Source organism: Ovis canadensis, chromosome 15 (genome assembly GCF_042477335.2).
Source record: "Ovis canadensis isolate MfBH-ARS-UI-01 breed Bighorn chromosome 15, ARS-UI_OviCan_v2, whole genome shotgun sequence".
Lineage (NCBI taxonomy): Eukaryota > Metazoa > Chordata > Mammalia > Artiodactyla > Bovidae > Ovis > Ovis canadensis.
In genome coordinates, this window is record NC_091259.1 from 13,689,742 (window position 1) to 13,807,136 (window position 117,395).

Below are 117,395 nucleotides of genomic sequence, written 5' to 3' on the forward strand. Positions count from 1 at the left end.
TGTTATGAAGTTATGGTAGTAAGCAGTACTGTAGAAGATAGGAGAATATATAGATGGACATTTTGAATGATTATTGTAATAGTCTTTTCCTTTCCTCAGGCCAAAAAGTGGCAATGAGTATATGTGTGTATGTTTATTCATTCATTTATAAAACAGCCTTAATTGAGACTTGTATCATTCATTCTTCAAGGAACAGTATAATTTAGTTAGCTGAACTAGTTTACTAGATCTGTGATTTTCTTTTTTCTTCTGAGGATCATGTTTTGTGTATCTCACAGCATATGATGGAGATGATGTTCACATGTATAACAAATTCTCATCGAGCACCTGGGATTATTCACCAGACCCCCATACATGGCCTGTAACTCCACTATTTTCTCTTCATGTAGGAAAACATATCACCATCCAACAGAGCAAGGGAGAGAGAGATCACCTAGGAATAGCCTTGAATCTAATCATACTTATTCTAATATCTAAGTAAGACATTCACATATTTTTATCTATCACCTAACAAATGTTAGTGTCAAATTATTTGCAACAGACTTCACAAATGACTTTAAATACAAGAAATGCCACACTGTTGCAGATGGCAAGGGTGATACTGAATACTGTCTATGACCAGGACGTTTTTGGCATTTTGTATATATTGATCATTTCATCCCATATTTCATAATCCTGTTTGCTCAGTTACTCCAGTGGTTTTCCACGCATGCATCAGAATAACCTGCACAGCTTGTTAGAACATATCTCCTGGGCCCCAGTCCCAGAGTTTCTGATTCAGTAATTCTGGGTGGGGCCTGAGAATTTACATTTCCAACAAGTTTCCTAGTAATAGTTATGCTACTGGTCTAGGAACTACATTTTGAGATTCATTGATTGAGTCATTCAAATATCCATCAGCCAAACCAGGCAATCCTAAAGGAAATCCACCCTGAATAGTCACTGGGAGGACTCATGCTGAAGTTGAAGCTCCAATACTGTGGCCACCTGATGTGAAGAGCTGACTCCTTGGAGAAGACCCTAATGCTAGGAAAGACTGAAGGCAGGGGGAGAAGGGAGTGGCAGAGGATGAGATGGTTGGACGCCATCATTGACTCAATGGATATGAGTATAAGCAAGCTCCAGGAGATGGTGAAGGACAGGGGACCTGGCATGCTGCTGTCCAGGGCATCACAAAGAGTCAGATACAACTGGGCAACCGAATAATAGCACATATATTCAAAAATCATTAATTAAAAGCCTACCTAGTGCCTGGTATCAAAGTAAAAAGGTAAATTGAACATTATTTTGTAAGAGCTGATGTCTACTGAGCATTCTGCTTTGTTATGACCTGATTTACTCCTTTATAACAATTCTTCAAAGTAAGCACCTTTTCCCCCGTTTTCCAGGAAAAATTACATAGCTGAAAAACATTAAGTAGCCTGCTCAAAGCCATATGGACAAGTGTCAGAACTAGCATTTGAACCCAGGTCTACTGGATGCAAGTGGCGCCCACAGACATCATGCTGCCTGCTGCGCTACCTCTGTAATGTGACGAGCTTGCACACAGCATTAGTTAGTCTTTTGCAGATTAAAACAAACTGATGTTCAGAGGTTACATAACTTGTCCAAAATCACACAGCTAGAAAGTATCTTAAACAAAATTTAATCTCTAGTTGATGCCAACGTGATTTTGCGCCACTTCTGCATGCTATCTTTAAGTCACGATTCCTCTAAATCAGAGCCAGGAACAAGAGTATGACGCTAGTTAACCAGAGTGCACAGAGAATGCGGAATTTAATATTTCAGTTAACAAAGAACATCTCTCTTGTGCTAACTTATTCAAAAGCTTTCTAACAGTTACCAGTGTACCTTGCAACCTAAGTCAGCACAGAATAATGTACTGTTTCCTTGATGACTCAGGATCTTACGTGTCCCAGCACCATCATTATAAGCAGCATTCGTTTCTGAGAAATGTCCAAGTGAATGCCGAAGAAGGTGATGGGGTGAGTGTGTGGGGAGCCCAGAATTACTGAGGACAAATTAAAGTATATTCTATTTGTTTACCTTTCCTGCAAGTAGAATGGACAAGGCCCCAAACTGAGACTTACCAAAGGTTTCACCTGAGATGGGCTCAGATTAATCCTGTTTACTCCAACTCGTGGAATTATTAATAGCTGACAAACTGCATTAAAAGTGATTGTTTTTCCTCCTTTTGCCACTTGATAAATGGCAAAGAATGAAGCTTTCCCTGGCTCCTGTGTCCTACTGTGTTACCCCATCATCAGGGGAGAAAGGAGCTGTATAATTACCTTTTGAGACATGAATCATCCTTACTCTGAGGGCCCAGACCTGTTTGACTCTATAAAAGCAGCTCAAGGTTGAAGTGCAAGCATGCACTGTCTCGCGTCCCCTAGGGTTGCTATAATTACCGATCCGCCAAGAGGAGATGAAGGTGCTTCCTGCATCTGGCCTTGCTGTCCTCCTCATCACCGCTCTGAAGTTTTCCACCGCAGCCCCCTCCCTACTTGCAGCCTCCCCCAGGACCTCAAGGAACAACTACCGCCTTGCACAGGTTGGTGAATCTTTGCACAATTCCCTCTTCCCCCTCCTGCCCCAGAAAATCTAAAGGGGATAATAATAAGAAAATCAGGAATATCTGTTGCGGTTTTGAAATCATCTTCTAAGTCCACTGAAATCTGATGGATACGATTCCCTGTACAGCTAAGACTGGTGTCTAGTACACACTGAGTATCTGTGTTGCAAGATTGCATAAATACATAAATGAATATCTATCCAGGTATTTTGCTGCACACAGAATTTGAGGGGGCTTGCAAAAATACAAGCATTACAGAAAGACAAAGAAGTGTTTGAGGAACAACGTAGAAGGAAAACTAAGGGCAGAAAAATAAAAAACAAAGTGTAAGATTTGCACAGTAGCTGCTGCTGCTAAGTCACTTCAGTCGTGTCCGACTCTGTGCGACCCCAGAGACGGCAGCCCACCTGGCTCCCCCATCCCCGGGATTCTCCAGGCAAGAACACTGGAGTAGGTTGCCATTTCCTTCTCCAATGCATGAAAGTGAAAAGTCAAAGTGAAGTCGCTTAGTCGTGTCCAACTCTTCGCGACCCCATGGACTGCAGCCCACCAGGCTCCTCCATCAATGAGATTTTCCAGGCAAGAGTACTGGAGTGGGGTGCCATCGCCTTCTCTGTTGCACAGTAGAGGTGGGTTGCAAATTTAGTGCTAAGATTCCTAACAGTCACAACAGAAAGATTTCCTGTGTTCACTTTTCAGAAAAATGGCTTTTATACTCAGGGCAAACTTGATCAAAATTTGAAGTGAACCAAATTTTTCTTGGATGCCAACCCACTTCTCATGCCAAGGTCTTTCCTCTCTAAAGCATATTCCCAAAGTCCCTTATTTACTTACACTTTCTGTATCTTTCTCTTTTAAAATCTCTCCCAACTGACTGTTGGCAAGGATGAATACAAATAATTTATTCAGCATACCAGAACTCCTTCAAAGACTAAGAGTGACTCAAAGTAATTCAATGTATATTTGCTTCCAAGCTTTTTTGGGGTGGTTTTTTGTTTGTTTGTTTGTTTTTGGGTGGGGGGATGGGAGGGATTTTTTTGCTTTTGTTCTTTTTTACATTTAAAACAAAGGTGTCAAACTTTAGCCTAAAGAAATAAATCTTCAGTGGAGGAATTTCCGTTAGTGAAAGTTGTGTAGTGAGACGTTTTTGCACCAGGGCCTCTGTTTGGTGTATCTGTCACAAAGACAGCACACTTGTGATTGCAGCCCTGCTGGGGACTGCTTTCCTACCTGCCAGGCCACACTCGTGGGCTGCTTCTTCTGTACACACCACGGGTCCCTACTGATGGCTCACGCCACTCTTGCTTTCTAACTGATCAGTCCTCCTGCCACACCGATCATTCAACGTTTTGAATATCAGCCCTCCATATAAACAGCACAGTGGATGCCGGGTACAGACTTGAGTTGAATGTTCTTTGACTTGAAACCACTTTCAGATGAGCTAAATTCTAAATAACATATCTCAGAATATTAACTGGGTCTATTTCCAATCGTATTTTGCCACCAGGCTTTGCCTCCCTTCTCCTGACATGTAATTATCGCTTACCCAGTTTCATGCCACTGGACCTCCAGAAGGTGTCATGCTGAGGTTAGAACTGATCTGGTGGCTGAAAATCATGGTTTTGTCCAGGTTCAGACAAGCTATGCTCATTGGGCCCAAACCAGCCACCCTTGTTTGTTTACAAATCATCTATTGCATTTGTACCACAATGGTGGAAATCACGTGATGAAACAGAAAATATTAATTATCGGACCTTTCAGAAAACAGTTAACTGACCCCATAGCGGTCTATGCAGGAGTAAGGCCAGTGAGCCTTGAAAGAAATCTGTCTTTGCTAAGAGTATTGGGAAAGAATTAGGTGTTCTTGGAATGTTAGGGATCTCTAGTGACCCCCTGGGGCTTCTCTGATGACTCAGATAGTAAAGAATCTGCCTCCAGTGTGGCAGACCTGGGTTTGATCCCTGGGTGGGGAAGATCCCGTGGAGAAGGGAATGGCAACCCACTCCAGTATTCTTGCCTGGGAAATCCCATGGACAGAAGAGCCTAGAGGGCTACAATCCATGGGATTACAGAGTCAGACACGACTGAGCAACTAACACTGTCACTTTCACAATGACCCTTTATCCTTTCTCTCCAAAGCTAGTCAAGCCCCTTCAGTCTCCCTTATGACATACTTTGAAAGACCTTCGACCAAGGATCAAGGAAACTTGCTGACACCTGGCAAACAGGCCTTCTCCTGCCTGCAGCGGCTCTAGGCGTCAGCTCCAGGAAGGAAAGGGTGTCACTCTTCAGCAGGCTGGTCTGATCTAGGCAAACCTCCTAAGTGCATCCCAGTGACTAGAAAGAATTACTGTCCCATCTTATAGTTTAAAGAAATAGCTAACAACTCAAGCAACAATACAACAAATGAAACAACATGAAAATAGACTTATTTCATAAGACAGCTTAAGTTTATTCGTGTAGCAATTATTTATTGAATGGCTTCCCTGACAGCTCAGTTGGTGAAAGAATCCACTTGCAATGCAGGAGAACCCGGTTCGATTCCTGGGTCGGAAATATCCGCTGGAGAAGAGATAGGCTACCCATTCCAGTTTTCTTGGGCTTCCCTGGTGGCTCAGCTGGTAAAGAATCCCCCTGCAATGCAGGAGACCTGGGTTTGATCCCTCGGTTGGGGAGATCCCCTGCAGGAGGGAAAAGCTACCCACTCCAGTATTCTGGCCTGGCGAATTCCATGGACTGTATAGTCCATGGGATTGCAAAGAGTCGGATACGACTGAGCAGCTTTCACTTTCACCCTTTCACTTGCTATATGCTATGTGCCAGGGTATGTCCTAAGCACTGGAGAAACATCAGTGAACAAAACAAGTCAAGTTCCTGTTCTTCCAGCACTGACATGGGCATGACGGACGAGTGGGAAGAGCTGGGAGGAGACAAGCCAGGCAATCGAAAAGTGTCCATGTGATATTAAAAAATAAATTTACCAGGATGATAGAGAGTTACGAGGGCCATGGAGGGGGAGGGGGGCATTCTCACCTGAGTAGTCCAGGAAGGCTTTTCTGAGGAAGGGATATTTGCAATGAACCTGAACTCTGTAAAGAACTATGTGGACCTGACCTTCTCAGTCGTGTGAAGATCTGGAGACAGAGCTGTCCAGGCAGAGGAAAGAGCGAGTGCAGCAGCCTGGGGCAGCAGGCCAGATGGCAGGAGGGCACCGCTGAGTCCAGAGTCAAGCCAGCACACACCGGGGCCTGGGCCTCCACCCTGCTCGCTTCTCTCTCGACCGCTCACCAACAGCGGGCAAACTGCGCCTGGGAACTCCAGGCAGGAAATGTTTCCAAGTGCTAGTCACCTCTGCCTCCACCCAGGAACACAATAATCCATTCTTGCAAAGATAAACAGGTTTTTAATTGATTTATTTCATGCCTGCTTGTATCTTTTCAATTCTCATTGGCTAATTATCACAAAGGCTTGGGAAAAGATGAAGTAATTAGTCTCATCATCCAGAGTTTTAGCCTATTGTTTGTTTGTTTTTAAATAGTAATATCAATATGACATTTAATACAGGCTGTTCAGTTGTCCTTAAAATAATAGAAGCTTTTATTATCACATTTTTATCACTTATGGAGAAGGCAATGGCAGCCCACTCCAGTATTCTTGCCTAGAGAATCCCGTCAACAGAGGAGCCTGGTGGGCTGCTGTCCCTGGGGTCACACAGAGTCGGATACGACTGAAGTGCCTTAGCAGCAGCAGCAGCAGCAAGCAGCATTATTAACTTAAAAGTTGAAGAAAATAAAAATTAAAAAACTTCCAAATACAAATTGTTAAATTCGGGTGCCTTTACTACCCTTTCACTTTCTGTGCATAAAGATATTTTTAAGTTGCCATTATATTCAAATTTTGGAGAAGGCAATGGCACCCCACTCTAGTACTCTTGCCTGGAAAATCCCATGGACAAAGGAGCCTGGTGGACTGCAGTCCATGGGGTCGCTGAGAGTCGGGCACAACTGAGTGACTTCACTTTCATTTTTATGCATTGGAGAAGGAAATGGCAACCCATTCCAGTGTTCTTGCCTGGAGAATCCCAGGGACGGGAGAGCCTGGTGGGCTGCCATCTATGGGGTCGCACAGAGTCGGACACGACTGAAGTGACTTAGCAGCATACTCAAATTTTGGTTCCTTCTCATTTGATTATTATATCATAATAAAATTTTGATGTTTATATGTTCGTAAACATCATGTTTAAAAGTGACAAATATTTCAGAAAATAAACTGAGCTGAAGAAGATGCTTAATACACATTAAGTGAAAAGAGATTTATCACTATTATTATTATAGTACAAGCCAAGTTTGCAAATAGAAATGTGTGTATATGAATTTGCACAGATATAGAGTGATAAACTAGGATGAGGTGAGGAAGTGGGTGGGGGTTGCCAAAAACACAGTGATCCAGGAAAATAATATCAAATGCAATATTTTTTGGGAAAAAATGTAAATTAAGGCCAAAAAATTTCACAGTGGAAAAAATATTAAAATTTTAAGTAAAGATAGGATCCGTGTAAGAGCCGCATCCCGCGGGAGCACCCAGTGGGGAGCAGCTCACCCGCTCACCGCAGCAACCAGTCCTCGTGCTCTAAGGAGAAATTGCTTCTAATTCTACCTTTACTTCATTGAAGATGGTTTGCATCCTATTTGCTATCACTAGCCTTAAACTTCTTGAGCTGCAGGCCTAGCCTCTTAAGCACATTTTGAAGAAGAACCATTTTATTGTAAAAATTGTATTGCTATATGTTCATAGCAAACATATATATATAACATTTATGATTTTAAAAGTATTATTCTTAATTCCATCACCAACATATAAAAACTGTTAATCTCTTAGTCTATATTTTTCGAAATACTTTCTATGACTCAGGGCTGGGACTAGGACAAAGGACTGCTAAAGGTTGGATCCTATCTTTATTTAAAATTTTAATATTTTTTCCACCGTGAATTTTTTTGGCCTTAATTTACATTTTGTTTCCAAAAATATTGCATTTGATATTATTTTTCTGGATCACTGTGTTTTTGGCAACCCCCACCCACTTCCTCACCTCATCCTAGTTTATCACTCTATATCTGTGTGTATTCATATACACACATTTCTATTTACAAACTTGGCTTGTACTATAATAATAATAGTGATAAATCTCTTTTCACTTAATGTATATTAAGCATCTTCTTCAGTTCAGTTTAGTCACTCAGTCATGTCCAACTCTCTGCAACCCCGTGGACTGCAGCACGCCAGGCCTCCCTGTCCATCACCACCTCCCATAGTTTACTCAAACCCATGTCCAATGAATTGGTGATGCCATCCAACCATCTCATCCTCTGTCGTCCCCTTCTGCTTTCAATCTTCCCCAGCATCAAGTTCTTTTCAAATGAGTCAGTTCTTTGCAGCAGGTGGCCAAAGCATCTTCTTATGGGACCATATTTTGTGAAATCAAAATTAGAGTTTAGAGTGTAACTGTAATAATCTAACAGGAAACAAAATATTTGAAATTTAAACAGCCTCAGAACATATGGAGCACAGAGCTCCACACAGAGCTCACCTCTGAAGACTGTAATTCAGACTTACCATGAGCCTTGTATGGCTACAGCATCCGCTTGAGCAAACAATAGCTCAGAGAATCAACGTCATCTTGCCAAAAGAATCAGAAACATAAATGCGTATATCAGATAGCTTAATGAGACATGGAAATGAAAGCAAATAGTCGCACCTCTGTTTCAGGGCACCTCTCCTGGGTTCCAGGGCTCCCTCACCCTTTTCCTCCTCTTGGGTTCTTATCTCACTAAGATTTTACAAAGAACAACCACCAAGGAAGTGAGGTCTGCTCACAAGCAGGCCAAGGACTAAGGGCTGGTTGAGCCCACAGGAAGGACACAGTAAGGACACAGAGCACCTTGTCTAAACAAGTGAGTCTTATTCCTTTTCACTTTTTGCTTAATAATTACAGCTTATGTTGACACCAGAAATCTTTGGGATATAGGAAAGGATAAAGACAAATTGTCACCCATAACTTTACAACCCAGAGATAAGCAAGATTAATATTCAGATATATTTCTTTCTATTATTTATGTTACTTACATTCACTCTATTAAATTATATGTGCTAATTACCAGTGTATTGATTAGTATGTTAACTTGAAATGTTAATATACATGCTGACATTATTATTGATATATTAACATACAGACATAATAAATATGAACATAATACATATACATTATATGATTTGGTTTATGTATGAAATTATGATTATAATCTGTATAAAGGTTTCACTTCTGCTTTTCTCAGTGTATTGCCATTATATTGAATCATTACACATGCCACTAAATATTTTTCAAAAATGTGATATTAGCAGAGGCCTAGTATTATTTCAAATCAGTATATAATAATGTATCTAACACATTCCCTATTGTTAGATATTAAGATTACTTCCAATATTTTATTACTTATACATAAATATATTTAATGGAAATGCATGATACACATAGTTTATATAGAATATAATAAAACACATGGTTTCTGAATTAGTTCATATGATATACAAATAATTTTATATACAATATACATCTTATATAAATATGAACATTTATGTTTAATAAAATACAGATATAAATCTTTAGCTGCTTTCTGAAATTCCTAGGACAACAGCAGGCACTAAACCTGCCTTTGTGTGACTGTTATTCACTTCACCTGATAAGTCATACAGAGTGTTTTGAGTGATATATTAGGGGTTTTAAGCCTTTAAATGCAAATGAAAACATTATATTTATGTCTAATTTTCTAATATTTGCTTCAAGGAACAGTTAGTCCTAGAAAACCTGCCCCTTGAAAAACACCCCACGTATTGAACACACCTAAATTATTTAAAAGTCTCAGTCAGGAAACAGGTTGACACCTACTGCTTTCACATAAAATGAGAGCCTGCACTATGTGGCCTCACAGAGTTAAGAACACACTGCTCTTTCACAGTGTATAATGAAAAGGCGACACTGATAGCTACTTACAGAGAAATAGGATAGTCTTTATTTTGCAAGTTGTTAAAGACTTCAATACAGATAAATGGGCTGTGGGGAAAATGTTCACATTATTTTCTTTCTAATATTTTTTTTCTCTTAAAATAGCAGTTCATTGTAGAAAAAGCACAAAATGCATGCAAATAAAAAAATCTAAAATCCCACTTCCCAAGATAATTGTTGCTAATAAGTTGGACTTATCTATCTAAGCTTTATATATGCAAGTATATCTAATTTTTTTTTCAAAAGTGGCAAATGCTGTGCAGACTGTCTCTAGCATAACAAGAATACTGTCCTGTCTTACCTGAGCATAAGTGTTGCTCAGAGCTTGTGCTGTAGATGTCAGCCTGCCTCTCCGTTTCAGGCGTACCTTGACAAGTATTACACAAGGAAAGGAGGGCCCCAGATTGGGGAGATGGTTGCAAGAGGAGGCAATTCCACGGTTAAAAAGATTAAGGAGCTGCAGGAGTTCTTCGGCCTCCGAGTCACCGGGAAGTTAGACCGAGCTACGATGGACGTAATCAAGAGGCCTCGCTGTGGAGTTCCCGACGTGGCCGACTATCGCCTCTTCCCAGGTGAACCCAAATGGAAAAAAAATACTTTGACATACAGGTAATAAGATCGAGTCTTTCCAAATTCAGAGAGAAATAGCCTCCCTCTCCTTCTTTTCTTTTAAAAATATCTTCCTTCTGATGTGTATAAAAATCATGACTCGTCCCAATCATAAAAGAGAATGCGAGCTTTTTTGGTCTACTCTTTAGACAATGGAGAATTCACGAGAAAATGTGACCTCAAGATTGTCCTAATGAGTGGCCATTTTAGGTATGACAGTTTTACCAGTTTAGAGACAACACGTTTTTCCATAAAGAAAATGAATCTTGTCTAAGATTAATAACCTGATGGTACCAATCAGTTTTCTTAAAACAATCTTATAAGTTAGAAGTAAAGCTCACCTAATAAATTAATTTTTATTAATTCCAAAAATAATTTGTTGGCAATTTGTTAAATGTCTGGGCATTCAGTTCTGGAGATAAAAGGTTAATTACATCATTTTCCCTGCCTTTTGGGGAGAAATACATGCAAATGGCCGCAGCTCCGGGTGAGAGATGTGAAACCACAAGTCTAAGCAGAGAGCTGCAGCACCATGTGGAGGAGCTACCAGGTCACCTAGGGATGGCCCGTGACATCCGCGCCTGACCCAAAGGCCAAGCGAGAGCTGGCCGCCCCGAGTCCCAGCTCCCCCGTTTCCCGCCTGGTCCTCCTCGGCTCCCACACGTGAGCCCAGCCTCCTCGGCCATCCTCCGATGTCTTCCCGCCCGAGGGGGATTAAGGATTCTGCATCATCCAAGAGGACTCACCCAGGCAGAACCAACCCCCGTGCTGTGCTTTGGAGTCTCAGGCCTGAACTCTGGCCCCGCAGCCCGCATCCATTTGCCGGGCCAGTGCTGGCTTCCCTCCCCACTCGGTCCACCTCCCATAGACCGACCGTGGTGCTTCCTAATTATTATAGTGCATTTTACTGTTATCGATGTTCGGGAGGTGAGTTACAGCTCTTATCTGTGTGATGGAAATGGCCTGCTGCGGCTCACCTCTTCCCAACTTGACGTTCACTGGTGGCAGGCTGGTAGCTGAAATGAGCCGTAGTGAAGAGTGTTTCCAATACTGTAATCAGCAAACCCTGCGAGGGGAGGCGGGTAGCTACAGAGCCAGCTGTTACACTGCCCCCGCACTCCAGTGAGGGCCCAAACCCAAGCAGAGATCAGATGATTCCTCTAGGCCACCTGTTAGCTGCTATGAGCCTTTGAGTCCATAAGGTGGCACTCTGGATACAGCTATTAGTCTCTGCCTCAGTGTGAGAAAGCCTCAAAGATCTTTCTTGGGGGGGAAGAAAAAAAAACAAACACCTAAAAGAAACTGAGCATCCACGAGATTACGAGGTAAGAGAGGAAATTTTTATATTTTTACATAAACTCATGAAGTCTTTCCCATCATCTCCTAAACTGTGTCATAGGAAGTTTTCCTAAACTGAGTAAACTTTCCTAAACATTTCCTAAACTGTGTAAACATTTCCTAAACATTTCCGAGGGCGTCGTATGTGATTACATTCGTGCTAAATCACTCCAGTTATGTCCGACTCCTTGCAACGCCATGGACTATAGCCTGCCAAGTTCCTCTATCCATGGGATTCTCTAGGCAAGAATAGCGGTTCCCACGCCCTTCTCGGGGGGGATCCTCTCGATCTGGGGATCAAACCCGCTTCTCATATGTCTCCTGCCTTGCCTGGCAGGTTCTTTACCACTAGCACCACCTGGGAAGCCATAGTCTGTGATTACGCACAGCAAAGACAAGGGGATAGATCAAGCTAACTTGGGATTTGAAGTATAGTATTCTTGCGGTAATATTCTTCGGGCAGTCCCCAAAACCCCTCAACACACCCACACTGACCATCCACTTCCTCCTGAACAACTCGCCTTCTCCTCCCCTCCCCTTCTTCAAAAAAAAGGAACTAGAGACTACCTTAGCTCTGTGTAGCTACTGGATCTCAGAATAACTTCTTTTAACATAGCCCAGAGGACTGGAAGGACTTCCCTGTAGCTCAAAGGGTAAAGAATCTGCCTGTGATGCTGGAGACCAGGGTTCGATCTCTGGCTCAGGAACAGCCTTTGGAGGAAGGGAATGGCAATCCCCTCCAGTATTCTTGCCTGGAGATTTCCATGGACAGAGAAGCCCGTTGGGCTATAGTTCGTTGGGTCGTAAAGAATTGGACAGGACTGAGCAACTAACACACACACAGAGGACTGAAAGGGCTTCCTTTCATTGGTGGCAATGATAAACAACCCTCCAGACAAAGCATGTAGACTTAAGAGATGGGGGTTCAATGCCTAAGTTGAGAAGACCCCCCGGAGGAGGGCATGGCAACCCACTCTAGTATTCTTGCCTGGAGAATCCCGTGGACAGAGAAGCCTGGTGGGCTACAGTCCATAGGGTCGCACAGAGTTGGACAGACTGAAGCAACTTAGCACTCAGAGGACTGAAAAAGATAAAATATAATCTAGAGCTTATGGGCATAAACTTTGGAGTCATAAAGAACTGGGCTCAGTTCCTGACTAGTCATGAAACATAGAGTGATGCTGTTACCTCTGAAGGTGGCTATGAGGGTTAGCAGGCATACCACATTGAAAAGTGCCTGGAACCGGGTCCAGCCCATAGCGTGTGTTCCCAGAACGTCGGCTGTCATCACTGCTGCTATATCGATCTCTAGACCCTCTGGGCAAGGACCTCTGTCCACATGCTCTTCCTTTCTGGTCCATCCCTTCTCCATGCCTGTTTTCTCCAGCCCAACACACACAGGCTGCTATGTGGGGGATGGATAACTTATCTTCAATATGAGAGAATTGGGGGATGCTAACTATACAGAGCCACGACAAATCACAGGTTCATATTATGCTGTGGGAGTGGCAAATTCGGAAAACGCTAAACTGGTCCCTTTAAGAGTCCTGGTTCCCCCTCTAGACACTCTAGCTCCCTCCTCTTGGGCCCAGTTCCTGGAGTGAGAGATCTTATTCCTTCCCTCTTAGTTCCTGGGTTTGGCTATTTCCCTTCCTCTCTGTGGGACATGGTCCCTTCCTCTGGGGCCTCTGGGACAACCGCTGTTGATTTGTGGCTGAGACTGCACCGCTTGCATCAGAATAGCCTGGGACCCTTGTTAAAATGCAGATTTCTTGATCGCGCTTGTGTGTTTAACAAGCTTTCTGAGTTGTTACCACAGGTCCTAAACTTTGAGAACAACCAAGTAGGCCCTAAAAAACACTAGCTTTTATTCATTAGTTCATCCATTTAGCAAGTGTTTGCTAAGCACCTACTATGTCCAAGAGCCAGGACTAGGACCTGGCAAAAGTAGACTATGTGTCTGGCTCTCAAGGTGGACATTTACAGAATTGGCTTCTAACTCTGCCCGCACTATTCAACCTGAGCCCAAGGTCCCAGGTTGCGGTTCCTTTCTTCCACCCTTCCCTTATGGCAGCTTAGAATCCCCAGCCCCTGGGTTCCAAAGTGGCACATCCTAGAAAAACACCGTCTCTACCCACTGTATCCAAAATGCTCTATACTTTTATGCCTTCCAGTGTCATTGTCAGAGGAGGACTTGATGAAAGAAAGACTTGAGCCTTTTTCAGCCCAAGTGAGCATCCTTGTGACAAGCTAGCACTTCCTCTTTTAAGATGTACATTATTTTAAGAAAAAACATTCCCCCATGGCCCTGGGGAAAACCTGCTTGTCTTTGAATAAGAATTTGCAAAACCTCAAAACTCTTTGTCTTTACTTTTTTACAATTGAAAAATTTTGGTCTCTTTAGGGGAAAAAGATTCCTTCTCAATTAAAACCGCTTTAGGAAAAACAGACTTCTAGCTACTCATAAAGTTACACAGGTATTATTCTTTCCTATTAGTGATGTATAATAACAACAAAAGTCAAACTGTTTCAGCATCAGAAATCTCAAATTTTTCATTTCACCCTTCATTTTTCTTAAGTTAGCATGTTTCAGTAATGTAATAAAGATGAAAGCAAAATAAGAATTATTATTTTGGAGAAAAATCTCTAAATTGTAGATTTATGGTCACTATTTTTATCACTATTTTTATTTTCAATATGAACTTGACATAACTCTCACTTTCTTCACTTAGGAGCACTTGTTAAAAGGAAAACGTGTTGCTTCTGTATTGACAGAATATCCAAGTACACCCCTTCCATGACCCCTGCGGAGGTGGACAGAGCCATGGAGATGGCCCTGAGGGCCTGGAGCAGCGCCGTCCCTCTGAACTTTGTCAGAGTCAATGCGGGCGAAGCAGACATTATGATCTCTTTTGAAACCGGAGGTACTGTGGTGCTTCCTGGATTTTGTCTATTACTCCAGAGGAAAAATATTTCAGTACTTTTCCTCATACAATGTTTAATCCATGTGACCAGCACGCTCCTTCTCAGAGCTGTGAAGGGCAGAGGCCGAGATCGTGGCAAAGTCACGACCTTTATTTAGTCAGAAAACAGATCTGGGGAGTTCTCCACATGGCTGAGCTACAGAACAGACTAGAAAATAACCCATTTCGCTGCGGCATTGCCCCGTCAGGGACAAGTTCTGTCAGGCTTAGCTTCTCTATGGCTGGGAGGCCCTCTGACCTCACCCCAGCCCCATGATGGTGTCCATCACTCCCCTTCATATTAGCCGAGGACCTGCCCCTCTGGATCCTCTCTGAGGGTCAGTCCCGCAGAGCTCCTGCAACTTTCCCGGGCAGCACGGTTAGGAGGGCGGCTGCCGCTGCTGTCTGGCCCACGCTTCAGACGCCTCTTGGTGGAGTTGCCAGGCCTGCCGCCAGCCTGCACACTCCGTCCCTCACTCGCCCCTGTTTCAGAGAAACAGGTCTAGTAGTAAATGAAGGAAAGGCCGCTTAAGTCTTTACCCTCTCAGCTTTCTGAGTCAAGGTGAGCATCCCCGCCTCTCCCTTCACAGATAACCTTTCTAAGTGTCCTCTTTAAAGTCTTTATCTTAATTTTAATCTGATGTCACTGGGGAGAGACATGTATAGAAGCTGGGAGAGAGGATCAAGTAAGTCCTGAGCTGGAGCCCTTGAGAGGTGGCCCTGGGGTGACTGGCCCACGGTGGGTCTCGCTCCTCCCGCAGGGTCAAGGCCACCCACCCCCAGGGAAGCGGCAGGGCGGTGCGGCTTGGGGCAGCTTTAGGCGCGATGGAGCTAACATCTGGCTCTCAATCTTTCAAGCTGGTGCTGTGTTCCCTAAAACAAGTGGACTTGGCACTCTGCTGCCATTTAACCAGGACTTCAGGGCATGTACTGATTAAACAACACTGCCCTGAAACTTGGGGAATGGCACACCAGAACTTTGTTTTGTTGGGTTTAAATAAAACAAGGTATTCCCACCAAAATCCTGAAAATCTATGAAATGTATTGTATAATATCCCTCATTTTATTCTTCCTCCTTTTCTATTATTTTGTAATGAACTTTTAAGTAAATACACATACTAATTAAGCTTTAAAAGCTGTAATTTTATAAATATGTCCGTTGCTTTCAGGAGTTTTATGCATGAAAGTATAATAAAATTACAGAGAAATTTTCTTTCCTTTTTTTGACATGTCCTTAAAATATATTGGGCTCTACAACTCATTTTTAACACTTAAAAATCAGAAGTGTTTCCAAACTACACACTAAGCAAAATAAGAACTAGACTTGTTCTGAATGCATCTTTACCTTGTGGAAGATGTGTTAAGTGTGGGGATGCCTGAGTCAGGTGGAGCTGATGCAGGGGTGGGAAAGATGGCAGCTGCCCAGGGCTCCCATGCATGGCCCAGTCCATGTCCTTGTGGGAGGTGTTGGGCTCCGCACATGTGCATCGTGGGGCAGTCAGTCACTGTGGGGTGTTTAAAGGCAGCAGTTACAACATTAGTTTACCTTGAATTGGGTTTTCTGAATAGCTTCTGCTTTGTCATTTTTTATTGTATTTTATTTTTTTACTGCCACAGGCTGGCCTATTAGCAGAGAATGGGTGGCCAGCCTCTCATTTTTCCATAATGCAGTGTGTTACAGAAAGTATGGGGCAGGTTTTAATGTAATCGCACTCTGATTAATTGGCTCACACTGTCTGGAGAAGGGAATGGCACCCCACTCCAGTACTCTTGCCTGGAAAATCCCATGGACGGAGGAGCCTGGTAGGCTGCAGTCCATGGGGTCGCAAAGACTCAGACATGACGGAGCAACTTCACTTTCACTTTTCACTTTCATGCATTGGAGAAGAAAATGGCAACCCACTCCAGTGTTCTTGCCTGAAGAATCCCAGGGACGGGGGAGCCTGTGGGTTGCCGTCTATGGGGTCGCACAGAGTCAGACACAACTGAAGCAACTTAGCAGCAGCAGTAGCAGCATACAAACAGAAAGCACATGCTTGTCCAATTTACTATCACTGTCTTAGCCAGATCGTATTTTTGTTTTGTTTTTTGTTAGCAATTTTTTTGACATATATTTGATATACAATGTTGTGTTAGTTTTAGTTGTACAGCAAAGTAATTCATATATATATATATATATGTTCTTTTTCAGATTTTTTTCCCTTATAGGTTATTACACCATACTATACTCAAAAATGTTGAGTATAGTTCCCTGTGCTATACAGTAGTTCATTGTCAGTTACCTATTTTATACATAGAAATGTGTATACGTTAATCCCAAACTCCTAATTTGTCCCTCCCTCACTGCCACCCCCTAAATAATACATTGAAATCACTCTGCCAACACGTTCACAGTCCAGTGAGTGGATAAGATGGTGGCTGAATAACCATCTGCCTTTCTCCTTTTGGAATCTGCAGCTTGTTCATAGTCTACAGTAGGCCTTGTGCCAATTGACAGACAGTGCAACAAATGCAATAACAAAAGAACATTTAAAAAATTTTTAATGCTCACTATCTTTAAAACACAAAATATCGCTTTTATTATTTTAATCGGTCACTCATTGGTATGTGAGATTCCTCTTATTAAAAAATGAATATTGAAAAGTAAATCTATTTGTATGAGAAATACCAATGCTATTCAAAAAGTTGTCCATTCCCTGTGATATCATGTACCCCTCAAAATTTGCTAGAAGGACTAAATCCTGTTGGCATTCTGCCCCATATGTCTAGATCACGGGGATTCCTATCCATTTGATGGGCCTCGAGGGACTCTAGCCCATGCATTTGCACCTGGAGAAGGCCTGGGAGGAGATACACATTTCGACAATGCTGAGAAGTGGACTATGGGAACGAATGGTATATATGCACAATTCACCATAACCTGGAAAATATTGTACCTTCTTCTGGGCCTCCATCATGAAACCTTGAGGTTCAACGTCCCAAGCCACCCTTTAACTAGGGGGGCTGGCTAGGAAAAACAAGTAAGCCAAAAATCCAAAAGGGAACACCATAAGGGAAAAGATCCACCCTCAATTGTGCTGTAGATTTGTCTGCTCTCTGGTTCACAGGGTATAATTTCGAGAAACAGCAATCCCCTACTCAACACACAGCATTTTTCTTCAACTACGTAGTATTTTTTGTTTACTTGTACTTGGAAATAGGCTACGTTCAGAAATGACCTGAGAAGAATTAGTACTTTACTGAGAAGTGCAATGGGGATGGGTTAAAATTTCTAGAATATCATGCATGTCATCTGGAATTCTCCAGTATGAAACATGGGTGGATAAAAGAGAGCAGACAGGGAGCCAGTAAAGCATGCATGGACTAAATCTAGGTATTGCTGCCACTGTTAGTGCTGAAGCCCTTCTTTACGGAGCACCACTGACCATAAACAAAATAAATGGATTTACATTTCCATCGTCCCCTACCTGAAGCCGCTCCTCGCCAAGGGGGGAAGAACTAGGCTAAAGTCAGCAAAGCTAAGTGCCAGAACACCCTACCAACATTTTAATAACCAGTTCTGAAAAGAAAATGAATAAACTATGATTTGGCATAAAATCTCCTGTGAAGACAGGAAATAGTGAAAAGAAAACTCTGTGTTGATACTGTCTTTTCCTCTCTCATATCATCTAGGTTTCAATTTATTCACCGTTGCTGCTCATGAGTTTGGCCATGCACTGGGCCTGGCCCATTCCACAGACCCGTCAGCACTGATGTACCCAACTTATAAGTATCAGAATCCCTATGGGTTCCATCTCCCCAAGGACGACGTGAAGGGGATCCAGGCACTGTATGGTACAATAACTACACTGTTTTGAGTACAGACCCTGAAAATGACAGGCATTTGTTCTCGTGGCAAAGTGTACTCTGCCAGCCATTAACCTACATAGGTGAAGATTAAGCTAGAAACCACAGCCCCAACTATCCCCTCTTAGGAAAAACTTATTTACCACATATAAGTATTGCTTTCTTTTGTAAGATGAATATTTAAATTTTACATCTTTCTTCCAGAGCATATTGGTCCCTCGATGGCTATAGCAAATACAATCATTTGTGTGTATTTTGAGTGTTGATCAGGGGTTAGATATTGGAAAAGGATGGATTTTTTTATAGTTCATATATATATATAGTGTTTATCCATTTGCAAATAAGTGATCTTATCTCGGGGCTTTCCTGGTGGCTCAGACAGTAAAGAGTCTGCCTGCAATGCGGGAAATCCAGGTTTGATCCCTGGATCAGGAAGATCCTCTCGAGAAGGGAATGGACCTTATCTTCCTAAAAATAGTAATGTTGATGGTAATAACTGTACCATTTAGTCATATAGCCGATCTGCAGTTTACAAATCATGTTCATATGAGTCATCACAGATCATCCTCATCACTAGCCTGAGGGATATAAAATGTTTTCTGCATTTTATAGTTGAGAAAGCTGAGGCTCAAAGACTATATCCCAAAATATCCAAAATTATCTGAAATGTTAGCATTTTTTTAAGGTGATAAAGAATTATGAGGAACTCTATATCCCATTTTCCTGAACAGAAAGTCAAGTCCATTCATCCGTGAGAAGAAATCTTGAAACATCACTAGACCTTGACATTTTGTTTGTTTGATGGGTAAAAAAGCTGGAGAATCTAAGAAGCTGCCTTTCCCATAAGCCTCAGAACCTGCTCATTCAGTGTTTACTTGCAGGCACTCCTGCTCTTCGCTCAGCCTAGAGAAGAGCCTGTAGAACCCAGCTCCTCCTGCCTTCCCGCATCTGGCCAGTTCATCTGTTGTTTAGACGTAGGTACACACAGCTGCAGGCAGATCTCACTTGAAGCACATAAAAGACAAATTTCATCCCAAGAATTGTTCAGCCAGCTATTTCCCTTCAGAGTGGGATCTATGCCAGTTCTGCTTCTCTCTTGAGTGACAGAGAAAAAAAAAACAACCTGCGAATCTCTCCATATGACAAGCTAGGGCTCCAGTGTAAAACCCTTCCTGCGGCCATCAGGGAATGCGTGCTCAGGCACTAAGTCATGTCCGACTCTTTGTGACCCCATGGACAGCGGCTTCTGTCCACGGAATTCTCCAGATAAGAATACCAGAGTGGGTAGTCATGCTGTTCTCCTGTGGTCCCCAAGAGGAACCCACTCCAGATCTGTGCCTACCCTTTATGGGTCTTTGTGCCCTGAAGCGTCACCACCATTCTGACAGCCACTGTTCCTCAGCCAGGAGAGGAAGTTTATATTTTGACAAGGCCGTTTTTCCGCAAGTGAATGAAATACAGAAACATGGTTTTATAACGCCGAGAGGCACAAGCCTCACCTACTGCTGACCACCCTGAGCTTCAGCAGAGTGCTTGGAGGATTAGTAAGTGTTCAAAAAATGGCAATGTATTTCTGATTCGACCAGTTTCCACTTTCTGATCTTTTCCCAAAGCCTCACCCCAACCTCTGATCTTCATTCTATTGCTGACCCTTCTCCACCCGGGTCTTACCCACCTCACTCCCTGGCCTCACTCCTTCCCTGATCCCCAGCTATGGTAACAAGACTCAATTCAGCACAGGGACCTGCCAGGAGCAGTGGCTTAGGCAGCGCCAGATCAGTCCTCTGTAGTTGGCAGACAGTCCTAAGGAACAGAACAGGAGATGAAAACTCAATAACATTTCCCCCAAGGGCTGGGTCCTGTGTTCCAACAGGATCTATTAGAAGATGCCTTTAAATGGTAACATCTCCATGGTACTTCAGGGCCCCAAGAATTTGCTCAGCCTCTCCTGGACACCTAAGAAAAAGCTTATGCACAGGGCAGGACACCCAGAAGCAGCTGTTCAAAAATAAGAAAACACACAAGAAAGATATAATCTTATTGAAAGCAAAAATACTTAATAACCAAAAAAAAAAAAAAAGAGGAATTTTTCAAAATAGACTGCTAATTTCAAACACCCATAGCTATCAAAGAAATTTGCATAATAATAAAATAATAGCTGCCATTTTTGGGAACTTTTATTATGTGTCAAGCACTCCGCTAAAAGTGCTTTTCAGGCATTATTTAATTCTCACAGAAACCTTCTGAGGTAGGTACCTTTATTGCCTTTCCCCATTTTACTATGAGGAAATGGAGGCTTAGAGAGATTGAATTATTTATCTGAATCACACAAGTCTTTCCTCATAGCTCAGTTGGTAAAGAATCTGCCTGCAATGCAGGTGACCTCGCTTCGACTCCTGGGTCAGGAAGATCCCCTGGAGAAGGAAATGGCAACCCACTCCAGTATTCTTGCCTGGAGAATCCCATGGACCGAGGAGCCTAGCAGGCTACAGTCCATGGGGTTTCCATGGTCAGACATGACTTAGCGACTGAACCACCAGCATAAGAGTCAGCAACTAATGAAGCCAGGATTCAAAGCCAGGTCCTCATGTCATCAACAACCACACTGTTTGTGACCTTGTAATATGCACTGGAAGTGGGTCCCTGGAGCAGAAGTGTATAGACTTCATTCCTGGTACCATTTTGACCAAGTCACTTTGAATCCTAGGACCTCGGAGAGCATTCCCAGGGAAGCCCACTGCGCCCCATGGCCCCCCTCATAATCCGTCCATCCCCGACCTCTGTGACTCCAACTTATCCTTCGATGCCGTGACGATGCTGGGGAAGGAGCTCCTGCTCTTCAGGGACCGGTAAGCCTGACGCGTGCCCCCAGCTCTCACCAGGCCTCAGCTGCATGCCCAGGCACACGTTGTCGGAGAAGACCTTGTCACTGCCTTGGGTGACGATTGTGCAGAAGTGCTGTCCTGTGTGACAGTCAGATGGGAGGCAGGAGTCTTTGGGGAGACACAGAGTCGCCGAAACTACTGTTTGTGGGGTACCTATGATGCTCTTGCCACTGGGCTGTTTTCTATATAAGTCCAGTATTTCTTCTAATCTTGTTCACCGTGAAGCAGAGTTAGAATCCCAAATTTACAGATGAAGACAGAAGCTCGAAAGAACACAAAACTTTACAAGGTAACACAGTTGTATTAAGTGACTGAGTTATGACATCAGCCCAGATTTCTCTGATTTCTACTTTATTCACCTCTGTATCCCTCCTGAGAGTCCATAGTATATTCTCAATAAATATTTGTTAAAGAGGGTTGGGTAGATGGAAGGATGGATAGATAGGTTGTTGCATGGATGGATGGAGTCACAGATGGATAATCAGGAGCATAGATAGATGGGTGGAGAGCTCTAAACTTAGTATTCTTCCTAAAGCCCTGTTTCTCAAGGCCTCTTGACTTTTCAACTGTCAGTTGTCAGAAAGCTCAGAAAGAGAGGGAATATTGGTGACTTCTTGTTGTACCACAGCTATAGCTACTAAAAGAATACCCTGACGTTTGAGTTTCTATTATTGTTGTTTTAGGAATGCTTCTTTTGGGCTTATTAATAGAAGTTTCAGTAGATCTGTGAGTTATAAAAAACAATGAGATTGCATTGTACTTGACTTTTATGGCACAGGAGACTGAGTAATTTATGATACTGGAGATGCTGGATTTTTAGTGAAGATACTATAGGAATAGCTGCAGATATAGCTATGATGAGTGGTGGTTGGTGGTTGATCTTTATTTTTTAGTAATTTTGTTGTTATGGAGATTACTCATGGAAATTAAGTAGATGTAAGTTTAACATTAGTGTAATAAGGGAAAAGGAGAAAATTAAAACTTTATGTTTTGAAATTAATGTGGAAGTTTTTATTTGAAGATAAGAAGTAGGCTTTGGTAATACATTTTTCTAGCCAAATTAAGTGTGATAATAATGATGCTGATTTTTGGCTTGCTGAAAGGTGGATGGATGGTGACAGGCAGTGAGTGATAACTGGAAAAATCTGAAGAGGTTGGAAAATTCATGCAGGTGCTTCCCTGGGGACTCAGTCGGTAAAGAAACCTACAATGCTGTAGATCTGGGTTTGATCCCTGGGTAGGGAAGATCCCCTGGAGAAGGGAGTGGCAACTCACTCCAATATTCTTGCCCAGACAATCCCATGGACAAAGAAGCCTGATGGGCTACTGTCTAGGGGGGTCTCAAAGAGTCATATACGACTGAATGACTAACACACAAAGGGGAATTAAATTTTAGGTTTTGTGTTATAAAGTTAAATTCAAGTACTAGAATAAAACCTGAGAGAGTTACAGCGAAGCTGCTCATTTTAGGTGGTAAGGCAGTTATATGTCAACAGTTGTTGGAGTAATCTTGTTGGAAGTAAAAATTCTAGTGAAAATGCTTCTGATTAAAAGACATTTAATAGAATCAATTAGGAGAGGATTATTTTCATTTATTAAAATTAGAGTCAGAAAACGAGATTCTTCTAGACACATGAAGAAAAATAATTTGAATACTTTGGGCAGCTGCTAAGAAAGTGGCCGTGAGTCTTATTCATCGGGTGCAGGCATTAGTATACAATGTGTTAGCAATTTCGATAATTCAATCTTTGGAGAAAAATCCTTTAAGGGAAGGCCTATCTATGAGCTGCAGGCTTCCGATAGTAAGTGAGGTTGAAATAAAGAGTAAAGCTTTAAATAAGCTGCCCATTTGAAAGGTGTCTTGTTTATAGTTATGAAGAGTAGACCCAGAGCGTACAAATAATATGGGTTTTTAAAATGCAGGTGTGCAGACATGAAGGAATGAAGTGTGGTTGACTAGTACCAATAGTAACAATTCCTGGGCCTAAATGCCTTGAAGTGGAGAAGAGAGCAATCTGCTGCATGAGAATAGTTGGTGTGGGTAGTAACACCTGGACAGATGTCAGTGTTTTGGATAGTTTTATTATTTTCTGTCACTGATAAAAACAAAGTAATAAAAGCTCCAACCATCGTGCTTGAGTGAGGCTGAGGGAAGTGGTGCGGAAGGCCGAGCTGGAGGGATTCACCAGCCACAGCTGGGAGCCCCGTGAGAAGGAGACAGTGACTGAGGCTAAGCATGAAGACTTGTCGGAAAGCTCATGAATTAAAGTTGTGTTGTTCCTATTTCCCTCCCACTGTGCTGTCTCTTGGAACATGGCTACCAGTTACTCTGTAATTACTTCTCTCCTTGGACAAAAAGAAACCTCCCAACTCTCACCTCCACTCCTCCCTTTACTGGGGACAGAATTCAACCACATCAGAATAGGCAGAGGTAGCTCAGGAATAAGCATGTGTGACATTACTTATTCTTTTTCTTCACTGGAAAAGTGTGTAGGGTGCTAACCCCGTCACAGTACCTGGGCCTGTAAAGACAGATCAACAGTCCCCTGGCCTTTGTACACCTCAAGGTTAGATGAGAGAAAGAAACATCCAAACAGCACTGCCATCTCACTGTGCCATGGATGTATTTAGACAGAGAAAAGGCTCTGGTGTCTCTTTCTATAAAAGCACACTAATTCCATCAGCCCCACCCTCATGACCTTATCAAGCCCTAATCACCTCCCACTGGTCCCATCACACTGGGGGTTACGATGAATGATGGGAAAACACAGATATTCAGCCCGTAACACAGAATAATCATATTGTTAAACATGTTATTGAATATCCTTCTAGACTTTTTCTCTGGGTAGAGATTTATCATAAATATGGGAGGGAAACAGGGATATCCACAAAAGTAAGACTTTGTAATGCGCTGGATGTGCTGATTTGCAAACTTTTTCACTCAGTTATCTCTCATTTTTTCCATGTCAATGAACTTTAATTTTCATCTTTATTTAATATATGTGTATATTATCCCAGTGTATAGATCTATCCTTACTTATTTAACCAGTCCCAAACTAATAAACATCTGTATTGTTTCCAATTTTTAAAAATTAGACCCAGCTGAACTAAATCTTTAGCAATGGATGGGTGTCTACTTTTCAAAGCAAGTGAGAGGAAAACCCAGAAATCTAGGCTTTAGCCTCAGGCTAAGTTGATTTGAATTCTGGTTATGCTTCCTACCGATCAGGTGACACTGGGCAAGTCATGTGCCAAACTTGTGAGCATTCAATAAAAGGCAGTTCCTATATTTAGGAGGGGGAGTCAAAAATATGTACAATGGATTAAGGCTTGGAAACAACCAGAGGTATTTTTAATTGCTACCTGTTTTGATTGATTCTTTTTTCTTAAGACTTGCTGATTATTTACTTTGTTTTTATTGTTTATTATTGAAAAGGAAAGAAACCAAAGTGGAATCAGTAGGCACTGACCCAGGAGTGATAGGCAAGGTGCAGAGCAGGAGAGCCCCAGACACAATGCAAGGTGACGTCTGCTCCATCTGACCCTGTGCTGTCCTGATGAGGGGTGTAGGACTTGTGCCCCAATGCAGCAAGTAACTTCTTCTTTTGGTATTATTAGTGGTTGTGATCAAGGCAAGAGACAGTGAAGTCAAAGACAGCCCTTTCACACAATTATATTTTCTTTAAAAACTAAAGGAAACGCTTTTTAAACTTCTATTTATCGAACTATGAGCATTCAATAATTGCTAACAACTAATTGGACAACTAATTTCATCCTTTGATGAAATACCAAATGTAAATGAAATGTAAATACTGAGAGTGATAAGAGAATAGAAAGAGAAGCATAGATATAAGGGACATTTAGAAAGGGGAAAGCAGGGAAGAAATTAGGGGAACCATCGCCTTCTCATCTTCTTCCACTCAGGATCTGAGGAGCTATTGTGGTAAGGGCAGATAATTCCAAAGAACTAGGAAGAGCTAGAAAGAGGACGGGGAGCCAGTAGTGGTACCCTTTTAGCACTGGAGCGGCCACTAACCCGCCATGGGACCTTGAACCTCTCTTCCTCCTTTGCAAAAGCAGATGTTGCCTGATATTTGTTGTGACTTCAATGTGTTCAGTACTTGGTGCTAAGCATTTTGTTATCAACCCCTTACAGCAGCCCTGTAAGGTATGAATTCTTATTACTGCCTTTTTATTAGACATAAAAAAGATGAACAACTTGATCACGCTCACAAGGCTGGTCATGTTTGAAGCTGGGGCCCACGCCCTCAGTCCTGTGCCGGAGGCTGGGCTCCTAACTGCCCTGCCCTGCTGCCTTGTGGGTGCCATGCAGAGCTGGACTCACATTGCCCTGATCCCCTACCTCCCATCACCAGAAGTCCCCAAGGGCTTGCTAAGCCTGGACAAAGAACAAAGGATTCTTTCAGCCACAGCCAGCCTGGCAACCTGGGGGCTATATGAAAGCATTCCCAGCCTGTTCTCTCCCACCCGCCAGCCTGGAATTCCCCATCACTAACAATAATCTGTTGATGAGACATTTCAGGCTGTGCATGTAATAACCGCAGTTTGTTTCCAAAGCATGATTGCAGTGCCTTTTAAAGTCACTGTGAGACTGCTGCACATTCTCCACATGTATAAATGGATATGGGTCCATTCAAATGTTCTGTTTGAAGAGAAACGTCAGCTACACACACACACACACACACACACACACATATTTAATTCACATAGATTTACTCTTTATAATAAATAACAAAATATTAAGGTTATCTCAGATTTCCTTGAAATGACTGAAACAGCAGTCATGCCCAAATGATATTTGCATGCCTTCTATTATTCTGGATTTTACATGATACAGTTTTAATGATAAGATCAAGAATATGTCTATCAGCTTCAGATCTCAGAAGAATAATAGCATTTCACATGTAGAATAGGCATAAAGGTTGACTGTGTCCAAATCCTTCATTTTGGAGACAAGAAAGACAGGCCCAGAACTCTCAGCCCAGAAGACCTGCTCTGCAACCCAGGCCTGCTGAAACCCAGTGCAGAGTCTATCACTCACATAGAAAGCCTCATAGCTGTGAGGCAATGTAACCCTATGAACTGTGAAGAGAATGTTGAATCTTGACTTGAATGAATGAATGCCTTCTGACTGGAATGCATCTGTGTGAGTAAGAAAAGCTGCTATGTCCCTGGGCCCTGGGCCTGCAGATTGGGTGAAGAGCCACAAGGAGGAGGAGGTTCTTGAGTATCCAGGTCCCCAGAAATGTCTGCTAGGCTTCTCCACATGCTGTTTTGTTCTCAAAATAGGGTTCTTTATTTTAAAACATCTGTAAATCCCTGACTGATTGACTAATTGTTACATTCTGAAAGATGTTATGTATTGCATATAGTAATGGAAAGAAAAATATATTTCAGGGTCATGCAGGTAGGGATTGAAGAGAAGGACAAATGTAAGAGGCATCTTGAAAAAGTCACCAGCAGGACCTTGACACTGATTTGATGAGAACAATGGAAAAGGAGAGTCGAAGGTAGCAGCATCACTCACTTAGATAAGAAAATCAAAAAGATTTAGATGCATCAAGAAAAATTCAATTTTAGATAAACTCTTATAATATTATTCATTATAAAATCCGACATTTCATGATCCTTTACAATGTGCTATGTTATCCTAAGCATTTTATAGACATCTGCTCCTTTAATCCACGTTCTTTTTCCCAGCTAGAGTTTTAACCTAGGTCTACTTGACATCAGAGACAGAATTGTTATAAAGGAACCCCAGAGAAATCAGGGAAAAGAGGATTGTCTTTAAAAAAAAAAAAAAAAGATCAGTAGTGTACAGTGCTGCTGAGGTCACCAGGTCGGAAACTGAAGAACAGGACTGACTGTCTGGATGATGGACTATAGTTTTAGCAGCACAGTTCGGGCTTCCCCTGGTGGCTCAGTGGTAAAGAACCCGGCTGCTAATGCAGGAGATGTGGGTTCAATCCCTGAATGGGAAGGATCCCTTGCAGAAAGAAATGGCAACCCATTCCATTATTTTGGCCTGAGGAAATCCCATGGACAAAGGAACGTGGAAGGCTATAGTCCATGGGGTTGAAAAGAGTCAGACACAACTTAGCAACTAAACCACAAGGAATGAACCCAGATCCTGAGGAATGAAAAAGCAAAGGGTAATGGTGGGCTTCCTAGTTGTAAAGAACGCCCCTTCCCAGTGCAAGAGGCAAAAGAGATGAGGGTTTGATCCCTGGGTCAGGAAGACTCCCTGGAAGTGGGCCTGGCAACCCACTCCAGTATTCTTGGCTGGAGAATCCCGTGGTCAGGGGAGCCTGGAGGGCTACAGTTCCTCGGGTCGCGAAGAGTTGGACACGACTGAAGCAACTTAGCATACATGCACAAAGAGTGATGGTATAAATCATCCATTTTCAAATCATTCATTTGAAAATCTTGTTAATAACAAGGAGTTAAGACAATAACTGGAAGAGGCAGGAGAGTCAAATGAGGATTTTTCACTCTGAGAAATACCTGGGAACATTTGAAGGCATAAAAAGGAGCCGTTGAGGAGAAAGAAATGAAAAGCTGTATCAGAAGGAGAGACAATAAAATCAGTACCCTCTCCTATTATTAATAGATGAGTCCATTGGAACCTAGCATTTTCCAGAGTTTCATGGGCTTGAGGGAAGCGTGCACAACTAAAGAGGAAGTCTTCCTCCTTCAGTCTTCCTGAGAATATTTCTTTTCTGGCTATAAGATTGCATCACTGAAAGTCAACACACAGCATTGTATTTACTTAGATTGATTCCCTGTTATGTATTATGAATTCAAAGAGGCAGAAGGTGTACAAAGATTGCTGATTCACTGTCATTTCTTCTGAAATCCCTCCTTCTGACTAAGGATGAGGTTCTTTACATCTTCATAAGTTGTGGCTTAAAATACGGATCTCCATAGGCTCCACAGATGGAGATATGCACTTAATTTAAGGACACAACGAATAGTTTTCACTGTTTTAACCACTATCTACATGTAGGATTTTAATTTTATAAGCTCTGTTTTTCTTGGTTTCAGTGAGATGGATGATGCATGTCTGATTCTTGGCCTCTTAAACCTCCTGATATAAACAGCCCTGGTTAGCGAGCTTCCCACAAATGAATGCCTTCTTGACCAATGATGTGATTGTTTGTATTTCAAACTTTCCACTGGCAAAATTTTATATTAATGAGAAAAATTTAGAATAAAATGTAGTTCTATTCATAAACTCTAAGTATTACATAATTAATAAATTTGTAGGGTGAAAACATGTCTTATTAAAGTATTTACAAATAATTGTAAGAGTAGTCCAGAGTTTATAAAACACTTTCATATGCATTGTCTCGATTGATCCTTTGAAATGTTAGCAGTTATTATTATTATTTTCATTTTTATTTGACAAGAAGAAATTTAGCCTCAGAAAAATTAAGTGACTCATACAAGGTCACACATCCAATAATAAAGTAAGGTCTCAAGCACCCATTGCTTCTTTCACTGCACCACAGTGCCCATTTTCAGGGAAGAGAAGCATCAATTCAACTCAGCATCAAAAGACTGACAGAAAAAAGACACCCCCTCCTCCTGAAAGTAGGGTACAGAGTGACAGAGAAGAGTCAAGGAAAGTCAGGGGTGACGAGAGAGGAAAATGAAAAGACCCATCAACTCTTGCTGGATTACAGTCAGCAAAGAGGTGACTGTGTCTCCAAGAGGATCAGTCAAGCAGGTGGTGAACGAAGACAGAGGGGTCCAACAACAACAAAAAAAGGATAAAAAGCTTAACAGACTTGAACCAAGCCCCAGATGTGCCAGGACTTGCTGATCCCTAGAATACTTAGATGAATAATACACGACCCTGCCACAAGGAGCTCACAGGACTGGCAGCAAGCAACAGGAATGTTACCAGTGACTTCTGCTCAAACCTGATGACTTAGATGCTGTTCTTTAGTAAAGAGAATATGAAAACTGATGATTAGATAAGTTCTACACAACTGTGACATCTATCTATCTAGTCAACAAATATTTATTGAGCCCAACTATGTTCCAGATACAGCTTTGGTTCCTGGCTAAACAATGCAGTTAAATATCTATCAGCAAGTCTTTAGTATCAATAAACTCCATTGTTTTGCCCTCCTTACCTAAGATCAGATTACACATTATTAATATGATCTGTTTATTTCACTACCCTTTTCAAAATATCCTGCAATTGTTCTTTTCTTTAAATTGAAGTATAGTGGGTTTCCCTGGTGGCTCAGTAGAAAAGAATCTACCTGCAATGCAGGAGAAGCAGGAGACATGGGTTCTTTCCCTGAATTGAGAAGATATCCTGGACCAGGAAATGGCAACGCAGTATTCTTGCCAGGAAAATCACATAGACAGAGGAGCCTAGTGGGCTGTAGTCCATAGCGTTGCAAAGAGTCAGACACAACTGAACACAATTGGTTTACAGTTGTGTTAGTTTAAAGAATACAGCAGTGTGATTCAGGTATACATGCATATATTTTTTCAGATTCTTTTCTGTTATAGATTATTATAAAATATTGAGTAGAGTTCCCTGTGCTATACAGTAGGTCCTTGTTGGTTATCTATTTCATATATAGTAGTGTGTAGATGTTAATCAAAAACTCTTATTTTATCCTTCTCTCCCTTTCCCCTTGATAACCATAAATTTGTTTGCTATATCCATGAGTCTGATTCTTTTTGTATGTAAGTAACTTTTATCAGTCTTTTAAGATTCCACATATAACCTATATCATATGATATTTGTCTATCTATGGCTGGCTTACTTCACTTAGTATGATAATCTCTAGGTTCATCCATGTAGCTACAAATGGCATTATTTCATTTGTTTTATGGATGAGTAATGTTCCCTTATATACATATATATGTATGTATATATATATATATATATTCCATCTTTCATACCCATTCATCAGTTGATGGATACTTATGTTGCTTCCATGTCTTGGCTTTTGTAAACAGTGCCGCAGTGAATATCAAAGTGCATGTATTATTTCAAATTGGTTTTCCCCAGATATCCACCCAGGAGTGGAATTGCAGGATTATATATAGCTCTATTTTTAGTTTTTTAGGGAACCTTCTTATTGTTCTCCATAAGGACTGTACAAATATACATTCCCAGCAACAGTATAGGATGGTTCCCTTTTTCCCATACCCTCTCTATTGTTTAGACTTTTTGATGCTGACCATTCTGACTGGTATGGCATGATACTTCATTGTAATTTTGATTTACATTTCTCTAATATCATTAACAATGGTGAGCATTTTTTGTTTGCCTTTTGGCTATCTGTACATCTTCTTTGGAGAAATGTCTGTTTAGATCCTTTGCCCAGTTTTTGGTTGGATTGTTTGTCTTTGTAAATATTTTCTCCCATTCTGTAGGTTGTCTTTTTATTTTGTTTATGGTTTTCTTTGATGTGCAAAAGCTTCTATGTTTAATTAGATCCTGTTTGTTTACTTTTTTTTAATTTCTATGACTATAGGGGATGGATTCAAAAAGGTATTGCTGTAATTTATGTCAAAGAGTGCTCTAGCTATGTTTTCCTCTACAAATTTTATAGTATCTAGTCTTACAGTTAGGCCTTTAATCCATTTTTAGTTTATTTGTGTGTGTGATATACAATATTCTAATTTCATTCTTTTACGTGCTGCTGTCCAGTTTTCCCAGCACCACTTATTGAAGAAACTGTGTTTTCTCCATTGTATATTCTTGCCACCTTTGTCATAGATTAATTGACCATAGGTGCATGGGTTTATTTCTGGTCTTTTTGTGTGGTATCTTTTTCTGATTTTGGTATCAAGATGATGGTTGCCTCATAAAATGAATTTGGGAGTGTTCTTTCCTCTGAAATTTTTTGGAGGAGTTTCAGAAGGTAGATGTTATCTCTTCTCTAAATGTGCAGTAGAATTTGCCTGTGAAGTCATTTGGTGCTGGGCTTTTGTTTGTTGAGAGCTTTTAAATCACAGATTCAATTTCAGTATTTGTAATTCATCTATTCATTTTTTTTATTTCTTCCTGGTTTAGCTTTATGAGATTTCTAAGCATTATAAGATTTCTTTCTAAGAATTTGTCCATATCTGCTAGGTTGTCCATTTTATCAGCATATAATTGCTTGTAGTAGTCTTTTATGGTCTCTAATATTTCCATGGTATTGGTTGTAACTTCTCCTTTTTCATAGCTAATTTTATTAATTTGGGCCCTCTTCCTTTTTCTCATGATGAATCTGGATAAAGATTTATAAATTGTGTTTATTTTGTCAAAGAACCAGCCTTTAGTTTTATTGATCTTTTCTATGTTTTCTTTGTCTCCATTTCATTTATTCAATATTTCTGCTCTGATCTTTATGATTTCTTCCCTTCTACAAACTTTGGGTTTTGTTTGTTCTTCTTTCTCTAGCTGCTTTAGGTATAAGGTTAAGTTGTTTATTTGAGATTTTTCTTATTTCCTGAGCTAAGCTTGTGTCACTATAAACTTCTCTCTTAAAATTGTTTTGCTGCATCCCACAGGGTTTGGATCATTGTGTTTTCACTTTCTTTTGTCTCTAGGTATTTTGTTTTATTTCCTCTTTGATTTCTTCAGTGATCCATTGGTTGTTTAGTAGCATATTGTTTAGCCTTGATGTGTTTGTGTTTTTTTTTTTTTTTTTGCACAAATCTTGTAGTTGATTTCTAATCTCATAGTATTGTGAATGGAAAAAGTGCTTTATACCAGTGGTCCCCAACCTTTTTGGCCCCAGGGGCTGGTTTTGTGGAAGACAGTTTTTCCATGGACAGGGCAGGTGGGGGGGTGGGCATGGTTCAGGTGGTAATGTGAATGATGGAAAGCAATGGGGAATGGCAGATGAAGCTTCACTCACTTGTCTGCCACTCACTTCCTACTGTGTGGTCCACTTCCTAACAGGCCACAGACCAGTACTAGTCCTCAGCCTGGGGGTTGGGGACCCCTGCTTTATATGATTCAATCTTTGTAAGTTTACTGACGCTTGCTTTGTGGCCTAGCATGTGATCTATTCTTGAGAATGCTCCATGTGCACTTAAAAAGAATGAATATTCCACTGCTTTCAGATGGAATGTTCTATAAATATCAATTAAGTTAATCTGGTTTAATTCATCACTTAAGCCTTGCATTTCCTTATTGGGTTCTGCCTGGATGATCTGTCCATTTATGTACGTAGGGTGTTGAAGTCCCCCGCTATTATTGTGTTACTGTCAATATCTCCTTGTAGGTCTCCTTGTATGTCTCCTTGTATGTCTCCTTGTATATCTCCTTGTATGTCTCCTTGTATATCTCCTTGTATGTCTGTTAACAGGTGCTCCCGTGTTGTTTTTGTTGTTCTTTAGTCACTAAGTCATGTCCAACTCTTTTGTGACCCCCTGGACTGTAGCCCACCAGGCTCCTCTCTCCACGGGATTTTCCAGGCAAGAACATTGGAACAGATTAACATGTCCCTCTCCAGGGGATCTTCCTGACCCAGGAATTGAACCTGCATCTCCTGCTTGGCAGGTGGATTCTTTGCTCTGAGCCCCCTGGGAAGTTTAGGTTGGGTGCATGTGTGCATGTCTCCTAAGCCGCTTCAGTCATGTCTGACTCTTTGCAACCCTATGTACTGTAACCCACCAGGCTCTTCTTTCCATGGGTTCTCCAGGGAAGAATACTGGAGTGGGTTGCCATGCCCTCCTCCAGGGTCTCTTCCCAACCCAGGGATCAAACCCCCATAAACCCAGGGTTTATGTCCAGTAGCCAGTAGTGGGATTGCTGGATCATATGGTAGTTCTATTTTTTTTAAGGAGCCTCCATACTGTTCTCCATAGTTGCTTTATCAATTTATATTCTGACCATCAGTGCAAGAGGGTTCCAACAGTCTTTATCCTGGTCTATTTTGCCTTAGGTTTCCTTGGTGACTCAGTGGTAAAGAATCTGCCTGCCAATGCAGGAGACATGCGTTTGATCCCTTGGTCAGGACTATCCCCTGGAGATAGTACTGAATGGCAACCCATTCCAGTATTCTTGCCTGGAAAATCCACTGGGCAGAGGAACCTGGAAGGTTAGCCCTTGAGGTTGCAAGAGTTGGACTTGACTTAGTGACTAAACAACAACAACATTTTATCTTATATGAGTACTACTACTCCAGCTTTCTTTTGATTTCCATTTGCATGGAATATCTTTTTCCATCCCCCTCAGTTCTTCTTTTCTAACAGTTTTATAGATTTTCTTTTTTTGCCTTATACTTTAAATCTATTTATAGGTGTATTAGGAGGTTAATTGTTATACCTTTTTTGGTCAATTTTAATTATTATTGTAATTTATAGCTCCAAGTTTGTAAATCCTCTGGATATGTGTCTTATCACTTTATTACCCACAAGATGTAATTTTTCTTCATTAATATGAGATTTTTCATGAGTACAGATCCTTTTGGAAGTTGTGATACTTTACATAAGTATCACATATAGGTAGTGTTTATTACCACCTCATGTATACATTCTAATATGTCATAACAGTGTTTAAGCCAAGGTTTCCTGACTTTAGCACTACTGATAATTTTAAGGCAGACAAGTCTATGCTGTGCTGGACTATCCTGTGCATTGTAAAAGGTAAACTAAAATGATATCCCTGGATTTCACTAGACTCCAGTAGCATTACCCACTCCTAATTGTGACAACCAAAATTGTCACCACTCATTAAAAAATGTCTTCCATGGCACAAAATTATTCTTGGTTTAGAATGACTACTTTACATCAATTTAATCCTCCTAATACCCACAATATCCTAAGTCAAGTAAGGAATATAAGATTCTACCACTTGTGAACAGTTCCAAAAGTACATTTTTGGTTTGCCTAAATTCTTAACCATTGCACTTTACTGCCTCTCGCATTGAGTCATCTGGGACATCAATAACACGTAACTTCAAATGAAAGTTTGGGTTTAATTTGCCTAGAGTCACTTGATTTTTAAATGAGAATTTTAAAACTCCCACATGATTTTTAAACGAGAAATGAAAGAAAATACAGCCCAGCTCTAGAGTGCCCAAAAAGAGAAAGCAGCCGAAAGTTAACCCGATCAGTGATGTAATTCAGAAAGAGTCTGATTATTAGACAGTGTGTCTGCTCCTCCTCCTTCCCGCTTTCCTCATCCTCATTATTTTAATTGCCTGAAAGGCAGACTTTGTACCTTAGAGAGAATCTAGCACAGTGACTTGAGCAGAGTCAGCATTTTGGAATTACGTATTGAATTGAATTAATTGGAAAATGCTTTTTGCATTCTTCATGGGTTCCCAGTGAATCCATTTTTTCGCCTCCTTATCAAAGATGAAATTATGAGCTTTTGACTTAATTTGTTTTTCTATATTTATTACCTGATTCTTCTGGATACCCAAACAAGTGCTCACTTTGTGATGGTGAAGAGAAGGAAGTGGGGGAAAGCAGTCCTTCTGGCCTCCAGAAAAGGCCAGATCTCATTGGGTAAGCGGTCAAGTTATAAACAGAGGAAAACCAGATGTCACAAGGCTGAGAAGGAGCAAGTAGAGAAATTGGGGGGTATGATGAAAATCAAGGCAGCTGGAGTTTAATTGACTCTGTCTGGCCTTAGCCACTTGCTGACATTAGAGCCTCCCAGCCTTTCTGGGTCTCAGTTTTCTATCTTTTAATTCATACAATGTAAATATATAATTTCTTTGAAAGATAAAGATTGGTACAAAATAGACTAATTCAGACAACCTGAGAATATACTGAACTACACCTAATGGAATGGTGGTGGTGGTTTAGTTGCTAAGTCATGTCAAACTCATGAGACCTGATGGACTTTAGGCTGCTAGGTTCCTCTGTCCATAGGATTTCCCAGGCAAGAATACTGGAGTGGAGTGAGTTGCCATTTCCTTCTCCAGGGGATCTTCCTGATCCAGGGATTGAACCCATGTTTCCTACATTGCAGGCAGATTCTTTACCACTGAACCACCAGGGGCTTCCCACACCTAACAGAAATTTTTGGCCTAATTCTTACATATAACTTTAATAATACTGCTAGCTATGTTATTTGCACTTTGCCTATTTTATGAGATTGTTGTTTCCTGGATTACCAAATGTGTGACTGAACCTCCAACAAAATAACAATAACTAGGCAACTTGGAGAAGTTGATCAAATACATAGTTCTGGATGCAATCGATAATTGTAATTACTCTAGATATGAAAGGATACAAACAAGAGGAAATTTTTCCTAGACTGTAAGAGACTGGGTAAGACAGATTGGTCCAGCCCTTTGGTTACTGTTGATAGTAACAGTACACTGAATGGCCTATCAGCAACATCTTCACCAGACCTAAGAGTGAGTTCCTTGCTCCATGGGATGAAATGGTCATGAAATGCCTCCCAAAGTATGGTCAAATTTGTAACCGTGAGGGGGCCCTATCAACTACAAATTGCCACCTACCTCTATAAGAATTAAATCTTGAGCTGGGGCAACTGCTGATTTTCAACATCCCCTGGAAAATGTTCAAGGTGGAGAGCAAAAATGAGGCACTCTGTGCTCAGGGAAAAGCTGGCAGAATGGGTTTTCAGATAGATGTTTTTAGGAGCTGATTTTATGAGCCTAATTTTTATACCTCTTCATATCTAGAAAAGCACTTCAATCCTTCACGGTGACAACTGTTACTTGTGACTAGCAGAAAGGTTTCACCAGACTAGCAGAAAGCTTCTGGAAAAATATGTGCTTGACTATATATATTCTTTCTTCACCAAAACCAAATATATATACTGACCTCTCACCACCCTGCATCTTTGGAGCAATTTCTCAGAGCCATCTGAGGGGCCATCTCCCAGCCTACAGTCCTTATTTTGCCCCCAATAAAACTTAACTAACACAACAACAACAACAAAAATACCTACAGTCTAGATAAGGCCATGATGTATAGGGCTTGGGAAGAGGAAGAGTACCCTCGATAGACTCCTGACACACTGAGTTATTATCTATGGTAGGTGCCCAAGTAATTATTTTTTAAATGGACAATATCCAGCCAAGTAGTACTTTACAGTTTATGATGCACTTTCAAATGCTTTATCTCAGTTGATCCTCTTAATGATCTCATGAAATAGGCCAGGTATTATTATTTGCATTTAAGAGATTATGAAACAAGCTTGGAGATAATGGTCAGCATTGGAGGTGCAAAGACAGTTTACAGTTTTCTAAAACACAATGTGCTTTCTCTTCTGAATCATGATGCTGCTTAGGAACATGAAAAAAATATTCCTATCTCTCAATAGAGCTGTCCTTTGGATTTCATTATCAGCTCACCCGGATAGCTTCAGCAGACCCCTATATGCAGCATCCCTCTTATGGGGTACATGCTATGCTCCAGAACATCATGAACTTAACTCTTAATTGCACAAGTTGCCCTGGATTATAATGTCTAGTTGGGCTTCCCCGGTGGCTCAGATGGTAAAGAATCCGCCTGCAATGCAGAAGACCTGGGTTCGATCCCTGGGTTGGGAAGATCCCCTGGAGGAGGGCATGGCAACCCACTCCAGTATTCTTGCCTGGAGAATCCCGTGGACAAAGGACCCTGGTGGGCTACAATCTATGGGGTCTCAAAGAGTCAAACACGACTGAAGCGGCTAAGCGTGCAGTGTCTAACTACTCATCTGCCTCTACCACTAGATCATAGCTTCTTGAGGGCAGAGCCCGAATCTTGTTCAGTGTTTCATCCCAAGGCCTAACTCAGTGCCTGCTGATAGGTGCTTATAAATATTTGTTAGATTAACTGAAACTCAACAGAATGTTTGAGGAGTGCCTAAATTTACCACATGGAAAGTTAAAAATCAAAACTTTCCCTTAAGTTCCCTGTCCACAGATACTTTTATGTATTGATTCTAGCTTCTATTGAGTCAGTAAACTATTCATATTTTATAAGAATGATTTTAAACTCCAAAATTCAAAATAGACCACATTTACATTGAAATTTTCAGACCAGTACCCTCATGTATACTCCCACAATTTTACGTAAATAATATTGGGAAAATGGATGGTTAAGGTGCTAAATCTTAAGTTAATGTATAGGTACCAGATTTTTGTGAACTAGCCATTAGGTCCTAAGATATAAACACTTTCAATAGATAAGCAAATAGGCAACATAATTTGTAATTGTTAATGTTTTTGCTATTTTTACTGGAAGTAATTAGCATCTCCAAACCACAAAAATTTGGCTCATTTATATAATACTCATAAAATACACCAGAATGGCTACCTTTATGAGATCTGATTCATGTTGATGTTTGGCAGAAACCAACAAAATTCTGTAAAGCAGTAATCCTTCAATTAAAAAATAAATTTTAAAATTTTTTAGAAAGCACAAACACACACACAATAAAGAAAATCAGAAGAGGAAAGGAAAACTTGTAGCAAATGATACTTGGAATAGGAAGATGCACAGCTTAAGTGTATACGTGATTGATGTCAATCCCTGCTATTTCCTTCCATGCTTTGAACATCCTTAAATAAATGAAGGAAAAAGAATTACAGAGATGCTAAAAGAATGAAAAGGAAAAAGAAGCAGATTACGAAAACCAATATATATATATATATATATATATGTGTGTGTGTGTGTGTGTATTCTACTTAAAAACAAGACATGGACAAGAGGCATTTAGAAATGGCCTCTAAAGTGTGGCTTGCCATATATTTCAGTTCAAGTTCAATTGAAGATCTAAGTCAACCCTGGTCCTATTCCTTTTCTGTTGCCAAATAGGATTTTCTGGCGTCGGCAGGTTCACTTGATGTCAGGGATCCGGCCCAGCACCATCACCAGCTCCTTCCCCCAGCTTATGTCCAATGTGGATGCAGCTTACGAAGTGGCTGACAGGGGCACAGCCTACTTCTTTAAAGGTACGCTGAAGGTCCCGCAACGAAAGAAGTGGCCGGGTACAGGGCACGGTGTGTCTGGAGCACCCAGAACTATCTGTCTGTTAGTGATCACAGAGCAGTTCCAGCCATTCCTGCCCCTCAGATTGGGGGTGAAACATCCCTCTACTGTGCTGTGACACTGACAGCAGTGACGGTGGCTGTCAAACTCTTCCCAGAGCCAAAGGTGCAGTCTCGTGAGGCTCGGTGATGAGCGAGTGTCCGGGAAGGTGGAAACCTGCTCCCTGCCCCGCCTCACCCCACCGCCCACCACCCCCGACCTCTGCTCTGAGTGACACGGTGTTCTCTACTGAGAGCCTCTCATTCACAGAAGTCAGCGTGGAAACCTCAGGAAAGCAATACAAGCGTCTGGGAGCAGAGAGACGCCTGGACTCTGTCTCCAGCCCTTTACTATTTGAGTGCCTTAGGGAAGTTATCTAATTGCTCTGCATCTTCATTTCTTCCTTGCAAAATAGTTATAGTAATGACAACCTTGAAGATGTGACTGTGGCTAGCCAATGGAAGTTGTCCAGCAAACGTTAACCATCAGTTTAGATTGTATTTTCTTGATGCCGAAGGCTGAGGATAGAAGATTAGTGCCAGTTTAAGCAAGAATCAGCATTTGTGGTTCACTTGCCCCTTCTGTCTCACACATATATAAGACTGAAACGAGATTATACAGATGAAAAGTATCTTGAAAAAGATGAATGTGTTGCATTTAAGACACAGTTGTATCAGTATTATTGCCTTCATAAGGATAAACTAGGGATTTCTGCCTCCAGGGCAAGTTTTAAGTCTTTTACTGAACTGAATAGAGACTTGTATCTTCTCCTGGGTTTTATCCATGGCAAATATCCCTTAAACTAGCCCCATTTGTAATCCTGCATAGAAATCCTAATGAGTGAAGGGCATCACTAAACAGTACAGAGTTTTTGCAAGCTTTAATTTCTGGTTCCAGGACCTCACTACTGGATAACAAGAGGATTCCAAATGCAAGGTCCTCCTCGGACTATTTATGACTTTGGGTTCCCAAGATATGTGCAGCAAATAGATGCCGCGGTGTATCTCAAGGACGCACAGAAGACCCTTTTCTTTGTGGGAGATGAATACTACAGGTATGGCTTTTCTCTTTGTGATTGTCCAGCTGTATTCAATGAGAAGGAAAATCCTTTTGCTAAAAAGAATGCAAGGCAAATTTGCAAAAGGCCCATTGACTCTTCTCAGTCACTAGAGTGTCATTTGCTGATGGTTGACACTGTCTAAAACATACAGAACCATCCAAATAAATGAAACATTCATTCAATAATCCCATTGTTTGGTGTCTGACACATGAAACATCCTAATCTTTCAAAGCACTCGTTCACTGGATGTCCAGTGGCCTAAAAGAGTGGAGTTACCATTCCCAATACATAACTACCCACTGGGAATGCCTTGAAAGAAGAACTGATTCCCTCTTATGTGAGTATATCCTATTGATACATGAATATCATTGCATTCCAGAATGCTCTGTGATTTTGTACAAAATGAACGTGGTGACAACTGTGGGGCTCTTTGAAGGAAATTTTTGCTGAAAGGCAAAGGCCTTATTGCTATGTTCTTTAACCTAGAGCATGAAAATTCTTATCCAAAGATCATGTGTAATTTCCAGGCCTGTCTTACAAGAGGTTACTATGAGCAGATTCGATCACTGTGCACAGGGTCACACCTTGTCTCTCCTGCCTAATCTCACTACCTTAACTGACTCATGTCGAAGAACTGGGAAAACTTTGTCAAGCTCTGCCGCCACACCTTCTCTAGTCACAGTTCTCACTTTAGCATTACTTGTCTTTCTGAACGTTAAGAGAGAAGCAAAAACAGATTGTAAGTAGGTGACTATGCTAAACTCTTTCCTTCCAAGGAGTAAGCGTCTTTTAATTTCATGGCTGCAGTCACCATCTGCAGTGATTTCGGAGGCCCCAAAATATAAAGTCTAATACATTTTTCACTGTTTCCCCATCTATTCCCATGAAGTGATGGGCCCAGATGCCATGATCTTCGTTTTCTGAACGTTGAGCTTTAAGCCAACTTTTTCACTCTCCTCTTTCACTTTCATCAAGAGGCTTTTGAGTTCCTCTTCACTTTCTGCCATAAGGGTGGTGGTCATCTGCATATCTGAGGTTATTGAGATTTCTCCCAGCAATCTTGATTTCAGCTTGTGTTTCTTCCAGTCCAGCGTTTCTCATGATGTACTCTGCATAGAAGTTAAATAAGCAGGGTAACAGTATACAGCCTTGACATACTCCTTTTCCTATTTGGAACCAGTCTATTTTTCCATGTCCAGTTCAAACTGTTGCATCCTGACCTGCATATAGGTTTCTCAAGAGGCAGGTTAGGTGGTCTGGTATTCCTATCTCTTTCAGAATTTTCCACAGTTTATTGTGATCCACACAGTCAAAGGCTTTGGCATAGTCAATAAAGCAGAAATTGACGTTCTTCTGGAACTCTCTTGCTTTTTCAATGATCCAGTGGATGTTGGCGATTTGATCCCTGGTTCCTCTGCCTTTTCTAAAACCAGCTTGAACATCTGGAAGTTCACAGTTCACGTATTGCTGAAGTCTGACTTGGAAAAATTTGAGCATTACTTTATTAGCATGCAAGATGAGTGTAATTGTGAGGTAGTCTGAGCATTCTTTGGCATTGTCTTTCTTTGGGATTGGAATGAAAACTGACCTTTTCCAGTCCTGTGGCCACTGCTGAGTTTTCCAAATTTGTTGACATATTGAGTGCAGCACTTTCACAGCATCATCTTACAGGATTTGAAATAGCTCAGCTGGAATTCCATCACCTCCACTAGCTTTGTTTGTAGGGATGCTTTCTAAGGTCCACTTGACTTTACATTCCAACCTAGATAGCATATTAAAAAGCAGAGACATTGCTTTGCCAACAAAGGTCCATCTAGTCAAGGCTATGGTGTTTCTAGTGGTCATGTATGGATGTGAGAGTTGGACTGTGAAGAAAGCTGAGCACTGAAGAATTGATGCTTTTGAACTGTGGTGTTGGAGAAGACTCTTGAGAGTTCCTTGGACTGCAAGGAGATCCAACCAGTCTATCCTAAAGGAGATCAGTCCTGGATGTTCATTGGAAGGACTGATGCTAAAGCTGAAACTCCAATGCTTTGGCCACCTCATGCGAAGAGTTGACTCATTGTAAAAGACTCTGATGCTAGGAGGGATTAGGGGCAGGAGGAAAAGGGGATGACAGAGGATGAGATGGCTGGATGGCATCACCGACTTGATGGACGTGAGTTTGAATAAACTCTGAGAGTTGATGATGGACAGGGAGGCCTGGTGTGCTGCGATTCATGGGGTCACAAAGAATCGGACATGACTGGGTGACTGAACTGAACTGAACTGAACTGAACTGATGCTAAACTCTTTAGGTCTATGTTAGGACCTTGTTGGCAGTGGGAAACAGCTCAGCTTTGGTCCATGGGTTTCATTTTATTTTATATTACCTATTTTCAATAACCATATCTGTGGCATAAAATAAATTTATAAATAATCTGTCATCTTCCTCTACTTCTTCAGTTTAGAGCTGAAAATGTAATCTAACAGAAGCACAGATATACTTCAAGAAAATTTATTTCATAAAAATGAATGTCAAATGTGGACCTTCCTGACTCTTCTGAGTCACTGAGAGCCTTGGAAGCTTTGCTCAAAGTGTCTTATATTGTCTTGAGTTGACATTTCCAGTCCAATGTTTAAGCCTCTAAGCCAGCTAATTTTCTTTCAGAACTTCCTTTATAAAATAGGAATGGTTATTCACTTATTAAGTCCCTGGTATCTGCTGGGCGTGTTCTCCAAAGCTTTTCTTCAGGATAAGGTGGCTGCCATCACCATGCTGACCTACAGGGAGATATATACTGAGAAACTCTACTCCCATTTTAGGTTTTCAGGAAATGGCAACCAGAGATGGAGTGTACAAGCTGACATGTGAGAGTGTGAGTTGTGATTACCCATTTAACTTGTCAAAGTCTGTTCACAGCCTGATTCTCCTTGGGGGGATTTATCCACTCTCATAATTTCTATTACCATTCATTGCATAAAACTTTGGTTCTAGCCTTTGGACTAATCTACCACCCACTAGAATCCAAAGTCAAACACATACCTCCAACCAAGCAGAACTGAGGCTTAGCAGCTAACATGAGGAGCTTGGTGAAAGGTTTTTCAGTTCAGTTCAGTTGCTCAGTCGTGTCTGACTCTTTGCGACCCCATGCATCGCAGCACGCCAGGCCTCCCTGTCCATCACCAACTCCCAGAGTTCTCTCAAACTCATGTCCATCAAGTCGGTGATGCCATCCAGCCATCTCATCCTCTGTCGTCCCCTTCTCTTCCTGTCCCCAATCCCTCCTAGCATCAGAGTCTTTTCTAATGAGTCAACTCTTCACATGAGGTGGCCAAAGTATTAGAGTTTCAGCTTTAGCATTAGTCCTTCCAAAGAAGGACTGGTCTCCTTTAGAGTGGAGTGATTGGATCTCCTTGCAGTCCAAGGGACTCTCAAGAGTCTTCTCCAACACCACAGTTAAAAAGCATCAATACTTCAGTGCTCAGTTTTCTTCACAGTCTAACTCTCACATCCATACATGATTACTGGAAAAACCATAGCCTTGACTAGATGGACCTTTGTTGGCAAAGTAGTGTCTCTGCTTTTCAATATGCTATCTAGGTTGGTCATAACTTTCCTTCTAAGGAGTAAGCATCTTTTAATTTCATGGCTGCAGTCACCATCTGCAGTGATTTTGGAGCCCCCAGAAATAAAGTCTGACACTGTTTCCACTGTTTCCCCATCTATTTCCCATGAAGTGATGGGACCAGATGCCATGATCTTCGTTTTCTGAACATTGAGCTTTAAACTAACTTTCCCACTCTCCACTTTCACTTTCATCAAGAGGCTTTCTAGTTTCTCTTCACTTTCTGCCATAAGGGTGGTGTCATCTGCATATCTGAGGTTATTGCTATTTCTCCCGGCAATCTTGATTCCAGCCTGTGCTGCTTCTGTAAATTAAGGAACGGGAGGGAGAAGATATCTGATATTAATGATGACTAATTACCCCTGAGGAAATAATATTGAAACTTTACATCAAACCTCTGTGAGAAGCTATTAAGGAAAAGTCTTTGGCAATCTAGATAAAGCAAATTCATTTTAAGTTGGCCTAGGACATTAATTCAAATATTAAAGAGCTCATTTTGCCAGAAAGGAAAGGAAACCACGGTTGCCACTTTTGATATTACCCTCCCTGGGTTAATGAGGGTATTAAGTGATATAATGGATGTAGATAGCTACCTAATACACTGCCTAACATATTGCAGGTGCTCAAAAAGAGTAACTGTTTAGAGTAAATAAAAGGAACTCACATGGTTGTTGTTGTTCAGTCGCTCAGTCATGTCCAACTCTTTGCGATCCCATGGACTGCAGCATACCACACTTCCCTGTCCATCACAAACTCCCAGAACTATTCAAACTCACGTCTGTTGAGTCAGTGATGCCATCCAACCATCTCATGCTATGTTGTCCCCTTCTCCTCCTGTGTTCAATCTTTCCCAGCATCAGAGTCTTTTCAAATGAGTCAGTTCTTTGCATCAGGTGGCCAAAGTATTGGAGCTTCACCTTCAGCATCAGTCCTTCCCATGAATATTCAGGACTGATTTCCTTTAGGATAGACTGGTTGGATCTCCTCGCAGTCCAAGGGACTCTCAAGAGTCCACAGTTCTCCAACACCACAGTTCAAAAGCATCAATTATTTGGCCCTCAGCTTTCTTTATAGTCCAACTCTCACATCCATACATAACTACTGGAAAAGCCATAGCTTTGACTAGCCAGTCCTTTGTTGGCAAAGTAGTGTCTCTGCTCTTTAATATGCTGTCTAGGTTGGTCACAACTTTTCTTCCAAGGAGCAAGTGTCTTTTAATTTCATGGCCGCAGTCACCATCTGCAATGATTTTTGGAGCCCAAGAAAATAAAGTATGTCACTGTTTCCATCGTTTCCCCATCTATTTGCCATGAAATGATGGGACCGGATGCAATGATCTTTGTTTTTTGAATGTTGAGTTTTAAGCCAGCTTTTTCACTCTCCTCTTTCACCTTCATCAAAGGCTCTTTAGTTCTTCTTTGCTTTCTGTCATATGGTGGTGTCATCTGCATGTCTGAAATTATTGCTATTTCTCCCAGCAATCTTGATTCCAGCTTGTGTTTCATCCAGCTCTGCATTTCACATGATGTACTCTGCATAGAAGTTAAATAAGCAGGGTGACAATATGCAGCCTTGACGTACTCCCTTCTCAATTTGGAACCAGTCTGGTTTTTCCATATCTGGTTCTAACTGTTGCTTCTTGACCTGCATACATGTTTCTCAAGAGACAGGTCAGGTGGTCTGGTATTCCCATCTCCTTCAGAATTTTCCACAGATTATTGTGACCCACACCATCAAAGGCTTTAGTGTGGTCAATGAAGCAAAAGTAGATGTTTTTCTGGAAGTCTCTTGCTTTTTTGATGATCCAACAGATGTTGGCAATTTGATCTCTGATTCCGGTGCCTTTTCTAAATCCAGCTTGAACATCTGGAAATTCTTGGTTCATGTACTGTTGAAGCTTGGCTTGGAGAATTTTGAGTATTATTTTGCTAGCCTGTGAGATGAGTGCAATTGTGCAGTAGTTTGAATATTTTTGGCATTGTCTTTCTTTGGGATTGGAATGAAAACTGACCTTTTCCAGTCCTGGAAATTTCCAAATTTGCTGGCATATTGAGTGCAGCACTTTCACAGCATCATCTTTTAGAATGTGAAATAGGTCAACTGGAATTCCATCACCTCCACTAGCTTTGTTTGTAGTGCTGCTTCCTAAAGCCCACTTGACTTCACATCCCAGGATGTCTGGCTCTAGGTGAGTGATCACACCATCATGGTTATCTTGGTCATTAAGATCTTTTTCGTATAGTTCTTCTGTGTATTCTTGCCACCTCTTAATATCTTCTGCTTCTGTTAGGTACATACGGTTTCTGTCCTTTTTTGTGTGCCCATCTTTGCCTGAAATATTCCCTTAATATCTCTAATCTTCCTAAATAGACCTCTAGTCTTTCCCATTCTATTGTTTTCCTCTGTTTCTTTGCACTGTATCACTTAGGAAAGCTTTCTTATCTCTCCTTGCTCTTCTTTGGAACTCCATTCAGATGGATATATCTTTCATTTTTCTCCTTTGCCTTCAGCTTCTTTCCTCAGCTATTTGTAAGGCCTCCTCAGACAACCATTTTGCCTTTTCGCATTTCTTTTTCTTGGGGTTGGTCTTGATCACTGCCTCCTGTACAATGTCATGAACCTCCATCCATCGTCCTTCAAGCACTCTGTGTATCAGATCTAATCCCTTGAATCTATTGTTACTTCCACTGTATAATTGTAAGTGATTTGCCGGGAGAAATATCAATAACCTCAGATATGCAGATGACACCACCCTTATGGCAGAAAGTGAAGAGGAACTCAAAAGCCTCTTGATGAAAGTGAAAGAAGAGAGTGAAAAAGTTGGCTTAAAGCTCAACATTCAGAAAACGAAGATCATGGCATCTGGTCCCATCACTTCATGGGAAATAGATGGAGAAACAGTGGAAACAATGTCAGACTTTATTTTGGGGGCCTCCAAAATCACTGCAGATGGTGACTGCAGCCATGAAATTAAAAGATGCTTACTTCCTGGAAGGAAAGTTATGACCAACCTAGATAGCATATTGAAAAGCAGAGACTTTACTTTGCCAACAAAGGTCCTTCTAGGCAAGGCTATGGTTTTTCCAGTAGTCATATATGGATGTGAGAATTGGACTGTGAAGAAAGCTGAGAGCCAAAGAATTGATGCTTTTGAACTGTGGTGCTGGAGAAGATTGAGAGTCCTTTGGACTCCAAGGAGATCCAACCAGTCCATTCTAAAGGAGATCAGTCCTGAGTATTCTTTGGAAGGACTGATGCTAAAGCTGAAACTCCAATACTTTGGCCACCTCATGTGAAGAGTTGACTCACTGGAAAAGACTCTGATGCTGGGAGGAGTTGGGGGCAGGAGGAGAAGGGGACGACCGAGGATGAGATGGCTGGATGGCATCACCAACTCAATGGACATGAGTTTGAGTGAAATCCAGGAGTTGGTGATGTACCGGGAGGCCTGGCGTGCTGCAGTTCATGGGGTCGCAGAGTTGGACACGACTGAGCGACTGAAATGAACTGGACTGAACTGATTTAGGTCATACCTATGGTGGTGAGCTAAATGGTGACCTAGAATGGTCTAGTGGTTTTCCCTTCTCTCTTCAATTTTAGTCTGAATTTGACAATAAGGAGTTCATGATCAGAGCCAGTCAGCTCCCAGTCCTGTTTTTGCTGATTCTATACAGCTTCTCCATCTTTAGCTACAAAGAATATAATCAATCTGATTTTGGTATTGACCATCTGGTGATGTCCTTGTGTAGAGTCATCTCTTGTGTTATTGGAAAGGGTGTTTGCTATGGCCAGTGTGTTCTCTTGGCAGAATTCTGTTAGCCTTTGCCCTGCTTCATTTTGGACTACAAGGCCAAACTTGCCTGTTACTCCAAGTATCTCTTGTCTTGCTACTTTTGCATTCCAGTCCCCTGGAATGAAAAGGACATCTTTTTTCAGTTCTAGAAGGTCTTGTAGGTCTTCATAGAACCATTCAACTTCAGTTTCTTCTACATAAGTGGTTGGGGCATAGACTTGGATTAATGTGATATTGATTGGTTTGTCTTGGAAACACATAGAGATCATTCTGTCATTTTTGAGATTGCATCCAAATACTGCATTTCAGACTCTTTTGTTGACTATGAGGGCTACTCCATTTCTTCTATGGTCTTGCCCACAGTAGATATAATGGTCACCTGAATTAAATTCACCCTTTCCAGTCCATTTTAGTTCACTGATTCCTAAAATGTCAGTGTTCACTCTTGCTATCTCCTGTTTGAGTTTATATGGTAATTAACAAATAATTGCTTAAATGTTGTGATAATTAACAAGTGATTGCTTAAACCTCAATATTCCTATAAATAGCAGTCCAGTCAAAGAGTTCATCAAAGGGCATTTTCTTTTTAAACATGGAAGTGCCTTGACATTGCACTGAAATCTCTGCTTCTGGCAAGGCAGATACAGTACTTTCAGCAATGAGAGTCTTCTATTTTACACTCTCCAACACACACACTGTTTTTCACAATAAGAAATATGACAAATAACTTTGACCTACAGCTCAGAAGTTCAGGAAAAGCTAATGTAGATTTTTATTAATAACCACCCCCTTGTGTTTGACACATTTTGCTCAATAGGGCCTCATATGTATGACATCTTATAGTCTATAAAGCCCTGTATCAGATAGAAATTATGTTCAGCTGCTAGAAAGACACGCCCAGTAATAACTGTGGCTTAAACACCACAAGGGGTTTTTTTCTCATATATGTGAGATGTCCGAAGTTTTACGGATTTAGAGCTGGTAAAATGGGTCCATGGCCATTAGGGTCCCAAGCTCCTTCTGACATTTTGCTCAAGTATTAACAGGTAGCTTCCCCTCTTATGATTGCCACAGGATTCCTGATGGCCAGTGGTGCCTCGGTCACTACATCCAATGCTAAATAGGAAGAAGTGGGACTGGAAAGAAAGAGAAAGGGGGCAATGAAGTTCTATAGGTAAAGCACATGGACACACCCAGAAATACTGAAGCCTCAAGTTACACACTAATAATTTTACTATATTGATACCCCTGGACAGTGTGTTAGGATTTTCTCTCCATGGTCATCCCTCAGGTTCTTCTTTGGTCCTCAGGCTAGTTCAGTCTGTGGTGCAAATAATGTGCCAATGGAAGAAAAGTCTCTAGATATGCTTGTTGTCAGGGAAATTCTCCATGAATCCCTAGGGCTGGGGATCCATTTTAGTGAATGAAGTGCCATTAAAAAAACTGAATAGCTTCCTCCACTGAGGATTGAGTGTTGCCTTGGGCCAAGTTGATTCAGGCTCTAAGAGTAAGGGGACTTCACTAGTGGCTAAGGGTAAAGAATCTTCCTGAAATGCATGAGAGTACCTGCAATGCAGGAGACTGCCTGCAGTGTAGAAGACTGGGGTTCAGTCCCTGGGTTGGGAAGATCCCCTGGAGAAGGAAATGGTGACCCATTCTAGTATTCTCGCCTGGAGAATCCCATGGGCAGAGGAGCCTTGTGGGCTACAATTCTTGAGGTTGCAAGAGTGGGACACAACTTAGTGACTAAACCACCACCACCACCTAAGAGTGAGAACCCACATATCAGTGTAATAGTAACTTACAGAGGAGCAGACCATAGAGCTACTAAGTGAAACCCAAATGGGGCTCTGCCAGGTTGATGCTAGCACATGCTGCCCCATCAAATGGCACATCGGGTAAACTTTACTAACAAGGGCTACTTCCCTATTCATCTGTTTGCTTTTATTCCTTCCTTTCCTATTTCTGCTGCTACTGCTACTGCTGCTAAGTCAGTTCAGTAGTGTCTGACTCTGTGCGACCCCAGAGACAGCAGCCCACCAGGCTCCCCCATCCCTGGGATTTTTCAGGCAAGAGTACTGGAGTGGGTTGTCATTGCCTTCTCCATTCCTATTTCTAGACAACCTCAATTATCCATCCAGTTTCTTTTTTTACATTACTTCTACCACTTCTGGATAATTTCTCCCTGTAAGTATTCTCCCTTGCTTACTAACACCAGAGCAGTGATTACACCAAGGAGCTCCTGAGGACTCTGGGAGAAGTGGGAGGCCATCATCTTCACCATGCTTTGAGATGGTCAGTTCAGTTCAGTCACTCAGTCATGTCCAATTCTATGCAACCCCATAAACCGCAGCACGCCAGGCCTCCCTGTCCATCACCAACTCCCAGAGTTTAAACAAACCCACGTCCATTGAGTTGGCGATGCCATCAAACCATCTCATCCTCTGTCGTCCCCTTCTCTTCCTGCCCTCAATCTTTCCCAGCATCACGGTCTTTTCAAATGAGTCAGCTCTTCCCATCGGGTGGCCAAAGTATTGGAGTTTCGGCTTCAACATCAGTCCATCCAGTGAACACCCAGGACTGATCTCCTTTAGGATGGACTTGTTGGATCTCCTTGCAGTCCAAGGGACTCTCAAGAGTCTTCCCCAACACCACAGTTCAAAAGCATCAATTCTTCAGCACTCAGACTTCTTCACAGTCCAACTCTCACATCCATACATGACCGCTGGAAAAACCATAGCCTTGACTAGGCGGACCTTAGTCGGCAAAGTAATATCTCTGCTTTTGAATATGCTGTCTAGGTTGGTCATAACTTTTCTTCCAAGGAGTAAGCATCTTTTCATTTCATGGCTGCAATCACCATCTACAGTGATTTTGGAGCCCCCCAAAATAAGTCAGCCACTGTTTCCACTGTTTCCCAATCTATTTCCCATGAAGTGGTGGGACCAGATGCCATGATCTTCATTTTCTGAATGTTGAGCTTTAAGCCAACTTTTTCACTCTCCTTTTTCACTTTCATCAAGAGGCTTTGTAGTTCCTCTTCACTTTCTGCCATAAAGGTGGTCTCATCTGCCTATCTGAGGTTATTGATATTTCTCCCAGCAATCTTGATTCCAGCTTATGCTTCTTCCAGCCCAGCATTTCTCATGATGTACTCTGCATATAAGTTAAATAAGCAGGGTGACAATATACAGCCTTGATGTACTCCTTTTCCTATTTGGAACCAGTCTGTTGTTCTATGCCCAGTTCTAATTGTTGCTTCCTGACCTGCATATAGGTTTCTCAAGAGGCAGGTCAGGTGGTCTGGTATTCTCATCTCCTTCAGAGTTTTCCACAGTTTATCCACATAGTCAAAGGCTCTGGCATAGTCAATAAAGCAAAAATAGATGTTTTTCTGGAACTCTCTTGCTTTTTCGATGATCCAGTGGATGTTGGCAATTTGATCTCTGTTCCTCTGCCTTTTCTAAAACCAGCTTGAACATCTGGAAGTTCACGGTTCACGTATTGCTGAAGCCTGGCTTGGAGAACTGTGAGCATTGCTTTACTAGCATGTGAGATGAGTGCAACTGTGCAGTAGTTTGAGCATTCTTTGGCATTGTCTTTCTTTGGGACTGGAGTGAAAACTGACCTTTTCCAGTCCTGTGGCCACTGCTGAGTTTTCCAAATTTGTTGACATATTTAGTGCAGCACTTTTACAGCATCATCTTTTAGTATTTGAAATAGCTCAACTGGAATTCCATCACCTCCACTAGCGTTGTTCATAGTGATGCTTCCTAAGGCCCACTTGACTTCACATTACAGGATGTTTGGCTCTAGGTAAGCGTGAGTGATCACACCATTATGATTATCTGAGTCATAAAGAACTTTCTTGTACAGTTCTGTGTATTCTTGCCACCTCTTCTTAATATCTTCTGTTTCTGCCAGTGGTTTCTAAACTTTGTGTAAAATGACTTACAAATGTATAGGTACAAGCCCTTTTCCATTCCTAAATCATTCTTTCTAACAGATAGACTAGAGGCATGATTGACACTTGGTTATGTCCGACTCTTTGTGACTCCATGGACTATACAGTCCATGGAATTTCTAGGCCAGAATACTAGAGTGGGTAACCTTTCCCTTCTCCAGGGAATCTTCCCAATCCAGGAATCGAACCCAGGTCTCCCACATGGCAGGCAGATTCTTTACCAGCTGAGCCACAGGGGAAGCCAAAGAATACTGGCATGCGTAGCCTGTCCCTTCTCCAGAGGATCTTCCCAGCCCAGGAATCCAACCAGAGTCTCCTGCATTGCAGGTGGATTCTTTACCAACTGAGCTATCAGGGAAGCCCAAAGTAAGATACAGTCTTCCAGATTTTCTCCTTCCTGGATCCCTCAAGAATGCTGAAACTGGATCTGTTTATTTAAAGATTTTATATTTAATCAAAATAGAGAAATAAATAACAGTAACAAAAATAAGAAAGATGGGTAGATTTCAAAATCTTGTTTTTTAATCTTTTTTTTTTTAAAATATTACCAAACTATTGCATTCATGCCTGTATTGGTCATGATTACATGTCAAGCTGTGTACTAAGACCTTGACACTCATGACAAGGCACAAAGTTTGCTGTTTAAGAGTGTAGACAGGAATAAGAGAGTGTTCATCTCAACTCTGGCATGTTGGATCATCTTTCTGTTGGATCATTCTGGATGCACAGATAGTATCTACTTCACTGAGTTGTGGAAATCAATGAGAAAAATGTGAAATTCCTGTCGTATAGTAAGGACTCAATTCATATTGGGTGTTATTAATGCCCTCAGCAAGTTGTACAGTTGAAAGTAAATGTATAGATAACTAGTTAAAAGCAACCCAGATGCCACAAGTGGCCTCATGGAAGACTGCACAGGGTTCAGTGGGGGCAAAACCAAAAGGAAATGGCCAATTCTAGCAAAATTGTCAAGAAAGAGTTTTTAGAGGAAGCAATGACTGAGCTTCATTTTGAGAGTTGAGTAGGAGTTTCCCAGACAGGATGGGCAGGGTATCTTCCAGGCAGAGAGAGCAGTTGAAGCAAAGGCACCGATGCATGAAAACAACCTGTGTATAGGAGGAAAACCTCAAGTAGTCCGGTATGATCAGAACATGGGCTGGGATGAGAGATGCAGCCCAAGGATGGATATCAGGAAGGGCCTGTGCCATTCTAAGAGATCAGTGCTAATTTAGAGAAAATAGGGATATCTGTAAAGGTCTTAAACAGGGAAGTAACTCATTAAGGTTTTTGTTATATCACTCTGGAAGCAGTGCAGCTGTATTAGAGTGGGAGTTCAGTTCAGTTCAGTCGCTCAGTCACGTCCGACTCTTTGCGACCCCATGAATCGCAGCACACTAGGCCTCCCTGTCCATCACCAACTCCCGGAGTTCACTCAAACTCACATCCATCGAGTCAGTGATGCCAACCAGCCATCTCATCCTCTGTCGTCCCCTTCTCCTCCTGCCCCCAATCCCTCCCAGCATCAGAGTCTTTTCCAATGAGTCAACTCTTCACATGATGTGGCCAAAGTACTGGAGTTTCAGCTTTAGCATCATTCCTTCCAAAGAAATCCCAGGGCTGATCTCCTTCAGAATGGACTGGTTGGATCTCCTTGCAGTCCAAGGGACTCTCAAGAGTCTTCTCCAACACCACAGCTCAAAAGCATCAATTCTTCGGCACTCAGCCTTCTTTACAGTCCAACTCTGACATCCATACATGACTACTGGAGAAACCATAGCCTTGACTAGACGGACCTTAGTCGGCAAAGTAATGTCTATGCTTTTGAATATGCTATCTAGGTTGATCATAACTTTTCTTCCAAGGAGTAAGCATCTTTTAATTTCATGGCTGCAATCACCATCTACAGTGATTTTGGAGCCCCAAAAATCAAAGTCTGACACTGTTTCCACTGTTTCCTCATCTATTTCCCATGAAGTGATGGGACCAGATGCTATGATCTTAATTTTCTGAATGTTGAGCTTTAAGCCAACTTTTTCAAGCTCCTCTTTCACTTTCATCAAGAGGCTTTTTAGTTCCTCTTCACTTTCTGCCATAAGGGTGGTCTCATCTGCATATCTGAGGTTATTGAGATTTCTCCCGGCAATCTTGATTTCAGCTTGTGTTTCTTCCAGTCTGGCATTTCTCATGATGTACTCTGCATAGAAGTTAAATAAACAGGGTGACAATATACAGCCTTGACATACTCCTTTTCCTATTTGGAACCAGTCTGTTGTTCCATGTCCAGTTCTAACTGTTGCATCCTGACCTGCATACAGATTTCTCAAGAGGCAGGTCAAGTGGTCTGGTGTTCCCATCTCTTTCAGAATTTTCCACAGTTTATTGTGATCCACACAGTCAAAGGCTTTGGCATAGTCAATAAAGCAGAAATAGATGTTTTTCTTGAACTCTCTTGCTTTTTCCATCATCCAGTGGATGTTGGCCATTTGATCTCTGGTTCCTCTGCCTTTTCTAAAACCAGCTTGAACATATGGGAGTTCTTGGTTCATGTACTGCTGAAGCCTGGCTTGGACAATTTTGAACATTACTTTACTAGCGTGTGAGATGAGTGCAATTGTGCAGTAGTTTGAGCATTCTTTGGCATTGCCTTTCTTTGGAATTGAAATGAAAACTGATCTTTTCCAGTCCTGTGGCCACTGTTGAGTTTTCCAAATTTGCTGGCATATTGAGTGCAGCACTTTCACAGCATCATCTTTCAGACTTGGAAATAGCTCAGTAGGAATTCCATCACCTCCACTAGCTTTGTTTGTAGTGATGCTTTCTAAGGCCCACTTGACTTCACATTCCGGGATGTCTGGCTTTAGATGAGTGATCACACTGCCGTGATTATCTCGGTCATGAAGATCTTTTTTGTACAGTTCTACTATGTATTCTTGCCACCTCTTCTTAATATCTTCTGCTCTGTTAGGTCCATACCATTTCTGTCCTTAGAGCGGGAACAAGACTGAAAATCAGTCAAACCAGTTAAGCCAGAAAGTAGTGGGAAACATCTTCAGAGTGCTTAAGGAAAAAATGCTCAACCAAGAATCCTATATTCTGCAAAGCTATCCTTAAAAGATGAAGGCAAAATGAAGACATTCCCAAATAAAAACAGAGAATTTATCACTATCATCTTCTTTACAAGAAGTAGTAAAGAAAATTCTTCAAGCAAGTAAACCCAGACAGTAATTTGAACATTTGAATCCACGTTAAAAAAAAGAACACCAGTAAGTGCAATTATGAAATTATAAAAGGTAGTATGAATGTATATTATATATCACACTCTTTAACAACCAATGGGATGAAGAAATCACAAGAGAAATTAGAAAATACTTTAAGATGAATGAATATTAAAGCACAACCTATGTTGACGCAGTTAAAGCAGTGCTCAAAGGGAAACTTGTAGCTGTACATATCCATATTTAAAAAAAAAAGAAAGAATTCAAATCAATAACCTAACTTTCCACTTAAGACACTGGAAAAAGGAACAAATTAATTCTAACAAGCAAGAAAAAGGAAATAATAAAGATAACAGTGAAAATGAAGTAGAGAATAAACAATTTGAGATAACCAGCAAAGTTAAATGTGTTTCTTTAAAAAGGTCAAAAAAATTTATAAACTTCTCACTAAATTAACCTAGTACAAAAGAGAAAACCAAAATTACTAAAATCAGAAATGAAAGAGTGAACACAACCTTACAGAAATAAAATGGACCATAAAAGAATAAACAATTGTGTGCCAATAAATTAGAAAGTTCACGTGAAATAGACAAATTCCTAGAAAAATACAAAGTGATAAAAAAAAAGGACAAAGTGAGTCATGAAGAAATAGACATTCTGAATAGACTTATAACAAATGAGGTTTAATTCGTAATATAAAAATTATCCACAAAGAAAAACCCAGGCCTACATGTTTCCTGGTGAATTATATCAAAACATTTAAAGAAAATTATTGCCAATTTTTAACAAACTCCTCCAGAAAGTAGAAGAGAAAAGAATACTTCCCAACTCATTGTACGAGGCCAGTATTGCCCTTATATGAAAACCAGATGAAAGCATCATAGAATAAAACTTCAGACCAATATCTATTATGAATATGAATGCAAAAATCCTCCAAAAATACTACCAAACCAAATCCTTAAACATATAAAAAAGAATTATACACCACGACCAGCTGGGAATTTTTCCCCAAGAATGCAAGATTGGTTTAACATCTGTTTATCTATAATAACATTTATAATTGATTAATTATATAAATTAATATAATACACTATATCAATAGTTAAAAATTAAAAACCATAAGATCACCTCAATAGATGTAGAGAAAGCATTTGACAACATCAAACACTGTTGCATTATAAAAAAAAATTCAACAAACAAGGAATAGAGAGAAACTTTTTCACTCTGATAGACGGCATCTATGAATACCCACAGCTGATATCATTCTCAGTGTTGAAAGATTGGATGCTTTCCCTCTAAAATCAGGAACAAGACAAAAATTTTCATTCTTACCACTTCTATTCGAAATTTTACTGGAGGCTCTAGTCAGGGCAATTAAGCAAGAATGAATGATATTTAAAAAAGAATGATACAGAAGATGGGAAAGAAAGTAAAACTATTTGTATTTGTATGTCATATAATCTTTTACATAGAAAAGCCCAAGGAACCTCAAAAGAAAAAAAAAACTGTTAGAACTGATAAATGAGTCCACAAATTTGTAGATATGTTCAATATGAAAAAATCTAATGTATTTGTATATACTTCAATGAACAATGCAAAAATGAATTAAGAAAGCAATTCCATAGCATCAAGAAGAAAAATACACTTAGAAATACATTTTAACAGAATAAATGTGAAACTTGTAATCTGAAAACTACAGAACACTGTCAGAAGAAACTAAACAAGATCTAAATGGAAAGATATCTTATGTTCATGGCCCAGAGCCCTAATTAATGGCAGTGCTCCCCCAACAGATCTATAGACTCCACCCAGACCCTACCAGAATACCACTGGTTTCTTCTTGGAAATTGAGAAGCTGATCTTAAAATCTATTTGGAAAATTAAAAAAAAAAAAAAAACAGAATAGCCAAAATACTTTGAAAAAGAGAAACAAAGCTGGATAATTCAGACTTCCTAATCTCAAAATTTACCAGAAAGCAGCATTAATCAAGACAATGTGATACTAATAATGAAAACAGACATATAGATAAATGGAATAAAATTGACAGTCCATATATCTATGTTCAGTTGCTTTTTGACAAGGATGCTAAGGCCATTCAGTAGGGAAAGAATAAAATTAAGAAGTAAAGCAAAATTAAAAGAATAAACAGAAATTCCAGTTTGCAGTTATATAGTTTGACATGCTGGTAAGATCAAAGAATGGAAATGTCTGGAAGGGAGTTGGATATACAGGGCTTGAATTTAGATCATTCAGGCTGGATATAATTTTGCATTTCATCAATCAGATAGTAATTGAGATCATTAGTACTTTTGAACATTATTACTAATTCTTTATTCCAGAATTTTCTCATAGCCATTTTCCTCATCTAAGATGGTGCATAGCAGGTTCTTACTCTTCTCCCTTCTCTTCATTCCTGACCATTTACCCACCTACCCTCTCTAGTTTAGATCACAAAGATCCCTTCCTCCATGAGAACCATGTGATTCCTGGCTAGAAGTGGCTTAACTTCAAAGGGGATTCTACGAGAAATTCCACTAGATTTCACTAAAAAGGTCTCCTTGAGGAAACTTCTTGAAACATGTACCATAAATACTTGTGTGCATGCTAAGTTGCTTCAGTCATGTCCAACTCTTTGCAACCCTATGGACTGTAGCCCACCAGGCTCCTCTCTGTGAAATTCTCCAGGCAAGAATAGTGGAGTGAGTTGCCATGCCCTCCTCTAGGGGATCTTCCCAACCCAGGGATGGAACCCAAGTCTCTTATGTCTCCTGCATTGTTAGGTGGGTTCTTTACCACTAGCACCACCTGGGAAGACAGTATCTTACATGCTAAACAGTAAATTCCTGCATCTGCCATCCTTTCTCACATTTTCTTTAAGCATTGTTTAGCAGACCAAACTCCCGATTCAGTAGTTCAAAGAAGACAGAATGCTGTTAAAATTTGCCATTGACACAAGTTAGAAATCATCACAATGGAAACGCTAGAAATTTCTAACAAATCTAAGTTCTCGGCCAAAAGTTAAACAATTCGCAGGTACTTTACCAAAATACTCCCTAAATCCTTAGATTGCAAATGTGGAGAGTAAGATAATATATATGAAAAAGCAGTATCAGATATCTACAGCCTTACAATATTGCAGTTAAACAATATTGCTAGTAAAGTTTAACTGTCAGTAATGATTTGTTTAATTTCTAGACCCATTGATCAGTGTTAAATGATGAAACAAATACTCTCAAAGGAAATCAACATAGTTACTGGTTAATCGTTTTTACCTGGTATTTGGGTTTCACAAACAAGATCTTAGTGGTGAGAAAATGTGTGTATTGCTTTTACCAGGTATCTAGTATACAGGTTGTGCTAGTGGTAAAGAATCCACCTGCCAAAGCAGGTAGATGTAAAAGACATGGGATCAATCCCTGGATTGGGAAGATTCCCTGGAGGAGGAAATGCCAACCCACTCCAGTATTCTTGCCTGGAGAATCCCATGGACAGAAGAGCCTGGCAGGCTACAGTCTATAGGGTCACTCAGAGGTGGACGCAACTGAAGCAACTTAGCACACACACAGTATATAGTATATTTACAATAAATACTTTCTTCGTAGTTTATTATGTGTTAGAAATCAAACTATTTTCTTTTTTCCTCTCATTTTCCCATCTGCCTCCTCAACCATCTTGAGAAGTAGGTATTGTTATCTTCATTTCACAGTTAAAAACATTGCATCTAAGAGATCAAGTGATTAAGTCAAGGCCACACAGTTAAAAGTAGTCCGTCCAAGGCTGTATTTTATGCCCTCTGAGTCCAGATCCAGAAGTCCTTTCCGTCTACCATGTGTAGTAACTTTTCATTCTCTTCACCATATATTTATTTACTGTCAATTAAAATAACCATGCCCATAATTCTCATCCTGTCATATAATTTTATTTTCTTTAATCCTCAGTAAAATCCTCAGTATACTATTAACAGTAGACTTTCTAACCTCATTTTTGCTGAGGTCTCTGGACTACCTCCAATATTTTCTAGTCCTCCTTTCTTCTTTTTTTCTCAACTTTGCCTACTACTGCAAAATGTATCCCAATGAAGTGTGTTTAAAAAATTAGGTAAACACTCAACTCTTTGATGACTCAGGATCCTAGACAAAATCACACATTCACTCAACTTCACACTAGCCAGCCAGTTACTGGCTCCTGGGACCAAGTGAAGTGAAAGTCGCTCAGCCATGTCCAACTCATTGTGACTCCATGGACTATACAGTCCATGGAATTCTCCAGGCCAGAATACTGGAGTGGGTAGCCGTTCCCCGCTCCAGGGGATCTTCCCAACCCAGGGATCAAACCCAGGTCTCCCACATTGCAGGCAGATTCTTTACTGGCTGAGCCACAAGGGAAGCCCTCTTGGGGCCAACATAAACAGCAAATAACTTGGGCCAGCCCTTGATATCTACATGTGCCAGGCACGTTTCTGTGTGCATATGTGCCTGTGTGTGTGTGTGTGTGTGTGTGTGTGTGTGTGTGTGAGATTTCTCTCATCCTCATGGCCACTATATTCCAGATAAAGAAACCAGGTCTCAGAACACATTCTCCTGATCACAGAGCCAGCACATAACAGAGTCAGAACTCAAACCCTGACTGTGCCATCGACTGTGCTCTCTGCTCTATAACAGAAACCCTCAAAGTGAAAGTGAAAGTCACTCAGTAGTGTCCAACTCTTTGCAAACCCACGGACTATACAGTCCTCGGAATTCTCCAGGCCAGAATACTGGTGTGGGTAGCCTTTCCCTCCTCCAGGGGATCTTCCCAACCCAGGGATCAAACCCAGGTCTCCTGCGTTGCAGGCAGATTCTTTACCACCTGAGCCACAAGGGAAGCCCAAGAATACTGGAGTGGGTAGCCTATCCCTTCTCCAGGGAATCTTCCCAAACCAGGAATCCAACTGGGGTCTCCTGCATCACAGGCGGATTCCTTACCAACTGAGCTACCAGGGAAGTGAAATCCCCAAATACCTATCCCAAAACCAAGGGATAGATCATCACAAAGTTTTCATTAGTCCACAGAAATATAAAATAGCACAATAAAGACATAGGAGGATGTGATCTGGGTCAGTATTATTGGCAAGAACCATCTTTTCTTCTGAGGTTATGTTTTTTCTGCCTTTTTTAGTATTAAAGTTTCTTTTTTAATGAAATGATGAAAATAGGTGATAATTATTATTTTGATGGTTAATGGTAATGTTCTTATTTGGTAAAATGAGAAGTAGTTTAACCCTGTGTTAACTGCATAAGGCCATCTACACAGTGTCTATATAAGAGGCCCAAATGAAATATATATGTTATCAGCTAATCTTAAAATGTGGGCTTCCCTAATCGCTCTGGCCCTGGATGATAAAGAATCCACCTGCATTTCAGGGTTCAGTCTTTGAGTCAGGAAGGTCCCCTGGAGAAAGAAATGGTTACCGACTCCAACATCCGAGGACCACGTGGTTTATGTGTCAGACTGATTCTTTAACATAGATTTTATTGATACTCTAAAAAGATACTCTTTGAAAAGCAGTTATAGAGTAAGGGGCAAGAGGGCAGAGACGCAGTTGGCAGAAAGGGAGAGGGACTAAGTGGTAGAAGGGATGAAAAAAAGAAAAATGATTTCACAGGTTTGCCAAAATTTTCCCTATGTTTTTATAAATGTAATTGAAAATTAAAATTCTCAGCTGGATATTGCTTGTCCAAAATTTCTGCTGAAATTGTATTTACATATAATATTATTAACTCCATTATCCTCTCAACAGATAGATATATAAGATTTTAGATGTCACCACTGCCCTTAGCAAACTAAGCATACACATTTAAAAAAAGAAAGATCACTTTTCCAAATCTATTGGATTTTTCTTTTTGTTGTTGTTGTTGGATTAATAGTCATCATTTTCTTGAAAACCTATTCCATATTATTTAAATGGTTTTTCTATTCTCAAGAAAAGATCTTCACTCTCTCCTTTGATACTTTCCAGATTTCTTAGTATGAGCAGATCTCAATTTGTAATAGGTTTCCCTACAGACATTCTTTGGCCAGTCACTTGTTTGGAACTGAGAACACATTTTGCTGTAAAATGATGTAAATGTTGATGAAGTTCTTAAAATCACTCATAAATGTTTAATGCACACAAAGGTAAGGCATAGCTCTAATTATAATAGCTCAGCCCCTAATCCTTTATTCAGGACAGACGAAAAAGGAAGTGGATATGAAAGGCATTTCACTATTTACCCCTGAGCTTAGGGGTTGACATTAAACAAATAATTCAAAATGTCACATTCCCTGGTATCCCCCACCACATCTCTCTGTATGTCTACAGACATGCCAACACCTTTCGGTCCCTTTGTTCTTCCTGTTTCATCCCTCGCCCAAAATATTTTAAGCATTAGAATTACCCTCCTCATACGCTCCAGTAATAGCATCCGTTTCCTCAATTCAACTGTTTCAGGGAAGTGAGAGAAGAGAACCTAGTAAGCACTGGTTAATGTGTAAACAACCGCACTCCCACTTTGAACCAGGGACTCTAGATTTCAAACACTGGAACAAAGCAAACAAGAGAAATCCAAGCCCTGGCGAGGCAATATGCCCAGCTGTCCTTTCCCCCACTCGTCCCCTCACTACAGTCCTGACACCTTGCAGCACTCCTCCTGATAGACACTCCTTACTGGCACTTCTGATGACAAAACATGGCAATGGTTTCCATGTCTATTTGTGTAACTCACATAGCTAGGGTTTCCCCTCGGCCTGCTGGAAGGTTCTAATGACACTCTTGGAAAGGGAATTTGGACTTCCAGGAGTTAACTTCCACTTTTCTCCTCAACACCTAGCAGAGCATCTCAACCACAAGTCAGTTTCAACCTGAATATTTCTTCCCTGGGTTTGATCTACTCAGTATCATGAGAGCTCTGTCCCCTGCCTGGGTAGTCATAGCCGTGTGAGAGGCACATTTCAGGAGAAGCGGCTGTGATTGCTGCTGCAGGAAACTCCCAGAGGCCCAGGCACCAGGAGAAACTGTTTGACCTTCTGGTGGGAAATGAGTAGGGTGTCCACCTAGAGAATGTCCCCACTGGGAGCTCCATGCTGATGAAGAGGGACTTTCTCACACTTTAAATGAAGTCTTCTTGAAGGGAAGAGAGCCTGCTCTGCCTACATGCTGAGCTCATCCAAGTCATACTGGTTCATATGAGTCACAATCTCTTTACAAGGGATAATTTAGAGAGTTACTAAAGAGATGTATTAATCAGTCTTCAGAGTTATCATTTGCATGGTAGTTGTGAGTTCAGAAAAACAAACCTAATCTACTTTTTGATTAGTTGTATAATCTTTCTAGGAAACAATTAGAATGTTTTAAAAGCAGCATATCTGTTATTCCAGACTTTCTCACTTCTTGTCTTTATCTATTGATCATTCACACACTTGCTTCTTTGTTTATTCATTCATCGTGCGTCATTTGTTCAATCCCTTCTCTGCATAGCACAAAGCTCCTTACTGGCACTTCTGATGACAAACCATGGCAATGGTTAATAAAAGCCTCCGTGAAGGGCTTTCCACTGTTTGGTGAGCCAGGAAATTCATACATGGAGGGTAAGAGAGAGAGAAATTACAATAGTAAAAAAAAAAAAAGCACTGAAAATAAGTGTAGATTTCCCATTGAAAAGCAGTAATTTTTCATTATAGAAATATGATCTTATAATTCTAAACAATATAACTAAGTCTAAACAACATATCTGGCAATTTGCTTAAAAAAATGTCTAGAGCAAATGACTCCCAAACTAGTGTCCGCAGAATCTCTGCAACCTGGGAAAGTAATGGCAGAATGTGTGTGTGAGAGAGAGAGACAGCAGAGAAACAGAGACAGAGGAGATCCAAAGTAAATCATAAGTCAACCCTGGCTAAATACACCCGACTAGCACGATGTCCTCTACAATCAATGAATACCTCATGTTTATATTATTTACAAAATAATATTTCTTACAGTTACGATGAACGAAAAAGGAAAATGGAAAAAGACTATCCAAAGAGTACTGAAGAAGAATTTTCAGGAGTCAATGGCCAAATAGATGCAGCTGTAGAATTAAATGGTGAGTGTTTCCATGAAACACTTTCTTTGTAGAAATTGTAACAATTTCTGGGCTTTGCTTTAACATAACTGAAAATGGATTTCCAAATGGGAGTCCTTGGTTCTTATTTTTTGGGGCCCTGAGTCCCTTATAAATTTAATTAACCAGATTAACCACCAGAAAAAGTATAAAAAGTCTGCCATTATGGGTCTCTCTTTACAAATGGAAAGTTTTAAAAGTATAGCTTCAGTCCATTAGCCAGTTACATCATAAAGGCCATCTAGTCAAAACTGCCTTTTTCATCTTTAAAATGTACATATTCTCAGCCTTCCCATTGAGAATAAATGCCTTTCCCCATTCTATCACCCAGCTTCTGAAATTTGACACATAGCTGTGAAAGTTGAATTGAACTGGGTTGAATAAGTTTAACTGAATCTTTGAATCAGTCAGTCAACACGTTCTTCTTGAGTGTTTAGCACAGAGCTGGACCCTGTTGCGAAATGCAAAGGCAACCTCAGTTATGGTCTCTGCCCTCATGGAATGGTTAGTCTCTTTGGGAATTGCCCCTCCACCCAACACAGATGAAATGACTAGAAATCGAGTATAATTTAGTACTGAATTGTTGTGGTAGTCTTCCCAATAATTGCAAGAGGTGATCTGAGAAAGAAAAGATCAAAACAGGCATCAGTTGGTGTAGATTTCGTGATGGGACTTCCGCCGGGTTTTAAAGAACGGCTAGATATTTGACTCGGGAAGGAAAAAGTGGGGGGCGGATTTCCCGGATGGGAGCAGCCTGAGGAGAGGCACAGAGCGAGTGGCAGAGAGAGTGATGAGAGATGACTGGTAAGTTAGGGGTGTCGGATTCCAGGGCTGAGAGAGAGCTGTGCTGAGGGTTAGCCAACTGCCCCCTGGCACATTTCCTGTTTCTCTTCGGTGCCCCCTCGAGAAAGTTACAACTGCACGGCCATCCCATTTATAAATTTTCAAGTCCTTTTCAGTAACCATAATTTCACCTTTGTTTCTTTTAGGCTACATTTACTTCTTTTCGGGACCCAAAGCATACAAATATGATACAGAGAAGGAAGACGTGGTTAGTGTGCTGAAATCTAGTTCCTGGGTTGGTTGCTAAATAGCAAAGTCTAGTCTTTCCTAAAAAATGAAGATGACTGAGAGCTGGATCTGAGGACTGGATCTTAAGGACTAAATCGGAACTCAGGTCACATATTCTTCCCATGGCCTTCAATTCTAAGGGTAATTTCGAATTCATTGAAAATAATTATGCTTCTAAACAGTTTCTCAGTTTTGGATTCAGAATTTTAAACCAAATGGGAAATTATTATACATTCAGCTTCACACAAAATCAGAATCAACACAGTGCAACTCTTCAGTTAGATACGCATCATTTTTTTTCCTCACTAATACACTGAGGCAAATTGATCAGTTTGGTTTTTATTTCCAGGAAGAAGCCTACTTGTGGATTTTCTGATGTGTATTATAATTCTTTTAATAGGAAATAGCATTACCACACAAATTACATTAATTCTATACAAGCCCTTTTGGTCTTAACACTTGCTATGATGGATATAAATGTATCTGTCTTTAACCATATCACAGACCACATACTGTATAAGTTTTGTTTCTCATTGTGTGTTTGTTTGTTTGTTTGTTTGTTTGACTCTATGTGTGCTCACTGGTCTTTGAAGTAGGTTATAATGGGCAAATCTACTCAAATGGATTCTCATACTAGGTAAGAGATGGGCATTTTGCAACAACAAGAAAATTTTTAACAAAAGCCAATAAAAATGTTGTATAAGATCAATCCAGTATTTCTCTTTAGTTAATGGTTACCAGCTTCTATCACACTTTGATAACAAATTCTGTGTACTTTATAGAAAACTCAAACCTTGAGATAGTATCATGAATATTCAGAGTCAGAAGAAATAATAGTAATTCACTCTTTTTCCTTCTTCCTGAAAATAAAATGTCCTCAATGAAACTGTCTTTAACCTTTCTAAGAAGGCCTCTTCTGACTAGCTTTTCATTTGGGGAAGTTTGTCTTTTGCTTTAGTTTTTCTTATTTCAAGCTAATTTTTTTTTCTACCTAGTCATTAGTACAGATAAAATACAGCCGTCATTCTTATTTTTTTATCTTATATTTTAGTAGTTCTACTTTAAAACATTGATAAATTAAATTGAGGATGATTCAAAGCAATGGAAAGATATCCCATATTCTTAGATTGGAAGGATTAATATTATTTAAATGGCCTTACTACCCAACACAAACTATAGATTTAACGCAATCCCTATCAAATTACCCATGACATTTTTCACAAAACTAGAACAAATAATCTTAAAATTTATACAGAACCACGAAAGACCCAGAATTGCCAAAGCAATCCTGAGGGAAAAGAATAAAGCTAGAGACATAACCCTCCCAGACTTCAGAAAACAATACAAAGCCAAAGTAATCAAAACAGCAGGGTACTGGCACAAAGACAGAGGTATGGATCAATGGAACAGAATAGAAAGTCTAGAAATAAACCCACACACCTACAGTCAATTAATCTTTGTGGAGATAAGAATATACAATGGAGAAAAGAAAGTCTCTTCAGCAAATAGTGTTGGGAAAGCTGGACAACCACATATAAATCAATGATGTTAGAACACTTCCTCCCACCTTACGGGATTCCATAACAGCTCAGTTGGTAAAGAATCTGCCTGCAGTGTGGGAGACCCCAGTTGGATTCCTGGGTTGGGAAGATCCCCTGGAGAAGGGATAGGCTACCTACTCCAGTATTCTTGGGCTTCCCTTGTGGCTCAGCTGGTAAAGAATCCACCTGCAATGTGGGAGACCTGGGTTCAATCCCTGGGTTAGGAAGATTCCCCTGGAGAAGGGAAAGGCTACCCACTCCAGTATTCTGGCCTGGAAAATTCCATGGACTGTCTAGTCCATGGGGTCACAAAGAGTCAGACAAGACTGAGCTCTTTCATTTCACTTCAAACTGTTCTCTGCTTCTCTTTGTTCTCTGCTTCTCTTTGTTCTCTGCTTCTCTTTGTTCTCTGCTTCCCTGGTGGCTCAGATGGTTTAAAATCAGCCTGCAGTGTGGGAGACCTGGGTTCAATCCCTGGGTTGGGAAGATCCCCTGGAGAAGGGAAAGGCTATCCATTCCAGTATTTTGGCCTGGAGAATTCCAAGGAAGTCACAAAGAGTCGGACATGACTGAGCGAATTTCTCTTTTACACCCTACACAAAAGTAAACTCAAAATGGCTTAAAGACTTAATTAAATATAAGATATGACACCATAAAACTTCTAGAAGAGAAAACATAGGCAAAATATTCTCTTACATAAATCATAGCAACATTTTCTTAGTTCAGTCTCTCAAAGGAATAGAAATAAAAGCAAAAATAAACAAATGGGACCTAATCAAACTGTAAGCTTTTGCACAGCAAAGGAAGCCATAACAACAAAAGGACAGCTGGCAGACTGGGAGAAAATACACAGACAATGAGACCCGAGGAGGGCTTAATTTGCAAAATACACAAACAGCTCATACGACTCAAGAACAAGGAAACAGAACCAAATCAAAAAATGAACAGAAGACTTAAATAGACATGTCTCCAAAGAAGACATACAGATTGCCAATAAAATTGTTCAACTTCGCTAATTAATAGAGAAATGCTAATCAAAACTGCAATAAGCTATCACCTCACACAGGTCAGAATGACCATCATTAAAAGGCTATAAACAATATATGCTGAAGAAAGTGTGGAGAAAAGAGAACATTCTTACATTGTTGGTGGGAGTGTAAGTTGGTGCAGCCACTAGGAAAAACCACATAGAGGTTCCTCAAAAAACTGAAAATAGAGTTGCCATATGATCTAACAATCCCACCCCTGGGCATATATCTGGAGAAAACTCTAATTTAAAAAGACATATGCAATCCAACGTTTATAGTAGCACTATTCACAATAGCCAACACATGGAAGCAGCTTAAATGTCCACCAGCAGATGAATGGATAAAGAAGATATAAATGTACAATGGAATACCACTCGGCTATAAACGAATGAAGTAACGCCATTTGCAGCAGCGTGGATGGACCTAGAGTTTATCACACTAAGTGAAATAAGTCAGAAGGAGAAAGACAAATACCACATGATATCACTTATATGTGAAATCTAAAGTATGATACAAATGAATTTATTTACAAAACAGAAACAGACTCACAGACATAGAAAACAAGCTTATGGTTACCAACAGCGAAAGGCAGGGGAAGGATAAATTAGGAGTTTGGGATTAGCAGCTATGAACAAATATTTATAAAATAGATAAACAGCAAGGCCCTACTATATAGTATAGGGAATTATATTCAATATCCTGTAATAATCCATAATGAAAACAGATATGAAAAATAATATGTAATACTTATATGTATAAAACTGAACCACTTTGCTATACATCAGAAGTTAATACAACATTGTAAATCAACCATACTTCATTTTTTTTTAATGTGACTCAGGGAACTCAAACAGGGGCTCTGTGGCAGGCTGAAGGGTGGGATGGGGAGGGAGGTGGGAGGGATGTTCTGGAGGGACATGGGTATACCTATGCTGATTCTTGTTGATGTATGACAGAGAACCACAAAATTCTGTGAAGCAATTATCCATCAACTAAAAAAAATGTTTTTAAAAAGTAGTTCTAAAATTAGATGATAAAATATAGTTAGCATATTTCATAGACTGCCAGGAACAGCTATAGTATTCAATAGATACTAGTTATAATTTTACTATTATTTATTAAATTTGTTTCATATGCTCACTAAAAAGACTTAATAGTAAGAAGGGATGGGACAGTTACTTAAGGGTACTCTAAGCTTTCCATTTGGTTTCCATTACTGAAAGCGGCTATTTACAGCCAACCAGACTGTTGATGACAAAATCTGGTATCCCTGATTTCCAACGTCAAATGACTCTATAGAGTAAAAAAAAGTCAGTTTTGCAAAAACGGTCAGCTGAGGAAAACTTAATATCAATACGCAAGAAGGGGAAATAGTCTGGCATGTCCTCAAAACACAGAACATAGAGATACCACATAACCCAGCAATTGCACTCCTAGGTGGTGGTGGTGGTGGTGTTTGGCTGCTAAGCTGTGTCTGACTCTTTTGCAACCCCATGGACTGAAGACTGCCAGGCTCCAAGTAGGTATATACCTATGAGAAGTGAAAATATATGTCCACACAAAAACGTGCACACAAAGATTCACAGCAGCATTATTCATAATAGCCAAAATGTGGAAACGCAGGCATCACATGATGAATGGACTTTTTAAATCTGGAAAATTCACATATTGGATTATTATTTGACAATTAAAAAAAACACTAATACATATTACAATATGAATAAAATTTGAAAACCTTATGCTAAGTGAAAAAAGTCACACACATAAGGCATTGATATACACATAAGGCATTGAGATGCACAAAAGGCAGAGAATATTGCATGATTCTATATGTATGAGATGTTCAGAGATGCAGGAAACTAATCTCTGCTTGTCAGAAGCTGGAGAAAGGGGGTGGGGATGTGACTGCTATCGTGTATGAGCCACTACAGGTGATGGTTGCACAAATCTGTGAATATACTGAAAGCCATTAAATTGTACACCTTAAGTGAATGGATTGTAAGGTATGTGAATTATATCTCAATAAACCTGTTATATTTTTTGAAATAATAAGCAAGGAGATCAAGGTAGTGTGGAGATGTGTGCAGGCCGTGCCGGCTGACCGTCTGTGGCCGGGAGCCCACAGCAGCGAAGCTTTGGCCTGAAGGCGTGTGGTGCTGAGCACAGCATGCAAGGTGTCCACCTTGCGGCCACTGCTAGCCCTGCGTGTGTCCGGTGTAGACCCTTCACCAAACAAACGAATGTTACAGGGTGAAAAATGAGTGTGCTCTGAGGCCTGCCTGACTGAATTCAAACCCAGACCTGTCATCTTTAGCCTTGTGATATTGGTCAAGTCCCCTAATTTCTTAGTTTCCTCCTTTGTAAAATTACAGTAAGAATAATTCTTACCTCACTGGGATATTTAGAGGCTTAAATATCTGAGTCAAAATATGTGGAACTCTAGATAGCCCATATAAGGACTCTAAAACTGTCACGTTTGAAACAATTAGAATTAATTTTGTTTTGAGATATTTTAGAGACTTTGTAATTATCCCTTGTGATAGCTGAGCAATAGTACCGCAAAGATTGATAACCAGTGACCTGAAATTTTTCTTTCCCAAATTCCAAATTGAATTAATCTTCAAATAATAAACTGACTGTGGTTAACCCCCATCCACCAAAAGGAATTCTTACAAATCCTTATCCCTTTTTGAGTAAGGTAAATAGTTGTATTTTGTAAAGATATAGTCTCTCTAAAGCACAGGAAAAAGTGATTTTGTTTGTGTCAGAACTCACTCAGAATATCTACATCCTCATCTGAAAGAGGAATTTTGTGCAGAAGTAGTTTATAACATATATTGCTCACTTGTTTTCAAGATCAGTCTGTTCAGTCACTCAGTTGTGTCCAACTCTTTGCAACCCCACGAACCGCAGCATGCCAGGCTTCCTTGTCCATCACCAACTCCCAGAGCTTGTTCAAACTCATGTCCATTGAGTCAGTGAAGCCATCCAACCATCTCATCCTCTGTCATCCCCTTCTCCTGCCTTCAGTCTTTCCAAGCATCAGGGTCTTTCCCGATGAGTCAGCTCTTCCCATCAAGTGGCCAAAGTATTGGAGTTTCAGCTTCAGCATCAGCCCTTCTAATGAATATTCAGGACTGATTTCCTTTAGGATGGACTGGTTGGATCTCCTTACAGTCCAAGGGAGTCTCAAGAGTCTTCAACACCACAGTTCAAAAGCATCAATTCATCAGTGCTCAGCTTTCTTTATAGTCCAACTTTCACATCCACACATGACTAGTGGAAAAATCACAGCTTAGACTAGATGATTCTTTGTTTGCAAAGTAATGTCTCTGCTTTTTTAATATGCTGTCTAAATTTGTCATAGCTTTTCTTCCAAGGAGCAAGCATCTTTCAATTTCATGGCTGCAGTCACCATGCGCAGTGATTTTGGAGCCCAGAAAAATAAAGTCTGTCACTGTTTCCATTGCTTCCCCATCTATTTGCCATGAAGTGATGGGACCAGATGCCATGATCTTGGTATTTTAAATGTTGAGTTGTAAGCCAACCTTTTTACTTTCCTCTTTCACTTTCATCAAGGGGCTGTTTAGTTCCTCTTCGCTCTCTGCCATAACGGTGGTGGCCATGGGCATACCTGAAGTTATTGATATTTCTTCTGGCAATCTTGATCCCAGCTTGTGCTTCATCCAGCTCAGAGTGTCTCATGGTGTCCTCTGCATATAAGTTAAATAAGCAGGGTGACAATACACAGCTTTGATGTACCCCTTTCCCTATTTGGAACTAGTCTGTTGTTTTACATCTGGTTCTAACTGTTGCTTCTTGACCTGCATCAGATTTCTCAGGAAGCAGGTAAGGGGGTCTGGTACCTCTATCTCTTTCAGAATTTTCCACAGTTTGTTGTGATCCATAAAGTCAAAGTCTTTAGTGCAGTCAATGAAGTAGAAGTAGATGTTTTTCTGGAATACAGTGTTTTCAGAATAACAGTGAAAAAATGTTTGGTTAAATAAGAGTTTTGACCAAAGTGTGAATCAACTGCTTCTTTTGAAATCAAGAGGAAGCAGAACAGAGTTTGATTTCTGATGTCCTCTGTGTATTGTCCTATTAACCTCTTTATAATGATTTCTGGGTGGCCTTGGAAAGCACCAGAAAGGCTGCTAAAGGACAAATGGATCACCTGGGCGGGGAACTTCCCTAACAGATCAGCATTAAATTTTCTGTGGCTGGAACCAAGCTCTCTTCCAGTTAGCCTGGTGTGAAATGGTGGACTCAACTTTGCCATGTCCTCTGTTCTTTTTCAAGCGTTTATTCAGAAACATCTTGGACTTCTATTTCACATGGTAGATGACAGATGAACTACAGCTTTTAATCTGGAATTGTGTGTGATATGTTTAAAATGTGTCACAGGGTTTTTAAGAGCTTTCATTTATATGTCATCCACATTTCCTCTTTATTCCTGCTTTTACTCATTCCTTCTATTGAAGGGTTTATGCGAATATTTGTAGCTCAAATTTCCCAGTGAGTGAAAATGCCTAATGCTTGTCAACGGGTTGGAGTTTTAGATTCTCATTACAGTCAAAGCTATGGTTTCTCCAGTAGTCACGTGCAGATGTGAGAGCTGGTCCATAAAGAAAGCTGAGCCCCAAAGAATTGATGCTTTTGAATTGTGGTGCTGGAGAAGACTCTTGAGAGTCTCTTGGACTGCAAGGAGATCAAACCAGTCAGTCCTGAAAAAAATCAACCCAGAATATCCATTGGAAGGACTGATGCTGAAACGGAAGCTCCAATACTTTGGCCACCTGATGTGAAGAGCTGACTCACTGGAAAAGATTCTGAGGCTGGGAAATATTGAAGGCATAAGGAGAATGAGGTGGTAGAGGATGAGGTTGGTTAGATAGCATCACCACCTCAATGGACTTGAGTTTGAGCTAGCTCTGGGAGATGGTAAACAGAGGAGCCTGACATGCTGCAGTTCATGGGGTCACAGAGTCAGACACAATTTAGTGACTGAATAGCAACAACAGAATGGATCATAGAAAGGTCTGGGCCAAAAGGTTCTCTGTGTCTCTGTCCTACAGGCCTGACTAGGCCTAAACAGTATTTTCTGATTATCTTCCATCTGGTGAACTTGTCTTTGGTCTCGTTCTCATCCCCAAGTGGCTTGTCAAGATGGTGAGGGTAAAGGGCATCCTCTTATGCTAAAAACTGCATAATCTCTGCCTTGCTGTCACAGCTTAGAATCTTGGAATTGAAATAAAGCAGAATTGGAAGCATGCTGGTAAGTAAGGTAGAGTAGGAAATTAGTCAGTGACTTTGGGATGCTTCTAAAGGACCTATCCTCTTTTTTAACCTCTTATCCATTAATCTTAATCCAATATACTTTCCTTCATTCAAGATGTCCTTTTAAATGGTTGGGGATAAAATTAAATCTTTGTTACATGATGCAGCATATTGTTTCTACAAGTAGAGGAAGAGATCAGAAAAGGATAAAAGGATGAGAAAACAGTTGCAAAAGACCAATTAAGAAAGGTAACATTTAAATCCATTTTAGATCATCTACAGTGATGGGAGAAAATCAAGTCTATGTAAATAGCTAGTAATTTGTTTATTCTTGGAAAATTCTAGGCCTGTAATACAAAGTAAATAATGTGAGCTCTTGAGGTTGGGTGTTCACAGCTGCCTCAGTAGGGGATGGGACCTCAAAAGCCCTCTTAAAGCACATCACACATGAATCACTTGCAACTCAATCCCCTTTGAGTGCAGCATGTCATTCCATTAAACTTTAGGCATATTTCCATATATGAATTGGCAATTTCTGGAAGTTAATACTTTTTCAACAGTTTATTTTGAAAGACTTTCAGTTCAGTTCAGTTCACTCATTCAGTCATATCTGACTCTTTGTGACCCCATGAACCGCAGCACGCCAGGCCTCCCTGTCCATCACCAACTCGTGGAGTTTACCCAAACTCATGTCCATTGAGTCAGTGATGCCATCCAACCATCTCATCCTCTGTCGTCCCCTTCTCCTCCTGCCCTCAATCTTTCCCAGCATCACAGTCTTTTCAAATGAGTCAGCTCTTCGCATCAGGTGGCCAAAGTATTGGAGTTTCAGTTTCAGCATCAGTCTTTCCAATGAATATTCAGGACTGATCTCCTTTAGGGTGGAGTGGTTGGATCTCCTTGCAGTCCAAGGGACTCTCAAGAGTCTTCTCCAACACTACAGTTTAAAAGCATCAATTTTTTGGCGCTCAGCTTTCTGTATAGTCCAACTCTCACATCCGTACATGACTACTGGAAAAACCATAGCCTTGACTAGATGGATCTTTGTTGGCAAAGTAATGTGTCTGCTTTTTAATACGCTGTCTAGGTTGATCATAACCTTCCTTCCAAGGAGTAAGCATCTTTTAATTTCATGGTTGCAGTCACCATCTGCCGTGATTTTGGAGCCCAAAAAATAAAGTCAGCCACTGTTTCCCCATCTATTTGCCATGAAGTGATGGGACCAGATGCCATGATCTTCGTTTTCTGAATGTTGAGTTTTAAGCCAACTTTTTCACTCTCCTCTTTCACTTTCATCAAGAGGCTCTTTAGTTCTTCTTCACTTTACCCCTTCCCTAAAATACCTCATCTCCACAAATAATTCAGTCTTTTTTGAAGGCTCTAGCTATGCCATCATCACCCTCAGGATTCATTCTTAATTCATTAAAAAAAATAAGTGTTTGTTTTTTGTGAACACCAGTCTAGGCTCAGCTGCTTTCAAGTGTGAACTTCTGCCCTCTAGGAGCTTACATTCTAATGGGAGAGACAGTCAATATTCAAATGGCTAAATAAATCTCAATACAATGAAAGACATTGAAAATAATTTGGAAAATATGTAAAGCGGGAGAGAGTAAAAGGGGTGTTGGAGCACCGTTTTATAAAAGCAAGTGTGGGGAAAGGATACACTGAGTCAGGAATGTTCATGCAACAATGTGAGTGAGGGAAGGCAGGAGACACAGGTGTCTCTAGGTTTCAGGTAGAGGAAGCAGCAAGGTGAGGCCTTGAGCTAGAAAAGGGTCGGGCGTGTTTGAGGCACAGCAGGAAGGCCAGGGTGGCTGCAGGCAGTGGGAGAAAAGAGGTAGAAAAGGCGAGGTCAGAGAGGAAGCCAGCCACACTCTGCAGAGCCTGTGGGCCACCTAAGGAGATGGGCTGCACACTGATGAGAAGGGTGTGAGTGGGCACACGACGATCTCAGGTTTCTAACAGTCTGGCTGCCGGCTGGCAGTAGGCCTGTAGAAGCATACGAGTGGATGAGGGACGCCATGCGCATATGATGGGACATACGCATGTGGGAGCATGTGACGGACACCAGACAGTGGCCTTTCCCAGGGGGAGATGACAATGGTGCTGACCAAGGAGAGAGCCGTGAAGACACTAAGGATGGTCAGATGGGAGGAAGGTTTCTAGGAAGAGCCAATAAGATGCTCAGGAAATGCATACCATAAATACAGTGTGACACCACTTCATACCCACTAAGATGGCTCTAATCAATCATGTCGATGTATGGCAAAACCAATACAGTGTTGTAAAGTAAAATAAAGTAAAAATAAAATTAAAAATAAATTAAATAAATAAATAAATAAAAATTCCAAAAAAAAAAAAACCAGTACTGATGAGGATGTATAGAAAATGGAACCCTCAATGCAGGTATGTTGTAAAGTGGTGCCTGCAGCCACCAGGAGCTTGGAGGAATAGGGAATAGAATGAACGCTAATGAGAATGGGGTTCTTTTTGAGATGAAAGTGTTCTGAAATCAGGTGGTTATGACCAATGCACAGCTTTGTGAATATACCCAAAACCACTTAACTGTATACTTTTAAAGAGTGCGCTTCATGGTCTGTGAATTCATATTGCAACAAAGCTGTTACTTTAAAAAATAATAATAGCCAATAGGATTTGCCCCCACAGTGCATGTGGCTTTAAGAAAAAGAAGGCGGTCAGGAATGACTCTAAGATTTGGGGGCTAAGCAAATGGGAGAATGGTGGTAAAATGAGGGAGATTAGAGGAAGAACAGGCTTATGAAGGCTGGAAATCAGGAGTGCAATTTTGACTTTGCTGGGTTTGACTTATCTATCAATACAACCAAGGGAATGTATTCCAAGGGAAGATGTCTGATTAGGTAGTAGATATAAAAACTCGAGTTCAAGAAAGAATTTGGAGCCAGATATCTGGAAATCACAGATAACCCTTATCTTGCAGTTTACAACCTGCTGAGGCCCTTTCCCCGACAGACTACCACGAAACCTGGGTAAAATGAATTATAAAAGAATAAAGAGGCAGATAAAAATGATTCAAAGTTTTTTAAATCAGGATCTAGTGGTCAGTCTACTAATCCATTCTTCTTACCCTCTTCAAGAACATGGTTTAATTTTTAACAAGAGTTTTTTATGTTTTAAGGCTTTTTTCCCTTGATAGTTACATTTCTTGGAACAAAAATGAAAGCCTAAATAATAAAAAAAAAAAAAATACACAATCTTACGGATTGCTCTTCTGGAAGAAAGTTGTTGGTATCCTGGGAATTTATTTAAAAGGAATTTATTTAAAACTCTTAAAAAGTTTTAAGAGTTTTTAAAAATCCATTTTGTTCTTATAGTGGAAGAACTTATATTTGTAATGTTACCAAGCCTTACAGAGACGGTGACTAGCCAGGTCTTGACCACATTTTTCTGCCTTTGCCTGAAAACCAAAGTCCCCATGTCTTTACCTCAGTATCCAAGTCAACATTTAAGACAACCATTAGGCCTGGAAACTCAGCCCAGCCATCAGTGGAGCTCTCTAGTGGGCCAGGATTCCAAGGGCTAGGATGAACCCCAGAGATGCTCACCCTCACCCCTGCCTCAGTGTTTGTTCCCAGGACACAAATTCCTAACCTGCTTTCAACCCCAGATCACTTGGCTGGTGTCTCAGAATTATATTCAGCACCAGAGTTTTTAAAGCATCATTTCACACCTAATCTTCTTGGAGACTCACAATAACCCTGAGAGATATTATTACTTCCACAGTCACACAGATAAGGCTAGAAATGTATGTGACTGTGTACAGAGAGTAAAATCAATGCTAACTAAATTGCCAAGAGAGGAAGACAAGCCAAACATGCTATAGAAACCCAAATTGGGGGAAAAAAATTGGCAAGAGGGAAGGGAAAAGAGACAGAATTCCAATTTTTTTTTTTTAATGTGGCAAGAGAGAAGGAAAAAGAAAGGGAATCTTGGATTTTCCTTCTTACAAAGGAACTTAATGTCTGATTCTGAAGTCTGATTTAGTAATACTTCCCTTTCTTTGGGATTGGAATGAAAATTGACTTTTCCAGTCCTGTGGCCACTGCTGAGTTTCCAAATTTGCTGGCATATTGAGTGCAGCACTTTCACAGCATCATCTTTCAGGATTTGAACTAGCTCAACGGGAATTCCATCACTTCCACTAGCTTTGTTTGTAGTGATGCTTTTTCTAAGGCCCGCTTGACTTCACATTCCAGGATGTCTGGCTCTAGGTGAGTGATCACACCATCATGATTATCTGGGTCGTGAAGATCTTTTTTGTACAGTTCTTCTGTGTAATCTTGCCACCTCTTCTTAATATCTTCTGCTTCTGTTAGGTCCAGACCATTTCTGTCCTTTATCAAGCCCATTTTTGCATGAAATGTTCCCTTGGTATCTCTAATTTTCTAGAAGAGATCTCTAGTCTTTCCCATTCTGTTGTTTTCCTCTATTTTTTTGCATTGATCACTGAGAAAGGCTTTCTTATCTCTCCTTGCTATTTTTTGGGCCTCTGCATTCAGATGCTTATATCTTTTCTTTTCTTCTTTGCTTTTCACTTATCTTCTTTTCACAGCTATTTGTAAGGCCTCCTCAGACAGCCATTTAGCTTTTTTGCATTTCTTTTGCATGGGGATGGTCTTGACCCCTGTCTCCTGTACAGTGTCATGAACCTCCATCCATAGTTCATCAGGCACCCTGTCTATCAGGTCTAGTCCCTTAGTAAAGTAATGCTCAAAATTCTCCAAGCCAGGCCTCAGCAATACGTGAACCGTGAACTTTCAGATGTTCAAACTGGTTTTAGAAAAGGCAGAGGAACCAGAAATCAAATTGCCAACATCTGCTGGATCATGGAAAAGGCAAGAGAGCTCCAGAAAAACATCTATTTCTGCTTTATTGACTATGCCAAAGCCTTTGACTGTGTGGATCACAATAAACTGTGGAAAATTCTGAAAGAGATTGGAATACCAGAACACCTGACCTGCCTCTTGAGAAACCTATATGCAGGTCAGGAAGCAACAGTTCAAACTGGACATGGAACAACAGACTGGTTCCAAATAGGAAAAGGAGTACATCAAGGCTGTATATTGTCACCCTGCTTATTTAACTTATATGCAGAGTACATCCTGAGAAACGCTGAGCTGGAAGAAGCACAAGCTGGAATCAAGATTGCTGGGAGAGATATCAATAACCTCAGATATGCAGATGACACCACCCTTATGGCAGAGTGAAGAGGAACTAAAAAGCCTCTTGATGAAAGTGAAAGAGGAGAGTGAAAAAGTTGGCTTAAAGCTCAACGTTCAGAAAACGAAGATCATGGCATCTGGTCCCATCATGTCATGGGAAATAGATGGGGAAACAGTGGAAACAGTGTCAGACTTTATTTTGGGGGGCTCCAAAATCACTGCAGATGGTGATTGCAGCCATGAAATTAAAAGACGCTTACTCCTTGGAAGGAAAGTTATGACCAACCTAGATAGCATATTCAAAAGCAGAGACATTACATTGCCTACAAAGGTCCGTCTAGTCAAGGCTATGGTTTTTCCAGTGGTCATGTATGGATGTGAAAGTTGGACTTTCAGTGAAGAAAGCTGAGCACTGAAGAATTGATGCTTTTGAACTGTGGTGTTGAAGAAGACTCTTGAGAGTCCCTTGGACTGCAAGGAGATCCAACCAGTCCATTCTAAAGGAGATCAGCCCTGGGTGTTCATTGGAAGGACTGATGCTAAAGCTGAAACTCCAATACTTTGGCCACCTCATGTGAAGAGTTGACTCATTGGAAAAGACTCTGATGCTGGGAGGGATTGGGGGCAGGAGGAGAAGGGGACAACAGAGGATGAGATGGCTGGATGGCATCACCAACTCCATGGACATGAGTTTGAGTGAACTCCGGGAGTTGGTGATGGACAGGGAGGCCTGGTGTGCTGCAATTCATGGTGTCACAAAGAGTCAGACACGACTGAGTGACTGAACTGAACTGAACTGAATACTTCCCTGGTGGCTCAGACAGTAAAGAATCTGCCTGCAGTGCGGGAGACTGGGTTCGATCCCTGGGTTGGGAAGATCCCCTAGAGGAGGACTTGGTAACTCATTCCGGTACTCTTACCCGGAGAATCCCATGGACAGAGGAGCCTGGCTGGCTACAGTCCATGGGGTTGCAAAGGGTCGGACACGATTGAGCACAGCAGCAGTAATACTCTAAAGTGGTTAAGCTTAACTATCAGGATTCCCACTTTTCCTTGAACACAACCCCATAACCAATCTCTCTCTCAATACTTCCCCGCAGTATCTCTGTCTTTCCCCAGGTTCCAGATCAAATTTAGTTTGAAAGCCTGAAACCTAGGTGCGTTATATGCATATGAATAGAAGTTTCACCACAGTGGATGCAGGCTTCAAACTACTACAAAAGTAAAGGCTTTTCCGGAAAGCACATCACATGAAAAACCCTAGCAACGTGATTCTAGAGTCTTGCAATAGTTTTCTCTGTCCTCAGCACATCACCCCAAGGCTCTGTCCTTATTACTATGGGAAGAGGGTGGAGAATGATTTATGAATCACTTTTTTCACTAACTCAGGATATTTATCTATTCACGTATAAGAAAAAGAGACACCCATAGTTAGTCTTCCAGAAAACTAAGATACTGGCTCCAGGATATTTTTACCTTCTAGGGAAGTCAGTCTAGGTTTATGGCCTTCCCTTCTATAAATCACTGCAGCACTTATACCTGAACAAACATCTCAAGCAGCAAAATACAAAGAAAATATAATGGACTAAAAATAACTGTGTGCATGCCCGCTTGGGGCAAGTTATGAACAATAAGATTCAAAAAGGCCAAACCCTAACTGCCATTTCTGAGGTGCTGAGAGCAAAAGTGAAGTACTTAAGCATGATCCCTGCACACAGCACCACCAAGGAGGCGGGCAGACCACCTAAGCCTCCCCTCTGGCCCAACCGTGGCTCTGTCCTTACCCTCACCCCACTAGAGGGACCAGCTTGCCCCGACTCAGAGAGGAAGCAAGGGAACCCATTACTTGTTTTCACTCTTTCATGCTGAGTCCTAATAAATCCTTGCCTAAATTTCTCATCTGGCCTCATCAATTTCTATTGACTAAAGAGTCCAAGAACCCAGGTCAGTAACACCATGTATATCATGAATTATTGGTCTCAGATGAGGTCACCTAGCAATCTCTGGAGATAGCTCCTGTTACTATCAACACGCATGGCAAAGCCAGTGCACCTTTATTCCCCTTTCCAGATCCATGGGCCGCTCATGCCTGGACTCCATTCCATCCAAAACAGCGCTCCTGATGGGAAAGCTACTGCCAGCTTCCCTGATTTCTCCCAGCAGTGTTTGGTAGTTGTCAGTGTTCTAGTGTTGCATGTATTCTGTTAAGTTCATATATAAATATTTCATCCTGCTGCAAATGGTATTCTTTTTTATTCCAGTTTCCAATTATTCTTTGTTAGTATATAGAAATACAGCTGATTTTGGTGTATGAATTTTGGATTCTGTGACACTGCTAAATTTATTTATTACAACTCTCAAGAGGTCTATGTTGCTGCACATTGTGAGAAAAAGAAGACATAAGAATGGGAAGACTGTTACTGCCTTTTAAATATATTATGCATTTATTTGTTAATAATTATATAAGTGCTTATTTACCTCTGAAAAAATCAGAACAGTGCTTCTTTAAGACATTATAATCTATTAATACCCTGCCATAGCAATACCTTCCAGAAGTTTGAAAACATTTTCCATTTTCACGATTATAGGAAAGAACCTGTTTCAGTTACAGACACTAACACAGAGAGATGCGTAAGCACATAGAGAGCTTATGGCTTCAGTCTCACATTTCAGCTGAGTCGAGAATAAAACAAACAAAATCTAACTTGTCTAGATCCTACAGCTTTATCCTCCTTCCCAATGGCCTCAAAATTCTGAATAAATGTGAGCTCACAAATAGATAAACAAACAAACGAAAAAGACCAATCAGTCTCTCTGCTGTTTCTCACCAAACTGAGAATTCATATCCATTATCTAGAAAGATCATCAAATGGTTGAGCTATAAAAGCAAATTTCCCAAAACCAAAACTGATGCAACCAACTGAGAATACGCTCTTCAGTTCAGTTCAGTCCCTCAGTCACATCCAACTCTTTGCGATCCCATGGACTGCAGCACAGCTGTCTTCCCTGCCCATCACCAAATACCGGAGCCTGATCAAATTCATGGCCACCGAGTCAGTGATGCCATCCAACCATCTCATCTCATCCTCTGTCATCCCCTTCTCCTCCCACCTTCAATCTTTCCCAGCATCAGAGACTTTTCCAATGAGCCCATTCTTCACATCAGGTGGCCAAAGTACTGTGGCTTCAGCTTCAACATCAGTCCTTCCAATGAATACTCAGGACAGATTTCCTTTAGGATTGACTGGTTTCATCTCCTTGCAATCCAAGGGACTCTCAAGAATCTTCTCCAACACCACAGTTCAAAAGCACCAGTTCTTCGGCACTCAGCTTTCTTTATGGTCCAGCTGTCACATCCATACATGACTACTGGAAAAACTATAGCTTTGAATAGATAGACCTTTGTTGGCAAAGAGATGTCTCTGCTTATGCTGTCTAGGTTAGTCACAACTTTTCTTTTAAGGAGCAGGCATCTTTTAATTTCATGGCTGCAGTCACCATCTGTAGTGATTTTGAAGCCCAAGAAAATAAAGTCTGTCACTGTTTCCATTGTTTCCCCATCTATTTGCCATGAAGTGATGGGACCAGATGCCATGATCTTCGTTTTCTGAATGCTGAGTTTTAAGCCAGCTTTTTCACTCTCCTCTCTCACTTTCATCAAGAGGCTCTTTAGCTCCTCTTTGCTTTCTGCCATAAGGGTGGTATCATCTATATATCTGAGGTTATTGATATTTCTCCCAGCAATCTTGATTCCAGGTTGTGCTTCATCCAGCCAGCATTTCTCATGATGTACTCTGCATATAAGCTAAATAAGCAGGGTGACAATATAAAGCCTTGATGGAATCCTTTCCCAGTTTGGAACCAGTCTGTTGTTCCATGTCCAGTTCTAACTGTTGTTTCTTAATCTGCATACAGATTTCTCAGCAGGCAGGTAAGGGGGGTCTGGTATTTCCGTCTCTAAAAATTTTCCATAGTTTGTTGTGATCCACACAGCCAAAGATTTCAGCATAGTGAATTCTTTCCAGAATTGTCTTGCTTTTTCTATGATTCAGTGGATCTTGACAATTTATCTCTGGTTCCTCTGCCTTTCCTAAATCCAGCTTGAATATCTGGAAGTTCTTGGTTCATTTACTGTTGAAGCCTGGCTTGGAGAATTTGAGTATTACTTTGCTAGTGTGTGAAATGAGTGCAATTGTGTGGTAGTTTGAATATTTTGGGCATTGACTTTCTTTGGGATTGAAATGAAAACTGACCTTTTTCAGTCCTGTGGCCACTGCTGAGCTTTCCAAATTTGCTGGCATATTGAGTGTGGCACTTTCACAGCATCATCTTTTAGGATGTGAAATAGCTCAACTGGAATTCCATCACCTCCTCTAGCTTTGTTTGTAGTGATGCTTCCTAAGGCCCACTTGACTTCAGACTCCAGGATATCTGGCTCTTGGCGAGTAATCACACCAAGGTGGTTATCTGGGTCATTAAGATGCTTTTTATACAGTTCTTCTGTGTATACTTGCCACCTCTTCTTAATATCTTCTGCTTCTGTTGGCCCCATACCATTTCTGCCCTTTATTGTGCCCATCTCTGCATGAAATGTTCCCTCGGTATCTCTAATTCTCTTGAAGAGATCTCTAATCTTTCCCATTCTGTTGTTTTCCTCTATTTTTTTGCACTGATCACTTAGGAAGGCTTTCTTATCTCTCTTTGCTATTCTTTGGAATTCTGCATTCAGATGGATATATCTTTCCTTTTCTCCTTTGCCTTTCACTTCTCTTCTTTTTTCAGCTATTTGTAAGGCCTCCTCAGACAACAATTTTGCCTTTTTGCATTTCTTTTTCATGGGGATGAATTTGATCACCACCTCCTGTACAGTGTCACAAGCCTCTGTCCATAGCTCTTTAGGCATTCTGTCTATCTGACCTAATCCCTTGAATCTATTTCTCACTTCCACTGTATTTTAAGGGATTTGATTTAGGTCATACCTGAATGGTCTAGTGGTTTTCCCTACGTTCTTCAATTTTAGTCTGAATTTGTCAATAAGGAGTTCACGATCTGAGCCACAGTCAGCTCCCAGTCTTGTTTTTGCTGACTGTATAGAGCTTCTCCATCTCCAGCTGCAAAGAGTATAATCAATCTGATTTTGGTATTGACCATCTGGTGATGTCAGTGTGTAGGGTTGTCTCTAGTGTTGTTGGAAAGGGGTGTTTGCTATGACCAGTGCGCTCTCTTGGCAAAACTCTATCAGCCTTTGCCCTGCTTCATTTGTACTCCAAGGCCAAATTCGCCTGTTACTCCAGGTTTCTCTTGACTTCCTACTTTTGCATTCCAGTTCCCTATAATGAAAAGAACATCCTTTTTTGGTGTTAGTTCTAGAAGGTCTTATAGGTCTTCATAGAACTATTTAAGTTCAGCCTCTTCAGTATTAGTGGTTGGGGCATAGACTTGGGTTATTGTGATATTGAATGATTTGCCCTGGAAATGCAGAGATCATTCTGTCATTTTTGTGATTGCATCCAAGTACTGCATTTTGGACTCTTTTGTTGACTATGATGGCTATTCCATTTCTTCTAAGGGATTCTTGCCCACAGTAGTAGATCTAATGGTCATCTGAATTAAATTCACTCATTCTGGTCCACTTTAGTTCACTGATTCTAAAATGTCAACACTCACTCTTGCCATTTCCTATTTGACCACTTCCAATTTGCCTAGATTCATGGACCTAACACTCCAGGTTCCTATGCAATATTGTTCTTTAGAGCCTAGGACTTTACTTCCATCTCCAGACACATCCACAACTGGGTGTTTTGTTTTGTTTTGTTTTGTTTTTTGCTTTTTCTCAGCCTCTTCATTCTTTCAGGCACTATTTCTCCAGTCTTCTCCTGTAGCATATTGGGCACCTACCAACCTGGGGAGTTTATCTTGCAGTATCCTTTCTTTTTGCCTTGTCATACTGTTCATGGAGTTCTCAAGGCAAGAATGCTGAAGTGGTTTGCCATTCCCTTCTCCAGTTGACCACATTTTGTCAGAACTCTCCACCATGACCCGTGTGTCTTGGGTGGCCCTACATGGCATGGCTCATAGTTCCATTGATTTAGATAAGGCTGTGATCCATGTCATCAGTTGATTAGTTTTCTGTGATTGTGGTTTCTAATTCTGTCTGCCCTCTGATGATAGAATGCCTGATGAACTATGGACGGAGGTTCATGACATTGTACAGGAGACAGGGATCAAGACCATCCCTATGGAAAAGAAATGCAAAGAAGCAAAATGGCTGTCTGAGGAGGCCTTACAAATAGCTGTGAAAAGAAGATAAGTGAAAAGCAAAGGAGAAAAGGAAAGATATAAGCATCTGAATGCAGAGTTCCAAAGAATAGCAAGGAGAGATAAGAAAGCCTTCCTCAGTGATCAATGCAAAGAAATAGAGGAAAACAACAGAATGGGAAAGACTAGAGATCTCTTCTAGAAAATTAGAGATACCAAGGGAACATTTCATGCAAAAATGGGCTTGATAAAGGACAGAAATGATATGGACCTAACAGAAGCAGAAGATATTAAGAAGAGGTGGCAAGAATACATGGAAGAACTGTACAAAAAAGATCTTCACAACCCAGATAATCATGATGGTGTGATCACTCACCTAGAGCCAGACATCCTGGAATGTGAAGTCAAGTGGGCCTTAGAAAGCATCACTACAAACAAAACTAATGGAAGTGATGGAAATCCAGTTGAGCTAGTTCAAATCCTGAAAGATGCTGCTGTGAAAGTGCTACACTCAGTATGTCAGCAAGTTTGGAAAACTCAGCAGTGGCCACAGGACTGGAAAAGGTCAGTTTTCATTCTAATTCCAAAGAAAGGCAATGCCAAAGGATGCTCCAACTACTGCACAATTGCACTCATCTCACACGCTAGTAAAGTACTGCTCAAAAGTCTCCAAGCCAGGCTTTAGCAGTATGTGAACCGTGAACTTCCAGATGTTTAAACTAGTTTTAGAAAAGGCAGAGGAACCAGAAATCAAATTGCCAACATCCATTAGCTCATCAAAAAAGCAAGAGAATTCCAGAAAAGCATCTATTTCTGCGTTATTGACTATACCAAAGCCTTTGACTGTGTGGATCACAATAAACTGTGGAAAATTCTGAAAGAGATGGGAATACCAGAACACCTGACCTGCCTCTTGAAAAACCCATATGCAGGTCAGGAAGCAACAGTTAGAACTGGACATGGAACAACAGACTGATTCCAAATAGGAAAAGGAGGACAAAAAGGCTGCATATTTTCACCTTGCTTATTATATGCAGAGTACATCATGAGAAATGCTGAGCTGGAAGAAGTACAAGCTGGAATCAAGATTGCTGGAAGAAATATCAATAACCTCAGTTATGCAGATGACACCACCCTTATGGCAGAAAGTGAAGAGGAACTAAAAAGACTCTTGATGTGTTGGGACCTAACAAACACCATGATAGTCTTCAGGGACTGAGGTAGGACTCACGGGAAAGGCTGAGTCATTGCCCAGTGAGGTCATCCCCACGGATGCCAGGACTTGTCCAATCAGCATACTCCCCGTAACCTGGTTTGAGTTTATCAGGACGTAAAAGACATCCCCCTGCAGCCAATAGGCAATTAGTAAATAACAGGAAACCCCTGAAGCCAATAAAGATTAGCCAATTAGTAAATACTAGGAAACTCCTGCAGCCAATCAGCCTTTGCCAACTCTCTGTTCTAAAACCCATAAATACTGCTGTAAATCTGGGCTCGGGGCTCCTTGCTCCACTCCACTGTGATGGATGTGGTGGGAGCCCTAGCTTGAGCTAGAAATAAAACCCCTTCATGCTTTTGCATTGCTGTGGACGTCTTATTCTCTCAGTTTTGGAGACTCGGACTGTGGGCATAACAGATGAAAGTGAAAGAGGAGAGTGAAAAAGTTGGCTTAAAACTCAACATTCAGAAAATGAAGATCATGGCATCTGGTCCCATCATTTCATGGGAAATAGATGGGGAAACAGTGGAAACAGTGTCAGACTTTATTTGGGGGGGCTCCAAAATCACTGCAGATGATGACTGCAGCCATGAAATTGGAAGACGCTTACTCCTTGGAAGAAAAGTTATGACCAACTTTTAGCCTAGATAGCATATTGAAAAGCAGAGACATTACATTGCCTACAAAGGTCCGTCTAGTCAAGGCTATAGTTTTTCCAGTGATCATGTATGGATGTGAGAGTTGGACTCTGAAGAAAGCTGAGTGCGGAAGAAGTGATGCTTTTGAACTGTGGTGTTGGAGAAGACTCTTGAGAGTCCCTTGGACTGCAAGGAGATCCAACCAGTCCATTCTGAAGGAGATCAGCCCTGGGTGTTCTTTGGGAGAAATGATGCTAAAGCTAAAACTCCAGTAATTTGGCCACCTCATGCGAAGAGTTGACTCACTGGAGAAGACTCTGATGCTGGGAGGGACTGGGGGCAGGAGGAGAAGGGGACGACAGAGGATGAGATGGCTGGATAGCATCACTGACTCTGTGGACGTGAGTTTGGGTGAACTCTGGGAGATGGTAATGGACAGGGAGGCCTGGCGCGCTGCAATTCATGGGGTCGCAAAGAGTCAGATACGACTGAGTGACTGAACTGACTGAGTGACTGAACTGATTGACTGACTGCCCTCTGATAATAAGGATAAGAGGCTGTGGAAGCTTCCTGATGAGAGGGACTGGCAGTGGGGGAATCTGGGTCTTGCTCTGATCTGCAGGGCCTTGTTCAGTAAATCTTTATAATCCAATTTTCCGTTGATGGGTGAGGCTGTGTTCCCTCCCAGTAGTTTGGCCTGAGGCCAAATTCCTTCAAAATGACTCATGCCAGAACACCCTGCAGCTCTCAGGACTGTTGTATTCAGTGCCCCTGACCCCACTGCAGGCTGCTGTCAAACCAGGCTTCCACGGGAACCTTCTGGACACTCACCGGCAAGTCTGGCTCAGTCTCCTGTGGGGTCACTGCTGCTTTCTCCTTGGTCCTGGTACATACAAGCTACCAGGATACCAGTCAATGTGTTATTGACTATGAGCAAATCAGAAAGGAAAATAAAACAAAAAATCAGTCGAGAGAGAAGAAAAACTACAGAAACAGAGAAACTAGAGCTTAAGTTCTACTGTTACTGGAATTCACCCTGGATTCCAAGAAGGGATGTGTCCAGATTAAATAACCATTAGTGAATGTTTCCAGGAGTGCAGTTTACTTGATACTAATACTTTGCCAAGAGAGCCCATTCAGGTTTCTCACTGGAAATTCCAAAAATGCTAAACTATAATTTTCTAAAATGATGACTCTCAAACATAAAATAAACATATATCAAAGAATTTGTTTATTCAATTAATTAATGAGTCAGAGATTTTGGAGAATATATATGTGCAATTAGGTACACTGAAATATTTTTGCTAATTAATGCAAAACTGATTAAAATTCTATAGGTCAATAAGATATAAATTTTACATTTCAAAGTTTTATCTCTATGAGACAATATGTCATTGACATTTTCATATATTATGAATTGATCACCATGATAAGTCTAGTAATCATCTGTTACCATTCTTGTTGTTGTTGTTGTTGAGTCGCTAAGTCACATCGGACTCCTTTGTGATCCCGTGGACTGTAGCTTGCCAGGCTCTTCTGTCCATGGGATCTCTCAGGCAAGAATACTAGAGTGTGTTGCCATTTCCTTCTCCAGGGCGTCCTCCCAACCCAGGGATCAAACCTGAGTCTCCTGAATCAGCCAGCGGATACTTTATCACTGAACCACCTGGGAGGCCTTGTCACCATACAAAGTTTTAAAAATATTTTCAGATATTACACTGTACATTGTATCCCCGTGACACTTCTTGTGTGTATGTGTGTGTGCACACCTGCATGCTGTCTTATCCAATTCTTTGCAAACCTAGGGACTATAGCTCACCAGGCTCCTCTGTCTAGGAAATTTTCCAAGCAAGAATATTGGAGTGGGTTTCCATTTCCTACTCCAGGTGATCCTTCTGACCCAGGGATCAAAACTGCATCTCTTGCATCTCCTGCATTAGCAGGCACCACTGGGAAGCCCAGTTATTTTATAACTGGAAGATTTGTACCTCTTAATCCCCTTCACCTATTTGGTTCAACCCCTGCTCCACAGGTTTGTTCTCTGTTTCTATGAGGCTGTTTTTGTTTTGTTTGTTCATTTGTTTTTAGAGTATTTGCATTTCTATGGGCGAGATTGTTTGCATTACTGTGGACTACAAAAACTTAGATTGCTATCAGTTTTCTACAACTTAGTTTCTGTCTCTACAGAATTATAGAATATACTTGTCAATCAGACCAGACAGTGAAATAGTCAAATATAATCAAATAGTCCCTGGATGATCAGCTAGACAACACTCATGACCACTCTGCTGAAAAAACACTCAATGCTCTCTTTTTCTCCATTTCTAAGTCTCATAATTTTTCTGGAAATTTGCAATAAATAACCAAAATTAGTTTCCAACATCAATTCATTCAGTGCTATATAATTAATTCTTTGTTCTGTTCTCATGCACTTTTTGAGTCTGCTTTCATATACCATCTGGACAAGAAAGACTGCACAGGTACATTATAAGCATTCAATTAGGGTTAGCTATAATTTGAAAGTTAATTCTAATATTAGTTCTTAATATGGTGTAATTCTGAGCTTTCTTTTTTCTTTTTGAATTTTTATAAATAAAGTCAATATAGATAAAGTTAAAACTAAACAAAAGATACTCATCTAAGTCAGAACACTGCTCTCTCCTTCCATTTTGCTAGACACTATTCTTCCGAAAGTTGGTTACTGGGTAGAGCTACTGAGAGATGGAATATTTGAGAAAGGACACTTCCTGGAGCGGGACTTTTGAAGACATGTGATGTGGCCTCTGGAAGTTCACTAAGCACCCGGAGGAGTGTTTGACATCTGCTCCTTCAGAGCTGGGAAAATGCAAGCGGGTTCAGAACCTCTAGGCAAGAACTGGCAGTTATTCCCTTGTCTGTATTTACCCAAAAGCCACCTTCCAAGCCACACCTGACAGGTAATCGGTGATATGTCTATTACTGAAGCAGCACGATGTCAAAATAATTGGCTGAGTAAGAATTTCTCCACCCAGTATTTTGGGGCACAACCAACTTTATCAAAAGCATAAGAAGCCCTTGAGTTTTTACCCTCGAAGTTTCAGGTTTTTGCAAACACAGCATGTCTGAGGACATGGGTTAATTATTTTGCTAAAGGACAAACTGGTTGCAGTTCCCTAGTCTGGAGGCTGTACATGAGAGAAGCGTTTGAGCAGTAGACCCTGCAGCCACTGGGCCCCTGCATTAAAATATGACTTACCATCAATGTCTTCACCAGCGTCAAGGTTCTACTGGGTTTTTAAACTACTTATCATATGTTCTAAACTCCAGGGAGCAGGAAAATACAAACAACACATAACAACATTGTCTCTACCATCAAAGAACAATTATTTTCATTAGATCGATAAGGTAGGGTTGATATAATGACCAACAACACCTGAGATAACATGGCTAGAAGCTAAAGTTCTCTAAGGAAATCCCAAAAAGTCAAGGGACCTCTGAGTACTTACGGAGAAGCAAGGTCTTTGAATCCCATTCTGAAAAAAATAATGAATTGGGGCAGATGGGAAAGGAAGGGAGAAGATTCCAGAAAAGGGGGAAGTTAGGATAGGAAGATCGTACCAGTTAAATGTGTACAGTATTGAGGAGAGAAAAAAACATGCCTTTGATGGCGGAATTAGATTGAGTAAAAAGCAAAATTTATCATAGGAGAAAAGAGGAAAATAGCGTGGAGAGACTTCATATTATGCCAGACATGTTTACATCATTATCCCATATAATTTTAAAAAATAAAAATCTTTATGAGGCTTCCCTGGTGGTTAAGAATTGCCAGCCAACGCAGGGGACACGGGTTCAATCCCTGGCTCAGGAAGATTCCGCATGCCCCAGAGCAGCTAAGCCTGTGGACAGCACCTGGGGTAGCCTGTGCACCTAGAGCTGGTGCTCTGCAACAACAGAACCGCCATGAGGAGCAGCCACCACAGCGCGAAGCCTGAGCGCCAAAACGAGGAGCAGACTCCATCTCCACGACCAGAGAAACCCGGGCGGGGGCCGAGGGCAGCCGCAAAGACCCGGTGCCGCTAGATACAAAGAAGTCAATCAATCTGTTTTGAAAAAAATAAATCTTTATGAAGAAAAGATCACTATTGGCCCCATTTTACAGATGACTATGCAAATGAGACTCAAGGAGTAAAGTAACTTTCCCCGTTGGGATTCACACCCAAGTGTTCTGACTCTCAACTCTTCTGACAATAGTCAGTACTTTTTCTAATTACACCTCATGGGGAAGGCAAGACTTGAGCTAGTCCCCAAAGCAGGTAAGTATTTGAAGTACTAGTTATTAAACTACTGAGGGGCAGAAACCCATTGCCCAGCATCTGAAGTGGAAAAGTAAAGTGAAAGTGTTAGTTGCTCAGTCATGCTCACTTCTTTGCAGCCCCATGGACTGTAACCAACCAGGCTCCGCTGTCCACGGAGTTCTCCAGGCAAGAATACTGGAGTGGGTAGCCATTCCCTTCTCCAGGGGATCTTCATGACCCATGGATTGAACCCAGGTTTCCTGCATTGCAGGCAGATTCTTTATCATCTGAGCCACCAGGGAAGCCCAGCAAATATTCATTAGATGAGTGAATAAATTCATAAATATTTAAGCAGAGAAAACATTCTGGGGGAAAAAATGGTTTAAATGGATAATAAGAAGAAATTATTTAACTTTTACAAGAATTACGAGAAATTCAGCTGTTATACTGGGCTTATGTTAAGATCCTAAAGGTCAAGCTGAAGAACTATATTTTAGTCAATAAAAAATCCAAAATCCTCCTTAGTATAGTAGTGAATATCCCTGCTCGTCACACAGGAGACCAGGGTCTGATTCCCTGACAGGTAGCAGTACTGAGCATTTGCGCTTCCCAGGCGGAGCTAATGGTTAAGACCCCACTTGCCAATGAAAGAGCAGCAGGAGATAGGTTCCATCCCTGGGTCGGGAAGATCCCCTGGAGGAGGGCCTGGCAACCCACTCCCATATTCTTGCCTGGAGAATCCCATGGACCAAGGAGCCTGACAGGCTACAGTCCGTAGAGTCGCAAAGAGTCAGACACAAATGAAGTGACTCAGCAGCAGCAGAGAGAAAAGGGAGTATTTTTAATAATGGGTATTGGTTCACAACTTCAAGAGCTCCCTTGGGTGAAATTTGAAACTGGCTCCCACACACGTAAAGCAAGGAGAGACTGGAGAAAGCAGATCACTCCAGATGGGTAGGTGGCAGGTATGATAAATGAGGGAGCTGACATACAAGGCTTGTCTTGTGCGACCTCAAGGGGAGTAAATCTCTGCACCTGCCTCCAGAGTCTTGTTTATACAGAGGTCTTATCAGGTTCAGTCACTGTCACACATCCAGTTCGAGTGATCGCAACAGCATATGCTATCTTAAGCTGCGTCCTGGAAATAACTCCCGCTGTGGGAAGGGTGGGCAGAACATGCCTTCCAGGAGCAGCAGAGAGGGAAACGCCTCTGGTTGCCCAGGTCCAGCCGGGGGGTTATGGTGACAGAGCACACTGGCCAAAATGGACTATTCAGATGCTCTCGCCCCACGTTTTGTAAATGACTGTGTAACAGCTGAGTGAACTCCAGGAGATGGTGATGGACAGGGAAGCCTTTTGTGCTGCGATTCATGGGGTCGCAAAGAGTCGGACATGACTGAGCGACTGAACTGAACTGAACAGCTGAGGTCATTGTAAAAATCAATTTATTTATTTTAATTGGATTCTAATAACTTTACAATATTGTAGTTGTTTTTGCCACACATTGACATGAATCCGCCATGGGTGTACCTGTGTCCCCCATCCTGAACCCCCCCCCCCACCTCCCCTTCCCATCCCTCAGGGTCATCCCAGTGCACCAGCCCCGAGCACTCTGTTTCATGCATCAAACCTGGACTGGCGATCTGTTTCACATACGGTAGTATACATGTTTCAGTGCTACTCTCTCAAATCATCCCACCCTCACCTTCTCCCACAGAGTCCAAAAGACTGTTCTATACATCTGTGTCTCTTTTGCCAGCTCACATATAGGGTCATCATTACCATCTTTCTAAATTCCATATATATGTGTTAGTATACTGTATTGGTGTTTTTCTTTCTGACCTGCATCACTCTGTATAATAGGCTCCAGTTTCCTCCACCTCATCAGAACTGATTCAAATGCATTCTTTTTAATGGCTGAGTAATATTCCATTGTGTATATGTACCATAGCTTTCTTATCCATTAGTCTGCCGAGGGACATCTAGGTTGCTCCCACGTCTTGACTCTTGTAAACAGTACAGCTGAGATCACTGACAGCACTGCACAGGTGCCTCACAAAGTGCTGGCATAGTCTCCGGTTGTGTGCAGTGTGCATATGTGAGCTCCGCTCAGAAGGTGGCGGCAATTACTGCTGCGTCACGGCTGTGTCCGTGGGGTCAACCACCAGAGGGGAGAATATAGCATGTCTGCTGCTACGGCTGCTGCGTCAGACAGGAGAGAAGAAACACATCTGCAGATCCAACCACTGCCCAAGTTTGCTTCCAGCCTCTTAGCTTGCACCTTGCCTTACCCCGGGTTCAGCAAACAGTGCAGACAGTGTGAACAGCAAGACAACTGGTGTCATGAACACGATCAGTGATACAGTTGGCATAGTTGGCAGGATGCACAGCAATCCAAGGGTCAGCGGGCAGTCGTGTCCTCACAGGGCCTCCTCCAACAGTGGTTTAAACAAAGTCGCCATTGCATTGACTGAGAGAAACAATTCTTTATGCACCTTATGTTAATGATATTATGTCAGACTTTTATGTCTATAGAAGGACAAGGAGGAAAAGGAGGAGCAGGAAGAGGAGAAAAAGGATGAGGGGAAAAAGGAGGAGGAGGAAAAGGAGAAAAAGGACGAGGGGAAAAAGGAGGAGGATGGGAGAAAAAGAGGAAGAGAAGCAGCAGCATGAGACGAGCCACTTGCTTCTCTTTGGAAGGCGTTATTACAGACATTCTCGACGGACATAAAAGCACTCTGAGAAACTGCTTATAAAAATGTATAAATGCTTACTGTCGAGTTCTATAGGAGTTCGGTAGGTATGTCTTCACAGACCGATAGCAAGCAGATCATAGACGGACACTGCCCTGAGAACCACATTCTGAGTAGCCCTGGTCCATGGGATGGAGCCATTCAAAATGATATGCCTTAAATTCAAATTTTTTATCATATCAACAGTGTTGTTCAGCGAGTTTTCAAAGTCAACTGTAAAGTATTCCATATTAATAAATATGTTTCTATTTATGAGATGTCTGAAAATAGATCACAGCAGAGATATAAAGGAAGAAGGGAGGGAAGTAAGAAGAGGGGAAGAAGCAGAATGAGCTGACAGTTTTATGATTGCACCAAAATGTGTATCAATAAGGCTTTATTCATAAAATATTGCAACCAAATGTGACAGTCCTGCTGAGGAGTGAATAAGAGAACTTTAAATGTAATTTCACCAAGTGAGCGTTTGATGAGTGTTTACTTCTTACACAAGTAATAATGTCCTCAACAGTGAAAATTGTCAAGCATTTCAATGTGACATTTGTCACACCCAGAAACCCTCCTAGTGGCTGGCCTAGCACCATGGGACTTACTCTTGTCTATTCAAGGATGTCAACCAATTCCAAGTCATTTCCAAGTCAGCCCAGGATGTAATTATTCCTCTAATAACAGAGCTCAAATTCCAAAATATGACTATGCGACTAACTTAACCATGGAGTGCAAAGAACTTCAAGCCAATAAGGCTCTGGAATTTAAATACCGAAGAGCACCAAACCACAACATTATTAATCAAATATGAAACAGTCCTCAAATTATACTTGGGTTGGATTTCAAAACTTTGTTAGTTGGCTCTTTAGAGCTCAGAACATAATTTCCATGATGGTGACCTTTTAAACTAACAAAAGATTGTAACTTTGAATAGAATCGTTGAGATAATTGATGCATATGTTCAGCTTTGATATATAATATATGCAAAAAGTTGTCTCCAAGAGTGCATGCATCTTCGAGGGATTGTCCTAATATATACTTCAGCCAACAGCATGTGAGTTCCAGTGAATGATCCTTTTTATGGAGCATTTACTATGTACCAGACACCATGTAAGTGCTTTACACGTGTTTTACTTAATCTTCACAAGTCAATGAGGTGGGTATTTCTGTTTCTCTATTTCTGGGTTAAGTGAACTTGCCCTAGTCCTAAAGGCAGAGGTGTGACTGGAATCCATGTCCAATGCTTTGAGCCACTAAGCCTTCCCTGAGAAAGATTCAGTACATCTAGAGCAAACGCATCTGAAAAGTACCCCTCAGCGCAGTAAAGGAAGAGCTGCGTTTGGTCCTGTGAGTCAGCCACCCATCAGCTGTGCATGGGGATGCACGGAGAGCTGATGGGAACAGACACAAGCCTCCCAGATGCAGTTAGTGTAGGAAGATGATCTGGAGATTTGGAAGGAGGGGAAGGATGGCTTAGATAAGACTGGGAGATGGACAATACCCAAGTGAGGTCAAGAGCTCTGCCTGGGATCACTCTGCCCTCTGCACTTGCAGCCTCCAGCATCTGTCACTTCATGAGCAATGAGTCGTCTGAATTTCTGGAGCTTTCCTAGAATAATAATACAGAATAATACAGACTCCAGGGGTCTGAATGAAAGAGTGATTTTCACACACATTTCACCTTTCCCAGGGAAGAAAATTTCTGTTATCTCTTCCTGGAACTCCACCCTTTGTTCTTGGTTCTGTTTGTTTTTTCTAAGTGGAATTTTCTTCCTCATTCCCCTGCGGCGGGCCTATCCTCCCACTCTGATGGGAATTCCTCTGAGAAAGTCGGCAGCCTCTTTGATGAGCTGAGCCCTGAAAACATCAGGTAAACCCTGGGAAGGGTGCTCTGAGGCTTTGGCTGTCTGACCACCTTCCCACAACCCTCAAGTGGAGTATGTCTGCACATAGATCATCGGTTTTCCCCTCTTGAAACTCTTGGATGCCCTTCTGGGAGGGAAAAACCCTGGGAGACTCAGTCTGCTTCTTTGAGGGCCAAGTTGGCCTGGCCTTACCCTCTGGGTGGACACAATCCTGAGTCAGCCTACAGTACTGATTCTAGCTCCAAATTTCCACCCTCAAGGTCACCCTTTCTGCACTGACTCTCAAGTTATCACCAAGCAGATCCTCTGAGACTGTCCATACTAGGGGGATGCTTGCTTTCTCTCTCATCTCTTATTTGTTCCATTGTCTTTGCTCAGGCTCCTCATCATCATCACGGTCGTCTGTGCCTTGTCATCCCTCCTAGGCCTTTTGTCCCCTTCATCATGGACATAGTTCCTCTTCCCCCTATTCCAGGTCATCACAATCACAGGGCTGTGAAGGGCAGATTTATCGCAGGTTTAAGGAGAAGATTAGAGCACAGGAGACTATCAATGCTCTCTTAAAACATTCTCCAACCATGTGTGTGTGTGTGTGCATGTTAAGTTATGTCTGACTCTTTTGCAACCCCTTAGACTGTAGCTGAGAAATATTGAAGGCAGGAGGAGAAGGGGATGACAGCGGATGAGATGGTTGGATGGCATCACTGACTCAATGGACATGAGTTTGAGCAAGCTCTGGGAGATTGTGAAGGACAGGGAAACCTGGGGTCCTGCAGTCCATGGAGTTGCAAAGAGTCAGACACAATGGAACAACTGAACACCAAGACTGTAGCCCACCAGTGCTTTCACCATGGGATTTTCCAGGCAAGAATATTGGAGTGAGTTGCCATTTCCTTCTCCAGGGGATCTTCCTGATCCAGGAATTTAACCCATGTCTCCTCATCAGCAGGCAGGTTCTTGACCACTGAGCCACCAGGGAAGCTCCTTCCCTTCCCAAACAATGTCAGCCCAGTACCCTTTCCTGCCTCTTTCTCTCCTCAGGCCCTAATCCCCCCCATCTGTGGGTACCGGGGACCTGCCCCAGTTGGATCCAGGGTATCCAAAGCATGGACGGCGAGGCAAGAGAGATATATAGATATAGATTTATAGACTTAGAGATATATAGAGAAATAACAAAACAGTTAAGAAAATAGAGGAGAGAAAGAGGCTGATATTCCTTGGTTTCTGCAGAAAGCCAGTAAAGTCCCGAGACAAGAGACTTATACCGTTCACATAGGCCACAGCCACCCGCTTGAATAGCAGACGGTGCCCTGCCTTGGGCTCCCTCTCGAGTGGGCCTTAGAAGCCTGGGCAGAGAAGTGAACACAGCAAGCCCCTGTGCTCCAAGGGATCAGCCTGAAAAGGAGAGTGAGAGAGAGAACGAAAAAGAATTAACATGGGGAGCCAAGCGAATGATGAGGCGAGGCCCCAAATTTTATTTTTCCAGGGGGCTTATATACCTTAAGCTGTACATAGAGAATAATGGAAAAAACAAAGTCATGCAGGGTCAGCGGCCCTGACCCTATCGAGACTAGGCTTTCTCTCAGCATACCTATCTGTATACACAGGTCTTAGGTGATTTACATCATCTTCTGGCCAGGAGGCCTATTAGCATTTTATGGCCCTTTTCTGATAAGGGTCCGTCAACCAGAAAACTTATTTGCCCTAAAAGTGTCGTTCTTTCCAAAGTCTGATGCCACTCTCAGAAAGCACTAAATAAGTTATATTCTTACATAGCAAGGATACAACAATTTATAACAAAGAGAAAATTCATTAACTCAAAAGTCTAGTATTGCTAACATCAAAACTACTATATTCCTATTTCTACATCCCAATTACATTGATTAACATCTTCCCAGGTGCCTAAAAGATAAAGGATATGGAGGCCTGGCGGCAACATTAACTCAGCAATGAAACCCTTCACCAATATAATTCTTAGCTCTTTAAAAGACTCTATATCTTTAAGATGTTCTAAGCTTCCCGTGCCTCTCGCAGTTGGGAGGCTGTAAAGAATCACATGCGTAGTTGTAAAAGTCCGGGGGAAGCCCGTCAGGCAAGTTAGAGAGCCATCAGAGGGGTCTGAGCTGAGTCACTCCTTTTATATGCAGGAGACTATTAACTGGAGCTCTAAGTTAACTTTTTCCAGAAAAAGGTGGTTGGGGATAGCCTCCTGCTAATATCAGAAGAGTGTTGTATAGCAGAGAGTAAACAGACAGATTTTGGTTTCAGGGTAGATGCTCGGGCAGAGGACCCCTTGATACCTGACTCGCCTTTCCCCACCAGATCTCTCCGCATGACCTTGTCATGGGTGGGATCTCCCGTGCTGACTCCCGACATGCAGGGCTCTTCTCTTTCCCCTTGCCTGTACTTTCCTTTCCACTTCCCCAAATTTAGAGGCCCCTGAACACTTCCTTGGAAACACCAGGAAAAAATAGGAAATTCCTATCACTTTAATGTTGCTATTGTTCTTTTTGTTCAGTCACTCAATCGTGTCCAACTCTTTGCACGCCAGGCTTCCCTGTCCATCACCATCACCTGGAGCTTGCTCAGACCAATGTCCATCGAGTCAATGAGTCCATCCAACCATTTCATCCTCTGTCATCCCCTTCTCCTCCCGCGTTCAGTCTTTCCCAGCATCAGGGTCTTTTCCAGTGAGTCAGCTCTTCACATGAGATGGCCAAAGTATTGGAGCTTCGGCATCAACATCAGTCCTTCCAATGAATATTCAGGACTGATTTCCTTTAGGATGGACTGGCTGGATCTCCTTGCAGTCCAAGGGACCCTCAAGAGTCTCTTCACCCCAGTTCAAAAGCATCAGTGCTCAGCCTTCTTTATGGTCCAACTCTCACATTCATACCTGACTATGGGAAAAAGCATAGCTTTGACTAGACGAACTTTTGTTGGCAAAGTAATGTCTCTGCATTTCAATATGCTGTCTAGGTTTGTCATAGCTTTTCTTCCAAGAAGCAAGCATTTTTAAATTTCATGGCTGCAGTCACCATCTGAAGTGATTTTGGAGCCCAAGAAAATAAAGTCTCTCACTGTTTCCATTGTTTCCCACCTATTTGCCAGGAAGTGATGGGACTGGATGCCATAATCTTAGTATTTTGAATGTTGAGTTTTAAGCCATCTTTTTCATTCTCCTCTTTCACCTTCATCAAGAGGTTCTTTAGTTCTTCTTCACTTTCTGTCATAAGGATGGTGTCGTCTGCATATCTGAGGTTACTGATATTTCAGTGAAGCTTGTGCTTCATCCAGCCCACCATTTCGCATGATGTACTCTGCATAGAAGTTAAATAAGCAGGGTGACGACAAACAGCCTTGGCGTACTCCTTTCCCAATTCTGAACCAGTCCATTGTTCCAGCTCTGGTTCTGTTGCTTCTTGACCTGCATACAGGTTTCACAGGAGGCAGGTAAGTTGGCCTGGTATTTCCATTTCTTTAAGAGTTTTCCACAATTTGTTGTGATCCACACAGTCAAAGACTTTAGTGTAGTCAATGATGTAGAAGTAGATATTTTTCTGGAATTCTCCTATTTTTTCTATGATCCAACAGATGTTGGCAATTTGATCTCTGGCTCCTCTGCCCTTTCAAAATCCAGCTTTAACATCCGGAAGTTCTCAGTTCACACACTGTTGAAGCCTGACTTGGAGAATTTTGAGCATTATGTTATTGCACAGCTCACTTAAGCTCCTTTGCCTCCATTTTCCATTTCATAGTCTTGACTTTCACTAAGTGAGATGATCTACATAAAACACATATCACAATGCCTAGCTCATAACAAGCAATAAATTGATCAATAAATATATTGATATAATATTAAAATAATAATTATTTTTACTTCCTTTTACAGTCCTGAGGAACTGTTTCATGTTGCAGTGCTACCCATCTTGTTACCAGATGCTAGGAAACAAGAAATCTGAGCTCCAGTCCTGGTCTTCTGTTAATGAAGTCTGTGTTCTTGGATAGCTTGCTTCATCTTTCCAGAGTGACTAAATCTCGGCCTCCTTTTTATTATCACCATGTGCCAGCAATTCTAACAAATAGCATTGAAATAAGCCCCCTCCAAAAATCTTGTGTCAATCTGTATTCTAAATAAATGCTGACATTACAGTTGAATTTTAATAATGTATTTGCAGACTTCCAGTATGCATGGTTTTATCACTTATCTTTAATAGATATTGTGTCCCACATAGAACTTAATTTGAAGAACTTATAGCTTAAGTTAGCCATGGACTAATGAGGACTCAGCTAAAGACATACCCTTAAAAGTAAGTTCATAACTTTCACTATCACTATGGCCCAATTCTTTTCTCCAGTTTCTATAGGACTACTCATTCCTATGTTTGAAGAGTAGATTCAAGATAAACAATAGAAATAAGGGATTATAAAAATAAGAGAACAGAATTTGAACTCATCATTTCTGTCATCCCCTGTGACCATGTGGAGCTCTTTGGTATTTTAAATTTTTCAACTGTAGAGATGTATGAAAGATGCTATAGTCAGTTCCAAAGTAACAGATGTGGATAGCATTGTGATATCTGGAAACTGATGTGAAATGGGAATGTTTTATGTCTGACAAACGTATCCCTAAGTTTAAGATTTTTCCTAACTATTTGTATTTCCATCACTTCATGTGAAAAAAAACCTTTAAAATTAAATTAATAAAAGCTGTTCTTTATGAAATAATGCCATTTGCAGCAACATGGGTGCAACTAGAGACTGTCATACTAACTGAAGTAAGTCAGAAACAGATAGCTAAATACCATATGATATCACCTTTATCTAAAATATGGCACAAACGAACCAATCTGCCAAGCAGAAACAGACTCACAGACACAGAGGACAAGCTTGTGAGTGCCAGTGGGGAGCAGGGAGAGAGGGACCAGGAGTCTGGGGTTAGCAGATGTAAACTGTTGTGTACAGGATGGATAAGCAGCAAGGTGCTACCATACAGCACAGGGAACTAGATTCAGTACCCTGTGATAAACGGTAATAGCAAACAGTATTTTAAAAATAATGTCTATCTATTTGTGCATAAGTGACTCATCTATACAGTAAAGACTAGCACAATGTTGTAAATCATCTACGCTGCTGCTGCTAAATCGCATCAGTCGTGTCTGGCTCTGTGCAACCTCATAGACAGCAGCCCAACAAGGCTCCCCTGTCCCTGGGATTCTCCAGGCAAGAACACTGGAGTGGGTTGCCATTTCCTTCTCCAATGCATGAAAGTGAAAAATGAAAGTAAAGTCACTCTATCATGTCCGACTCCTAGCGACCTCATGGACTGCAGCTAACCAGGTTCCTCCATCCACGGGATTTTCCAGGCGAGAGTATTGGAGTGGGGTGCCATTGCCTTCTCTGAAATCATCTATATGTCAATTTTAAAAGTTTAATAAATAAAGTGCAAATCAAAAAAGTGTTCTTCAATGCACTGTGAGTCAAGATAGATTGACAAATTTTGATACAACTGTGCAAAATTGATTACAATGAAGTTCAGGTCTAAAAACAAAAAGTGCAACATTATTCATTACAATGTTCAGTAACTGAAAATTTCACTTTCTGCATTTTCTTTCCAGTCAGTACTCTTATTCATTTCGTTTCTTGATTATGATTGAAAATAATTTTGTCATACAGAGAAAGGAGGTGTTGAAAAATGACTCACTCCATGGGCCGTAAGCACTAGGTTTATCAACCAGAGGTAAACAGTTTGGGCTGGTTTCAGAGCTGGAAAGCATGATCCACCGGGAAAATCTAAAGGCACACGTTGTTTGACCTGCAAGGTGTTGGGCCACATAGTATGGTTGTCTGTTTGTTTATTTATTTATTTAAATTACTTACAGAAACATTGTTTTTAAATCAGGATTTTCCGGCTATATGCCCAGGAGTGGGGTTGTAGGATCACACGGTAGCTGTATTTTTAGTTTTTTTAAGGAAACTCCATACTGTTCTCCATAGTGGCTGTACAAAGAAAACCATAACTCAATAAGATATATGTACCCCGATGTTCATTGCAGCACTATTTACATCAGCCAAGATATGGAAGCAACCTAAATGTTGTCAACAGATGAATGGATAAAGAAGATATGCTGTATACACACATACAGTGGCATACCGTGCTGTGTGCTGTGCTCAGCCGTTCAGTCATGTGTGACTCTTTGTGACCCCATGGACTGTAGCTTGCCAGGCTCCTCTGTCCATGGGATTCTCCAGGCAAGAATACTGGAGTGGGTTGCCTTGCCCTCCTCCAGGGGATCTTCCCAACCCAGGGATCGAACCCAGGTCTTCTGCATTGCAGGCAGATTCTTTACCATCTGAGCCACCAAGGAAGTCCAAGAATACTGGAGTGGGTAGCCTATCTTTTCTCCAAGGAGTCTTCCCTACCCAGGAATCAAACCAGAATCTCCTGCATTGCAGGCAGATTCTTTACCAGATGAGCTACCAGTGAAGCCCACAGTGGCATATTACTAAGCCATAAAAAAGAAATAATGCCATTTGCAGCAACTTTATCATATGAGAGGTTATCGTACTAAGTGAAGTAAGTCAGCTAGAGAAAGGAAAATATCACATGATTTTACTTACATGTGGAATCAAAAAAGATGCAAATGAACTTATATATACAAAAAATAAATAGAGCCAGAGACATAGAAAACAATTTTATGTTTACCAATGGGGAAAGGGGAAGAGGAATAAATTAGGAGCTGGGGATTATCATACACACACTACAGTATATAAAATATTAGTAGATAACCAACAAGGACCTACTGTATAACACAGGGAAATACACTCAATATTTTGTAATAACCTATAAGGAAAAAGAATGTGAAAAAAGATGCACATGTATTTATAACTTACTTTTATATGCACCTGAAACGAACCCAACATTGTAAGCCAACTATACTTGAAGAAAATTAAAAAATTATAAATATAAATAGAATTTAGCAGACTGGGAAATGGTTAAAAAAATTTTTTTTTAATTTACCTTTTTGAATGCCCAGCACTGTAAAACCTTTTAGAGGCCATTAGTGACATTATTAAAATAAACACTATGGAAAGTGTTACAAAAAGATCAGAATTTTCATATATTAGGTATTAAATTTTTAATAATATTAAAAATTTCTGGGACTTCCCTGGCCATCCTGTGGTAAATCTAGAGATGGCAGTTCAATCCCTGCTCTGGGAAGATTCCATGTGCTGTAGGGCAATTAAACCCATGTGCTACAGCTACTGAATCCTGCGTGTCCATGTTCCACTGGAGAGAAGCCTCCGCAATGAGAAACCTGAGCGCTGCAGCTAGAGAGGAGCACCAGCTCACGTGCCAGAGAAAGCCCGCACACAGCAACCAACACCCAGCACAGCCAAAATCAAAATACACAATCTTTTTAAATTTATGCTATCTCTGGTATCAACATGGTATTGATGTGGTATATAACTGGTAACAATACGCTGCCTCTTAACTGAAGTGTCAGAGACCCTAAGTAATTACCCCCACCTTACTGAAACCAGTACATCAGATCTCCTGAGTTGAATTCCCAGGCTATCCCCAGTGTACTGGGAATTTGATACTACTGGCCTATTGTGTGTGGGGGTATAAAAGAAAAAGGGAACCGTGGTAGCGGTCACTGCAAGGATCAGGGGCCGTCCAGAGAGGACTCTGTTTCAGCACAGTGAGAGGAGTTTATTTGAAGAGGAATAATACCGAATTGAGTTCTGGGCCGTGTTCTCTCTTTCCCACCCCCACCGAGCACATGTCTGTTGCTGCGCTTACTGAGCACCTGTGACGTTCCAGGCACTGGCCACTCATTATTACATCATCCCTCCAAAATCACTGCACTTGAATTCTCTCAACCCCATGGCTCCCAAACTTCACGCAGGGGGGCTCCCGGGATAGCTTAAATTTTCAGGGGAAATACAGCAATGCTCAGTGTTTCTTGGAAACTGAGTAAACTAGTAGTTCAAGGTAGTTCACAGTTTCAGTATTAGATCATGCTACATTCCTTTGGATGTCATCAAACTTTGCAAAACTGGGTTCTGTGATAAAAAGCAAGTACTGTGTGAAAATCAGTGTGGACTGATCTTCCCCCCAAATCCAGAAGTTGTGTAGTGTCCACCAGGAGCCCACACACATTCCACTAGTAAGAAATCGAGATTATTTAAAGATGAAATTAAAAAATTATTTTTCTTTCAATTTATGTCTGTTATTTTCAAATAGCTTTCAAGTTGTTAGGACATAATTATTAAGTTGATTCAAACCTAACTACTTAATAAACAGGACTGTTGAATGTTTACTTTGGCTAAGAAGCCCTGCAAAGAAAAAAAAATTACCGAGAGCCAGGGGACCAGAAACAAGAGGTTTTTTTTCGGTTTTGTGTGTGTGTGTGTGGAATTTTTTTAACTTTAAAATACTGTATTGGTTTTGCCATACATCAACATGAATCCGCCACGGGTGTACATAAGTTCCCACTCCTGAACCCCCCTCCCACCTCCCTCCCCATACCATCCCTCTGGGTTATCCCAGTGCACCAGCCCAAAGCATCCTGTATCCTGCATCGAACCTAGACTGGCGATTTGTTTCTTATATGATATTATACATGTTTCACTGCGATTCTCCCAAATCATCCCACCCTCTCCCTCTCCCACAGGGTCAAAAAGTCTATTCTGTACATCTGCGTCTTTTTTGCTGTCTCCCATACAGGGTTATCGTTACCATCTTTCTAAATTCCATATATATGTGTTAGTATACTGTATTGGTATTTTTCTTTCTGGCTTACTTCACTCTGTATAATCGGCTCCAGTTTCATCCACCTCATTAGAACTGATTCAAATGTATTCTTTTTGATGGCTGAGTTAATACTCAATTGTGTATATGTACCACAGCTTTCTTATCCATTCATCTGCTGATGGACATCTAGGTTGCACGTGTACCCCAATGTTCATCGCAGCACTGTTTATAATAGCCAGAAACAAGAGTTTTAGAACCTCATTGAAGAGGTAAGAAATCAGACTCAGAGAAGTTGAGTAACCTGTCCAAGGTGATGAAACTCGGATTTGAACCAATACGTATCTGATTCCAAAGTCCACGTTCTTTCCACCGCCCTGTACTGCCTCCTGCATGTGAGAAAACAAACCATCTCCATCAATAGAAACACAAGGTTGGACTCAGTCACTGCCTCATCAAGGGGTTCACAAGTGTAGCCAAGCCTGTTGCGGGGGCTACAGCAACCCTTTCAGCATCATGTGTGCATGGGCTCAGTTGCTCACTCGTGTCCAACCCTGTGACTCCATGGACTGTAGCCAGCCAGGTTCCTCTGTCCATGGAATTCTCCAGGCAAGAATACTGGAGTGGGTTGCCATGCCCTCCTCCAGGGGATCTTCCCAACCCAGGGATCTAACCCGTGTCTCTTGCGTCTCCTGCACTGGCAACCAGATTCTTTATCAGTGAGCCACCTGGGAAGCCCAGCATCATATCACCCACTCCAAATATTTATAATCTTCCAGTAACCCTCATTCTACTTCCCCAATTGATGATCTATGTCTGGCTCATAATATATACCAAATTCAAGTCCCTAAGGAAAGAGACTACCCTTCTACAAAATAACCTGACTTATGATACATAGAGATATGATGTCAATTCAGGCCAGTCTGTGATGAAGGCTAGATGTGGGATGTTGGAAATTCAGTAATGAAGAGAATCGCATGAAAGGAGAGCTGATGGAGTTTCCTAATAACCAAGGGGAATCTTTCTGACTGTACAAACACTCCGGGAAATTCTCAGACTAGAATGGTCAGGATACAACATGATGTTAGAATTACTTCCAAGGGATATAGTAGATTATTAGAGAAGTCCTTCCTTCGCCACAAATGAATGCAGCTTCTTCAAAACAAAAAAGTAGGCAAAAGAAACATTTTTTGTGATGGCAAAAAATGTTGAATTTATTATCTCTTGCCACACACACACACACAAAATAAAACAGTGGTGTAATGAATAATTTAATCATGATTTACATCATGACAAAAAGAAAAAGGCCAAAAATAATCAAATGCAAATGATAGGAAAAAAAACACCAGCTTTTATACTTAAGGGAAAATCAGGGACTTTTCACATGATTGCTGTATCCCCCAAGGCCTTTCCTCCATGAGTGCTTAATAATTGTGAGTGGGTTGAACTGAACCAAATTATTGGACACCAAGCTAAATACTGCAGTGAATTTGAAAATACTACCATGAGCTAAAACAAAACTCTGTAACCAAGACTTTTTTTCTCTAAACCAACCACCATTAGCAGGTGAATTTTATGGTATGTAAATGAAATCCCAATAAAGCTGCTTAAAAAAAATTATTACTATCTATGCAAGCATGTTGTGCTCACTCATGTCTGACTCTTTGCGACCCTATGGATTGTAGCTTGCCAGGCTACCCTATTCATGGGATTTTCGAGGCAAGAATACTGGAGTGGGTTGCCATTTCCTTCTCCAGGGGATCTTCCCGACCCAGGGATCCAACCTGTGTCTTCTGCTTTGGCAGACAGATTCTTTTCCACTATATCAGCTAGGAACCCCCATGAATATCTATGATACGCTCTTAAAAATTGCACAGGTGATAGTTTAAAATTTCATCTTCATCTTGTAAAAACTTATTTTCCTTTCACATTTCTTTTCACAGCTTTTAATTTCTCCAAGATACACAAGTAACACATGTGTTCATAAGCATGCTTACAAAAAGTTCAATTATCCAAGAGAACTGGGAAGCAGTTTGACTAAATAATTAAGAGCCTAGGTTTTAGGGACAGGCTGGGTTTAATACTTGACTCTACCACTTACTAACAAGTGACTTAAAACTTTTGGGCCTCACTCTGTTTATCTATAAAATGGAAATGATGATGATAATAATAATTTTATGAGTGCTTTATGTGTCAAGGCTTGTCCTAACAAGCTTCCATGTGTAACTCAGTTAACCCTCACAACAACTCTATTACTTCTATTCACATTTTGCAGATGAGGAAACTGAAGCACAGAGAGTTTAGGTTATTTGTTTTAAGCTCACAGTTGCACTGCTAGACTATAAGCTGAGATATGAACTCTTAAATGTCTGTAGACTGGAAGAGTCTACACTTTCAACCACAAGTATCTTCATCCTGGGGTTGTAATGAGTAAGTGAAATTAAAAAAAAAAGTAAAGCTTTAGGACAGGGTCTGCCACATACAAAAATGTTATCTTTTATTAACTGTTATAAAATAAAAAGTGAAAACCTCCATTTATCTGTGCTCCACTGACCTCTCTCCTCAAAAGAAATCACTACTACACATATATTTTATACTTAAATATATATTTATTTATGCAAATGGAATAATACTAGCCATTTTATTCAGCAAAATGCTTTTAACTTATCTATACATCTTTGGAAACTTGGAATCATTTATATGACAGTGCATGAGGGTCATTTAATTTAGGATGAAGTTCAGTTCAGTTCAGTCACTCATTCATGTCCAACTCTCTGCGACCCCCTGGACTGCAGTACACCAGGCCTCCCTGTCCATCACCAACTCCTGGAGCTTACTCAAACTCATGTCTATTGAGTCAGTGATGCCATCCAACCTTCTCATCCTCTGTTGTCCCCTTCTCCTGCCTTCAATCTTTCCCAGCATCAGGGTCTTTTCAAATGAGTCAGTTCTTCGCCTCAGTTGGCCAAAGTATTGGAGTTTCAGCTTCAGCATTAGTCCTTCCAATGAATATTCAGGATTGATTTCCTTTAGGATAGACCAGTTAGATCTCTTTTGTGTCCAAGGGAATAATACTAAACATTTTATTTAGCTAAATGCTTTTGACTTATCAATACTTTGGATACTTGGAATCATTTACATGACAGTGCACGAGGGTCATTTAATTTAGGGTAAAGTTCAGTTCAGTTCAGTTCAGTCGCCTTTTAGGATAAAGGTGATGGTTTAATTCAGCAGAGAAGGTGAATGTGAGAAATGACAAGACAAGGAAATGGGCTTTCAGTTTCTGGAACAGCAAACTGTGGGAAGGTAGATATATGGGAGAACTCATGGAAGATCTAGTGAGTTAACCTTGTTAGATAGATTCCGCTCAGGCTGTCTCTGCGCTGATAGGAGGTCTGGTCCTTCCTGGTAAATAGAGAATGGGGATACTTTATAAATCTATGTCCTGCTTTTAAGAAAGTAGGGAGAGGGCATAGAGCTTTTCTTTTCTCTGTTTCTTCTCACTTGCCTTCAGCTCCAAATAAGCCTTCTGCCAAAGTGACATATTTGGGGTGGCATTTTCTGCTTCCCTTCACTAAGTGATGACAGGGAAACTCTCATGCCTGGCTCACTGTAGGCTGTTGCCGTACTCGAGTCTCCCGGGGTGGGAGGTGACTGTGAAAGGTAGTAATGAAGGGTGATGCTTCCAGCAAGCAGAGCATTGAACAGTGCATTTGCTGTTGATGTTGATGATGATAAGCAGCCACCAACTCAGTCTGGAGGGGGAAGTGATCACATAAAAATTAAAATATACATAAATTCCTGTAATCACAAGTCACTTGACTGGTTCATCAGGAATCTAGAAGGAACAAGATAGAAAGATTATAAAGATCAAATATAAAGAGGTCTGGGAAAGTAGCACCTGAATGAACCTAGGCAAGTGAGCACAAAACGGGTGGATCTTTGTGTCTCACATCAATGTCTGAAGGAGCACATCTCCGTAGAAGGAAGCCCTGAAGCCCTGTGGATGGAATCACATGTCTAGTAGAGGTCAGCTCGCCTCTGCCCTCAGCTACCCATGAACATAGTGGACCTGTGAGCAAAATGCACAGTAATGGACTTGGAAGCTATTCATGAGCTCACCGACAGTTGATCTAGCTGTTGCTGCTGCTACTACAGTTTTGACTTGTCAGTATTAAGAACCAAATCTGAGTCTTCAGTGTGGCAGCCTTCCTCAAAGGCACCGGTCAGTTACTTGATTAACCCATCAGTTAATCAATATGTGATGAACTCAGATGTTGCAGGTATGAGTGAGCCTGCCTTCATTGTCCTAAGTGCATCAGCCAACAACACCAGGCTGTGCTAAATATTCATCCTCCCTGTTCCTTCATATCTCAAGAACACCTCATCATTGCACTGATCATATTGCATTCCAATTCTCTGTGGCTACTTCAACAAAGCTGCCAACTCCCTGATGGCAGTGTCCAAGTGTTAGTTTTCTTGAGTTCCGTAGCCCTCTCATAGGGCTATACCACATACCATATGCTTTATAAATATTTGGTAAATAAATGAATAAGTTTCCAAAAAAACTCATGCAAACATTGAAAGGAGGGATGGTAAGAGCCAGAACTAGTCTAGCAGCAGTGGGGCCAGGAACCTTTGCAACAGTGCAAGAACCTTTTTCGGTATGATTGGCCCCACATCAGGCCCCGCATTCCCCAACCTGGGGAATCCAGCAAAGGGACTGGGAATCCCCAGGGAATCTGACTTTGAAGGTCAGGGGGACTTGATTACAGAGCTTCCACAGGACTGGGGAAAACAGAGACTCCTGGAGGGCACCAGCGCACCTGTGCACCCAGCACCCAGAGCAAAGGAGCAGCAGCCCCACCCGAGACTGAGCAGACCTGCCTGTGAGGGTTTGGGGGTCTCCTGCAGACGTGCGGGTCCACAGCGGCCCACCTTGGGGTCGGAGCTCTGACAATAGCAGTCCTGGGAGGTGCAGCGTGTTGGCATCAGTCCTCTTGGAGGAGGTCCCCCTTGGCACTGCCATAGAGCCTCCAGGTGGGAGATCCACAAACGGGAGATCATACCAAGTTGGGGAAGGGCGGTGACAAAAATAAAAATTGCCAAACAAACAAAAACTAATGTCTTTGCACTAAAATTATCTTTTAGCGTTGATGTGATGATTAACAGCAAAATCACATGTAAAGTACTTACTTAACAGGGATAGGCAGTCAACAGACTGCAGCTTTTTTAATAACAAAGCTTTTAAGAGGGATGGAATTCGATGTAATTACAAGAATTGGACATTCAATTTGAATTTTCTCCTTATTCAAATACAAAAAAGAAAAAAAACACTTATTTTTAAATGTTGATCTTTGTATGTCATACTGTCCTACTTTAAAGCACAGAAATTTATACTGCTATCACTGAAAATTGAGGAAAACCTGATGGTTAAAAACTTATTTAGAGTTAGACTGTTGGATATCATTATCAAATTGGCCCAGATAGTCAGCTTTCCTCTCTTGCTTATTTTCAGATTTAAAAAACAGTAAGACTCCAAATGCAACTTGGTATATATCACTGGACCCAGGAATAGAAAAAAATTATTGAAAAAACTGATGAAATCTAAATAAAGTCTATATGTTAGTTAAGTGATATTCCAATGTTAATTTCATTTTGATAAAGATCATGGTTGCATAAGATATTAATATTAAAGGAAGCTGGGTAAGGGGTATTCGGGAACTCCTTGTTTTATTTTTAAGAACGTTCTGAAAATCTAAAATTATTTTAAACTAAAAAGTTTTTAAGGTACATATGAAAAGAAAAAATAACTTGGAGGACATGCAAAATGGAGCACACAGCAAAAAAATAAACAAGTTCCTGCTCTCAAGGACCTTGTAGTCCCATTGAGTCAGGAAATAACCTTGAAGTAATTTATGAAACAATATTTCATCCCATGATACAGGCAGTACTATACAGTGATAAATAGGATAGACTGCCTATCTCTGCCACTGTAATAGCTGTGCGATACTGGATAAGTTGCTTCCCTGGTGGCTCAGCAGTAAGCGGTAAAGAATCCACCTTCAATGTAGGAGACACAGGTTCAATCCCTGGGTCAGGAAGATCCCCTGGAGGTGGAAATCACAATCCACTCCAGTATTCTTGCCTGGGAAATTTCATAAACAGAGGAGCCTGGTGAGCTACAGTCCATGAGGTCGCAAAGAGTCGGATGCAACTGAGCACGCATGCACTGGGTAAGGTGCTTAAACTTCACACCTCAGTTTCTTCAACTGTAAAAAAGAATGAAAATAATAGTACCTACCACAGGTTTGTTTTGAGGATTTAACAATATGTTGAACACTTAGAGCTGAGTACACTGTAAACTTTATAAGAATATTTGTTATTATGGTTATATTATAAAGTTTTAGTATTATATTATAAAGTATAATACAAAAATAGATAGCACTTTCATACTGGAAAACAAGAAGTAAAACTGTCACTGAATACATAGCAAATCCTAAAGACACCACCAAAAAACTAGAGCTCGTCAATGAATTCAGTACACTGCAGGATACTAAATTAATATACAGAAATCTGTTGCGTTTCTATACACACACAATGAACTATCAACAAGAGAAATTAAGGAAATAATACAATTTACAATTGCATCAAAAATAACAAAATACTTAAGAATAAACCTGCCTCAGGACATGAAAGACCTATATTTGGAAAACTATAAGACACTGATGAAAAAAATTAATGACAAATAGATGGGAAGATATACCGTGTTCTTGGACTGGAAATTTTAATACTGTTAACATAATCATACTACCCAAGGAAATCTACAGACTAAATGCAATTCCTATCAAAATACCCATTACACATTACACAGAACTAGAACAAATAATCCTAAAATTTACATGGAATCACAAAAGACTCTGAATTCCTCAAGCTATCTTTAAAAAGAAAAAACTGGAGCTATCATGCTCCCTGACTTCAAATTGCACTACAAAATTACAGTATTCAAAACACTGTAACACTGGCACAAAAAAAGACACATAGGTCAGTGGAGCAGAATAAAGGGCCCAGAAATAAACCCACACACCTATGGTTCACTAATCTATGACAAAGGCGGTAATAATATACAACAGAAAAAAGCCAGTGTCTAATAATTGGTGCTGGGAAAACTGGACAGCAACAAGTAAAAGAATGAAATTAGACCATGTCTTAACACCATATACAAAAATAAACTCAAAATGGTTTAAAGTCCTAATTATAAGACTGGAAACCCTAAAACTCCTGGAGGAAAATACAGGAGGATCACTCTTTGACATAAATAGCAATATTTTCCAGGATCTATTCATTGGAAGAACTGATGCTGAAGTTGAAGGTGCAATACTTTGGCCACTTGATGTGAAGAGCCTACTCATTGGAAAAGACTCTGGTCCTGGGAAAGATTGAAGGCAGGAGGAGAAGGGGACGACAGAGGATGAGATGGTTGGATGGCATCACAAACTCAATGGACATGAGTTAGTAAACTCTGGGAGATGATGAAGTACAGGGAAGCCTGGAGTGCTGCAGTTCATGGGGTCACAAAGAGTCAGACACAACTTGGCAACTAAACAACAGCATAGCAACATTTCCCAAGATCTATTTCTAAAGGCATAGGATATAAAAGCAAAAATAGACAAATGAAACCTAATTAAGTTTAAAAGTTTCTGCATAGCAAAGAAAAGCACCAATAAAATGAAAAGATGAACTAGAGAATGGGAGACAATATTGGAAATTATATGACCAATAAGGAGTTAATATTCAAAATATATATATATATATAAAGCACTTACATTTCAACATCAAAAAAATAAACAACCAAATCAAACAGTGGGTAGAAGACTTGAATAGACATTTTTCCAAAGGAGACCATGCAAATCACCAATAGACATATGAAAAGAGGCTTAACATCACTAATTATTACAGCAATGCAAATCAAAACCACAATGAGGTATCACCTTACATCTGTCAGAATAGCTATCATCAAAATGTCTGCAAATAGCAAATAGTGGAGAGGACGTGTAGAAAAGGGAACCCTAGTACACTCTTGATGGGGATGTAAATTGAAGCAGTCACTATGGAAAACGGTATGAAGTTTCCTCAAAAAATTAAAGTAGAAATATCACGCCTCCATGCAAAGTCGCTCAGTCTCTTTGTGACCCCATGGACTGTAGCAACCTCTGTCCACTGGATTCTCCAGGTGAGAACACTGGAGTGGGTTGCTCTGCCCTCCTCGAAGGGATCTTCCTGACCCAGGGATTGAACCAGCTTCTCTATGTCGAAGCCCAGAAATACCATATGATCCTGAAATTCCACTCTTGAATAGATAACTGGGAAAAATAAAAACACTTAAATGAAGAATATACAAACAACTCCAGTATTCACAGCAGCACTATTTACAATAGCCAAGACACAGAAGCTACCCAAGTGCCCATCAACAGATTATTGGATTAAGATCTCTCTCTCTCTCTCTCTCTCTCTCACACACACACACACACACACACACACACACACACACAAAATGGAATGTTATTCAGCCACCAAAAATGAAAAGCTGTCATTTGCAGCAATGTGGGTGGCCTAAGGCTTCCCTGATGACTCAAATGGCAAAGAATCAGCCTGCAATGCAGGAGACCCTAGAGCACATTATGCTTGATGAAATAAGTCAGACAGATGACATAAAGTGTGGAATTCTGGGACCATTGATCAGAGAGCAGCTCTCTGATTTCCCAGGATCCTGCACATGGAAGGAGTGGTTTCTTTGACTGGTAAGTTTTATGGTGTTGTTCTGAAAGTTCTTCCTCTATTTCCTTTCTTCTAAAACTAGGTAAGGCAATTTCTGTTATTCTCAATTGGACCCTAACTATTACACTGCTTCATGGGATTAGCAAAAAGAGATAAGAAAGCCTTCTTCAGCAATCAATGCAAAGAAACAGAGGAAAACAACAGAATGGGAAAGACTAGAGATCTCTTCAAGAAAATTAGAAAGACCAAGGGAACATTTCATGCAAAGATGGACTCAATAAAGGACAGAAATGATATGGACCTAACAGAAGCAGAAGATATTAAGAAGAGATGCCAAAAATACGCAGAAGAACTGTACAAAAAAGATCTTCATGACCCAGATAATCATGATGATGTGATCACTAATCTAGAGCCAGACAACTTGGAAAGTGAAGTCAAGTGGGCCTTGGAAAGCATCACTATGAACAAAGCTAGTGGAGGTGATGGAATTCCAGTTGAGCTGTTTCAAATCCTGAAAGATGATGCTGTGAAAGTGCTTCACTCAATATGCCAGCAAATTTGGAAAACTCAGCAGTGGCCGCAGAACTGGAAAAGGTCAGTTTTCATTCCATTTCCAAAGAAAGGCAATGCCAAAGAATGCTCAAACTACCGCACAATTGCACTCATCTCACATGCTAGTGAAGTACTGCTTACAATTCTCCAAGCCAGGCTTCAGCAATACTTGAACCGTGAACTCCCTGATGTTCAAGCTGGTTTTAGAAAAGGCAGAGGAACCAGAGATCAAATTGCCAACATCCGCTGGATCATGGAAAAAGCAAGAGAGTTCCAGAAATACATCGATTTCTGCTTTATTGACTATGCCAAAGCCTTTGACTGTGTGGATCACAATAAACTGTGGAAAATTCTTCAAGAGATGAGAATACCAGACCACCTGACCTGTCTCTTGAGAAATCTATATGCAGGTCAGGAAGCAACAGTTTGAACTGGACATGGAACAACAGACTGGTTCCAAATAGGAAAAGGAGGACGTCAAGGCTGTATATTGCCACCCTGCTTATTTAACTTCTATGCAGAGTACATCATGAGAAACGCTGGGCTGGAAGAAACACAAGCTGGAATTAAGATTGCCAGGAGAAATATCAATAACCTCAGATATGCAGATGACACCACCCTTATGGCAGAAAGTGAAGAGGAACTAAAAAGCCTCTTGATGAAAGTGAAAGAGGAGAGTGTAAAAGTTGGCTTAAAGCTCAACATTCAGAAAACGAAGATTATGGCATCCAGTCCCATCACTTCATGGGAAATAGATGGGGAAACAGTGGAAACAGTGTCAGACTTTATTTTGGGGGGCTCTAAAATCACTGCAGATGGTGACTGCAGCCATGAAATTAAAAGACACTTACTCCTTGGAAGAAAAGTTATGACCAACCTAGATAGTATTTCAAAAGCAGAGACATTACTTTGCTGACTAAGGTCCGTCTAGTCAAGGCTATGGTTTTTCCAGTGGTTATGTACGGATGTGAGAGTTGGACTGTGAAGAAGGCTGAGCGCCGAAGAATTGATGGTTTTGAACTGTGGTGTTGGAGAAGACTCTTGAGAGTCCCTTGGACTGCAAGGAGATCCAACCAGTCCATTCTGAAGGAGATCAGCCCTGGGATTTCTTTGGAAGGAATGATGCTAAAGCTGAAGCTCTAGTACTTTGGCCACCTCATGCGAAGAGTTGACTCATTGGAAAGGACTCTGATGCGGGGAGGGATTGGGGGCAGGAGGAAAAGGGGACGACAGAGGATGAGATGGCTGGATGGCATCACGGACTCGAAGGACGTTGAGTCTGAGTGAACTCTGGGAGATGGTGATGGACAGGGAGGCCTGGCGTGCTGCGATTCATGGGGTGGCAAAGAGTCGGACATGACTGAGCAGCTGAACTGAACTGACTGATGGGATTACTTTGTGTATTATGTGAAATAATTCACATGGTACATTAAAAACCATGCCTGACACATAGTAAGAACTCAATAATTCATCTTTGAATTATTTTTAAATTACAGTCATTAATATTGTTGAAATTCGATTGCTCTTGGCTTTTCTGCTTTCCTTAGCAAGTATTATTTCTTTTTCCTTTTTCAATGTTTTATATTTTATTTTCTGTGTGCATTTTTAAATACTAACATATGTATTATATTTTGTTTCTATTGAAGTATAGTTGATGCACAACATGAGTTTCAGATGTAGAACATAGTGATTCACAATTTTTAAAGGTTTAGCTATTATAAAATATTGACTATAATTTCTGTCAGTTCAGTTCATTTGCTCAGTCGTGTCTGACCCTTTGTGACCCCATGGACTGCAGCACCCATTTTCTGCGCTGTACAATATATCCACCACCCTAGCTGCTTCCCTGAATTTGAAAGCCAGAGTCAGAACAGAGGCAGACCTACACTATGCCTATAGAGTCACAAAAGCACATGTGAACTGTGGTAACACTCACTGGAATAAAAACACAGAGCTGAAGAGGACTGATGAGAAAGATCATGACTTTAGTTTAGGATGTGTAGTTCCTATAGAACATCCAAATGAATATTTCTAGAATGCAGTAGGAAATACAAATTTATAAGGAAGAGATTTAGGCTAAATTTATGCCAGGGAATGAGATAAATGATATGTAAACATTTCCTTTATCCTGATATCAACCAAGTGACAAGTGACAAGTCTAGGAAAATGAGATTTAAACAAGCTTGGAACTGATTAAAGTATGGACAGTAAATGAGCCTGTGGAGTGATATGAGATCATGAGATGGTAAGAGTGAACGTCGACATTTTAGGAATCAGCGAACTAAAATGGACTGGAATATGTGAATTCAACTCAAATGGCCATTATACCTACTACAGTGGGCAAGAATCCCTTAAAAGAACTGGAGTAGCCATCACAGTCAACAAAAGAGTCTGAAATACAGTACTTGGATACAATCTCCAAAATGACAGAATGATCCCTGTTCGTTTCCAAGGCAAACCATTCAATATCACAGTAATCTAAGTCTGTGCTCTGACCAGTAATGCTGAAGAAGCTGAAGTTGAACGGTTCTAAGAAGACCTACAAGACCTTCTAGGACTAACATCCAAAAAAAGATGTCATTTTCATAATAGGGGACTGGAATGCAAAAGTAGGAAGTCAAGAGATACCTGGAGTAATAGGCAAATTTGGCCTTGGAGTACAGAATGAAGCAGGGCAAAGGCTAACAGAATTCTGCCAAGAAGATGCACTGGTCATAGCAAACACCCTCTTCCCACAACACAAGAGAAGACCTTACACATGGACATCACCAGATGGTCAACACCGAAATCAGATTGATTATATTCTTTGCAGCCAAAGATGGAGAAGCCCTATACAGTCAACAAAAACAAGACCAGGAGCTGACTGTGGATCAGATCATGAACTCCTTATTGCCAAATTCAGACTTAAATTGAAGAAAGTAGGAAAAACCACTAGACCATTCAAGTGTGATCTAAATCAAATCCCTTATGATTATACAGTCAAAGTGAGAAATAGATTCAAGGGACTAGATCTGATAGACAGAGCCCCTGAAGAACTATGGATGGAGGTTCATGACATTGTACAGTAGGCAGTGATCAATATCATCCCCAAGAAAAAGAAATGCAAAAGGCAAAATGATCGTCCGAGGAGGCCTTACAAATAGCTGAGAAAAGAAAAGATGTGAAAGGCAACGGAGAAAAGGAAACATACACATTTGAATGCAGAGTTTCAAAGAATAGAAAAGAGAGATAAGAAAGCCTTCCTCAGTGATCAATGCAAAGAAATAGAAGAAAACAATAGAATGGGAAAGACTAGAGACCTCTTCAAGAAAATTAGAGATACCAAGGGAACATTTCATGCAAAGATGGGCTCAATAAAGGACAGAAATAGTATGTACCTAACAGAAGCCAAAGATATTAAGAAGAGGTGGCAAGAATACACAGAAGAACTGTACAAAAAAGATCTTAATGACTCAGATAACCACGATGGTGTGATCACTCACCTAGAGCCAGACATCCTGGAATGTGAAGTCAAGTAGGCCTTAGGAAGCATCACTATGAACAAAGCTAGTGGAGGTGATGGAATTCCAGTTGAGCTGTTTCAAATACTAAAAGATGATGCTGTGAAAGTGCTTCACTCAATATGCCAGCAAATTTGGAAAACTCAGCAGTGGCCACAGGACTGGAAAAGGTCAGTTTTCATTCCAATCCCAAAGAAAGGCAATGCCAAAGAATGCTCAAACTACCGCACAATTGCACTCATCTCACACGCTAGCAAAGTTATGCTCAAAACTCTCCAAGCCAGGCTTCAACAGTACATGAACTATGAACTTCCAGATGTTCAAGGTGGATTTAGAAAAGGCAGAGGAACTGGAGGTCAAATTGCCAACATCCGTTGGATCATCAATAAAGCAAGAAAGTTCCAGAAAAACATCTACTTCTGTTTCATTGACTATGCCAAAGCATTTGACTGTGTGGATCACAATAAACTGTGAAAAATTCTTAAAGAGATGGGAATAACAGAACACCTGACCTGCTTGCTGAGAAATCTGCATGCAGGTCAGGAAGCAACAGTTAGAACTGGACATGGAACAACAGACTGGTTCCAAATTGGGAAAGGAGTATGTCAGGGCTTTATATTGTCACCTTGCTTATCTAATTTATATGCAGCGTACCTCATGAGAAATGTTAGGCTGGATGAAGCACAAGCTAGAATCAAGATTGCCAGGAGAAATATCAATAACCTCAGACATGCAGACGACAACACCCTTATGGCAGAAAGTGAAGAGGAACTAAAGAGCCTCTTGATGAAAGTGAAAGAGGAGAGTGAAAAGGTAGGCTTAGAACTCAACATTCAGAAAACTAAGATCATGGCATCTGGTCCCATCACTTCATGGCAAATAGATAGGGAAACAATAGAAACAGTGACAGACTTTATTTTGGGGGCTCCAAAATCACTGCAGATGGTGATTGCAGCCATGAAATTAAGACACTTGCTCCTTGGAAGAAAAGTTATGACCAACCTAGACAGCATATTCAAAAGCATAGACATTACTTTGCCAACAGGGGTCCGTCTAGTCAAGGCTATGGTTTTTCCAGTAGTCATGTATGGATATGAGAGTTGGACTAATAGTCTTAATAGAGAAAGCTGAGCACCAAAGAATTGTTGCTTTTTAACTGTGGTGTTGGAGAAGACTCTTGAGAGTCCCTTGGACTGCAAGAAGATCCAACCAGTCAATCCTAAAGGAAATCAGTCCTGAATATTCATTGAGAGGACTGATGCTGAACCTGAAACTCCAATACAACTGACGCGAAGAACTGACTCGTTTGAAAAGACCCTGATGCTGGGAAAGGTTGAAGGCGGGAGGAGAAGGGGACCACAGAGGATGAGATGGTTGATGGCATCACCGACTCAATGGACATGGGTTTGGTGGACTCCGGGAGTTGGTGATGGACAGAGAGGCCTGGCGTGCTGCAGTCCATGGGGTCGCAAAGAGTCGGACACGACTGAGAGACTGAGCTGAACTGAACTGAAGGAATGTTCATAGCACAAGAAGTAAAGGCCACTGACGGAAACTTAAAGATCACCAAGAGTTAAGAGGCGGACACGAGAGAAGTTTAAACAGGAAAATCGGGATCAAAATAGAAGAAAAAACAAGAGAATGTATTACCACAGAATCCCAGGGAAGACAGTCTTTCATGAAAGAAGACAGGGATCAACTGCCCGTCCATGATCAACTGTGATAAGGACCAAAACGAGTTTTCCAGATTTAGCAACAAATGACTCTACACATATTTTTACTTTAATATTTAACTTAAGCTCTGTAAGATGATTCCATTATATCTCCCTACAAGATAATTGAGTTCAGAGTATACAGACTCCTTTATCCCTAGGACCAAGCACATGTAATGGATAAATGAATGTTTTTGTTTTATGAATGAGTAAATTTGGGCAAGGGTTTCTCAGGTGACTCAGTGGTAAAGAATTTGCCTGTCAATTCAGGAGATGTGGGTTGGATCCCTGGGTCAGGAAGGTTCCTTGGAGAAGGAAATGGCAACCCACTGCAATATTCTTGCCTGGTAAATCCCAGGGACAAAAGAACCTGGCAGACTACTGTCCAGTGGGATCTCAAAAGAGTCAGACATGACTTAGCAACTAAACAACAACACAAATTTGGGGACATAGAAATATACTTAATGGTGCTAGCTCAAAGACAGATCAGGAAAAAGTTTTCTTTCCTGAGTGAAGTCTTACGCACAAAAGAGAGAATTGCTATGATGAATAAAAATATATCTACAAAGAAAGAATTATCAAAACAATTTAGGAAGTATTTGTAGCTAGTTTTAGGAAGTTTTCTTCCTGATGCCCCTTGCTCTAAATATTCACCTAGTCTACTTGATATTCCTTCTTTTGAAAAAATCATCTGAAGCTATTGTTACCAAACACAAGTTCCTGTGCCCAATGCAAGTGAGATGAAACAAACCAAAACATCAGTAGTTGGAGCAGAAAGATTTATTGCCGGACCATGCAAGGAGACGGGTGGCTTGTATCCGAAAAACCCCCAACTCCTCGAAGGGTTTCAGCAAATCACTTTTAAAGGCGAGATGAGAGCGGGGCATGGCTGGTTGTTGCCAACTTCTTGATGGAGGAATCGTTTGTTCTTGCAGCTGCCCACGTAGGTCAGTCAC

General features: G+C 41.0%; 1 protein-coding gene across 1 annotated transcript; it reads left to right on the forward strand.

The window, feature by feature from the left end:
- The first annotated feature begins 2,428 nt into the window (after nt 1–2,428).
- MMP20 (matrix metallopeptidase 20) lies at nt 2,429–63,809 on the forward strand. The gene is made up of 10 exons (XM_069555076.1): nt 2,429–2,554; nt 9,997–10,244; nt 14,358–14,506; nt 17,315–17,440; nt 18,218–18,379; nt 21,099–21,240; nt 38,056–38,192; nt 39,166–39,322; nt 61,908–62,011; nt 63,019–63,809. The coding sequence occupies exons 1-10, from the start codon at nt 2,429–2,431 to the stop codon at nt 63,117–63,119; spliced, it is 1,452 nt and encodes a 483-aa protein (XP_069411177.1). The 3' UTR covers nt 63,120–63,809.
- Nucleotides 63,810–117,395: the final 53,586 nt, after the last annotated feature.

Excerpts from the sequence above, each read along its gene's own strand:
- MMP20 (XM_069555076.1), top strand. The coding sequence starts at position 2,429 with ATGAAGGTGCTTCCTGCATCTGGCCTTGCTGTCCTCCTCATCACCGCT. Across the intron at positions 21,241-38,055 it reads CTCCTGCTCTTCAGGGACCG|GATTTTCTGGCGTCGGCAGG; the intron begins GTAAGCCTGACG and ends GTTGCCAAATAG. Across the intron at positions 38,193-39,165 it reads CACAGCCTACTTCTTTAAAG|GACCTCACTACTGGATAACA; the intron begins GTACGCTGAAGG and ends TTCTGGTTCCAG.